We start from the raw sequence: 144,179 nt of genomic DNA on the forward strand, positions 1-144,179 counted from the left end.
GGAACGTTTTCTTTTTTTTTACCAATACTAAAAATCCTAATCTTGAAGTGTTTACAATTAGATAAACTATGATTGTTATATATTTTTTCTGAAGATTTCTAGATAGTTATAGAAATAAACTATCAAAACCATGAATGTTGCAAATCGGTTAATCAATCAGCACACAAACGAGTTCATTTCAATGTCTGATTGTTTTACTTATTAACAATCTTATATTGTGAATTTTATAAATCCATTGGGAAATTATGATTTCTGAAAAGAATAAACAAGAATATTTGACTATTTAAGATGTTTTATTATTATTATAAATGAGTAATTGAAATTTTTAAGATTTCAAAACAGTAAATGATTATTAGAGTACCAATTCATGCTTATTTAATTTGTGAAAATTTATATTTTTGAAATAAACTGAATGATCAAAGTTTAAATAATTCCGATATTTTGTCCAACAAATTTGTCCAGACTTCATCAGGATAATAATCAGAATGATCAAACAATATGTTAAGTTTTTGGTAGAGTTTTGTTCTCTGAGTTGAATGGTTTGGTCATGGAGCTTTCATCGTTCTTCTGAACGACATGATCAGCACAAACTTCACATAGAAGTGAAGCGTTCGAATTTCTCCATATGTGGTTCATAGCATGTCCTGTAGACCACGATGTTGATTGGTTCTAGTTGATCTTAAAATTGTCATTGTTTACTTTTTTGTTTTGGTTGGATCTCCCTTTGGTTTGGTATTTGTACCTATATTTGTGTATAATTTTCCTGATTGATTGATAGATTGGATTGATTTCAATATGTTTGTTGATTGCTGATTGACCTGAGTGCCAAGCTTTTAAAAATTCTCTGGCGTTTTTGGAATTTCGTCTGTCCAAGATTTCCACATTTTTCCAATCAAATGAGTGTCCGCAGTTGATGTCATTCAGAAGAACGATGAAAGCTCCAGAGAACAAAACTCCATCAAAACCATCCACCTGAGCTACAATCTTCTCCACCATCTCAATATATTAAGTGCTTATTCAATCATATTCAGAAGTTGACTTTAGTAGGTAAGGTAATATGAGTTGGTTATGAATCATATGAAAAGTTCACGGTGTATAGATAAATGAATGATGATTGTGTGTGTATGTGCATGTGTAAGTTTGAGTTGTTAATTAAGTGTTAATCTGTTTTTATTAGAAATAAAACTATGAGTGTATATTGGAAATGATTTTGGTGTGTCAGTGTGGATGTAAAATGAGAATCATCAAATACATAAATATAATGCTAAAATATCCTAATGAATTTCTGTCAGAATAACGATGCATGTTAAAAAAAGGTTGGATAGAGATAGGGTCCAACTGCTTATTAATGAACATTTTTATTTTTTTAATAGTACTGAGTATGTTTTACTGCAATTTTTGGAAGATTTAAGTCACAGATCTTCCGGTATTTTTGAGTTGTAGTTAATTCAACAATTATAATGCGAAACTTTAATCTGAATTCTATTGATATGTGGTGCATGCTACGTATGTCAACAGACTTAAGTACTTTTTAACACTAAACGGAAGTGAAAATCCTGGCAGCAGAAGGTCAAGAAGATCAGTTACAAGTGAATAAAAGGTAAAAAGAAAAAGGAATCGTAGATTGGTAGAATCATTCCGAATGTGAAGGACAGGTGATGAAAATTTGCAAATGAAGCATTTAATGTATGGTTCTCATATTTTACAAAGATATTCTGTGACTTCGTATTAAAATACAATTAGTCGTATTCACCTGTGTTCTCGTCCGCTTCAGATATACCTAATCTTTATAGCTGAAATAAGGCTAACTTGTATAAGTCTATAAACGCATTATGTAATTATCATGAAATGCAATTATACATTGTGAAAATTCCCATTTCGTCATTTGGTAAATAAAGAAGGAACGAATTGAGCGAAGAAATTTATTTTCAATTAGTTTTTCATCATGGCTCTACACTAATATATATATAATTTACAATAATGATATAATACTCATCGAGTGGATACGTTACGTAATAATTACACAATGACATTTAAATTAACATTGAGTAATTGGAAGAAAGAGGATTATTAATATTCAAAGTAATCAAGAAGTTGCTACGTTGCGTAATATAAGAAACAAAGAAGGAACAGAATTTTAACGGATGGTCAACAGGATAGTAGTCACGTAAAAATCAAGAGATGAATGTTGAGAAGTTATAAAGTTCAAAAGCAACAGAAACAAAATTACAAAAATTTAAAAAAAAGAAGTGGAAGAATTACGAAAAATATTTCTTATGACGGAAATTTTATACTGAAGGCCAGGGCAGAGAAAGTGGTTGTACAAATCTCTTTTGAATGCAAATGTCAGGTTTGTGAACATGGATTGCGATGGCTTCCTCAATGTGCAAAAGGCGCACTCGTAAACCATGTGGTAGATTTGATGGAATATTGTAGATAACCTTAAAAGCTTTATTCAGTTCGACCTGATGACCATCCGTTAAAATTCTGTTCCTTCTTTGTTTCTTATATTACGCAACGTAGCAACTTTTTGATTACTTTGAATATTAATAATCCTCTTTCTTCCAATTACTCAATGTTAATTTAAATGTCATTATGTAATTACTACGTAACGTATCCACTCGATGAGTATTATATCATTATTGTGAATTATATATATATATTAGTGTAGAGCCATGGTGAAAAACTAATTGAAAAGAAATTTCTTCGCTCAATTATACATTGCTTTATTGAGAGCATGAAGTACTACTACTAACAGAAGACTTAGATTTGTAGTCATATGAATGTGCTTACTTTAAATCTAACTTCTTGGGTATTATAAGACTGGGAAAAATTTGTTTCTAGCATTGAAAATCAATCAATTTGCATGAACACAATGACTAGTAAAAAAAAATTAAAGTTTTATCGGTCAAGACCTTTTAAAAATCGAATAAAACATTGTCATTTTTAAAAGATGTTCAACTAATCAGATTTCCCGTAGTTCAATGACTAATTTTCTTCCTTTTTTTAATGAGACTATTCAACCATTTCATTTCATTAAATGAGTTTTACTTAGTTTATACTAAATAGCAAAAAAAACAAGGAATAAGTTGCAACAACAACAAAACATAAAGGTAACAACATTGAATAACATAGAAACCGGTACAACACACACACACACAAATTTAAACAACCAATCAACCATTTACTAATTATAACATTACAACACATCTATTCACTTACTCTACTTAAATGATTAGTTATTTTATAACTCAAGCGTAAACTGATCAAAATCAAGTGCAAGAAAAAACTAAACAAACAAACAACAAAACATCCCTCCTCCCCCCCAAAAAGTAACATAGAGACTTTGACATGATTATTTAACTCAATTATATTAATAATCTTGTTTCTATTAAGTATTTCAATTATAAGTTATTTATCATTTCGATATAGTAAAACAAATAATCTGAACTAAATAGTAGTTTATTGTAAAATAATCCTACAGTGATACTCATTTCTTATTCATTTCATTCGATTGTTTGTTTGTTTATTGTTTTACAAATTAAATAATTTAATTAATATAATAATTACGAAATATGTTAATTGATTGGAAAAAAAAAGATTGATTAATTGAAATCATTCACAAAATTCAATATTGGTTATTGTTGTTGTTGTTGTTCCTATTGTTTATTTGAATGAAAATGTATAAGGAGGGCAATATGAAAAGTTACATATATTTATAGTTTTTGTTTAAATAACGGTTTTAATGTTTAGAAAATAATTATAAAAAAAATAATAATAATAAACAAAGATGTTTCTGATTATTACCTGTTATATCCCGATAAGAATAATGAATGGCCACTGGTGGAATCTATTTATGGAGTAATACTACACGTATATTTTCTTATCGTATAGTTGTTATATGACTAAACTATTCATATTCATATTCCTCGTATTGAAAGCTTTATTTTGACCCGTAGACTATTATTTACGATTTATCGTTCTTGAGTTATGCCCAGTCTATTCATTACAGTCTCCCACATTCACAGCGACATTTGGCTAAATCTTGTATAAATGTTATTTCCTAGTTTATGGTACGATGTGGTCTGTTTGGTTTGTGTATAGCGGTATGTTTGAAATACATGATTCATATTGCAGAGGCTGAGACTGGTGTTCTGGACTTAACTGGCTGGGCTAGGCAGGAAGAAGGACCGATAAGGATTCTAGATTGCTCTTACGTGTTTTATGCCTCATTGGTCTGATTGATAAATCACTGTTCTCTAATTGAAGGTATCGTTACGTTATACATTGATAGCGGCACAAACCCATAAGGTATAACATTAACAACGAAGGTAGAAATGTATAGTTTAAGTTGACCTATAATGTCGGTTACTATGTTTAGTCCATATACCTTATTTTAGCTTCTGGATGGGCCAGTTTATCTATTTTTCTTGAGTAATGTTTTGACTTTTTTAATTGTTCTCTTATCAACCCTGACTGCCTTTATATTAGTGTTTGTGTGCACACTTCTTATCCTATTCATCACATGTCTGTAACGTATTTTTGTGTGATTATAAATATCGATTAACAGTTGATTAAATGGAGTTGGCTCACATGCCATCTCCATTGTGCGTCATTTTGCTTCCCGTACTTCTCTTCGCTTCATTCCTTGATTGCCTGTTCAAATCAATAAATGAATGAAACATAGATATTCAAAATCCATTCTCGTAATCGACTTATTTAATTCCGTTCTTCACTAACGTGGATTAATTCGATAAAGAAATACGAGAATAGTCAGCATATATATTTCGACAGCGAGCATTCATAAGATCTAATTGGAGCCAGATCTCGGGCCATTAAAAACCTTTTGAATTATTCACACTGTTAGTTTCTTGTAAAATAATGGATTAAGCATTTATTTTGAATAATAGCTTATGCGTGGCAACTAAATATAAGTTTATACTTGTATATAATTAATATACTCAAAAAAAATATTTCAGTATTCTGTTTCATAATGTAGTTAACAGTGTCTCCAAGGTAATAATCAAAGTGACATTGTTTTATCCTATAAACTAACCTTAGTTAAAGATTATTTAGAAAACAGGAGGTATTGAACGTCTACTTTTTGTATTACGAAGTTCCTCATTAGTAAGGATCAGGAATGAAACTTTGAACTGTAAGGTATCATGATTAGTCCTTAACCTTCAGATTATTCAGCTGGTATGCAGTAATTTAGTTTTTCAATTTTAATCATTTGAATATATTATGGAACCATGATCTATTACGATTGATGACACTTCGAAATTTTGCGAATAACATGTAGACTTACAGATGAAGTTTTGTAACTGCCATGTACATGTTATTTCAGTTTGTTAGGATAAATAACTGTATGTACTTTTAATAATCATCATTAAAAACGGTTTTCAGCCAGTGTAATAATTTAGATTATTTAATCTTTAGTTGATTACAACGATAGTATAGTTAGGAGTCAAAATGCTGTATTTAAGTGTATTAAACTCTTAGTGTTGTTCTGTTACACGTCAAGTACAAGTGATTTCGGAAATTGATTTTTTTCCTGATAGAAATCAGTTAGGGAACCCAATGAAAACAATGGGGTACTTATATTACATTTATTAGATACGCTATATTCACTTTCATTTGTTAAAGAAAACAAGTGAACATTTTAGGCTGTTTAGAATTAATGATCAATGAGGAGATACTATGAAATATGTTTGTTTCTAAGATTTTGGTTTGTTTTTCTTCAATATCTATGTATGTTTGTTTATATTTTGTTTTTTGATTTAAATGAAACAACAAATAGTATCAAAATTATTCATTTAATTGAATATGCAAGTAACACAATTAAGTTTCTGAAAAATTTCCTCAAAAATGGTGTAATCTATAAAATTATTGACTCGAACATACTGACTTTTTATGGGTTTATGCTTTAAAGTGTCTTTCTGTGGAAGAATATGAAGTAGTTTAAAAACCAAGTTATAAATCGTGTTAAAATTAGAAATAACATAGTTTCGAAAAAACATTAACTGAAGTTTTTTGTTACCTATTAAACATTTAAAGTAAATTAGAATAGGGGAATTTGTGGAGATTGTGGTAATTGTAATAGTTGGATTCATTAGTCGATCTGCCACCACCATTGAGGACCTAGATGCACTGGACGACCATTTTGTCCCAGTATGGGATTCCTCGACTGTGCGCGAGACCGAAGGTCAGGGGTTCGAGTCCTGCATATGGAATCGTGTATGCGCACTGCTGAGGAGTCCCATAGTGAGACGAAACATTTGTCCAATGCTTTTAGGTTTTCATTGGTGGTCTAGCTTAGATCGACTCATGAATTCAACAACTACAATTACTTTAAGTAAATGTCTGCAGTAACAAAATACAAAAAATTAACTTACGATGAAAGATTATTGACGGGACAGTAGTAAAACCTTGACCAGAAAAATCGGCAATTTGATTTGATTGAGCAGACTCGTCCTCCTCATCATCATCGTCGGAGCTAGTTGATTCTGTTTCATCACTATTATCACCGTTACTAGTATCACCACGACTGCTAGATGAACTTGTGCTGTCACTTTCAGTAAAACTTATAGTAACTGTATTACTACTAGTGGTGCGTAGTTCACTTTCATTTAAACTGCTGCTTTGATTTGATCTTGAATGATCTAAATCATGTAGACATTTTTTATCTAAATGTGAATAATTTAACTAACCACTTAACATTTCATTTATTACGTTTGTTTCTTTCATTTCCCCTTTCACATTATCAACAGTGTTTTCGAGTATATCTTCTTTATTGTTATTATTACTCATCTGGCTTATATTTGACTAATATACAATTATTTGTTTATCGATTGTAACTTCGATGTTAAGAATATTCATTTTGAGATGTTATAATTTAAATGGACGCCATAATATATATATATATACTATTAAAACAAATGATAAGAAGGATGGTTTTAATACGAAAATATTACTTATAATCTATTTGATGACCTTGTTGATTTGTTAATTATAAGTAGGTTCCAAATCTAGATAATATGGATATATTGTTTAAATTCACCTTAAGATGACATTAAATAACCTTTAGATTGTATCATTGGTCAATCATAATTGAATATGTATTACTGTTTACCCTCTTCTAATGAGTTCAATTTCAATTTTAAAGTTTGTGGAAAGATTTCAAACAAAACATAACAGTCATTAAAATCCTTAAACTTCATATTGATAGTCTAAAATGTGATAGAATCTTGTATTGTTTGTATGTAATGAGAACATATAACTTTGAACATATTTTATATTAGGAAATATAAAGAACAGATGGAAATTTTCTCGATTTTCTGTATTCATGAGAATGGTAATATTATATACACGGTAAAAAAAAACGAAGAAGGGTATACAACTAGCTTCATATAAGAATGGTAATATTAACATTTGAATAAGTTAAGCAAGAACTATTATTATACATTGTTGATATAAAGCTTACGTGTAATGAATTCTATATGAAATGAGAGAAAAGAAAAACAACCACGTAGAATAAAGTTTGATAAGATTGAATATAAGGGAAATCTAAGGGAAACATTCCTTATAGAAATATGTTTTTCTAAAGAAAAAGAAAACAGCTGATTGTATAATATATGTGAAAATTATATTTGAAATAATCTCAGCGATTGAAATTTAAATAATTCCAACGTTTCATCCAGCTAACATGTCTGGGCTTCTTAAGGGTACTAATCAAAGAAGTCCAGACAAGTTAACTGAGATTATTTCAAATATAATTTTCACATATAATTACTTACTTATTCTCGACGCTCAATTTCTGTCAAACAGTGGAATCAATAACAATGATTATACATACTGAGAAATAACTGTTAAGTATTTCCTGTTCTTTTGTGATTTATAGTTAATTTCAGCTATCGATAAAGATTTCATTTGATAGATATTAATGTTAGACCAATATATTGATACACATTTGATAGAATCTTCTTATTGTTATTTGAAGAAACCTCTTTTAGAAAAAGTAGTGATCAGTATAGGGTTAGGAAGACTGTTCAGTATTTGATAGGAATCATGAAACAATTGATGTTACGCCACCATCGTGAAGGAATTCTCAGAGTTCTAGTGAGAAGCCGTGACTAGTGGAGCTAATCCATGTTAGGTAGAGACAGGTATCTACCTTAGACAATCGAAGATGATTGTGAATTTCTGTGAATTGGTTGAAGTTAGACATTAACACTGTTGTAAGGCGGCCCATTAGTCTAAGGGTTAAGCGTTTGCAAAACAGACTGAAGGTCCTGGCTTCGAATCGTGAGAGTGGGATCGTAGATGAGCACTGCAGAGGAGTCCAACACTAGAACGAGACGGCCATTCGGTGCTTCCAGGCTTTTAATGGTAGTCTAACACAAATCGATTCATGATCTAATAAACAAATAAATTCTACAAGTTCATTTAACGTACTAGTTTTAAGCATGAATTTTAAATAATTTCAAATTAACTTATTTATGATAAAGTGGATTATGATTATTTGACTTCAAGGACAATCTTTAATTGCGATCAGAGTCATTATATATATACTTCATTTGAAAAATATCCATCACTTGTCTTAAACTTCACTGGTCCCTGATTTTCATACCAATCACTCTCTGTTCTCGTGTTCTTTGTTGTTCACAACCTTCTATCACCAGGTATTCCACTTTCAATTGGTGATACATACTACTTATATCTGACGACGTCGGTAGCACACACCGCAAAATATTTTGATAATAAAATGTATCTAATGTTTAGAATTAAAACAAATTTCCATAAAACCACTATATACTGTCAAATTCGAAGGGGTATGAAGTCTTAAAAAGATATATATGTATATACTCTTCTGTTCAGCAAAAGTTAAATTTACCATCCTTACAGTTCCATTGAAGTAATTGCTTTTCGTATAAATTATTTGTAATGAGTAAGGAATATGTTAGTTGATAGTAAGTTGTACATATGTAACAGTTTTGACAAACGATTTTTAAGACGGTAATAATTTCTGAATATATGTAACATTTATGATTAACCATAATATTGAGAACAATATTTCTTTACAAGACATTGTACATAAATCCTATTTCCAAAAAGATGTGTTCAATTGTTTTCAAAACAGCTAAAATGAACATATAAGTTGATCAGAGATAAAATTTATCAGACTGTAATGATAAGTATCCAGGGCCTTGGAACCTTTCTTAAGATGACAAAATGGGAAAGTTTCAGGAGGATTTAATAAAGTGAATTAAGGCAATATCGAGGCAGTCCGCACAAGATACACATATGCCAATAAGAGATTGGTCAATTGCAGTTCTAAACATCAAGCAAACAATATCAGTTGAATTTAAACTTTACCCTATTGCACAACCAAGTGGCTATCAGGACTGAGTATCCAAGTGGATAACACGATGGCGTTTGAAGCGAACTGTACCGGGTGTGAGTCCCGATGTGAACATCAACTCTGAGATGCAAGTACATCCAGCTTATATGTCCCAAATAGGACGAAATGCATGTCCTGGATTCCACTCCTAACCAATAACCATCTATGGATTTGATAACGGTTTGAAATCTGGCTTCTACATTAGTGAATAAATAAACTCAAAATTGTCTTTTCAAAGTTATATATTAAGGAAGATTTAAAATTTTTACATTTCATTTTGTTATTTTTAGTATAGTGTTTGTGCTTTCATATTATGTTATACTTCGTGGACTGAAACTAAAAAAGAAGTCCAGAAAGTAATTAATGTCCTATATTTCAAGCTATTTGACGTATCAAGATCGTTCAGAAAATGACTCTGTTGCAACGAAGGAATATATTTCTATATTGTGTCTTCAGAATCATTTAATTCTAGGAGGATGTAATATCCTCAACATTCTGTTCTTGAGCTACAAAGACTCTCCATCATATTTCCACTCGAAAACATTTATATGGCTAGAAATATTAAATAAAATTTTGAATGATTTTTACCATTATGAAAATGATAGCTGCATTGAAGTAGTATTCAAATGAAGCTTTTGAGTGCCGATATTATGTCAATCTAATTGCATTTATTCACATGATTTCTCGAGACTAATTTAATTAATGAACAGATTTGTTGATATGTTGAAAAGCCGGCATACAACAAATGAACTGTAAGGTGATAAGCACAGCTAATAGAACAACTGTCGAACATTCAAAACATTGTACATATATGATCTTACATGTGTTCTTATCCGGAAACTCTTTATATTGTGGTTAGTACGATATATTTTAAACTCTGGTTCACTATTATCATACACAGAAAGAGAGAAAGAGATAAATGTCAAATTTCTTATTCTGATCTTAAGTGGGTTTAGGATTGCACCTCACGAAAGAGATCCGAACTGAAATTAAATCACTTTTGAGTGCTTTCTGACTTTTAGTGGCTTACAAGCAATGCTTTATTTAAGTCTTTTAATAAATATGACCAGGCCATTCAATAACAACTAATTTTTACTTCTAAAAACTATTTTCAAGTTAAAATAATCTTAGTCAACAACATAGAGTGGTAATAAAACTAGTTAAGAATATTATTAAGTTACAAAACAATATTTATCATTTGAAATAAACTACTTACATACTTACTTACGCCTGTTACTCCTAGTGGAGAAGCATAGGCCGCCCACCAGCATTCGCCATCCAACCCTGTCCTGGATAATCCTTTCCAGCCCCTTCCAGTTGTTATTCATTCTTTTCATACCTGCTTCTATTTCCTAACGTAATGCGTTCTTTGGCATTCCTATTTTCTGCTTCCCTTCAGAATTCCAAGTTAGGGCTTGCCTAATGATGCCATTTGGAGATTTCCGTATAGTATTTTCTATCCATTTCCATCCTCTTTTCCTAATGTCTTCCTCAGCTGGAAGCTGGTTTGTTCTATCCCAGAGAAGGCTGTTGCTGATGGTATCCGGCTAATGGATGTTGAATATCTTGCGTAGACAGCTATTCATAAATACTTGTATCTTCTTGATGATGGTTGTAGTAGTTTTCCGAATTTCAGCTCCGTACAGTAGAACTGCCTTGACATTCGTATTAAAGATTCTGACTTTGATATTGGTTGACGGACAGTCGATTTGAGTTCCATATGTTCTTCAATTGTAAACTACGTTTTTTTAAAAAACAATTTAAAGTCTCCGTAACTATTTAAAAATGTTACAGATGAATGAAACAGAATACAAATTAATGTTAACACTTGTGATGTACTGACAGATAATATGTAAATAAAAGAATAGCTAGTTTTTTATCTGAGATTAGTTGGACTGTTTCAAATAATTTTGTTATAAATTTTTATGTACTTTTCACTTGTTAATTACTCTTGTGTAGTTGATGAGATGATTTAAATCTTGCAAAATCGTTTTCATTTCCTAGTGCTTACAGTAACTTAATATACTTTAATGAAGCTTCATATAAGCTAATATATGAAACAAACATAGAGAATGTGCCAATCATTGACAAAGATGTAATGTAAATTCGGTGAGAGTTTTAGATGAAATACAACTGTCCCATCATTATGTTTCTATAGTAACATGTAGTATAGAATGATATAACGTTACAAAACCAGATGTTTATAAAATTCTTTGTTATTCAACATCAGTATTACTATGTAACTGTTGTCTCGACAAAGAGAAATTCATTAGAATATTTCCATATTTTCTCTCAACCATTCACTTTTATATCAATCCATTTAATATTGATCAAAAAGATTGTTCTATCTGAACTAATGGGTTTGTATTAACTTTTCAATGAATTAAACAGTACATGCTACTTGTAAAAACTAAACTAGTTTTTTTCCGGTATTTGTTTTAATTTTAGAAAAGTAGTAGTTTATTAATACCTAGGAAGATTAAAAAATTTTCTGGTTAGCGTTTTTTAGCGAGTTACTTTTCTACGGGATGGGATCGCTAACCCCATGCCTAACCCTCCTCTTTTACCCGGGCTTGGGACCGGCAATAACTCTAGAAGTGCTATAGGCGGAGTTAACATTAAAAATAATAGACTCAAATATTCATTTTTAAATCCATAATGTAAATTGTGTTTTAATTACATTTTACTGTCCATATTTGTTGTGGAATAAGATTTTATAACTTGGAAAGTAGATCGATATTTAATGTATATTAATTCAATATAGTTAAGTCATTATTGTTCACAAGATGAAACTATTGATGTCAGCTCTTAAAATGAACATGGAATTCAAGTTAATCAAAAGGGAAACAATTACGTTTTACGATAAAATAATATTCTTATGACTGAAATATAATGTCAATCAATCGAATTAGATGAATGTAATACGTGTTAACATAATAGTTAAAATATTATTACCCGAAATGTTACTTATTTGTTAAGATAGAAATCTTCCTGGGTATGTGTTGACTCATATAACCTCTTTTTAGTTCATTTCATATTTGTCGTCATTTATATTTGATGAAACGTGTTTGTAGAACTGTCGGTTAAAGCTCCATATAACATATAACTTTACTAAATAAAATGGAAATACTTGTTTAATTTCGTGTATACACGCATTAACTGGAATTAATAAAAAAGTCACATCTATTTTTGTGGAAAGATTTATATTCTCCATGGAACTAAACATCTATCATTGAATAATCACGAGCTTAACTATGTTGTTCACATTGAAAATGAATTAAGTTTTCAGTAATTTCAATAGTTGAGATCATGAGTCAGTTGAAGTTAGACCACCATGAAAACCTGGAAGCACTGGTCGGCCGTATCATCCTATTGTGGGACTCCTCAGCAGTGAGCACCCACAAGACCGCCTCGCGATATTCGAACCCAGGACCTAATGGTTTCGCGCGCGAGCACTTAACCACCAGACCACTGGGACGGCCGGCATCAAGCGGTTTTAATGTCTAACTTCAACCAATCCACGAAATCGAGCGACACATCCATCATTGTCCTTAGTGAGTTACTATCTCACAACAGACCTGGTTGAACTTCACTGGTCACTGCTTTCCACTAGAACTTCAGGATATACCTCTTGAAGTCATTCACTAGTGAGCATATGTTGATTCATATATAAAGGGGTTTTGTGATTATTGTAGTAATTTCAACAGTTGAGATCGTGAGTCTAGTGCTCTAGTTGGTTAAGCGCTCACTCACGAGACTGATAGGTTATGGGTTTGAATCCTGCGATTTGGGATCGTGGATGCGCAGTGCTGAGGAGTCCCATAAGAAGACGAAAAGGCCGTCCAGTGCTTCCAGGTTTTCCATGGTGGTCTAGCTTCAATGGACTCATGATCTCAACTATTGAAATTACTATAATACCCATTCAATTTAGCAACAAATGAAAATCATTTCAAAAGTTACAAACCAGAACAGTTCTCGATATTCATTTTATACTTTCAAAGAAAATACGATGTATCTTATTGCAAATGGAATAATTTATTTTTATTATTAAAACTTGTTAACATTTGAAAAAAAAATTGATTGAGAAATCAAGTTAAGTAATAAAACATACTTCCATCACTTAGTTATGTTTTATAAATCATTCTATATCAACATTGTTATTGGAAACTGATTGTATTTCATTTGGATTTACTGAATTTTTCTATATTTTTTTCAAATGAATATTCGTTATGTTTAAAGTATTGCATTACTTTTAGATGGTGAAGAAGATTTATAGCTCAGGTGGATGTTTTTGATGGAGTCTTGTTCTCTAAGCTGTATGGTTTAGTCGTGGAGCTTTCATTGTTCTTCTGAACGATATCATCAGCACAAACTTCAAGTAGAAGTGGAATGTTCGAATTTTTCCACATATAGTTCACAGATTGTCCTGTAAACCTCGATACAACCTAGATACAACCAAAACAAAAAAGTAAACAATGACAAATTTAAGGTCAACAAAAAACAATCAACATTGAGGTGTACAGGACAAGCTGGGAACCACATGTGAAGAAATTCGTACACTCCACTCCTACTTGAAGTTTGTGCTGATTATGTCTTTCAGAAGAACAATGAAAGCTCCACGACTAAACAATACAGCTCAGAGAACAAAACTCCACCAAACAAAATTGTATTACTTTGAATGAATAACACTCGAGGCGTATTTTTTTTTCTTTTTTTTGAAGTATACACACATATTTTCATTATTTAGTTTGTGTTCAATTCACTTTAGCCGCTATTTTTTATTGTCCTTGAAAATGTTCAATATTTAATTGCTTATTTTATCAAATATGTAAAACATACTTAAGTAGTATGCTTATTTTTTGTATTTTCTTCATTAACTATTAGGTGATGAATAAGCGGTTTCTTTCTAACCGTATTGTGCTTGTTTTGAATTTTTTCTTGATTTTATATTCAATGTTATATGAATGATAATTTAGTGTTTCTTTTTTCATTTTCCACTAAAACATCTTAATTTTATAGAACTATTTTCAGTACGATTGATATTAACTAAAGAAGTAATACGAATCTTAACACCAGTCGAAGTGTTCAAACATAGTTTAAGATTACTCGAGGATGAGTTACCACAGTCTTTAGCGTTCATAATAGAAGAGATAGTTTTTAGTCTAATGAATGGTGGAACAATATGAAAACATTGTAAGATACTCATATTTCAAAATGGGACCAATGATTATAAACAGAGAAAAATGTCGGCTAGCAATGGAATCCAGAACTTGCATTTCGTCTTATTTGGGACTCGCCAGATGGATGTACCCGCATCTCTGGGTTAATGTTAATTCCGGGACTTGAACCTAGTATAATTCTCTTCAAACGTCATCGTGTTATCTACTTAGATGCTGAATCCAGATAGTCATTAACTTGTGCAATGGGGTGAAATTTTAATTAAATTTGTAACAGTTGTTGGAATCTTCACATAGATATTTAGGACTGTAATTAATCAGTCTCTTATTGGTATGTGTATATCTTGTGCGGATTGCATCGATATAGCCTCAATTCACCAGCAGTATAAGCAGAGATGGATAGTGGCTAGCAACGGAATCCAGTAGAATCCATCTTTAATATAATGTTTGTGGTTTGAGGCTATATCGAGGTGATACACACAAGATCCACATATACCAGCAAGAGACTGATTAATTACAGTTTTAAACATCAGTGGGAAGTTTCAAACAACCAATATAAAAGGATCAATGTTTATTATAATTGCACAATTGTTATAGACCTATGACTGTTATTAAATTATGTTTGCTAATGTAATTATAAAAATTGTTCATCATTCCGATAAACTGATAAACGATTTAGTGATGAATTTAACAATTTTTTCTGATCTTTTCCTCATTTCGTTTGTATTAATAATTATATCAAAAAATGTATTATTGTGTGACGGTCTGTTTGTTATTACAGTCACATCATATGATAAGATTTTCTGGCTTATAATACCAACGTTCCATTTGGAAATTATTGATTTAACGATGATTTTATTAATTAGAATAATATTGCTTTGTTTATAGTCGGTAAAACCTTTCTTCTCATGTGTTCTTTGTGAACTTTCATAAGGTATGCCGAAAAAAAACTTATTAATTCATAGAATTAAGTTCTAATTAATTCACTTGAGGATTCGTCTCCTATCACAATACAAGCAGCACATGATTGAATTTACAAAAATAATGAATAGTGATTGAGGCAAAACTACTTTGTACATTAAAATCGATTAGCCAGCTATATTAGTCAAATTTGGAAACGTCTTATAAATTGGAAATTTAATTGTCCAAAATTAAAACCATTAAGAACTATGCTATTCCCTATAGAATTGTAAATTTCATAACAATAGATTTGCATATATTTAGTGTTACATGCAAACAACCCTCCATTGCTCAGGCATAGGACTGGCAGATTTAAATAAATGTAATCCGATGGTATGTTGACTTGATCACTATGTAAAAGCTATTAAATGTGTGTTATATCGGTATAGCCTGCTATTGATGACTTAAAACGAGGAACAATTCCAATTCCAAATATGTGAAGTAAGAATAGAAAGACTGGTACAACTGAAGATTTATTCATCCCAAAAACATGACGACCCTAATCCGCACAAGCATTTGATTATTTATCAGTAAAATGGTTACGCATATGAAATTTTGACAAAACTACATGTTGCCTATCATGCTGAACACAGCCCATTTTAATCTGATACAAAGAATATCATACCTTAAATATTCATTACACTGAAATAAATCAATGCTGTACTGAATGATCATCATATTGAATGAAAAACTGAAGTAACATTGAGTTAAAAAGGTAATTTTGCCTTTTCATTCCGTCATTTCATTATGAAAAAGAAACTACCTACTGTACAGAAGTTAATAGTTTTATTAAACTATAAAATTCTGAAATTAATGGAATTTATAGAATTTTATTACATCAAGTAATAAATCAACTAAAGGTCACAGAAACTAAAGGACTAAACCAGTGTCATTGTTAAAACAAAGTGACATTAGTTTCTTTTTAGAATTTCGGAAGATATAGGATCTACTTCATGAAACAAACATCTTCCCCTAAAGAGTATTGATTTGTGTAGCTTAACTATTTAATCTAAATTGTAGGCTGATAAATTCAAGATAAAAAAATAGTAATCATTATAAACTTTTTTGCGAATCAATAAATGACCATTAATTTGTCTATTTATGCGAATACTTTTAAGGAAACTAAACATTCTTTAGAAAACAAAACTATGAAAACGGCCAACAGTGAACTAAATCAAACTCTAAAAATGTCGAAAATATTCCATCCAATCATCGTTTGGAAGAACATTCTGGATTCTTGATATGTAGGTTCTCTATTGAACAAATGTTACAAACCACTGCATGTGGATTAGATGACCGTAATGAGTATTTCCTTTTTGATAAAATGATAAATACAGGAGTGTTTTGCACCCCATTTGACTGGTTGGAATAAGATTTATTTTTACTCATCTTCTGTCTTCTAATTTACGACTTGGATGGTTCAGATTGTACGTGATATAGCAAAAATTCAGGTTTTAGTCATAACACAAATAAAAAAGATTTAACGCCGTACAATTGCCAGTATTAAAGGATATATGACCTATGGCATCCTAATAAGCTCCCAAATACCCTGGTACGGCCAAAAGTAGAGAGAGTCAGCCCTCCCTCTCAAAATGCTCTCATGTGGCCACGAGTATACAGCCACTGCGACGGAAGTCTCACTCACTGCCTTCTCGCACCACAAGTGTTGTTTACGAAATTGAGAGGACGAAAAGCAAATGTCCGGCGCTTTAACTGGGTTGGTCAACACGGAGAGTTCACCCAGAGGAGTTGGAAAACCCTGATTTCAAACCAATATTGCATATGGGCTCCTGTATCCTGAAGGAACAAATGGCATATGAACCAACTGTTGGTCACCAACTATCGTGGGACGTCATCTCCTCACGTTGCTCCACTGCCTAGTGGATCAGACCTTCAGGTCGAAAGCTCGGTGTATGGCCCCCTAAGAAGACTGCCTGCTTCGGTTTAGGCACTCGGACTGTATCCCAACCCTCATACAAATTCAATGATTTGTATAGCGCATATCTATTTGGTGCCTTTTTGTACCAATATATATGTGTTTAAATAAATAAATCCTAATATACTATATGAATATTTTCAGTAAAACTAATATAGTTTGTACTTCCAGTATATAATTTATAAGTATTCTAATTTTAGAAATATCATAATGCTTCTATGCATTTCAATATTTTAAAGAAATACCTACTATTCTCAATTATATATTTATTTAAAATGAATAGTTAAATTTTGTTTTATACTGCAATGCTACGTATTGTCCAATAAAACATCGAAAATCTTAAATTTCCAATATTTTCACAAATTATATTTTTTGACAAAATTGAAATCTCACAGATTGAAATCATGAGTCAATTGAAGCTAGACCACCATGGAAAGCCTGGAAGCACTGGACCGCCATTTCGTCCTAGTATGGGACTCCTCAGCATTGCGCATCCACGATCCCGCATCCCGCGATATTCTAACCCAGGACCTACCAGTCTCGCTCCAGGCGCTTAACCAACTAGACCACTGAGCCGGCCAGCATCCAATGGTACTAATGTCTGACTTCAACCAATCCACGAAGTTGCGCCATCGTACACCATTGTCTTCACTGAGTTGATATCTTACAACAGACCTGGTTGAATTCCACTGGTAACGGCTTCTCACTAGAACGTGGATGCGCACTGTTGAGCAGTCCTATACTAGAACGAAACGGCCGTCCAGTGCTTCCAGGTTTTCCATAGTGGTCTAGCTTCAATTGACTCATGATTTCAATCTATGAAATTTCTAAAATCTCCACAAACTCCTTCTAAAAATTGAAATCTTCAATCGTTTATTTTATTAAATTTAAATGTTCAATTGTTTTGTTACTTTTATTTACAATCCTTATTTAAATAAATAATTAAATAAATAAAAACTATCTTAGTTGGCCAGCTCATCATAAAACAAAAGTTGTTTACATAATTAAAAAAAAACAGTTAAATTTATTTATTTTTATTTTCATATTACATTAAAATTCTTATTTGTTTTTGGGTTTAGTTTTGTATAAGTGAAATCACTTATTTATTCGTTCATTTAATATTTTCAAAAAACAGGTAAACATAAGACACAAGTAACAAGAAAGTGTGTTGTTGTGAAAGAATTTCAGAAGAGAAAGAAAAAAGAAACAAATGATGTTCACTATTCAAAATGGTTTATCAAGTTCCTTTAAAAAAAAAGAAATGAATAACGATCGGAAGAATATATGTGAAATCATTATTGATTAATCTGGACAATAAAAGAGAAAAACAAACAAACAAACCATCATTTAATTTTTTAAATCCTTAAGAATCATATGTGTATCATATGGATCATGTTGAGAGGATGTAAGATACAATTGCATTTTATAATTATTATATACGATGTGTACAGTTAAGATAAAGGTAATCAATAATAATCGGTAACTTTCGTTTCATTAAAACAAAAACAGACAAAAAAACTATAATTGATTAAACACAATCACAATAAAAATATTGATTTGTAATGTGTAAAGAAATAAGATTGAAGTTGTTGCTATATGGTAAATAAATTCAATTCTAAGTGAATTGTTTATTTTACTTTTTCTCTTTTTTTTAAAAAAAAAGGGGGCGTAGTTCATCATGTAATAATGTTTATTTTTTTGTTTTGTTGATTTATTTACTCTGTAAATGTAAGTTTACAATCAATTAAATGAAAGTAAAAAATAATGATAATAATCAATAATTTGTAATGATAAGAGATTTAATAACAATTAACTAAACTATAATTTTATTTCAAAATTGTTCATATATAATCTCCATCATAGTATTGATAACGTTGATGAAGATAATGATAATGATAATAGTGAAGATCATGAAGATAATGATGATTGATTGATTGATTTAACCTATAAAATAAAAAGAAGAACTAATTATTAAACAAAATTCGTAAAAAGAACAATAACAAATGGTCTGAGGTGAAGAATAGATTTAAAAATGAAAACAATAGAGAACAATTCAATCAATTTGAACAAATACTATGTATTTATGTTAACAGTTGAATAAAATAGTTTGTTTATGCTGTCATTATGATGATTCATTTATCTAGTAACTGATTTCACTTGGAGAACTATTAAAAATTAAGGAACATTGAATATCTGTTTCATCTTTTGTATAGACACATTTGTAGTACACATAGTTTTCTCCTTCAGGCATCACAGCCTTTAAATTCTGAACTAGCAAGAAAAGTTTTATCCTTAAATCACTTACTTAATATTCAGTAGTTCTTGTTTATTATATCTGTTAGTTGATGATATTGTGTGATTATTATATTTTGGATGATACGCGTTCCATCTCTAGTATGATTAAACTTTTGAGAAATTTCATACAAGAACAAAATCTCTTCAGCGGACTATGGTTTCAACGACTGAGTGGTTGAAGTTAGTCCATTACTTAAAACTGTATCGATTTACACATCAACTAGAAATGCTAATGCTATTCATTGTGTAATAGATGTATATGTTACTTCAATTCTATCTAGTTCTTGAAATCGACACTCTTGAAACAAACAAGTCGCGGTAAAATTGAGTTAAGACTCCCCAAATAACTAACTAAATATATTGAACTGGTTATAAAAAAGTGTTAACACATACGGTTTCAATGCCATAAAAACTTAAAAAAGAACATACCAAAAGTGTTTGGATCATTTTGTATTCAAACCTTAACATACATAGACTTTCTTGTATAAAAATACTAATTCACCGGTTAAATTTATAAATGCTTCTAAATTTTTTGACAGAAATGTGTTACGCGGTTGATTTAAAACAACCTTTCTAGTGTTATAGGAAACTGATAGAAGACTAGTACCTAAATTGATTAAATCCTCAATTACATAAAAATTAATATCTTCTTTGTATGTTTTAAGTTTTACTTATGGTAAACAACCCTGATAATATTGATTTGAATCCTCATGTTTAATAGATGGTATCTGTAAAGTCATTCTTCTTACCTTATTGATTATGTGGTTCTTTGTTTTCTGGTTTGAATCTTTTTATTTCTTAAAAATATATTTCAAATAATTAATTTATGATCATATAACTGGTTCGAAGTGTATTGCGTTAGTCATTTCATGTTTATTTAAAGATGTAGATCTCATTATTACTCTATCTAAATACAAGTAATCATATATTGAAGCAGATAATCAATTATACTTGATACGTGTATTTATAAAACAAATAATGTTTTAGTCATATTTAGTAAATAAATCAGTTGTAATCATCGAAAAACATAGATTTTCGCTAAACTATTCGTTAACTAGAATAGTTAATGACTAGGTTTGTATTTATGAAGTCCTGAAAGTTTTCAGTCTAAATGAAACGACTTATCATCATTGACTAACATTCATGGAATGAATTAGAACAAAATTTCATAATAGTTTAAATAAAACTCTTATTATTTTTATACCATCTTTTAGATACAATTTGTTGTATTTATATAATCTGATTAAAATAATTTATTAATTCAGTGTTTTCTGCTACATACATTTTTATCAGAATGAGGATTTGTGAAAATTGTACTAATTTTAAAGTTGAATTAATGAATCGATCTAAGCCAGACCACTGTTGAAGACGTAAAAGCACTGAATGACTGTTTCGTTCTAGTATGGGACTCCTCAGCAGTGCTCATTCACGATCTCATGCGCGTGGCTCGAACCCAGGACCGGTGGACTTACGCACGAACATAATCTCTAAACCCCTGAGGCGGCATCCAACAGTGTAAATTTCTGATTTCAACCGATCCACGATCGTGCTTAACCCCACATCCATTGTGTGAGGTGGAAAACTGTCTCATACTTGACACGGATAGGACTCCATTGGTCACGGATTCGTACTAGATATCCAGGAAATCCATCTTGAAGCTAGTCATTATTGAGCACATGAATACTATCAGAATTGGTTGCGGATCGATTGAAGTTAGACATTAACAATGTTGTATGTCGACTTAGTGATTTAGAGATTAAGTACTCACACGCAAGACTGAAAGCCCTGGGTTCGAGCACCGCATGAGGAATCGTGGATGAGCACTGCTGAGTAGTCCCATAATAAAACAAAACAGTCATTCAGTGCTTTTAAGTTTTCAACGATGGTCTAGCTTAAATTGACTCATGAATCCAGTAATTAAAAACATACATGTTTATGAGGAAGTTATATTTAATAAATGAACAAAACAAATTAAACGGTTCTACATATCTATAGAAATTATTCATTATATCACTTATACGATCTGACTTTGAACTGTAAACATCAAAAATTTAAAAACAACTACAACTGATGAGAATAAATTTTAATATTTTGAAATTAATTTGCCCGCTATTATTTAAAATCAATAGGGAATTTAATTAGTGAATAGATTTTTAATATTCCTGTTGGATTATTACAGTAAGAAAAAGCTGATTGTTTACAAATGTTATCATTATACAATCCAGGTTGTTTTGTTAAAATGAATTAATCTTTGTGTGTTCTAAATGTAAATATCTGACTGAGAACAATACTATCATTTATATATATATATATATATATATATATATATATATATATATATATATATAATTTGGTATACTATTTATGAGTAAACAGTTGTGCTGTCTATATATTTCTATAATTTCTAGAGTTTATCATATGTTCAGTAATGTCAGTGTAAAATTGAAGGATAAAATGTAATATATAATTTCATACACATAGTTCCCTTTATCATTTTGAAAACAGCAAGAACAAAGATTCTAGCAGAACAGCATGAATTCATTTAATTTCGTAGGTTCTCGTCAGCCGCTCACAACCTGTCATATTTGAAATGATAATTACGTAATGGGTTTAAATTACTTACACGAAAGAGTTAGGTTGGAAGTTATATCGAAAACATATTCGTATAGTATAACAAGGGTGTTACCGCTAACGGTATTTATAAATTTATGTATAGCAAGGGTGTAAATAAAATTAGTAGACGGAATATTCTAAATGTATACCTTATGTGAGAGTACGTTCTACAACATTGATTGTGACAACAGTTCAAACGGCCAGAAACAAGTGATTATATGATGAATAAATATTGATAGGAATATAGTGAGTAGAGCTCAGTTGATAAAATAAGATTATTGATTTGGCAGGTAGTTGAAATAAAACTCAATGATGTAATAAATGCAGTAAACAGTTTATAGAAAAAGAATTTAACATGCAGCGAAAGAGTATTTGTCACCAAGGCAAGGAAAGATTAATAACTTTTTTTTTGAACACATTAATCAGGTTTTTGGCGTCTGATAACAACTGCTTCATCAAACTTCAGACGACTGGAGACTGGCTGCTTACTAATCACCTTGAGTGATTGTAGGGTATCGACCTGATGTCCTGTATCAAGGAGATGTTTGGTGATTGCACTATTTAGAGTCTTTCTTCCTCTTGTTCTGAGGCTTTTTGGAACATGTTAAAAAAGTCTGAGATATGCCCTCCTTTTGGCCAATGTAGCTGCTTTGGCAGTTACACGTAAATTTATAAATACAATTGGCGGTAACATGAAAAGGATGCTTATCAACCTTTGAGTTATTGAACATGTTGTTTTGTACAGAATCAGAAGTTTGGCCGCCGGATAAGTTCTGGCTAGTGCAGCATTCAGTCTCCTGTTGATTGTGTTTGCAACATCATCACCTTTGAAGTTAAGATTTATAGTTATTGGTTTTTTATTGACCGTAATTACTTTATTATTGTTTTCTTTGCGCTTTTTATATTTGTCAATAAACTTTGCGGGTAAAAGTTCTCTCGTAGGCATTTTTCCATGTTCATCAATTCTTCTTCCAGTTTGTCAGTGGTACATATCCTTTCTGTTCCATAAAATAGTGCTTTAAGTAATGCCTTCTTGTAACTGAGTGAACAAAAACTATTAAAATTCAGGTAAAGACATTCCAAGAACTTTTTTGATAAAGCGAACGTTGGACTGTTCCGTCTCTCCTACGTTTTATAGCAACATCAAGAAAGTGGAACATGTCATTCTGTTCGCGTTTTATAGTAAATTGTATGTTAGAATGAGCGTTATTGAAGAGTTTTAGCAGGCGGATTGCATGCTGTTTATTGTTACAGACAATAAACGTGTCATCAACATATCTGGAATTGTAATTTATCTGCTCATGGTTTTTTATGTTTGTGTGGCCATGTGCCCTATTATTATACAACGTAATCATACCGCCAATTAGAGAATAGTGATATGTCATTGAGACCAATGATGTATAAAATCTGTACGAACAGTCTAGAATTGTTTTCGGTTCTTCTTCCAGCCTAGCACTACCTGTTAAGTTCAGAACACCGATCTCAGCCTCCGTAATATGAATCCTTATATTTCAAACATACTGGGTTCATATACCAACCAAATAGACCATATCACACCATAAAATAAAAAATAACATTTATACAAGATCTAGTCAAAAGTGGCTGTGAATATGAGAGACCGTAATAAATAGACTGGGCATAACTCAAGAACAGTAAATCATATAATAATAGTCTATGATTCATAATAAAGCTTCTAATAAGAGGAACATGAATATGCATAGTTTAGCTACTTACTAATTATTTAATAAAACTTATATGTATCGTATTGGTCCATAATTAGTTCTCAAGAGTAACCATTCATAACTGTCGTCGAGATATAATGGTTTGTTTATATAAATAGAAAATGTATACATTGGAATAGTGCTGTAGTTGAACTTAATAAATGGGAAAACCGTTAAACAATTTAAAAACATTTACTCTTCAGCAGGAATGCAAGAAAATTATTCAATGTAGTTTTACATATTTACTCGATTGTAATAAATTCACTGATCAACAGGTTGATTTTAAGGTTGCTTATAGAATTTATCTAAATCAATCAAGCTTTCTTCATATTCAACTACTTAAAGCAGTAGAAGCTCTTGTCCTCCAAGAAATAAAAGCTGATCTATGTGCACAAAAAAATGTATTTTATCGTTCTTTTTACCGTATAACGGAATAACATAAGCCAAATACGAGAATGGATGCTTGAATACGTATATTTTGTACACTCGATAATCGGAACAGACAATCAGAGAATGAAGTGAAGAAGAGAGAGCAGAGAGAAATTACGCACTGTGGAGAAGCCATGTGAGCCAAATCCATTTAATCAAGCGTTAATTAATATTTATAGTTAAACGAAAATAAAGTTATGTGATGAGTAGGATAAGTGTACACACCTACGCTCATATAAAAATAGCCAGTGTTGATAAGTGAACAATTAACAAAGTCGAAACGTGACTCACAATAAATGGATAAATTGGACTGTCCAGAAGCTAGAATAAGTTATGTAGGCTTAACATAGTAACTGACACTACAATTGCTTGAGATATCAATGTTTTTCATTTAACCCATGTAATGTCATTAATTATTGAGACAAAAACATTTTAGTTGCATTACTCCATTCAAATAACAATTCATTGTTAATTTCCTTTCGTCCTTTTATTTACACACCATCTTTTATTGCTATTATTTACACCACATAATCTAACATCTAACAACTGAATACAGAATCATGTTTAATCTTTATAGTAAAATTATATGTCTAGGTTTATTTTGACGCAACTTAATGAATTGATTTAATGTCACATTTGAGGCTGTATTTTATGATTGTTCTTAATGTATACAGCTAAAATGTATTCATAAATGCACATCGATTTTTATCAGTAGTTGATATAGTAACATAAATATTTAAACAATGATTTCTTCTCACTTGGCATTATTTTGCCTGTATCCTACCATTGAGGTTTAAGACTGTAATTAATCAGTCTATTATTGTCATATGTGCATACTGTGCGTATGCCTCGATATTGCCTTGATTCACAAGCTTTCATAAGCAAAGATGGATAGTGGCTAGCAGTGGAATCCAGGACGTACGTTTCGTCCTATTTGGGACACACCAGCTGGATGTACTTGCATCTCAGAGTTGATGTTCACTTTGGGACTCGGACCCAGTACCATTCGCTTCAAACGCCATCGCATTATCCACTCAGTTACTGAGTCCTGATAGCCACTTGCTTGTGCAATGAGGTGAATTTAAATTCACATAGTGTTGTTTTGCTTAGGACGAAACGCGCGTCTTGGATTCCATTGTTAGTCACTATCCTTCTTTGCCTATAATGATTTCTTCTGTTCTTAACAATCATTTTCTATCATTAGAGATATAAATTTATTAATTTACGTACTCTCTATTTACCAAATAAGTATGAAAGAATATTTTACGGTTAAATTGTGAAATGTTTAATAATTATTTAAATAAATATAAATATTATGATTTAGTTTTATGAATATAGTCAAAGATAAAATGAGTTAAAGTTTGCTTTGGTTGACTTTTTCAAAGTGTTTTCAAATGTTTAATATGCTTTTATGTTCATTATTTATCAGTGAATTAGAATCCTTACCGTTGTGATTAATTTTCCTTTTTTTTCAAAAACACGAGATTCAATGAACGGATCTATGTACGTTATGTATCATAATATTGTAATCTTTCAGTGACATCGTCTTGTTTAGTCACGGATTATATTTCCTCACGGAGTTAATCCTTAAAAGTGTATAGGGTGAGAGTATAATTTATGAATGACCTTGGAGGGACGCTTTAGTGACCTTGAGAATAATCACCTAATAACTAGGACCAAATGAGGGTTGTTAACCAATGTGAAGAATTAGAATTATGATTTACAGTTGATGGTTAAGATTAGGAATTAGATTTAAGGTTTCCATCACGAACTGACATTAGTTCTAATGCCAAAACTCTATTTAGTCAAATGGATGAGTGAATTTCGTGCCAAAATCCAATACCTATTATCTTATATCTGATTTGTTCATCCATAAATTATAGTCTCATCGTGTACAGTTTGATGATAAATTTATTGAAACAAGATCCTTTCGCCGAATTTCATGTTTTTATCTCTTAAATGAAAACTATAAATTTAATATTCTTTTAACAATATAGATTCAGTTTAAGAAAATGTATCTTTGACCTTATTATATTATTAGGCATGTCAATCAGTTGAGGTGAGTTCATGTCGGATTAAAAGTATGCGTGTGGTCGCTGACTCCTAGAGACTCTTAGCTTCATGCCCTTACCAATTACTGACTATCGTCTACGTTCCGCAATGACAGAAAAATCTAATGTATGTTGTCCTCTGTGCTGTATTTCACAATCTGGAAAACTTCTCGTAAAGTGAATTCAAAAGAAATTGTTTACTCACTAGATTATATGAAACATTTGAGACTAGAAATATTTTATTTTAAAATATCTGCTAGAATGTATGTTCCATTTAAAAAGAGTCGTCAATGGTTTAACGGGAAAAACGTTTAGCTATATTTGAGATGAATTTCGAAGATGTTTTGGACACTATCGACACCAATAGTACAATTATAGTGATTTATACGTACCATTATGAAAAAAATAATTTGATGTGCACTACCTTTGCGTATTTAAACTTTTTACAAAATTATGATGTAATTTAATGAGACCCAAATGAAACAAGTTTATTATCCATACTAATTAACATTGGATGAAATTAGTGGTCTACATTTTAAGAGTTCGCATGCGAGATTGAAGGTCCTGGGTTCAGATCCCGAGTATGAGATTGTGGATACGTACTGCTGAGAAGTAACATACTTGAACGAAACAGCCGTTCAGTGCTTCCAGGTTTTCAACGATGGTCTAACAACAATCGATTCATGATCTCAATCAAAAATAATCTCCATATTATTTGTTCGTAAAAGTCAATAACAGTTAATAAGTGTAAAAATGTATCACATTTGTATGCTATTCTTTATGACTAAATTTTATAATAATTAGGAATATTTGAATTTTGAGCCCAAATTATCGATACATTTTTCTTACCAATATCAGACTCTATGTTATGAGATTATGTCAGGCTTTTTATCACGTGATTTATCCATCAATCAAAATACGACTTATACAATCTTAGCACTGTGTCAAACCAATGACTTTCGACCGGTATGAGCAGCCAAGCGTCCTTATTGGTCCTATGTCCACCTAGCTCGTTCACTTGAGTCCAAAACACCAATACCAGCTTCCACTAAGCGAACCGAATCGAATCAAATATTTCAGACATACTGGGTTTATATATCAAACAAACAGACCGCAACGCACCATAAAATAGGAAGTAACATTTGTTCACAATAAAGCCAAAAAGTGACTGTGAACGTGGGAGGCAGTAGTCAATAAACTGAACATAGCCTAAGAACAGTAAATCGTACAATAATAAATTATAAGTCAAAATAAAGCTTGTAATAAGAGGAATATAGATATACATAATCTAATTATTGAATAGCTATACCATAAGAGTATATAGATAATATTAGTGAATTAACATGTCTCAGAAGTTACTCGTGATTTAATCTTCGCTCGGATATTACATTCTATATGACTGATTTTTCATTGGAATATATATACATATAGTTATACTTACCTGTTGTTGTATTATATACAGTATATTGTCCAAAATTGGATAGTTGAGCAGATTGATGTATTGAATTTTTATCAATTTCGTTATTATTTGTTGTATTCACAATAGTACCAGATACATTAGGATTTGTTGTATGAATAAATGGTGGAATATTTGTAGAATTGAATGGATATGCTGAAAATGTAATCAATGGAATATTAGATAATGCTGAATAATTAGTCAGATCCAAATTTGGAATGGTTATATTTTTTAAATTTAACATGTGTTGTTGTATATCACATGGTGAAGTACCGTTATTATTATTATTATTGCTGTTATTAATACTTTGATATACAGGAGTTTTATGATTTATTAATGCATTTTGAATTCCTCCAATATTTGAAAAATTAGCTTGACTATCAGAGAATTGAGCATTTGTTATGTTAGGAATGATGTTAATCTCAGGTTTCTCTGATTGGTAACTGAAATAATTATAGTAATATTAAAATAAAAAGGAAATAAGCATTTGAACAAAGGTAAAACAAATTGTTTAACAAGGGAGCTTTTACAGAATGGTCACATTTTTTTGACGTAGATTAAAACCATATTTAATAAGACTGTGAAGCAAATATATTGTTAATCGAAGTATGAAGAACAAATCGATTTATTCTACGGAATGACCATCTTTTTTAAAAACAGAGAGCTGACTCTCATTATTATAGAACAATCATTTCACATTATAAAACATAGTTTCTTATTGTATTCTTAAATACTTACTTTTTAAACATGAATAGAACCGGTGATCCCGACACAATCGGTTCTGTGGTACAATTTCTTCCCGATAATCCTTAGACTTTGTATATCATTCTTCCTGATAACAGTTATTAAATAACTCTCAGTAGTGTGCACATCTTAGAAGACAATACGAAACGTTGATTACAGCTCAAATCACGAAGCGACAAACACACGAAGTGAATATGAATGGATGTGGGAGGAAAAATTAATCCATAGAATTTAAGAGGCATATATATGTAGGAAAGTGACTACGCCGTCAAGTGACTTAAGCAACCAGAACTTAAGCTGATAAAAAGCATATGTGTGTTGACTGTAACACGTAACCAACCATACCTGCTCATACAAGCATGATAATAATAATAATAATGCAGAGACGGAGACAGATTGTTGGTGGCCTAATAACACTGTCAATTAAATAAGTTAATTGAAGGGCATGACAAAATTGAACGTATACAGATTCTATACTGTTAGCAGTTAAAAGAAGATATGTTTTTATTTTACTAAGGATTCACAAAAACAAGTTTCACTTATCCACTATGCAAGATATGTATTCAAAATAACTACAACTGGAGTCTGTTTACCATACTTATCAAAGTTCAGTAAATTTGAAATGATATGAATATCTCGGGAATTAAGTTTAAGAGGAGATATATTTACATATCTTACATACTTGATCAAAAACCAATGTTGTCATAAGACTGAGATTTAAAATAAACGTTTTGACAACAAAGATTTATGAAACTAGAAAGTATATGACTTAAAGTTATTACAAGTTTAAAAATAAATGTCTTTTGGAGTGTTCATCACTATAAATTCATGTTCTTGTTATGGACTAATTGTGGAAAGGTTTCAACCATGTTTGAAGAATAATGCATTGTAAATTATTGAACATTTCAAAAGGATGCTTAATATCCCATTTATCTCACTTTATGAGATAATAATACCCTATTTGATTCACAGCAGTTCTCCAAATAATACTGCTCTCAATGACAGTTGTCTCAATAATTAATTGAATCTGTGTTGATCGATGTTTTAGTGTGGTATTTTGATTTGTTTTTACTATAAATGTTTATGGAGATTGCTAACATACATAGTTTATATCATAGATTGATCTTGGATCATCGCTGGAAACCAGTAATTACTTAAAAGCTATTTCAACTCCTTAAGAAACTTCTCATCACTGTGTACCTACTATTCAACCGAGGATTGAATTCATGACCTGTAGACAAGCGCTTAAATTCTAGATCACTGAGTCGGTGTCTATTAGTTTACATATTTAACACTAATGGTTGTCTAACTACGATCAGTCCATAATATAAACTATGAAATTGTGCTTTTTACTGAATTCGTTGACTAGATATTTCTGATACGAACAATTTCATAATACCAAATTGAAATAAGTGAGTTAATACACAGTATGAGCATATTTTTTCACATCATCATTGAAATGATACTTCATCATTGCTAAACAATTAATTTCCTTTCCAAAGAACAGTTTATGATTTTCGATTTTTTTCTTTTATAACTATCTCTTTCCTCTGTGTCTCAATGTTTCCAGTTGGGAAAGTATTTGACAGATTTTTTTTTAAAAATAAAACTGTCTCCTATATATGCAAATCTATGTACAAAAAAAATAAAATTTCATTTTTTGGGGGGTAGTTTTTCTAATGTGAAATTTACACATTCATTCTAGTTTGTACTTATCGTTGTGGAAATTCTAGAAAAACTTCAGTTCTATTTTGTGTAACAATACTGGTTACAAAATAAATTGACTGATTGAAAATAGTAATGTTGAATAGATATCCTAGGAAATGTATTCATAAAAAATATGTTTAGTGAAATAGTTGATTTTAAAACTGTGCAATAACTCAAGTCGGATGGTGATTAGCAGTGGAATTCAATACGCTCATTTCGTCCTAGTTGGTCTACATCAAATGGCTGTACTTGGATTTTAGAATTGATATTAACAAAGGGACTCGAAGCTGACGCCAACGCGTTTTCTACTTGGTTACTGAGTCCAGATAGCCACTGGGTTGTACAATGGGGCAAATATTGTTTTATCTGTATTAGTTGTTTGAATCTTCGATCAGTCTGTTTTGACTCATTTGTATCCTGAGTGGATTGCCTCTAATATTACCGTCCTGGACTGTTTCTTATGTTTTATCTAAAACAGTTAATATATATCTGTAGTCCATCGTTATATTTTCCTGTGATATCGTTATATTTTGAATAATTTATGTTTGCAAACTGTTAAATCTTTGAGTTGTTATCTATTGCATTACCTCAGCAAATACATGCAAAGTTCGTTTTTACACAATTCAATGCAGTATTATTAAGTACAATAGATAAAAACCATTCAAGCTCATTTTCAAGCCAATAATATACACATACTCATCTATTTTACAACAGTTTGTTGTAATTTAAAGTAATCAGTCCCTTTGATAAATTCGGATAAGGTGATAAGAAGACAAAGATTATTAGAGCTACATGATATTTTAGCATAAAACATTTTGAACAATCTGGTCACATTCCTACTTTAATGTGTAAATTGTTCGAAATGTATTACTCAAATATATTATATAGTTCTGATAATCTTTGCCTTCTTATTACACTATTTAAGTTTGTTGTAAACTTATATAGAAAACGTTATCAATAGTTCTATTTGACATTTAAAATCTACCTATTAGTTTATGTAGTGAAGTAATTAAATGGAGAGATATTTCTACTATATGGTTACAGTGAACGTCACCCATTCTGACAAGGGAAAGAGACAAGTATATGTTTTAATTGATGCAAATGAAATATCAGATGACGTTTTACAAAAAGTCACTAGAAACACTTACTTTTTAGCCAATTCTATAGCCGATAAACTTAAAAGGAGTGGATTGTTATCCGTTGGCGGTACAAAAGGGATTACAGTTTGATTAGTCAGCGTTCCCCTTGTAACATTATCAAGTAGTAATGCAGGTATTGGAGTATCTTGATTAGGAGTTCCAGCGAACCAGCATGTATAAGGCCATAAAGGATTGTTTGCTGTTGGAGTGACAACGGGACCGTTCAACTTGTTAGCATTTTGTAAAACATTCCTCACTGATATATGTTGTCCACTATTTATTACTTGAGTTTTATCTGTTGGTGTTATACAACTTATACTAACTGGATGTAATTCTTCAGATATATATTTCTTCGCTGGTAAGTCTAGTATCAAATTATTTTGTCTTGATGGAGATGTAAGCCAAGAACCTTGAGGTTTCAACAGAATTCCATTTCGGTCATCATTCATATTATGATTTAGAGTAGGAACAAACATAGCAGATGATAGACGCTTTGCCTGTAATGAAGAAATACAAATATTAAAAAAATATGATTAAACTTCAATCGCTATATTTTTGTCGGTGAAAAAAGTTGATTTCTCCATTTTGAAATAAAAGTGGATGCTATTGCATTAGAGATAGTCGAGTTTCAATGTTAATCCAGTATTCGATCGATATGACCTGAATAACTTTTATCGTTCAAAGAATGGGTTTACTTTTTCTTTCAGAATGTATACTTGGAATATAAATTTCTTCGAAAAATAGTTTTCTGGTTATATCATATGTTTGTTTAAAAAAAACAGTTTCAACACTTGTATATTACTGAATTAAAGTTCTATTATATAGAAATGGTTTAGTTAACAAGTTATAATAAAAACGATGGAACAATTGAAGCGAAACGATAATAATTCATTTCATTGCATAAATTCTTGTCCGTGAAATGTATAAGTTGGATTGACATATGATGTAAGATCATATGACTAAAGATAATGAATGCTTGTAGTTGTAACAATTATAATCGAAGTTACCACTTATCACAGGATCATAAGATCAAAATTAGGAAAAATTATAACAAAGAGTGGGATAAGAATTATCTACTACCTCGAGGTTAAAAGCACAGGTACATTACAACGGATTACTTCAAAGGTTATAAGAAACAGTTCAACACTGAAAATTTAAAATAATGTCTTCTTTTAGTTCAACGGTAAAAATAATGTTTGTTAATGAGCTATTCAGGTATATTTCTGTGCTACAGGACTCTAGTCTTACATTCTAAAAAATATTTTGTAATTTGGTTAAGCAAAAGTCTGGTTAATTTATCAGCACTTTGAAATTGACTAATGTCATCTCTACATAGAATGTTAGTCATATTAATGGTAGGATTTATTAGCATCATATAAGAAAGCAATGAAATCATTACACTAGGAGACTATATTTAACAGAAATACAAATTTTGTTAAGTTATTGAAAATCAAGCATAAATATATTGATTAATACTGTGCAACTATCTATGTCACTTGATTCATTCTGACATGAAACACTAAATTTGTATTCCTTCGTTAAGCAGTAGGAGTTTGATCTGTTAACAGGAGCTTGTAATTATTCAAGTTGAAAGTTTCAAGTTTGTAACATAAAATTAGGAATAAAAACGTATTGTTAAACAAATTCATATGGATAAGTGGTAACAAAGATGTGTTAATTTATAGTATTCATTCATTACTTGTGATTCGACAAATTATTGAGTTCCGAATCCATTTAGGTTAGCTGGGAATTATCACTATGTGGATTTGTGGAGATTGTGGTATTTTGACAGTTGAATTCAGGAGTCAATCTAAGCTAGATCACCACTGAATATCTAGAAGCACTGGACGGTCGCTTTGCAGTGGATGCTCATCGATGAAGAGCCTCATACTAGGTTGAAACGGCCGTTCAGTTCTTCCAGGTGTTCAAAGGTGGTCTAGCTTAGATGGACTTATTAATTCAACTACTGAAAATTGCTTAAAAACGCTTGTTTAGCTTTGAATACTTATTATATATATAGACAGGTTATATAATTTCGTAGCTATTTTCCAATTCGGCAAGATCATAATTTATAGACAACCTTTGAGTAATCCTAAAGTGACCTTGAGAGTGTCCACTTAACAACCAGGACCAAATGAGGGATATAAACTATCATGAGGAATTAGAATTATGATTTACAGTTGATGGTTAAGGTTAGGAATTACATTTAGGGTTTTCATCACGAACTGACATCAGCTCTAATGCCAAAACTCTATTTGGTCAAATGGATGAGTGAATTTCGCTCCAAAATCCAAGACCTATTATCTTATCTGGTTTGTTCCTAAATTATAGTCTCACCTCCAATTCTTCTCTTCAACTAATAGCATTATCACTGAGTGAAATCATGAATCAATTGAAGCTAGACCACCATGGAAAACCTGAAAGCACCGGCCGGCCGTTTCGTCCTAGTATGGGACTCTTCAGCAGTGCGCACCCACGATCCCACACCCCGCGAGATTGGGACCCAGGACCTAACCTGTCTATGTATATATAATAAGTATTCAAAGCTAAACAAGCGTTTTTAAGCAATTTCCAGTAGTTGAATTAATAAGTCCATCTAAGCTAGACCACCTTTGAAAACCTGGGAGCACTGAGCGGCCGTTTCAACCTAGTATGAGGCTCTTTATCATGATTTCAATCAGTGAACTTTCTAAAATCTCTAAAAAAACCTGATAATAATCACCTGCTCACTAGTGACTGACTTCAGGAGATACTTCTGGAGTTCTAGTGAGAAGCCGTGACCATTGGAGTTCAACCAGGTCTGTTGTGAGATATCAACTCACTGAAGACAATGGTGTACGGTGGCGCAACTTCGTGGGTTGGTTGAAGTTAGACATTAACACCATTGGATACCGGCTCAATGGTCTAGTTGGCTAAGCGTCTGGCACGGGACTGGCAGACCCTCGGTTCGAGTCTCGCGGGACCGTGGATGCGCTGTCCTGAGGAGTCCCATATTAGGACGAAACGACTGTCCAGTGCTTCCGGGTTTTCCATGCTGGTCTAGCTTCAATTGACTCATGATTTCAATCAGTGAAATTTCTAAAATCTTCACAAAACCCCTTCTTTTAATTGGGAATAGTTAATAGTTGTTTTTTTAATTGATTTATCAATATTTATATTAGTTACTATTATCATATAGTACTTTAAAGGCAATTAAATTGCTGATAAGGTCTCTGAATGAATATATGCGTAGGCGGTAAGCAGTGTTTAGGCATACATATTTCATACAAGCACAACAATAATAAAGGCACAATAAGTTGTTAAAGTACGGATGACTCTATCGGCTAAATAAGTTAACAAAAGGGCTTGACTGGATTAAATGAGAACAAACTCAATTGCACGTGAGGTGCTATAACATAATCCTAATACAACCAACATTGTTAATCTTAGTAGACTGTTGTTAGACAAATGAAACATATTTCAGTCATATTTATTTCATTTTTATATCATACATTTTCACTACATAGGTCCATAAATAACGAGTACTTAAAGTAATTTGCACTAAAAAAGTATTTTAACTAATCAGTTAACAATAAAACAACTTTTTACTAAAGTGGATTTACAGTCCAAAAAAAACCCACATTAGTATTTAATACGCTCGCAATTCTTTAAATGGAATTAATTTTGTAAATGTGTTAGTCAATCTTAAGAATCATTTATAAACAAATGCTAAATTATAAATTTCTCCATTCATCTACTTAAAACAAAAAAAAAGATTTGGAAATATAGTAAATTCTTTGATAGTTTAGTCCTATTTCACCACAGAAGTTTCAATTCAATATTGAGTTTCATTTTCAACGTTTGAAATAACCATAATCTATTTACGCGCTGGGCATCTTTAAATATATTTCTTAAGCATCTTCAAGTGATAAAGATACTGTCGAAGCTTTTTATCATTTTAATAAATATTTGAATATCAGAAGGGGTTTTGTGGAGATTTTACAAATTTCACTGATTGAAATCACGAGGCAATTGAAGCTAGACCAACATGGAAAACCTGGAAGCACTGGACGGCCGTTTCGTCCTAGTATGGAACTCCTCAGTAGTAAGCATCCACGATCCCTCCCCTCGCGAGACTCGAACCCAGGACCTACCGGTCTCACTCCAGGCGCTTAACCAACTAGACCACTGAGCAGGCATCCAATGGTATTAATGTCTAACTTCATCCAATCCACGAAGTTGCGCCACCGTACACCATTGTCTTCAATGAGCTGATATCTCACAACAGATCTGATTGAAATCCACTGGTAACGGCTTCTCACTAGAACTCCAGAAGTATCTCTTAAAGTCAGTCACTAGTGAGCAGATGATGATTATCAGAAGGGGTTGGTCATTAACACCATTGGATGCCGGATCAGTGGTTTAGTCGGTTAAGCGCCTGGCGCGAGACTGATAGGTCCTGGGTTCGAATCCCGCGGGGTGCGGGATCGTGGACGCGCACTGCTGAGGAGTCCCATACTAGGAGGAAACGGCCGTCCAGTGCTTTTGGGTTTTCCATGGTGGTCTAGCTTCAATTAACTCATGATTTCAATTTGTGAAATTTCTAAAATATCCACAAAACCCCTTTAATAATAACATTATGTTATTAATTTATATGAAACAAAACTTTTAAAATCGGTCAAAAGATTTAGATTTCACTATTGCTGTATAAAATCCAAAGAAGAAACAAAAAACAATCGCTGATTGAAGTTGATAGTTTTAAGTAACAACGTGAAAACAAAAAAAACAAAGAAAAATTATTGACTGCAATAATTTTCACAGATTGAAATCATGAGTCAATTGAAGCTAGACCACCATGGAAAACCCGAAAGCACTGGACGGCCGTTTCGTCCCAGTATGGGACTCCTCAACAGTGCGCATCCACGATCCCGCACCCCGCGGGATTCGAACCCAGGACCTACTGGCTTCGCGCGCGAGCACTTAACCATTAGACCACTGAGCCGGCATCCAACGGTGTTAATGTCTAACTTCAACCAATCCACGAAGTTGCGCCACCATATACCATTGTCTTCAGTGAGCTGATATCTCACAACAGACTTGGTTGTACTCCACTGGTCACGGCTTCCCACTAGAACTCCAGAAGTATCTCTTGAAGTCAGTCACTAGTGAGCCGTTCAGTGTTTCCACGTTTTCAATGGTGGTCTAGATTCAACTGACTCATGATTTCAATCTGTGAAAATTTCTAAAATCTCCACAAACCCCTTCTGAAATGATTTTGTTAAATTATATAACTATGACAACTTCATCAGATTAGATTCACATTGAAATTTGTTTATTCGCATTAAAATCAAGTGTGTTTTTTAAAAAAACAATAAGGTAGAAATATTATAGACAATATAGACGAGTAATTGAAAATTGATCGAGATCACATCTACATTGTTTGTTAAAGCTCAAAGAAAAGGAAAACAAAGAAACATAGTCATCATTTCATACGTATAAGAATTGACAGACAATTAAAAAGTATGAAAATTAAAAAATATATTTATAATAAAAGAAAAAAATAACGTTGTATCACACCAAACGTTTTCTTTTCTTTTTTTAATTTTTGTTGTTTTGTTTGTCTTTTTTTTCATTTATACAAATTGAATTTATATGGAAGACTTAGACAACTTGACATGAAAATCAAATTATTAAATATATAGAAATTTTAATTATGTTCAATAGGAAAAAGTTTATTTTCTGAATGTGTACAATATTTCGCACTCTTTTCAAAATCGAAAGGAAATTTTTTTTCTGTTTTCTTTTCGTAAGGAAATAGGAGTATTTCAGTGTGATATGTGTATGATGAGTTGTTGTTGTTTTTTCTTCGAAATAAAGGATACTTTAAATTCATTTGGTGTTGCTTTACTTGTATCTTCCCATTGTTATTTAAGACAAATTGATCAGTCTCTTGTTGGCATATGGGCATCTTGTACAGATTGCCTTGATATAGCCTTAGTTCACAAGATTTTTAAGCAAAGATGGATAGTGGCTAGCAGTGGAAACTAAGACGCACGTTTCGTCCTATTTGGGACTCGTCAGATAGATGTACCTTCTATCAGGACTCAGTGGCTAAGTGGATAAGGTGATGGCGTTTGAAGCGAAGTGTATTAGGTTCGATTCCCAAAGTAAACATCCTGGATTCCACTGCTAGCCACTATCCATCTTTGCTTATAAAGGATACTTTGTTTTCAAGAAAAGTATCATTACAAACGAATATTTAAACCTTTTTTAATTTCCTATCTAATTATTGACCTGCAATAAATGATAGAAAAAGATTTTATGAAACTTTTTGTTTTAAAACAATTAAAAAACTGATTTATTATTAGGATGACTAGGAAGTTTTCGATGTGTTTTTCATTTATTGCAATATTTTAAAAAAATTATTGCTTTACATTTAAAAACCGAGTTTATACGAAACGTTTCACAGTATAGGTTAATATATTATTTAGAGAATAACGAACTTATTTTCTATATATATGAATTCACTTACTAATCCTTGTTTATTGGTAAAGGTTGGTTCTTTACCCCATGAACATTTACAGGCTTGATCACCGACAATTTTACCATGCATTGTAACAATTGCTTGAGTAGCAGCCACATGTGAATCGAATCTTTTAAAAGATGAATAGAGGAGATTCAAACACATTATGTAGATATTAAGATGTTTATTAGTATAGCTAAGTACTTTCACAGATCAAAATCACATTTTGTAGCACATAATCTTATGAACGCTGAAGCTTAGTGAACTATCGATTAAACATTGAAAAATAATTTTTGTGAAAAATTTCATAGCAACCTTTGAACTGACAGCTGGAAGAGGTATTTCGTGTAAAAGTCTTTTAACAGAGCTGAAATATTATACTCACACAATAAGATAAATGAAGAATTGGCTATTTTTTAGAAATAATCTTATTAAAAAACTGGTATCTAAAAAAATTTACAACGTAATATAGAATATAACATTCTGAACATAAACAATAAGCTATTGTTTGCACGAAAACCAGTATATATCCCTCTCTGTCTAATGGAGATGAGATTATGATTTTATGATGGAATCACGGCTGTAATCCAAAGATTTTTTCTTGCTGCTCGAACCGTTTCGCTATGCAACACCCCAGTGTATGCTATGTCATTCAAGAGTAGATCAACATCATCCATGGATTTACATGTTTGTGATTTAGCAAATATCTAGAGAGGACGGAAAGAACGGATTTTATAGGCGTGTTCTTAGGAACCTATTGTTGGACGGCAGTAAAATCGTCAAAAGTGCAATTTTCAGACATCTTTGAATAGTAAAAAAAGAGTGCAGCCAAGTAGTGCATTTAGAATAATTAACAAACTATAATCATCACTTTACTTTGTTTTACAGTGGCAACCGCTTACAGACATTGTTATTACAAACGCACCAATATATGCACATCTACTTGTAGTTATTTTAATGTTTTCTCATGGGTTTTTCATTAGAGTAAATAAATGGGTAATGCTTTGATTTCAATGTGCTATTAATGTAGTTTTTGAACGGTTAAAACAAACTACGTTTATGATTTTCATTTTGATATTAATTAAGATCAAAATTCACAGAACAAAATTCATTGTCAATCTACTACTTCAAATCAAACTTTATTGATTAAACAAAGTTCAATGTAAAACAGAAATTATGAAAATTATACACAGTAGTCAGGGAAATCTTACAAAACATTTACTCTTAGAAATAGTTATCCTATTTATGTCTTCGTATTTTATTTTTCTACTTTATTTCGCGGAACAAAAAGGCGCTTATCTTGTACCTCTCTAAAAAGGTATGTGCTTTAAAAGAAAAAGATGTTTCTTTCACTAATCAAATTCATTTCAAGGTATTCAACTGTAATTAGAGTAATTCATTGAAACTGGGATTTCAAGTTACCCATTATAGTTAAGTTATTTGTAGTGATTGATTCAATTTCAAAATAAACTTTATTGTCATCTAATATGAAATAGATAGCCAATAAACATAAACATATACTGGAGTAGGGAATTAAGTAATTCATCGTTTCCCCCAATATCGAACCTACAGAGTATTAATTATAACAATGAACCCTATATCAATCCGTTGATCATTGCCAAAGTGATAAAAAATGTAAAACAATTAGTCCGTTTGATAAATGTCGACAACGTAATTAGAAGACGAAGATTATCAGAACAATGTGATATATTAGCTCAATACATTTCGAACAATCTGATCACACATATACTTGTTAAGAGCATTTATATATAAAAATAAATGGTGAACTAGACTGGAAACGGGGTAAGAGGAGATAAGGATAATGATAAGAGTAATAATAATAATGTGAACACAATTCAAAACCTAATCCCTCTGGATAATAAGTCAATATTACCAAGGTAGGTTTAAGGTAAGAACAAACTGTTTTTGAACACACAAAGGGGGTTTGAATTTTCGCATGTATTTATACTTTGTCAGATAAAATAATGATAGATTCATATATTGGTTCCTCTCTATAAATAACTGTTATTTTTATATTTTTTGTTGGAACTTCTCTAAATGTTAAACAGAATGAAAAAACTTTTCCATACAGATAATCATTCAAGAAAAAAAGAATCTGATCATCCAAGTCATAAAACTTTTTTTTGTCCATTAACAAAACGAAATCAAATAGAATGAAACTCTTGACTGGAAATAAACTACATATAAATCAGGTTAAAAGAGCATATATGGACGAAATGGGTTTTATATTTCTATAAAATATAATCGTTCGAATATTATTATAACATTATTATTGTTACAAATTTATTTTTAAAAAATCACTCATCAACTAAGTAGTAAATTATGTTTTAATGACCTACATTCAAATTGACCTCATTAAAATGATCAATGGTTTCAATTAGGGTGTCTTTTTTTATTTCTTATTGAATTATGTTCCATATAACAAATATGTTTCGTTTTTTTATTTATTTATTTATTTATAGAAATACACATTATCACAACTAATGTAAGTGAAGTGTAAAGTTGAAATGAATCATTTATGAATACTTACCTGATAAATGAAAAACCTTTGTTCTTAAATATCCTAATTTCTTTGATTTCACCAAATTGTTTAAATGAATCTTGAAGAAGTTTCTCTATGAAAAAATGAAGAATATAATATGAAATAAATTTTATTATATTAAATTGTTAAAATAATCCATAGTGTCACTGAATACTTACTTACTTACTTACGCCTGTTACTCTTCGTAAAGGAGCATAGGCCGCTCACCAGCATTCTCCATCCAACCCTGTCCTGGGCAATCCTTTCTAGCTCCGTCCAGTTGTAATTCATCCTTTTCATATCTGCTTCTATTATCCGACGCAATGTGTTCTTTGGCCTTCCTCTTTTCCGCTTCCCTTCAGAATTCCAAGTTAGGGCTTGCCTCGTGATGCAGTTTGACGATTTGCGTAATGTATGTCCTATCCATTTCCATCGTCTTTTCCTAATTTCTTCTTCAGCTGGAAGTTAGTTTGTTCTCTCCCACAGAAGGCTATTGCTGATGGTATCCGGCCAATGGATGTTGAGTATCTTGCGTAGACAACCATTTATAAATACTTGTACTTTCTTGATTGTGGTTGTTGTAGTTCTCCAAGTTTCAGCTCCATACAATAGAACTGCCTTGACGTTCGTATTGAAGATTCTTACTTTGATATTGGTTGAAAGTTGTTTTGAGTTCCATATGTTCTTCAATTGTAGGAATGCGACCCTTGCTTTGCCGATCCTCGCCTTTACGTCTGCATCTGAACCTCCTTGTTCATCGATGATGAGAAAAAGAGAATTCAGGGAAGAAAATTTTCTTTTTGACGAGATCATTTACTGAAGCTGTACATACGCGTATGTATATACTAGTTCTATACAGGAGCATTTAATTAATTTCAGGAGGGGTTTTGTGGAGACTGTAGTAATTTCAACAGTTTGGATCATGAGTCAGTTGAAGCTAGACCACCATGGAAAACCTGGATTAGTTGAGGTTAGACATTAACACCGTTGGATGTCATCCCGCTCAGTAGTCTAGTTGGTTAAGCGCTTGTGCACGAGACTGATAGGTTCTGCGTTCACATCCCGCGAGGCGGGGGTGTGGATGCGCATTGCTGAGGAGTCCCACAATAGGACGAAACGGCCATCCAGTGCTTCCAGGTTTTCCACGGTGGTCTAGCTTCAATTGACTCATGATCTTAACCGTTGAAACTTATTTAACTGTGGGCACATCGCTCCAAAAGATTTTTCTTTTAAAGCAATCTACAGAGTCAAAGGAACTGGATCAAAGAGGTGTCGAATCAATATTTTATGCACTGCTGAGGCATTAGCAATCCACGAACTCAGTCCTGGACTTTACGTGCGGAAACGATTCGTCCAACCACTCATCCTTTCTTGGCTCTAATTCCCTTAATCGGTATGTTTCTGGGTCTTTTATCTCACGTGCTTCTGCATTTTCGTTTGATTATTATCGAATTTTTTAAAATTACTATTTTTCATTTTCAGGTCTAATCAGTTCTTGTTATTACCTTATACAAGTTTTGTTGATTATTATTCAGTCTATTATTATGACCTTTGTGCTTGTCGCTTTTCTTCATATCTGTCAATTGGACTATTATCTGACCCATAAATTATTTTCTTCCTTACCCCTTGATTAGTACGTAACCTCGTTTGCTATTTAGTCTCGAATCCATTTTTGTGATGCAATCTTTTCTATCCTCCTATAGACATATATTTTCCACATATAACTATATATACGAATGGTACAGCTTAAGTAAATGATTTCGTCGAAAAGAAAATTTTCTTCACTGAATTCTCTTCTACTTATGTAAAATTGTCTATATTATGTTTTAAAATTCCAGTTATCATACATTTTAATTTACTAGTTTAATAATGTTTTATTTCTGTCCATTGTAAAATATAAGATTGTCTGATTATTAACATCATTTTAATCAGTTCTGAAATTGCTTTAGTGTAATCTCAAGTTTCATTGGTCATATTAAATTAATGTGATATTACACGCAGATATATTGTTGTACCTATGTTGATAAATGGTTGACTATTTATCTATACTTGAGAGAGTTGTAACAAATGAACTACAATATACATTCATGAAATTTTAACCATGACGTAGTAAAAAGGTTATAATACTAGATTACGTAATACGAATAATAACAGTAACAATAGATTTAGTGAATAGAATAAGATGATTAAAATGTCATAGAGGTGTAAAACATAAATATGGTGGTATGATGAGCATTTACGAATAAAATAATGAGAATATAAGACATAAGTAAAGGTGGAATGCAGTAATAATAATAATAATAATAATAATAATAATAATAATAATAGGATAATCAAAATAATTAAGGTCAAGGTGACGATAACGATAAGACGTACTTCTTTTGTACGCATAGTTCTGGTTCAAGCTCCTGGATGGTAAGAGCTTCGGCTATTTTTAAGAGTTGGATACGAAGAAATCTGGGTAGATTTGAATGAGTTATATGAACAACCTTAAAGTCAATTTTCGGATCTGTAGAATGGTTACAGTCGATTAGGTGTTCAAGTATAGAACTCCTATAACTGCTTTCCTTTCACCCTTATAGAATCAAGCTGGGATATGTTCTTTATCCATAAAAGATAAGCTTCCGCGTCTGGTCGCCTCTATGTGCATCTACCAGTTCACCTGCTCTTGTGGAGCAAGGCACATTGACCGTAGCCAGCGCTCGCTTTCAACTCGGATACGGAAACACGTCCCAGTTTGGTTATATAAGGGTGAAAGGAAAGCAGTTATAGGAGTTCTATACTTGAACACCTAATCGACTGTAACCATTCTACAGATCCGAAAATTGACTTTAAGGTTGTTCATATAACTCATTCAAATCTACCCAGATTTCTTCGTATCCAACTCTTAAAAAATAGCCGAAGCTCTTACCATCCAGGAGCTTGAACCAGAACTATGCGTACAAAAGAAGTATGTCTTATCGTTATCGTCACCTTGACCTTAATTATTTTGATTATCCTATTATTATTATTATTATTATTATTATTATTATTATTATTATTATTACTGCATTCCACCTTTACTTATGTCTTATATTCTCATTATTTTATTCGTAAATGCTCATCATATCACCATATTTGTTTTTTACACCTCTATGACATTTTAATCATCTTATTCTATTCACTAAATCTATTGTTATTGTTATTATTCGTATTACGTAAACTAGTATTATATTCTTGAAATTTACCAATTCAGTTGTTTTACTATAACAGTTAGGAACAGACCATTATGCTCAGTTAGTATTATTTTGAAGATAAAACATATCAAATGTTAATAGTTTCATACGTTAACTATCTAACTGGATTCAATAAATGACAATTAAATTTTCATTATTATATGTTCTCACTTCTAATGCAAAATGAATTGGTTATGGTGTAAATGACTAAGATAATAAACAATCAGGCTTAGACAAATTTGACATTTATTATTACATTTTTCTATTGTTTGTTTGAATCTTCAAATCAATGTTTAGGATTGTAACTGATCAGTGGGAAGACTAAAACAAACAATACTAAATAAATTAAAATTTCACCCCATTGCAATAGTTAGTAGCTATATGGACTTGGTAGCTAGGTGGAAAGGTATTATGTTCAAGTCCCACAGTGATACATCAACTCTATGGTGCAGGTACATCCAGCTGATGAATCCTAAATAGAACGAAACGCACTTTCTAGATTCCACTGATAGCCACCATCCATCTTTACTTATTATTACTTTGGTAGGAGGATAAAACTATATTAGTTAAATATCCCCCAAAGGAATTTTTTAATATTAAGCGACTTCGTGCAAATAAACAAAGTATTAAATTTCCAGCTTATTTTGTCAAACTACGAAATTCGATTATTGAGGTCTTATTTTACATCTTTTAAATTTCTCTACAAAATAATTCGTAACGATTTACAAGAACATTTGCTCTTTTAAATGTCTTTCTATTATTTATTAAAATGAAAAGTTATTATCACATTTTAGTGTAATCAATCATCGTTTTCTTTGGTATTCAAATAATTAAGTGACATAGATAATCGATTTTTGATAGGTTTGAAATATACTAAAGCCTATAAACACAAATGTCAACAGCTAAGACAATGAATTGTTCTGGAACATTTGTAACATAATGTCGTTTATTGGTAAATAGTGTTAACTTAAGAGACGTCTATAAACTTGCTAAGATGACACCAAAGAATAACAACTGACTCATGAAAATCTTTTTAAACACTAGCAAATTAATGGACAAAATATTAAGTAATGCAAGGGGGTTATAAGTTGAGAATATACTGAACAATTTGTTGCCGTAAAATTAACAGTCGCATTGCATACCGTCACATCGTTGGATGCCGGTTCAGTGGTCTAGAGGTTAGGCGTTTGCGTTCGAGAACAAAAGTTCTGTCTTCGAATCTCGCGGGGTGCGGGGTAGTGGTTGCGCACTGCTGAGGAGTTCATTACCGGGACAAAACGGTCGTCCAGTGCTTCCAGGTTTTCCATGGTGCTTTAGCCTTAATTGACTCATGAATCCAACTATTAAATTACTACAATATCCACCAACGTCCCTCTCTGATAATATGAATATTTAGTTGATTACAGATAACTCTGCATAGATTACCTCTGAAGCTACTACATCGGATCGGAACCTGAGTATTGAAGGAGGTTTGAGAAGAGGATTAAGAACCACATCTGGTAAATCGCACCCCATTTCAGAATCGCCAGTGAGAATAAACTACTTAAACTCTGGTTTTCAAGTTGTAGGCTGTTCATGTAAAAATGATATGATAGAACATATTGAAAACCAGGTTGGTTATATATACATCTATATACTTCCATCCATTTTAATTTAGTCACGAGTATTTCAACTTATTTTTTTCTTTTCAAACACTATTTCCTACTTGTGAATACATAAAACTACTCTTAATAAGATATTCAAGTTAAAATTAAACTAAATTAGCATAACCAATGCATCTATTTAATTCACTCATATAATTATCAATAGTATAGATAGATTTTCTAAATTATTTTAATGATGCGACATTGTAATTCAGTTGGTTACTATAAAATCAATTTATTGTTTATCGATTTTAAACAAAACAACAAACAAAACAAAAGAAACAACAACGTAGTTTCAAAATTGATTGATCACTGGGTGGCGATCAATGTCATGCGTGTCTAGTCCTTATTAGTGGAGATCGAATGCTATCGATCATGTTGCAATGTGGCCACCAGTCTAGGTGACTCGACACTGCGGGCACTATATATTGAGATCGATAGCATTCGATCTGCACTAATAAGGACTAGACACGCATGACATTGATCGCCACCCAGTGATCAATCAATTGTGATTACATCTCAATCCAACAGGAGGTCAGTCGCGGCTCGGATAGCTCAGTGGTAACGTCTCTGACTATGAAGCTGGGTGACATGAGATCGAATGCGCCACGGAGCACCAGTTCCCTCAAGATTACAGATACACCTTGCTGACGAGTGCCAAGTAGCACGAAACCCGGGTCCAGGATTTCCTGTCGACTACGTCCAACCACCATCTAATCTCAACAACATAGTTTCTTTAAATCTCATTATATAAATACTTAAAGATAATATTATATTTTTCCTTATTGTTTAATGCTTAGTAAAAATGAATTACGTTTTCTTTTAATTGATAATCATTTTATAGTTAGTTTATTTAAACAAACTGTAGTTTTGTAAATGTACATTATCAGTATATTGAATATATACTGAATGTATAACACCCATAATTATAACTCATTAGAGTTATAATTATGATTGGTTATTGAATTTTAATTATAGAATTATAATTTAGAAAAAAATAAAGGAAACTAAATGATTTCCTATTCATTTCAGTATATAGAAATGAAGTTCATTTTTCAATGAAGTAGAATAGGGAGTAATAGAAAACTATAAAATGATAATAAACCTAATCATATTAATAAAATTACAAAAAAAATAATCAATAAAAATCCCATTTATATAAACATCTATACACACACACACACAAAAGGGAATTAAATATTTTCATTTACCAGTTAATTCATTAGTTATACCACCAACATAAATTGTTGTATTTGCAGCAGATGATGCATTAAATACTTCTAAGTAATTTAATGGACGATGATCTAGAAGAGAAAGAAAAAAGATAAAACTAATAATCAACGAAAAAAAAATTAGATAAATTAACGAGGAAAAAAAGAACAAACATTGAATAATAATAATAATAAGAAGAAGAAGAACAACAACAACAAAAATCGAAGTGAGAATAATTTAATTGAAAAGCTTTAATGAATCTACTTTTAATCTCATTTAGTATGTTCAAAAAGTTTAATACAATGTTACTTGAATTTATTCATGGATTATTATCAAGAATTGATTAGAGTTAGAAATTAAATAAAGCTAGAACAAATATTTGATACAAAATAATAATGAACTCATTACATTTCGTGGTTTCTCATAAGCTGCTAACAATCAAATATGTATTGGAATTTTACATTGAGATAAGAAATAATATGGAACAATTGACATGAGTGAATGTAGAGGATTAGAATGACAAAGGTTATCAATGATGACCATATATAGTCATAGAACAAGTTAGAGGTTATTTGATGTTAGAATCAATTAAACATTAAGGATGGGTAGTGTAATAATTGAGTGAGGTTCAGAGAGACATAAGATAAATTGTGTGATAACTTTTAGAAGTAATGAAGGGTTTACATAAGATTCATGGAATTAAAAACTGTTAAGATGGGTTATGTAATAATTGGATAGAATTTGAAGAGTTCACAGAATTTAAGAGAATCAAGTGAATGGAAATGTATAAGTGAAGAGGTGGTTTAATAATTCAGTAATGGAAGAGGAATATAACACAAGGGCTCTCAAAAGTGCAATAGATCAGCATTTGCTCGACACCGGGCGTACCATTGACATTCTTCGTGCTTTTAAAATGATTACCAGACAAAGAAATACGGCTTCTATCCGTTTTCTGAAGCGATCGCGATAAAAACTCAAACTGGATCTGTGTATTCAAAAAGTTACAGTAATAAACTTATTACTACCCTGGTAATCTATATTTTTTTATAATCAGTTTTATTTTCTTAGTGTTTAGTTTGTGTTATATTCCTCTTCCATTATTGAATACTTAAACCACCTCTTCACTCATACATTTCCACTCACTTGATTCTCTTAAATTATGTGAACTCTTCAAATTCTATCCAATTATTACACCACCCATCCTTAATGTTTAATTGATTCTAACATCAAATAACCTCTAACTTGTTCTATATATATAGTCATCATTGATAACCTTTGTCATTCTAATCCTTTACATTCACTCATGTCAATTGTTCCATATTATTTCTTATCTCAATGTAAAATTCCAATACATATTTGGTTGTAAGCAACTGATGAGAAACCATGAAATATAATGGATTCATTATTATTCTGTATCAAATATTTGTTCTGGTTTTATTTAAATTCATAAAGGGGACTAATTGCATGAAAGTGTTAGAAATATTAACCATTGGATTTTAACTTGTTGGTTTACCATTATCATTAGGCACCATTGATAGGATCATGGTTTTTTAAATATACAGTATTAATTCATTGAAGTCCTTAAAAATTATAAAATGTTTTCCTTAAATATTTTTCACCTATGGTTAGTTCAGTAGATTGATTGGTGTCTGATAGGTAGTCTGATATTATATGCTTATTAACTATAACATCGGTATGTTACAAGTTGTTTTGTGTTTTGTTTTTCAAGTCTGGAAACATCACAAAAATGGTATAAGTCTGACATCTGACAATACACAACATGGCTTTAAACGAGTAATAATTTCTTAAATTCCAAAAATGTACTAACAAGACAAAAGATAATTTTTAAAAATGTTGTGTAATTATGAAATACATTTCGAAAACCCTGGTCACAATTTACTTTTCTGTAGTTACCGCCACTATTTCCAATAAACTTAAAGGTGACAGAATTTCAAATTACTTTTTGATACTTCTGCAAAGATTGTTAGGGCTGACTTTTAAAATTAATGAATAGTGCAACCTCATTTGAGTTTTAAACGTGATTTATCAACAATCCGAGCCTAGTCTGGCGATTCTTAGTTTATATTTTATGCCAATTTAATATTGCGCCTAATTATTCTTTAAGTTTTTATGTTAAATGTTTCAATAAGCAGATTTGTGTTTATGATTATGATTACGAAAATTACCTTCACAAACCAATGGAAATTTTCGTTCTAAATTTGTATATTATAATCCTCATAATATGTAGTGTTTGTTTTTCCAAAACTATTTGATTTAGCTTCTTGTGATTTTCTAAAGGAGCAAATTTCTGTTTGAAGCCTAATTAGTTAACATTTTACCAACCCTACGTTCTCATACAGTATTAATAATGGCATTATTTATTTAAATAGATGAACTTTCGTCTTTTAATTATTATTTATTTATTTGAACACATGAATATTGGTACAAGAGCGCACCAGATACATATGCGCCACACAAATCTCATTCGATTTGTGTGAGGTCTGGGATACTGCCCGGGTGCTCAAACCAAAACAGGTGCTTTTCTTAGGAGGCCACACTCGGAGTCTTTGACCTAAAGGTCTGATCCACAAGGCAGTAGAGCATCATAAGGAGATGCAGTCTCATGGTTGCCGGTGACCAACGATTGGTTCATACGCCTTTTGTTTTTCAGGATTCTAGAGCCCATGTGCACCATTGGTTTGGAATCAGGGTTTTCCAACTCCCCTAGGTGGACCCTCCATGTCCACTAACCCGGTTAAAGCGCCGGACATTCGCTTTTCGCTCTCTCAATTTCGTGAACAACATTACTGGTGTGAGACGGCAGTGAGTAGGACTTCCCTGGCAGAGGCCAGGGAAATTTGAAGAAACAGATTCACAGTATTTAGGCGCGGAAGACACTATCATATTAGATAATTTCGATGTTTGATTATATTTCCTTGAAAAATCTTGGATCAGATTGTCAAGCAAAAGGTTGAATTTACTTCAAATTCATTCGCTGATATTTTACAAATACAATCTTCCTCCTTAATATCGTTCTTATAGCTGTGAATTACATCAACACGTTTCAGAGTTTACCGAAAACATACAGTGTTAACAATATCCAGTTATCGATGTCTACTTCAACAAAGTATCCAAGAAAAACTTGATAGCCTTAATTTATCAAATCTGATAATTTACCACAATTAATATTGGAATATATCATTTCATTTGATTTAGAATTACTGTGATAAGAACTATCAGTTTCCAATCCATTAATAGATTTCACCATAATAAGCTAATAGAACAACAAGTTACTTCAGGCCCATACCAAAATTTGTTCCTTAAATTATAATATTTGTTCTGTCGAACTATTGATGAACATAGTCATATTATTTAAAGCAAGACAATGTGCTTAATAATTTTTTTAATAGAAATATAAAAAGTCTATAAAGTTTGGGTGAATATCGAAAGGGATCAAAAAATATATACCACTATGTAAGTTTATACATAAACCAATGCTTCAACAAATGAAAAAGAATTTTCAAAACTACTAATGATCAGGAAATAGTAATTTATAGTAATCAATGAAACTTATAGAAGGTTCTAAGGGATGTACATGTAAGTCATTTATAGATAGATAGAAAATATTTAAGTAGTCATCTTAATGAAATCGATTAAATGCCACATTAGTCTTTAACATTAAGGACATACCGATCTCAGTGGTTCTAATAAGCATAAGGATTAGTTTACCCTGTAAAACGCTTTTCTTCACATCTATATTAATGTAGGATAACAATCATAGGGCAAAATGTTTCTGTTATCTTCATTAATCTTGAGATGATTAAAATGATTTATAGCTCAATAATTTATACTAATGATTTTATCTAAAAAGACAATGTTAACTTCACAATTAAATGATTCAATGCAATACCTGGACAATTCTAAATCCTTAATAATACAAATGAGAATAGATTCAATCTTGCCTTATTCAATAATGCGTAGTTTTTATGACATATCAGTGTATTACATCGGTACAACGATTTCTTTAAAGTAGAAAGTATGAATTCAAGCTCTAATAAAGTCTCATAATACATTGTTTTGTGTTTATATTTATGTGTGGAAAGTAGCAATAACAATGAATTGATGGTGTTAAAAACCTCTAAAAAGATTGATGGTTGAATTTATGTTATATATATACACATATATAATCCTCTAAGTGCTACTTGTCTAAATGAACGGCACGGAAGAACAGAAAACCTTTTTATCACAAAAATTATCTATCAGATATTGTTATTATCCTCACGTAATTATTAATATTCCTCCACTTAAAGTACTGGGTTAGTCATCAGTAGAATTGAACAGAGGCTAGTAGTGGAATTCATGTTTCTTTATATACGGGACTCATTTAGTGGTTTTGTTATGTATCCCAATATTGATGTCCACACAGATATTCATGCTTCTCCCCTTTTACTTTGAGCATAAAAGTTTTATTCACTGAATTATTGATTCAATATAGTCAGATTGCTTGAGAAACGGTTTATATTTTACCTGTAGAGTACTACATTTGAGTCTTAGAATGAACATCATCATTGAGATTCGGGTACATTCATCAGACCCATCGCGTTAAAAAGGAAACTCGCGTACCATTTTCCACTGCTAGCCAATATTTAACAAAAATATGTCACCAAATGTCAACCATATGTTATCAGAGACTTATCATTTGCAGTACTTAGTATCAACAACAAGAAAATACAAACCTTTAGAAACTGGGTACTTTATTTGAAGACGTTTTGTAATTTCTCTTTGTTGATATTTTGGAATGTCTTTGATCAACCACTGTTAACATAACTTCGCCTCAAATAAATACCTCCTCAACGTTTGTAACAGTAATATTGTGATATTTTTTGGATTATAATTGGCAGTAGACTCGAAGACATACATTTCGCTTATAGAGGGACTTTTTGTAGTGAACAAGGACACGGGTGACGACAATTGAATGTACGCAACACAAAATTATAGGACTTGTTAATAAAATCTAACAATCATAAAGTAAATGCTTAATTTGCAAAATGTCCACCAATTGTCTCAAAAGCACTCAGACTTCATTGTTCTTGCATTTTCATACAAATTGCATCCTGTTTCCATTCTTTACTGTTCGATCCTCTTTTCTCTCTGCTGTCAGACCTTCTATTCACGACTAACATCATATACTACTTATGTCAATATAAGTAGCACACGCCACATTTTCAATAAACATAAATTTAGTTTATACATCGATCAGCGTAAGCTAAAAGACAATGTTTATGGTACATCACTAAGGTATATGATTTAATAAAATAATAGCTGGTATCATGTTTTCATTGAATCTAAAACACAGTATTATATACATATATAGAAAGATATTGTTAAAAGCAGAACTTATGTAACTATAATTGTCCATTAGTCGAGCTATTATTTGCTAAAAATGTTTCAGATCGTTATGTTTTGTAGACTTAAAAAAGGAAACTTTGTTTAGTCGATTTATATCCTTTTATTACTGAAAGGATTCATTTACTTAGATGATCAGTTAAAACATTTCAAAGTATATCTGAATAATTTAGAAACTTCTGTGGCTTAGTTATTATACTAAGATATTTCTAATATTTATCTCATTAATAATTTACTAATGCTACTAGTCATGATATCTGTAAAATAAAAACAAGCATCTATTTCTAAGTATATATATACCTACCTAAATACACAAATGATAGGTTATACAGTAACTGAATATCTGTAATTGTATATATCGACCAACTGCTATCGATTCCAGTTGTGGTTTTGCAAGGTTTTTTTGGAACTTCTTCTCTGAGATTACTTTAGATAAACTCCACCATTTAAAGTTTTACATGATTATCTTTTGTTTAAGATTGTATATCTGTCAGCTGTTAGCTAACAGTACTATGTTACAAAGTGGTGGTTTAGTGGTCAAAAATGGTTTTTCAAAAACCAAGTCTCAAGTTTGAATCCCATGTAACTTGGATTATTTTAGACAATCATCGGCCAATGTGGCCTGTTTGAATATCTGAACTACTTGTTCCTGCCATCTGGATATTTCAACAAGTTATCTGTTTTCTTGTTTGTTTTAACACATCATTATGCCTATTAGTTTCATAACTTATTCAAATGCGTTTGTTGTAGCCTAACACATTTCGTTATACAAGTTACAAAAGAGCCTAATCAGAGACACCCTGGTTGCTGGTAATATGCATAGAAAAGAAGATACACTATTCAGATGTCGATTCCTGAACTAATAACATCTAACTGGCGACCACTCAATATTTATCTCCAGGATCGATCAAGAAATAATAAAAGGAAACCTGTTCAAATACGTCCTGCTGAGAAGTCTGTATTGTACCAAAAATATGATATTGAATAAAGCCACCAATAATAAAATATCAGTTTAGAGGTTGTGGAGATTGTTAAGTTTTTAATTGAGATCATGAACCAATTGATGTTAGACCACCATTGAAAACCTGGAAGAACCGGACGGCCGTTTTGTCCTATTGTGGGACTCCTCAGCAATCAGTTCATAATCTCAATTAAAAACCTTACAATCTCCACGACCCCTAAACTGATAATTACCATATGCTCAATAGTGACTATCTTTGTGAAAAATTCTCAGAGTTCTGGTGAGAAGCCGTGACCAGTGGAGCTAGTCCGTGTCGGGTAGAAACAGGTGTCTACCTCAGTACTATGGAAGATGGTCACTCAGTTTCGTGGATTGGTTGAGGTTAGACATTAATAGCATTGGATGCCGGTTCAGTGGTCCAGTATGTTAAGCGTTCGCGCGCGAGACTGAAGGCCCTGGGTTTAAATCCCGCGAGCGCGATCGTGGATGCGCCTTTCTGAGGAGTCCCACAATAGAACGAAACGGCCGTCCAGTGCTTGCGGGTTTTCAATGGTGGTCTAACATCAATCGGTTCATGATCTCAATCAAAAGATAATAAAATAATAAAATATAAAAAAAATAAGATGGCATCACTTGTCCCCGTGCATTAAAAATTTCCCTGAAAGGAGTGCACAAAAGTGTATTTAGCAAAGAAGTTAATGTGTATCAAATCATTTTAATGTTATGGAACTTTAAGTGACCCTAAATCTGACTTCATTTGGGTTGTATGAATGATTGTTATTGAAATATACATGTCACCAATCCTCGAATATAATCATCGACTTAAATCGCGTTGGTGAACAACGGAATTAAATATGTCAAATACGGGAGTGGATTTTTGAATACGTACATTTCGTACGATCGTTGATCGAAAAGCGAAGCAAAAGGAAATGATGAGCGGTGGAGAAGGCAATTTAATTTAATCAAGCGTGAATCGATATTTATAGTCAGATAAAATTAAGTTACAAACATGTGATGTGTAAGATAAGGAGTGCACACACATACGCTTTAATAAAATGTCAAGGTTGATAAGCGAATAAGTGACAGGATAAAAATGTGGCTTGACAACAATGAATACTTGATTTCTAGAGAGGCTAGAATAACCTATGTGGGATTGACATAGTGTCAGCCCTTACAAGCTTTCCAATACTCTTTAGATGAGTGATTTGTGAAATTCGATCATTTGAAAGTATAGGTCGGTTGAAAACAAATCAACTTGTAAAAGTGACTCGATTATAACATGGGAATGGTTTTAGATAAAACTCACCTTTAGCTTGGTCTGCTGGATCTTTACGTACTGCCCAGTTTGTTCTTATTGCTCTTGTTCCAATAATTTGACCGTTCATGATACGGATAGCACGTTCAGCTTCCTATTTTTAAGAAATGTTATTAAATAGAGAAATAAGTTTATTGTAGTAAAGATGACTCTTGAGAAATGGATTTCGTTCAACAGATTGACTATTATAAATGTCTCTCTTTGAAAGACGTTCGTTCTTTTGAGTCACAATAGTTAAGATCACTATTAGACTGAACTATGTAAGACGAAAATATTTACGGACAAATGATTCGGAGTAATTTTAACTCCAATTATGTTAAGAATATTGTAGATAATTGTGATAGAAAAATATTTTGAAAAGCATCACTGTCTGATACAATTTTTTTAAGCAACCCTCTTTGATTGAACAACATAACAGTCAATTTAGAGGACACTAAAATGTAGTGGAGTAGGAATCTGAGCTAGCTCTACATATAGTTGGATGGGTAGGGAGTTCAAAGTACTTGTACCTCTTCGATTTAACTAATTTTAATATAATTTACTCGAGTAAAAATTCACAGTAAATATGTCGAAGTAGAAAGATTTTCAGACAATGCTTACTTGAGTTCCGTTGTTGTTCATTTGTTTTAAGCTACAGCACGTTACGGAGCTTAAGCGGGTTTTGTTATCCAAAACTTTGAAACTAAGATTTTTTCATTAAAACAAGTAATGGAATTAAATATGTATGGTGCTTTTCTTTAGCTTACCAAGTTTTCCAGTCTTGAGAGTGAACCTTTTATTGCATAAAGAAAGTTACTTTAGATAAAGACATTTATTCAAAGTACTAATTTCCTTAATATGATTTAGTCGTTACCCAGATGCAAAAGCTATCAAAAATGATTTCTCCGAGTTTTCACAATGTGTTCGTAGATTTATCTCATGGTTGATTAAGCTTTATTATGTGATGATAACTTATGAACCATATATAAGAAGATAATGAGCAATAATGGGATCGGTATAACATAAGTGCATGTTTTGTTTAGTGCGTCAGTCATTTTCACTATATGATAAGATGCAAACACTTCCTTATCAATACCATGTGATTCAAGCACTCAACAAAAGCATCATTACAGCTAGCATTAAAATGCATGCCACTTTAAACTGTTCCTGGAAGTTGATTTGGTAAACTCTTTGTATTAATCGTGATTACTTTAGAGGTATAATGAAGTTACAGTAAACTATGATTTTACTTAGAAATCCGTAAACTATTAGACATTGAAAAAACGAATTTACAAAAGACAAACTTTTTATCTAACCCTTTTTGTGAGTACCTACTTTGTACTTATTGAATAGGGTGTAGGAGAACTTCGTGAAATTGGTGGTCTGTATGAAAATAGCTTTATTTCACAAAATATATCAACATAAAACAATGAACCCTTGTATCGTAATTACTGAAATTTACGGCGATTCTGAATGCTAGGGGTTTTTTAATGGTTTTTCTGCTGATATTACTGCGTAACAAAACTTTAACTTCTATGTCATTTCAACAATATGTGTTGAGTAAAACAAACTATCTTTAATACTTTGGTTATAAATCTGTTGTTAATTTACAAACAACAACTTTTACGAAAATCACTGCATTGTTAGTGACTGATTCTCAAAGGTGCCCTAATGTTTTCCATATTAAAAAAACTTGATTTGAGATCAGTCACAACTGATTACCTGGATACCAAGCGATGACCTACTGACTATATTGTCAATAAATGATCTGTTTCCGGTTTGACGTTATTGGATTCTACATTTTGAGCGTCTGAGTTGTTATACAAAATTTTTATCGTTTGCAACAAATCTTTGACGAAAAGGTTTGTCTTTTTAAAGGGAGAGTAATTTAAACTCATGGATTCAAATCGCATTGTATTTTGGGATGTTTGGAATATTTACAATTGTGTATGTATAGTTACTTTACAATAATATAAAACATATTGACGAGTAGTTAAAAATTAGTTCACGACAATCAATAACAATATTAAAACGGATATGTATAAACTTCGGCGGAATTCAGTCAAAGCTTACTTGTCTTGTTGCATAGGCCACAAATCCATATCCTTTCGGCTTCTGTGTATGCATATCCTTGATGATTTTACATTCTCTAGATTAAAAGTTAACAAAAAAAACCAAAAACATGTTTAGGATATTTTTAAGAAGTCAGTGTCAAGTGACTTCCATGAAATTTGTTCCATTTGGATTAACTAGCCTTATATATATAAATATCATAGTCCCAAACAGATGATTGAAAGTCTTAGAATGTGAAAAAGATCGTACCAGAGGTGATGCAAACGGCTATTGATGATATAAAATAATTATGAAGCTTCATCGCGAATTAATGAAACTGAGAAATATATGTAGCTGAAATTTAACAAAATATTGTTGCAATCCAATTGTTTCGACATTTTTAGCCTATATCAGTATGTGATCAAATCTCCATTAAAGATAAACATCTTGTTATGACCTTGGATCGCTTTTACCCCGTGATACTTGTTATGACTTGACCTTGGTCTGTGTAGTCTAAACTATGACCTTGACGCGTTAGGCTGAGTGGCTTAACCTTGAGTCTAATACGCGTGAGTTCGATTGGGGTAGAGAGAACTATTCTAAATCCTGATTGGTTGGCAAGCACGCGAGTGAAAGAAGACAAGACAGTTGGAACACTAAACTCTGGATTCTCTGAATTCGGATTACTACAAAAATGTACATGAATAAATAAGTGCACATCTTGACCACGACGTACGATAATTTGGAAAAATACAGTTATGCCCGAAACAGGGAATTAGGGTAGAAAATATAGTGCAAAATATAATGTTTAAATTACAATATTTTTGGGACAAAAAAGGGTATGCTAGTGAATGATACATAGAACGAAAGCTCGTGTTATGTAGAATAAGATAGGGACAAAAATAAATATAAGTGTTTTACAGGGTTTGAATGAAATGCAATAACGTCCCAAGAAAATAGCTTTCGTAATTGTCTGGGCTTCTTAATTCCCCGTTCATAACACATCTTTTTGGACAAGGTAAGTTAGTTCCGAAGAACAATACTAATTCTACTATCTTTTAAGCTGAAAAACGGAATCGATCGATTAACTACCGTTTTAAACACTCACTCTTGAGTTTTTACATATGAAGACTATGTGGAATCCCTGAAACTAGAGCATGAAGACAATTGTGGACATAGATTCCGCTGGAAAAATGTCGAAATTCTGAATAATGTATCCTAAAAATGACAGAGAATTCCTAAAAGCATGTCACTCAGATCGGAGGGAGACAAGATTTGACAAGATCCGTCAAATCATTCGACAAGGATCAATCTTAAACCTGGTCACAAGTCAACAGAGCAAGGTTATAAACTTGAATACAAGGTTAGATGAAAGTAGCAAACCTTACGATAATAATTAGTCTCAAACAAGGCCACCAAAAAATATAATTGAAGGTTAGTGGAATAACAAAGAAGCTCACGTCAACATGGAGAAATCAATATAAAAATATATCAACTAGTGTCTTGAACTATTTCATATGTCCAAAAACTAGTAGTGAAAAAACCCACCAATTCGAAGATAGAATGCAGAGCACTGCAATAAAGGTATCATTAACCTGCAGTACTAGAGCTACTATCTACTTTGTTTCCATTGTTTGAGTGAAATAAGTACTCTTTTTAATAGTGGTTATTTTTAGTGTATTGTATTCAGTTTTTTGGTTTAATTATAACTGTAGTTTATAGTAAAATAAGGTTTTAAGGTATATGCCACGTTTAAAACTTTTTTTAGTAAACGGTATTGACAACAAGTTTGTTGAACAAAACACAAACTGTCGATGGTTTATATGAAAAAAAAAACTACAAATATATTGAAATCTTTATTTATTGTATTACTAGTGGTACTGTAGTGAACGAAAACACAGGGGGGACAACTAAATATATTTGAATACAAAATTAAAGAATCTCATAGTAAAATCTGAAAACCATACCATAAATACTTCATTTGCAAAATATCAGTTAATCGTCTCATACTTCATTGTTCCTTCATATCCACATCATTCATTCTCTGTTCTTATTCTGTTCTCTTCGATCTTCTTAATCTTCTGCCATCAGGCACTTCACTTTCTAGTGATGATACATACTACTTATATCTATCAATATCAGTAGCACACACAACACAATATGAGTTTTTCTTTTACATAATTATTGTGAATTAACTAATTAATTGTATTTCCTTTAAAAGATTCTTACTAATATTAATAATATAATCTTATATTAATTAAATTGTATTGTTACTTTTACTTTAAACATCTTGTTTTCCATAGAATACCATGGTAAATTGTCAATAGTTGGTCTACGCCCAAATTTTAATCTTTTCCAGTGAGTATAAATTTAAATGTAAACTATTTTTTTTTATAAAAAAATATATATAAAGTAGCATTCTATGAGAAGTAGTAAACTATACGTCTGATCAACGGTAGAACCATTTCTATATTTGTTAATTTGTTATAGAATGGTTAAATTAAAACAAACTTCATTTCTGATAAAAAAAAAATTAATAATAATATTAAATAAGAAAGATTAGTTCAGGGAAGAGTTCTCTATTCAGGGTGAATTCATTTTCAAAGCTGTACAATCGCAAATATATTCACTTATTCTTTACAGGATGATACTGATTACAATAATACTGATAATAAACTTCTGTTAGATATTGTGACAGTGAGGTATTAAAAAAATATTTTTTTTAAACAGGGAAACTAATAGTCGTTTGGTTGCTTAATGGCTTAAATATTCATTAAAAGATAGATAGGAAAATTATCATTGTGAAAGAATGGCCCAGCATGATAAGATGTTGAAATAGAGATTAAATGTAATCAGGAGGATCGTAGAAACAAAAATAAACACGTTTTGAAGTTGAAAACAAACAAAATATTCACTTTTTTGGTGTGGAAATGACAAGAAATCTAGATGGAACTCTAAGAAGATCTACCTACAGGAAATTCATGTGGAATGGCCAACTATCAAGTTTTTACAGTTGAGTTCTCATTAGTCGAAAGAAAAACTTAATAATGTCACTCGCTACGCGAATACAAAGAATTTGTAACCCCGGGGTCATAGAGGACAAACTGGGCTTCTTGAAGGAGATACTTATCAAAAACGGGTATCCTTCGATATTCATTGATAAGAACATAAAACTAAAATTGCCGAAAAAACAAATAACGTCAGTCGAAAAGGAAACATTATGCATGAATATCAACTTTAAGGGTGACAGAGCCACATATGTCTTGAAGGGGTGAATTTCTAATTCATTAAAATGAACGTTCTTCACAGCAACGTTGCGAATAGTATCCTTCTGCCGATCACTGTTCACCAATAACCGTAAGGATAAATGATCTCATCTGGCCAACTCTGAGTGCATTTACCAATTTGCCTGCTCATGTGGAGCCAGGTATAGAGGTCGTTCGATGCATTCTTTATCCGAAAGAATTCAAGAACATTATCTGGCGTGTCTACGAAGAGGAGGAAACGGCTCAATCAGAAGTTCAATAATCAAACACCTTGTGAACACAGGTCACTCAATCAAGTCAGATTATGCGTTCAAAGTCATCTACAAAGTAAATAGAAATTTTCCAAAGACAAATAGATTGCATCATCTTTGCATTGCTGAAGCACTAGCAATACACCTGGGTAAAACAGCATTGGGTGTCCCAAAGAAATTGGTAAAACCTTTTCATCTACTATGGTCTTAATGTCTTATAATTTTTTTCATACTATTCTTCTTTTATAGCCATCTGCCTTCTCTTCCAAGTGTACGATTAATTAGGATAAATAGTTAAAAAATCAGAGTTAAGATAAATCAGTTGCGCTTTAATCTGTGTTCGCAAGGTTAACATGAAATTTTTAGTAACCAGTCGTTAATCTCATAGTTACACATAAAACTGAATGAAGAATTACAGATTTTAAAATATTTCACTGGTTATATAATTAAATTACATAACTCTATAACTTAATAACTATTAATTATCTTTCAATGTTTCATTATTTGGTAACAAAACATATAAACAAATGTTTTTTCACTTAGATCTTCATCAGGCTTTGTCTTAACATACAGAAATAATTTGATGAATATATGATATAAATTCCTCTAATTAAAACAACAATTCAACAGCAAATTAGCTGGCTATATCTTACGTAATTGACAAATGAGAATTGTTAGAATTAATCAATACATAACTAACCTTATTTTGTTATATTGTAGTCAATCATTGATATCATCTTGAATAAAGGAAAAGTGGTTTAATTTTTACGTATACAGTGTGCATTAACAAATCCAGTTACTCCTGTCATGAAAGCTATACTCACTATACCATTAGGTAAATTAACCAATGAATAAGAAAATATTCCCTAAGTGATTTATGAAAAGTTTTGCTGAATAAATGTTTGGTTCGAATTTTAACCGCTTCTAATAACCTTAGACTGAATCTACACAGTAAATAAGACATAAGAGAAAAAGCGCGAAGATTCGGTTTATTTGATTCTTCAAATAAATCGAAATGATTTAAGAATACATCACATTTTATGTGATTTATTCACAATTAGATTAACAGTTAGATTTGTATACATTGAATTGAGTTGTATTAAACAATAATAATTCGATCACTCACCATGTGAATAAATGTTTACATTATTATACAATTAAGAATCTATGATCCTTTTTACAGTATGAATACATATCAAACACAACTGGCAAAAAATCAGATTCATATATCGTTTACATTCTAATTGATCAAGGTATTACTTGCCATATTTATTTAGAAACGAATAAATAAAGGCAGTACATAGTTCTATCTCATCAAACATAGTCAACATTGACCATGTAATGGGTGAAACCAAATTATTTCCAGTAATCTACCGTATAACTTTGCCTGTAGCTCTTCTAGGGCTACAGCTGGTCCTAAGCTCGGGTAAAACAGGAAGGTTGGGTGTGAAAAAAATCTTGCTGAAAAACGCCAACCAGAATAAGCAATCTGTCCTGTAATTTAGTCGTTTTCCAACGTGGTTTGATCCTTTCTTCTACTTCTAATCTCGTGTTGACCAGATAAAACCTAAGAAACCTTTTTGTCAAACTATCACAGTCTTCAATTGTTTTTATTCTATTTCTATTATATATATATTGTTCACTGTTTGATTATTTGCACACTTCTCACTGTGTATTTTTCACAGTTTCTCGCGATTATTAGTTTAATGTCTATTTACACAAGCTTTGACGTACTTAACTTGTCAAAACATTGTACATATGCCAATAGCAGACTGATCAATTGCAGTATTAAACCTCAATGGAAAGATACAAGCCAAACAATACCAAGTGGATTGATCCAAGCCTTTATTGTTTCTTCATATTTCAAATCTGGATCTAATCTTAACTAAATCACAATTAAAACCCTATAAAAAGCAGAAATCTGATTCGTCTTATTGTGTCACATCTCACCAGTGCACGTTCACAACTCAATATCTGGTAGTTGAACTCAGAACTTTCGATCTCACATGTAAACATTTAACCTTATAATTACAAGTACATCTATTATCTTACGATTAATTTGCCTGGATTCATATAAATACAACTAAATAACACATGGTTAAATCTCAAAAATTGTAGAACTTGCTTATCGATTTAACTATAGAATATGTTTCATAAGAAGATGATCGTAGTTGAATAATAACACGTTATTTCATTGACATTACTGAACCAGTAACATGTCTAATCACTATTAAGTATAATAAGTTTACTAAGATATTTATTTATCCAATAATCTATCCAACCATAATTTAATTACCAAAATAGAATTTTGTTTCGATTCAGTCTTTTTTTTATCATTATTTATTTTCTCTTTAACTAAATAATAAATCTAATGCTTATATGTTCCTGTTAAGGTCAATATTTTCTTTCTATGTAAACAAATTTAAGATTACCTGTTCACAGGCTATTTAAACTTGTGTCATGCAAAAAAAATAAAGAAAACATAATGCCAAGAACAATTCTATGAATAACAAGATTAATGTAATTTGATGAAAGAAGAGAGAGAGGGAGAAAAAAACAACCGAAAACGTGTTTCTTCTCTTTTCTTTTCTTTCTATTTTTTTTTTACTTATTCATTATTGATCATGTCATCAAATATAAAATTAGAAAAAGAAAATTAATTTCATTTTGTTTTAATAAAAAAAATGTTTACATTGTGTGATTACTTGGAAAACAAAAAAAAGTTAACTTTTTCTTCAAGTTAATGTTTTGGTCGTCAAAAGAATTCATGATTATTTTTACTCATAACAGTAATGTTGATTGTATAATAGAATATATATAAACGTTTATTGTGGCTGAAGGTAGTCGGTAGGACCATAGTTTATTGTTAGTTGGCACTTGTCTGCATGACCAATCTGTAATCTTGATATGATGGAAAGAAAAGTCCCTTTTCGATTGATTTACTCATTATGAGTTTTGTACAACATTACTTCCCTTCTAATTCGATATGATGATAGTTCAGTGTAGTATTTGATTGTTTTCCCAGTATAATATTTTCTTCCGTATAATAAACGATATTCTTGTATTCACTTGACATGAACTATGCTTAGTAAGTGATTTGTTATAACTGAGTATGTGATTTAATCCTAATTATTAATTAAAATGCGTGTACAATCAATATATAAACCAGTATATTTTAAACTATTATGATTCGTTGTCGTCATAGTGTCCGGGGGCTAATAAATCTTCACTTATACCAGTCTTTGAGTTCTTACTTTCGCATCGTGGGGATTGCCGAAGTCCCCCGTTCCGAGTATAAGTGATCAACGTTTTTCCGGCACAACAATTGCGACGACCGAATATAACAAATGTTTAGTCAACCGATGTTCGCTATTGGATTGAAATAAATTGAAACCTATCTTTGTAGTATGAAATGTTTCCGCTAAGCTATATCTGCTTCAACTGACTTCGTGTAGGAATAAAATATTTGCAATTACTTGATTATTGAACAGTGTCTTTTTATCCAGTCATTTGGTTCAGATTGAATATTATCAATCAAGTTCCAATGTGGTCACTAGTCTTCTTGAATCCGATACGAATTGATCAAAGAGTTCTAGCTCTCTCCGAGTTGCATGTAAGCCGTGCTAACGAGTGTCAACTAGCTTGTAATCTAGGTCCATGGTCTCCTCAAGATTACTTACAACCGCCCTACATCAAAACAAAGTGCATGAGATGTAAAATCACTCGTATTGTTGTGTGTGCTACTTATATTGACATAAGTAGTATATGATGTTAGTCGTGAACAGAAGGTCTGACAGCAGAGAGAAAAGAGGATCGAACAGTAAAGAATGGAAACAGGATGCAATTTGTATGAAAATGCAAGAACAATGAAGTCTGAGTCATTTTGAGACAATTGGTGGATATTTTACAGATTAAGCATCTACTTTATGATTGTTAGATTTTATTAACAAGTCCTGTAATGTGTTAAGTACATTCGATTGTCCCTACCCGTGTTCTGTTCACTACGATATTAGTAGCGTCTTGCGATTTGATAGACAAAATTTAATCAGTACTAAAGAAACAGACATACATTGTACCGCTTATTATCCAGTAAATAATCATTTATGAATCAAACGTATAAATACTGTCTTTATTAAATGATGACCATATCGATGAATGTAGCAGAGAAAAACAAAATGTCTTTTTGAGTTCTAATCTATATTCTCTTTCATAAAATGTAAACTCTCTCCTTAGAAAGTCATCATACGGTCGAAACAATTAGAATTCATGTTTGTTTCCCTTTATTGCTGTAATCTTGTTTGGTAATGTACCGATAATTATTTAAGTGATAGTTTGGTGTTTATTGAATTCCTTCATAAGCTAACATTTGGCTTAATTCAATATTATTATGATTTTCAGAAAACAGAGTCCCGTTTCAACTTAAAGGCCACGTTTTTTATTTGATACCGCACTGTTTAAAGTATACAGTTAAGCTATAAAAAATGATAAAAATAAAGATATGTAGGAAGAAAACTTGAGACTCTAGGACTAGTTTTCAATGAGATTAATTCCGAATCTTACCATCCAATATCATTACCGTCGATCATGATCATCTCAATGAATGCAGTCAGTGATTTCACATTTACTAACTCTGGTCCATCCATCAGTTTTATTATCACTACCATAGGAACTCTTCTAACCTATTGTGGTGGTTCGGCATATTGATCAGTCGTCGTTACTGCTTCAGTGAATGTAGAGTCACAGTCTTTTTAACAGATTTACATATTACTCTATGCTTAAACCTACCTTAACTCGCGGGACTATCCCATCGTCACGACTAGTATTTCAAAGATTTTTATTATCAAGACTTCACAGCCTTCAAATTTACATAGTTCATTGCTTACAACTATGAAGTAATGTAAAATAAAGTATAGTCGTTATTTCTAATTTATATTTGGATCATAAAGATATTTTATAGGATATTACTAATCTTTATTAGTCACTGGTATTGTGATTAAATTATTACACACAGTAACGGGTAGTCAGTTGATAGTTTTGTTGAATTCCTAAAAGATTGTTGCTCAACGTTCTCTACAGCTCTATACATAAGATCGGAATATCATCTATAATAAAGCATGATACTTTTGAGTGTACAATAATATAACTATATTACTTAACTATCATTTATAGCAATAAAAAGTTACTCTCGAGTCATTCATGATTTAGCACTAATGAATCACTTAATAATATGATTGAATAAAGATACTGTTTTGAAAAATATTTTAAAAAATTCATTTACAATGAATTGAGCAACGAGTAATAATCAATGTCATGTTTGCCTAGTTCTTTTATGTTAATGAAATTGTATTGAAAAAGTTTCAATGTGAACAATAGTCGAAAAAGCCCAACGTAGAATTCTATGACAGTATGCATTTGATGTAGAATTATTACTTCTACCAAAAGAAAATAACTTTAATAGAATATAATTTGGTTACAAATACTTTCTAATGTACGGAATTGAAAATTCGAGAACTACTACAACCATCATTAAAAAGTTACAAGTATTTTTAAACAAATGTGTACGCAAGATACTCAATGTTCGTTGACCAGATACAAACAGCTACAGACTACTGTGAGAAAGAAGAAACCAGCTTCCAGATGAAGAAGAAATTATGAAACGATGATAGGGGTGCATAGGACATACATTACGGAAATCACCAAACTACATTACGAAGCAAGCGCTAACTTGTAATCGTGTAGGAAAACAGAAAAGACGAAAATTAATGAACACACTGCGTCCAGAATTGGAAGCAGACATGGGAAAGATGAGTAGCAATTGGAAAGAACTGGAAAAGATTGTCCAGAACAGAGTTAGATAAAGAATGGTTGTAAGTGCCCTACGCTCTTCGATGAGCAATAACAAGTGTAAGGTAAGTAAGTTAGTACAAATACTTTCATTTCATTCAGAAAAATAATGTTATATTTAAAATATTTGAAAAAATTCATATTGAAAAAAAGATTACAAGAACTAACCAAATCAAGAATCTCTAATTGGTTTTGACCTCTATCATCCTGGTAATAAATAGATAATCTTATCCAATATTTAGTTTGACCTTAATTTGAGAAGCTACTCTACATATTCATATGTGTATGTATGTATGTATGTATTTTTTTTCGTTAAATTTTTTCTTTATTTTTCAGATGTTTGCTTCTTCCGTCCTTGTTCTCATCTATCTACTTTTCCTTTCTCTCCATATATGCTTGTTTTTGCCTATTGAAGATGATACATAAGTTAATTTAATTTTTTTTTTCGCTTTTCATAGTGAAACTAACAAAAAAGTGTGGAAGAAATCATCAGAGAAGAAAACTAGAATACATTTAGCTTCAGGCTTGAAATCTTTTTTATAAATTTATTTTATAAACCTTAAAATTTTTTCGCATTATTAGTTAACAGTATGTTTGTTCTTCATCTTATTCTTTAAGCATCATTCTACTTATCATCAACTTCATGATCATCACATCCATTATCATCATCATCACCATCAGCATCAGCAAACTAATTCATTACGGTCATAGATATTTTTCTTTAGGAATATAACAACGAATTATGTCATAATTGAAGTGGTAACATATTTGTAAAATGTAGAATAATGACCTATACTTCACAGTAAATACTTCAAATCAAATCAAATCTATCAGAAATATTTTTGTATGTATGTATGTATATGTGAATCAGTTCAAATTTATTGAATCATATGCATAAACCAAGTTGAAATAATTTTTTTTAAATAGACAAAGTAAAATAAATCTCCTTGGTGGTAAATTAAAGTATGAGAGTTACAGAATGATGTGAATTGTTTAAAATTGAGTGCCTAGTAGAATAGTTATTTATTTTATTTTATTTGAACACATGAATATTGGTACAAGAGAGCGCCAATATATATGCGCCACACAAAACAATGAGAATTCGAAGAGAAATAGAAAAAAAAGCTAAGGAGCGCAAAACAAGAGAACAATAACGAAGAGATTGGTGTAAGGTAGTATGGTAGAAATGAGGGAACGGAAGGGTACAATCCGAAGAAATCTTTTAGGTAACGGAGACACAACCACTTTTTATGAAGAAAGTAAAATAAGGTTACAGCAGGATCGCCACTGGCTTCTATTCTGAGCCATATGTGATAACGTCTCTAGCCACTGTGTAGCACCATCTCTCGGACCCCAACCAGGGAGTCGTGAATGACCAACACAAGCCAGACCTTTGCAGCTTTCTTTCATACCACGACACTATGCCATACACTGACCACCACTCCGATTTTTCTAACCAGTCCCAGAGTCGGCAAATAATGCACGACGTGGAATTCTCTGCGATGACATTCATAGAACATATCCAAGCCACCGAAGTCGGTGTTTCAAGATGGTGACACCAATTGAATTATCGTCTCTGCACCCGAGCACACGATGCCAAACCTCTGCATTACTGACATGGTGTTGCCACTGGATGTCAGCAATCCTTCGGAGACAACGATGATCAAGCACAGAGAGTCGTTTAACATCCTCAACTCAAAGGGTCCAGGTTTCACAAGTATAGAGGAGAACCGCTCTTACCGATGCGTTGTAAATCCGACCTCTTACAGCCAGACTAACATCACGAAGGCGCCAAAGGTGGCCCAGATTGGCATAAGCCGCTCTGGCTTTCACTATTCGTGCATTGATCTCATCACTCGCGCAACCACCAGCACTTATGCAGCTACCAAGATACACGAACTTCTCGACTACGTCTATCTGCTCACCATCCAGGGTGAGTATAGGATTGGAATCCTGCCAGTCTTGTGGAAGTACTTTGCACTTCGGAGGCGCAAAGCACAAACCATACCTACGGACACTGATTGCCAACTGATTAAGTGCGGATTGCATGGCTTGGGCATTATCTCACAGTAAGACAATATCGTCCGCATACTCAAGGTCGAGAAGTCTTTCTCCAGGCAACAGATCCACACCGCCATTACTTACATCCATCAGAGCTGTTTCTAGAATGTCATCGATGGCAAAGTCGAAGAGGAATGGTGAGATTGGGCAATCCTGTCTAACCCCACTGCTCGTATGGAACAATGGAGAAAGATGGTTGTATGCCCTCACTCTACCTGAGGTGTTTGTATATAGGGCTTCTAGGTTGTTAATAAACTTCTCAGGCACACCCTTCTTCAATAGACAATCCCAGAGAACAATCCTATCCAACGAATCGAAGGCAGCCCTGATGTCAAGAAACACTACGATTGTTGGCCTTTGATAGGTATGGCGGTGTTCTAACATTTGGCGGAGGGTGAAGATATGATCAATACATCCTCGACCAGAACGAAACCCAGCCTGCTCCTCGCGAGTCAATCTTTCTCGGGTTTTGAACAACCTACGAAGTATGACGGAAGCCAATAGCTTGGACGCAATCGGAAGTAGACTTATCCCCCGATAGTTGTTACAGGAACGACGTGAACCCTTTTTAAAGATACGGACAACTATCGACTCATTCCATGACGTTGGTACACTCTCTAGTTCCCAAACCTTTGTAAACAACGTCGTCAATTCCTTAGTCAAAAAGTCACCACCAACTTTAAAAAGAGCCGGAGGTAAGTCATCTGGGCCAGATGATTTGTAACGCTTCAAGAGTTGGAGTTCCTTGCGAACTTCCTCCTCGTTTGGTGGATCAGTCGTCACCGGCCATGGAGGGCAGGACAGTCTGACCGATGTTGCCGGAGCAGCAGGCCAGTTGAACTGCCCTTCGAAAGATTCTGCCCATCGTCCAAGACGTCGATGGATGTTAGTGATTGGCATCCCATCATCCTCATAGATTGTTTCACTCACACCAGACGTTTTGCTGCCAGTGGCTCGGATGAGTTGGAAGAGCTTCCGGTAGTTACCAGATGCACCTGCTGCTTCTAGCTCATTAGCACGCTCCGACCACCAGGCTTCTCGGTCCTTACGCAAGCTTTGCCCAATTTCCTTACGTAACATCCTTCGTTTATGGTCAAACTCACGGTCACCCGGAGTAGACCGACGGGCTTCAATGAGTTGTAAGGAACCTGAAGAAACCCAATGCTTATAAGCGGGACGTTTCGCGAACCCACAACGGACTGTACCTGCCATTTTCATGGCGTCATGCAATTGCAACCAATGCTCGTCTATACTTTTCGGTGGAGTGGTAGCTAGTTTAGAGGCTAGCTCGGTTCGATACTTACTTGCAACAGAAGTTGCAACCAGCTTGCTAATATCAATCCGTTGATGGCGGTCACTTCGTTGGCCACTGAAAAGTAAGGCAAGATTGGCGCAGACCAAGGCATGGTCAGAGTCCAGATAGGTACTCCAAAACGAGCGGCAGTCTTGTACACAACCACGCCAGCGGTAGCTGATCGCGATGTGATCAATCTGAGTCCAGGCTTAAGATGCAGAGGGAGGACGCCAGGTGGCACATCGGCGATGACTGTGCCGAAAGTTAGTGCTAGCCAGAAACAGGTTGTGGTCTGTGCAAAGTTGCAGTAGATGGTCCCCGTTATCTGACCTGCGACCAACGAGTCCCCATCAGCTACCTAAACGATTCTCTTCTGTGCCTAGACGCCCGACCTGAGCATTCAAGTCTCCGGCTAGTACTACAATATCTGTCGAACGCACTTTCTGGAGAAGAACAGATAACTGGTGGTAAAACTCATCCTTGATTGCATCCGGACTGCAATCTGTCGGGGCATAGGTGGAGATGACGAAAATACATCGTTTCTCACGCCGATTTCTTCTCACTTTGATGGAACTTTCTAATCTAACAGCACATAACCGACTGTTAATGGGGATCCAATCGATTAGTGCTGCCTCACCTCTATCGTTTACTGAGACACCAACGCCAGCAAGACCAGGCGAAGTGACAGATGGAGATCGAATTTGTAGTACTTCACCAGAGTATTGAATACGGGTCTCGGATAGACAGCAGACATCGATATTAAGACTTTCCAAAGACATAGCCAGCCCTATCTGTTGTCCGACCTGCATAAGTGTGCGAACGTTGAAGGCAGCCAGTTTGAATGGTGCACGTGGTTTCAGAAAAACTGCTTCAGTACTCATATTCGGTGGTAACATACAATTTTCAACCGGACAGTGACTCGAGAACGTTTAGATAGAGTCGAATTTCCACCAAAGACGAGCCGCTGTATAAGTATAAAGGAGGGTGAATAATGTGGAAAATAATAATAATAATAATAACAATAATGGCAATAATAGTAATAATAATAATAGTATTAATAATGACAATAATTGTAATGATAATAATTTGAATCAATTGATTGTTTTTCGAAGCGAGAAAGTAATTTCCATAGACATAGAGAGTTCATCATTTGTGTGTGGGCTGTGATACTGCCCGGGTGCCCAAACCGAAGCAGGTGGTTTTCTTAGGGGGCCACACCCCGAGCGTTTGACCTGAAGGTCTAACCCACAAGGCAGTGGAGCATCGTAAGGAGATGGAATCCCATGGTAGCCGGTGACCAACGATTGGTTCATACACCATTTGTTCCCGCAGGATACTGGAGCCCATGTGCACCATTGGTTTGTGATCCGGTTAAAGCGCCGGACATTCGCTTTTCGTCCTCTCATTTTCGTAAGCAACACCCCCGCCAAGAGAAGGCAATGAGTAGGACTTCCCTGGCAGAGGCTGTATACGCGCGGCCGTGTGAGAGTATTTCGAGAGGGAGAGCGGACTCTCCCCACTCTCGGCCGTACCAGGGCATTCGGGTAATAATAAAGAATTTCACAATTAGATGAATAATGATCCAGTGATTAGTATCAGAAGGGGTTTTGTGGAGATTATAGTAATTTAAACAGTTGAGATCATGAGTCATTGAAGCTTGACCCCGTGGAAAACCTGGAAGGACTGGATGGCCGTTTCGTCCTATTGTGGGGCTCCTCAGTAGTGCGCATTCACGATCCCGCCTCGATAGATTCTAACCCAGGACCTATAAGTCTCACGCGCGAGCACTTAACCACTAGACCGCTGAGACGGCCGGCATCCGACAGTGTTGATGTCTAACTTCAACTAATCCACGAAATCGAGCGACACATCCAACATTGTCATCAGTGAGTTACTACCTCACAACAGACCCGGTTGAACTCTACTGGTCACTGCTTCCCACTAGAACTTCAGGATATATATCTTGAAGCTAGTCACTAGTGTGTCGCTCAATTTCGTGGATTAGTTGAAGTTAGACATTAACAACATCGGATGCCGGCTCAATGGTCTAGTTGGTTAAGCGCCTGACGCGAGACCGATATGTCCTGGGTTAGAATCCGTCGAGGCGGGGTCGTGGATGCGCACTGCTGAGAAGTCACACAATAGGACGAAACGGCCATTCAGTGCTTCCAGGTTTTCCGCGGGGGGTCTAGCTTCAATTGACTAATGATCTCAACCGTTTAAAGATCCAGTGATTCTTGGTTTTTGATCATTATTCAGATGAAGTCACTACTACAAACCAGACAGTTTTCATACTCCCTGTAATAATGAAAAGGATTATATGTTCGGAATACATCTTGTAGAAAAAGAATAAAATCTCAGGATGTAATAAAATGAATAAATATTGAAAATTGAAATTTAGAAGATGAGGAATAAATACTGCCTTTCAGTTTTTTATGACGATTCTTACCAGTATTTCAAGAAAAGTATTATTTTTTCTTTGGTTAAAGTTTAACCAACGTAAATAATGCTTTAACTTATTTCACTCTTTACAGTTAGATTGAAAATTACTGCAAACTGTAATCAGAAAAAGACAACTGAGAACAGTTTCGTCAATCAGTGAAAATTTTTAAAGAGATTGCCACATTGGTTTATATTGACTATTACATAGTATATTATAAATGGTTTAAGTGTAATTTAATTTCACGCTATAAACTTGAGTGATTCTTAAAAATGTTCCAGTTTTATTTAGACTATAATTAGAATTCAAATGTTTCCGTATGTACTGATTGCCTGTTGGTGTTAATAGGAGACGTTTATTAGTCAGTATTCATACGACTGAGGTTATATCTGAACATAAAGTGAACAATAATTTAAATACTAATTTCATGATTATCCAAATGAATATCTCAGTCTAAAGTCTATATTTATATAGTCAAACCAATATAGTACAACTTGTCAGGTAACAGATGACTTATGAAGTTCTAAACTATATAATAATCCTTCGAGTCTAGCAATTGTACCAAGTACCATTTTTCTATATTGTTAAACATTAACTGTGCTAGTCTGTTTGTGTGAAGTAACATTGTATAAAATTATGAGAAAATCACCATATTTTGTGTATAAAATTGACACGAATATAATCTGCAGTTCTCGACATTATTATTGTGTCGTCTAAGATGTTTATCCTTTATAGAATCTACCACATTGTAATCATAAATTCATATGAATGATAAATGACATCTAAATGAATGAAAACACAGGTGAGGAGAGCCAAATGTATTTTTTTTAATTACAGAGCTCTTTGGTACAATGTGAAAACCATACGTTCAATCATTCATTTGCAAATCCTCTATCAGTTGTCGCAAATTTGATCGTATCTTTATTGTCACCACAATCACTCTCTGTTCCCACTTCTGATGGTGTTATATATTACTTAAGTCGACATAAGTGGCATAAAGGAAACTTGTCCCGCTTTAAACAGTCGCTCTTGCAGTGGTTCCACTCGCCGTGCCCCTTTCGACTTTCCCGCAGTCTGTACCACGCTCTCCGTTAGAATGCGGAGTTCACCGGCGCGCTGACCTCTGTCGTAATGTCGATCTGCTGGGTTAATCTAAATGCGAAATTCACCCAACAGCCGAGACGTTCAGCGACCTGCCGAGCCATCCTATTGCTCCTCTCCGTCGACAGCAAGTGCTACAGCCAACTCAACCTCATCAAGACACTCCACTCACTGCAACTTGTCGCACTAAACCACCCTAACTAGCGCCATTTCTACTCAGCCCCACAACGGCATTCACAGAACTACGCTCCCCCGGACTTCTCTTTAGCACCAAATGTAGTGAACGAGAATAAATGTGTGGACAACCAAATGTATTTATACAAAATTACAGAACGTTTTTTGTTAAATATGAGAACCATAAATTTCTGAATACATAGAAGCAAACAAACAAGTGAAGAGGAGCATTAGAGCCGACAAGAAGAAATACATGGAAGAACTAGCAACGACGGCAGAAAAAGCTGCTAGAGAAGGAAATATGAAACAGCTTTACGATACAACGAAGAAACTATCAGGGAAATACAGTAAACCAGAGAGGCCGGTCAAAGACAAAGAAGGCAAGCCAATCACCGAAATCCAACAACAGCGTAACAGATGGGTAGAATACTTCGAGGAACTCCTGAATAGGCCGGCTCCAATGAATCCACCGGACATCGAAGCAGCACACATAGATCTTCCTATAGATGTCAATCCACCAACTACGGAAGAAATTAGAATGGCCGCCAGACAAATCAAGAACGGGAAAGCAGCAGGACCCGACAACATACCAGCTGAAGCACTGAAATCAGACGTCGAAGTAATCACAAGCATGCTTTACCTTCTATTCAAAAAGATTTGGGAGGAGGAACAAGTGCCGATGGACTGGAAAGAAGGACACCTCGTCAAGATTCCAAAGAAAGGAGATCTGAGCAAATGTGAAAACTACAGAGGCATAACACTACTGTCAATACCAGGGAAAGTCTTCAACAGAGTGTTGCTGAACCGGATGAAGGATGCAGTAGACGCCCAACTTCGAGATCAACAAGCTGGATTCCGTAAGGATCGGTCGTGCGCAGACCAAATTACAACACTACGGATCATCGTTGAACAATTAAATGAGTGGAACTCGTCACTGTACATCAACTTTATTGATTATGAAAAGGCATTCGACAGTGTAGATAGGAAGACATTATGGAAACTTCTTCGACACTACGGAGTTCCTGAGAAGATTGTCAATATTATCCGGAACTCATACGACGGACTACAGTGCAAAGTAGTGCATGGAGGACAGCTGACAGATGCATTCCAAGTAAGGACCGGAGTCAGACAAGGCTGTTTACTCTCTCCCTTCCTCTTTCTTCTGGTGGTCGACTGGATTATGAAGACCTCAACATCTGAAGGAAAACACGGAATACAATGGACAGCTCAGAATCAATTAGACGATTTGGACTTCGCAGATGACCTAGCCCTCCTATCACGTACACACGAACAAATGCAGATGAAGACAGCCAGTGTAGCAGCAGTCTCTGCATCAGTAGGCCTCAGCATACACAAAGGGAAAACTAAGGTCCTCAAATACAACACGGAGAACAGCAATCCAATCACATTTGATGGCGAAACTCTGGAAGATGTAGAGTCCTTCACATACCTGGGAAGCATCATCGATGAACAAGGAGGATCCGATGCAGACGTAAAGGCGAGGATCGGCAAAGCAAGGGTCGCATTCCTACAATTGAAGAACATATGGAACTCAAAACAACTTTCAACCAATATCAAAGTGAGAATCTTCAATACGAACGTCAAGGCAGTTCTATTGTATGGAGCTGAAACTTGGAGAACTACAACAACCACAATCAAGAAAGTACAAGTATTTATAAATGGTTGTCTACGCAAGATACTCAACATCCATTGGCCGGATACCATCAGCAATAGCCTTCTGTGGGAGAGAACAAACTAACTTCCAGCTGAAGAAGAAATTAGGAAAAGACGATGGAAATGGATAGGACATACATTACGCAAATCGTCAAACTGCATCACGAGGCAAGCCCTAACTTGGAATTCTGAAGGGAAGCGGAAAAGAGGAAGGCCAAAGAACACATTGCGTCGATAATAGAAGCAGATATGAAAAGGATGAATTACAACTGGACGGAGCTAGAAAGGATTGCCCAGGACAGGGTTGGATGGAGAATACTGGTGAGCGGCCTATGCTCCTTCACGAGGAGTAACAGGCGTAAGTAAGTAAGTAAGAGAACCATAAATTGAATACTCCATTTTCAACTTTCCATCATTCATCGTTTACATTCTGTATGATATTTCCTATGCGCAATATCTTTCAATTATTTTTTCTTTCTCTTCAGCTTGATCTTCTTAAACTTTTGTTGCCAATGTTACAACATCTGATTAGTATTACATACTAAGTAAATTTGTCGACATAAATAGACTAAACCATACTAACTGTACTTTATATAATAAATTAGTATTTAATTAAGAAGAAACTGTTAACTCCTTTTTTTTAAAATTTTATAACTAATTACCTTCCCCCCCATCATTCATTAATTTCATCCTTCATCTAAATTAAACTGACATTTTCCAGATTAAATTATTCAAATGTTTTTTTTGTTTTCTATTATCAACTAAGAAATTTCTCTATTTTATTTCTCATTTCTCATTTCTATCCCCCCATTATATTTATCTAATGATGTTTGTTGAATAAATTCTGTCATCTTATTTCTTTTTTTATTTTTTCTCTTATAAATATCAGGAAAAAAAATACTCATTAGATGAAATGAAATAAAAAGAAAAATAGACCTGAATAGTTTCTCTCTATTTTTTTTTCTAATTTCTTCATTTAGATAATTAATTAGTTGTTGACACAGGTTGCCATGTGTATGAATTCATTAGTGTGTCATTAAATTGAAACTAAGACCTAGTAGGATTCATTGTGTGAAAATGGTTATTAGCATAGGGAGATAGGGATGATTTACATCGTTTTATCCACACTTTTTTTTGGAAATTATAAAATGGTTTAGATTATGGATTATCAATTATTTTTAATTATATATAAAGGGGTTTTGTAATGTTTAAAATTCAATTGTATTGTGATCTTTGCTATTGACTTATTGCTAAGCTATGGCTAATAGATACAAAATAAGTCAGTGTACATATATCTGGCTTCCTAAGTGATTAGATTTATATGTGACTCATTATTGGTAACAAACAAATGTGAACTACATTAAGTATACCATGTATATTATATTGAAAAAAACCTAATGGTCTACATCTTTTCCTGATGATAATTATGTATAATGTTATTATCTTAATTAATAAACAGAACACTTATTAGATGGGATTTGTGGAGATTTTAGAAATTTCACGAATTGAAATCATGAGTCAGTTGAAGCTAGACCACCATGAAAAACCTGGAAGCACTGGACGGCCGTTTCGTCCTAGTATGGAACTTCTCAGCCGTGCGCATCCATGGTCCCGCACCCTGCGAGATTCGAACCCAGGACCTATCAGTCTCGCGCCAGGAGTCCCATACTAGGACGGAACAGCCGTCCAGTGCTTCCAGGTTTTCCATGGTGGTCTAGCTTCAGTTGACTCATGATTTCAATCTGTGAAACAGAACATTTAACAATTTTATAATAATGTAGTATAAATTACTGTCTGATTGAAGAAAAACTAGAATCGATCAATTGGTATAGATATCTTGTTAAAAAAGTCACTAACTAAGAAGAAAGTAACTGTAGCATTTTGTAACCAAACTTAACGGAAATAAGAAAATATTTTTCTATCCACTAAGAAAAAAACTACAATTTCTGTGGAAACGTACTTCTTAACAATGTAACAGTAACTATGATAATTACATAGTTTCTTTATTCCTCATGTCTGAAATACCTCGTTTTAATTTTCCTTCATATTTTATACATAGTTTTAATTGGAACAAATGAATATCATTCGAAAAAGCATCTAAATGTGTAGTAATTCAATGATCCAGTATCTTTTTTTGGCGTTTGTCTCTTATACATGAAGAGAATTGCTCTAAAGCTAATAGCATGAATTTATTTTATGTCATTTAATCCTAGTCATTTAGTGAAAATATATTGAATCCTTCAATGCTGGTAACTAGAAATGAATATCAACAAGCTTTTGCAAGAATAAACTTGATTGTAAATGAATGGCAGAATATAAATATGGCGTATCAAATATTATTAAAAGAACAAGATACTCGTTATAGACTCTAACACTAGCCATAACCTGGCTTTACTGCAAGAATAGATAAACTTGCGCAATCAATAGTTGATAATATTACTGTGAATAGTTTGAAAATATTATTTCAGAGATAAATCGCCGTTTGCTGAACGACGTTTTAAGCAATCATCGTGGCATGCTGTCAACTGTGGTGCAACTAAATTTTATTACATTTCTAGGACTAATCATTTTATAGTCCAACTGTTCATCGACATCATTGATTAACATACTATCATTCCTTAATTCAGTGCCCTATCACTGACAAGTCGGAAAACATATGAGGGGAAGTAAGTTTTCACATTATATAATCTAACATTTAGAAATATCGATCTGATAATCTGGAAACTGATTAACTTACGTAATTGTTCCAAAGTTGGAAAATGCTGCCAACAAAGTTTCATCTTGCACTTCTGGAGCTAGATCACCAACGAATATATGAAATGAATCTGAAACGGTAAAACAATGATTAAAATATACTTTCGTAAACACTTCTACTTATCATAATCGGTTAGGCTAAACTGTTCAATATCTCGATTATAATTGTGTATCAAGTTACTATTTTAAAACATGAATTTATAGTATTTCCAACAAAACATCTAGAGATTTGTGTGATATTTATGTCTTTTATTGTTTTGAGACATGTGCAACTGTGAAAATGAAGTAAGTTACCTCATAAAAGAACTTAGTGAATCACAAAAATGTAGAAATGATCAAGTCATGGGAAATAGAGTTTTAACTGGTACTGTTGACATTATGAACAAAAACACTAGAGTTATATATTTTTTGAAAGTCATTAGTCAGTATTGATAATTTCTTATCGTGTTTTTAAAGATATTTTTGTAATTGTTTTCATCTAGCAGTTTTAGGTAATTATGTGACATATGATTATAATTTAAATGCTAATTCGGGTTTCAATCCATTACATAAGTTTCATTCTTACAAAGTTTTTTGGGTAATCAACGTGCAAAATGATGTTGAGTTATGCACTGAAGCCAAAAACGAGCGTTCAGAGCCTCAGTTAAATAAGGACACTTAGTAACAAAAACTGTCAACTTACACAACGGGCATGAAATAGGGTGGTTGGTAGTAGATAGGAAGAAGCCCAGAACCTTGTTGATATTCACCAACAATTATCACCATTGTTGTTGACAGAATTATGGTGTTAGTTCCCGCTTCATCAAGCTTCCTAACATTAGGCGACCATCGGTATATTCGTTAACGTAGCTATATTTCTTAGAATAACATATTTTTTAGTCACAAATGTACTCGCATTTAGAAGTTCACAAATAGAACATTGATATATCCTACAAGTTACAAATCCTTCCTAAGTAAATATCGATTTAATTATACACATTTTCATTCCTATTCATAAGATAGAAAACGATAAATGATACTTTAATCAAGAGCATTCTCCAGATTTCTAATCATTATACTACATTTGAGTCTACCTTAATATAATTACTTCATAGAATTATTAAAGCATGAATATTATTAAGACGATTCAGTTAGAAACGTTAAATCTTCTCACCTAATAAATGAATTATACTACTGAACAAAGAGTGATTGTAGTAACTGTATTATAATAATAATGAAATAATTTATTTGTATCTTTGACTATGATACATTTACTACTATGTTTTAGTAAATTATTTAAAGATTCCACTAATGTCTACATTTTGCTGATTACCGAAAATTACTTACTATTACAAAGTGACATGTAATTGAATAGTTTCCTTTTGTATAGTAAATCATGTTGCTATATAAACTTTCCTGATATTTTGTTCATTCTATATTATGTCAATACTATATTCTGTTTATTATTTTGTCCATTAAGTAACCTTGATGATGTTAATAAAACATTGTGAGTTATATTATCTAGCAAGTGAATATAACAACAAACTTTTGAGAAATTTCATACACATAGTTCCGTTTATCATTTTGAAAAGAGTAAGAATAAAGATTCGAGCAGAATAGTATGAATTCATTTAATTTTGTAGGTTCTCGTCAGCCGCTTACAACCTGTCATATTTAAAATCATAATTACGTAATGGGTTTAAATTACTTACATGAAAGAGTTAGGTTGGAAGTTATATTGAAGACATATTCGCATAGTATAACAAGGGTGTTACCGCTAACGGTACTTATAAATTCATGCATGCCTGCCAAAGCAGCTACATTGGCTGAAAGGAGAGCATATCTTAAATCTTTTGAACATGTTCCTAAACGTCTCAGAACAAGTGAAAGAAATACTAACCAGTGCAATCACCAAACATCTTTTTGATACAGAACATCAGGTAGATACCTTGCAATCTTTTAAGATGATTAGTAAGCAGCCAGTCTCCAATCTTCTGAAGTTTGCTGAAGCCGTTGCCATCAGGCGTCAAAAACCTGACCTATGTGTTGCCTTGGTGACAAATACTCTTTCGCTGCATGTTAAATTCTTTTTCTTTTTCTTTAAACTGTTTATTGCATTTATTACATCATTGAGTTTTATTTCAACTATCTGCCAAATTAATAGTCTTATTTTATCAACTGGGCTCTACTCACTATATTCCTATCAATATTTATTCATCATATAATCACTTGTTTCTGGCCGTTTGAACTGTTGTCACGATCAATGTTGTAGAACGTACTCTCACATAAGGTATACATTTAGAATATTCCGTCTATTAATTTTATTTACACCCTTGCTATACTATACGAATATGTCTTCAATATAACTTGCAACCAAACTCTTTCATGTAAGTAATTTAAACGCATTATGTAATTGTCATTTCAAATATGACAGGTTGTAAGCGGCTGACGAGAACCTACAAAATTAAATGAACTCATGCTATTCTGCTAGAATCTTTGTTCTTACTCTTTTCAAACAAACTTTTGCTTAAATCATTTGAGCTTCTTAGAAAAAAGTCACTAGTTTCTTTCATAGAACAAAAGATAAAATTCTTTTTTATGCATATTTTTGTTATATTCTAATGAGTAGAAAAATTGTATTCCTGACGTTTACACTGAGGAGGTGACTTACATTAAGTCACGAAAGTCAGAAATATAATTTTCCTATTTATTAGGATATAACAAAAATATATTGATTGTTCATTCTTTACGTTATTCTCAATTTATTTGAAACTACCAAGTTCAATCGTGGTATTGATACCTTTAAACTTATTATTATGTTCAGAACGGGTTTTGTGGAGATTGTAGTAATTTCATCAGTTGAGATCATGAGTCAATTGAAGCTAGACCACCATGGAAAACCTGGAAGCAGTGGACGGCCGTTTCGTCCTCAGCAGTGGACCTGAATATCTTTCATCAATGTTCAGTATATTTTAAATGTAAAATATATGTGGAAAGAAAATGTTTGCAGATAGGGATTTCTAGTTACAATAGTGAATATATATGGTTTTATTCAGGAAAGGAAATTTGTAAAAATGATACATATTTTTCACATTTACTCTTAGATGGTTTAATTTACTTTCTGCTTAATTGTAAATAAAAGACTTCACTAAACTAATTGACTTTATCATATAATAATGTTTATCTTAATGTTCTTTAGTTAATTTGAACAACAATAATAATGATCTGTTTGTAATGTTTATTTAAATCTTCCTATTCAGCTGATGAATCTCAAAATAGAACGAAACGCACACCTTGGATTCCACTTCTAGCCACCATGCACCTTTGTTTAGAATAATAGTAATCAATTTAAAAAACGTCTACCCAAACATGATATCCTATGATCATTCTGTCAAACAAATTGTTCACTATGACTTAGTGATAAAACATAGTATATTTCTATTATATCATGAGATCAGCTCATCAACTGTTCGAAAACACCTCGATTTAATGAATAAAGTCATATCAATGAAAATGATTTATATATACGTTTATATATATATATTAAATAAACAATGTTTGATTTAATTGAAGTATTCCATGACAATAAATCTAGTTGAATAAAATTGTTCCCGGTAGACATTTATATCAATCAATTTCAAAATACCAATTGTTCATTTATATCAAATCTAAACAAAAAGAAAACTATGGTGATACTATAATGCTTGATATGTAATTTAATCAATACTAAGAAATAGGATATACAACCATTGTAACTGCGATATGAATAAATTATAATATTTAGTATTGTTTTATAAGTTTATTTTCCATATTAAGCAAGCTGATATAAAAAAAGTGTTTACGTTTTTGTTGTTGTTGTTGTTATTGCTCAGATGTAAATGAATAGCATACTTTAATGATAGTAATAAATCGTTCATTAATTTACTCTTACATAGATACTAAATATAACATTAGGAAAAATCAAAAAAAATTCTTTTTAGCTATCACCATAGTAACCGTCAGAAATTAGCGGTGATCATAATTATGTTTAAAATTCTAAGACAAAATGGCAATTTGAAAAAAACCATTGGTTTAAATGAAAAAAAGTTTTAATAAACATATTGCTAAATTTATTATTGAAAATATTCTTAAAATGCACTTATACTGAAAAAACAAAGAAACAATGAATAATGAATTAGATTTTTAAGCTAATTGGGATTCTTTTAAAAGGAAAAAACAAATAAACAAACATTTACATCATTATTGTTTATAGTAATAGCTTGCTGAATGAAGAGATTTCAATTTTGGATATAAATATAAACTAAAAATCTTTGGGTAATATTTAGAGAGAAAATAGGTACCTTATGGATAGATGGTGCTGCTATGGTTTGAAATGCTAATTATTGCTAGTGATTTTCAGAGAAGAAGTATTAACAGGTTTAATTGGTGTCGTTTTACTTATATCTCCCCATTGTTATTTAAGACTGCAATTGATTAGTCTCATGTTGGCATATGAGCATCCTGTGCGGATTACCTCAATGTAGCCTTAACTCACAAGCTTTTTTAAGCAAAGATGGATAGTGGCTAGCAGTGGAATCCAAGACGCGTGTTTCGTCCTATTTCAACATCAACTCTGTTATGCAGGTACATCCAGCTGACGAGTCTCAAGTAAAACAACACCAAGTGAATTTAAACTTCACCCCATTGCACGAGCAGGTAGCTATCAGGATAACGCGGTGGCGTTTGAAGCAAATGGTACTGGGTTCGAGTCCAAGAGTGAACATCAACTCTGAGATGCAGGTAAATTCAGCTGAGGAGTCCTAAATAGAATGAAACGAAAGTATTGACAGTTTTTGAATTGTTTCATTGCAAATCATTTATGTGACAGTGTCAGTCAACTTATTTAAACATAAAATTCTCAGAAAATTAGGTCACTGATTGTATATTTATTGCTGAAAATGCTTCAATGAAATGAATTATATGTATATTGTGAATCATTTTCATGTGTTTTGTTCTAACCATTTAAGGGTTTATAAAATATGTCAATAAACACTTTGTAACATATTTTACAATTAAATTCATTTTGTATTGTTTGTTTGAATATTCTCATTGATGTTCACGACTTTTATTGATCAGTCTCTTATTGGCATATGTGCATCCTATTTGAATTACCTATATATTGTCTTATGTCAACGCTAAGATGTAGGCACATCCAGCCGGCGAATATCTAATAGGATGAAATGCGCGTCTTAAGTCCCACTGTTAGCTACTAACCATATTTACTTATAAACCATAATTTTAGCTGAATATTTCTTAAAATCTTGGGATCAATTTTTAATTTTAAAATAATCGAAAATGTATCCGAAATAATGAGTCGAACTGTTAAAAAAGTAATTTCAATGGTTAAAATCATGAGTCAACTGAAGCTAGACCACCATGGAAAACCTGGAAGCACTGGACGGCCGTTTCGTCCTATCGTGGGACTCCTCGGTAGTGCTCATCCAAGACCTCGCTCCATGCGAGATTCAAACCCAGAACCTACTGGCTTCGCGCCCGAGCACATAACCACTAGACCACTGAGCCAGCCGGCATCCAACCGTGTTAATGTCTAACTTCAACTAATCCACGAAATTGAGTGACACATCCACCATTGTCTTCAGTGAGCTACTACCTCACAACAGACCTGGTTGAACTCCACTGGTCACTACTCACTAGAACTCTCAGGGGGCGAGGTCGTGGATGCGCACTACTGAGGAGTCCTATACTAAGACGAAACGGCCATCCAGTGCTTCCAGGTTTTCCATGGTGGTCTAGCTTCAACTGACTCATGATCTTAAGCATTGAAATTACTATAATATCTACAAAACCCATCTGATGTTAAAAAAGTATTAAATGTTTAAAAATCCACTCAATAATGTAACTACCTTCATTACTAATAATCAATGGTTACGTTATGTAATTTGAATTAATTGAACTAATTATACCATAATGAATGTTATTTGTTTATTTATTCAATTAAAACTAATGGCTAAGGGTTGCATTACAAAGCTCCATGTAAAATATTGTATTCTGTAATTTAGTAAATTGAACTAATTATAGCATAATGAACTAATTATGTTCATTTATTCATCTATTAATATGGTGAATAATTAAAAATGGCATATATGATTTTAATTAATGTATATGATTAGCTGTTATTCATGGGGGAAAATAAGATACCTGACTTGAATTAAGACAATTTTATATAAGAATAAAAGTTTAATTCTATTAAAAGAAATAATGATATTGTCGGTAAATTCAAACAAATACAAATTGACCTTAAAGTGTTATCATTATTAAGAAAGTTGAATGAATATTAGTCAGTAAAATAAATCATGGATATTTGACTTATATTCAATTATTAAGTAGGTAAGAAACAAAACATTTCTACCATTATGGAATTGTAGAGATTATTAAGTTTTTGATTGAGATCATGAATGGATTGATGTTAAACCACCATTGAAAACCTGGAAACAGTGGATGGTTGTTTAGTTCTATTGTGGAACTTCTCAGTAGTGTGCATTCATGATTCCACGCACAGGATTCGAACCCAGGGCTATTGGTCTCGGTTCATGATCTCAATCAAAACAATTTTGATTTTAAATTACAAAACATAAACATTTCTGTATAAGTTTTTTATTGATCAATCAGTTTCTTTACATTTAAAAATCTTGGAATAAGATTAAGGTGGATTATTTTATTACATTTTGCGAAATATGATAAATCTTCATCCATTATATCATTAACTAATAATTAAATTTTTCACTTGAATAACTTCTGTTAGTTTGAGTAAATAGCTTTGAGCTGTATTGTCGACTATTATAGGATTCGCTGTGTATTATTAATGAATTGAATTTCAAATATTTGTCTGTTTAATTACCTCCTCAGTGAGGGAACTGAAAATCCTAGGCTTACTATCGATACTATAATAAATCCTTATTAAAATCAAAGACATATCAGACGTTTAGTGCTCTTTAATTTCCAGAGGTTTTTTGGTTGATGTCAGTCAGTGATGTAAATTATTTTTCTAAGTAAAAAATTGTGATAACCCAAATTTTCAAATCTTAAACAGCGATGGATGGTGGCTAAATTGTTTCTGAATAACATTTAGAACCTACATCGGAAGACAACTGATTTTCCAACAGTGTAAGTATCCCTATAAGACGATGACATCACACACAATAGAACAGATATACACTACAAGTTTGTTTCTAAGCTTATTTTGGACTATGTACTATAGCAATACTTAAAACTGGAAAACTAAAATAGTTCGATGATATCGTGTTTTTAACGGTTCAGTATATTTTAGATTCTAACCCGAAATACAGGTACCCTACTCTCAATACGTCACAGAGCAAGTAAAATATCTAAGGCCATTAAATTAATATGTTATAAGCAGAGATGAATGATGAATAGCAAATGAATCCAGGATGAGCGTTCGATTCTGTTTGAAACCTGTCAACTTGATGTACCTGTATTCCAGATTTGATGCTTACTTAGACACAGTGCCACCCGCAGTTTTAAACATCAGTGGTAAAATACAAACAACCAATGCAAACGAATAAAGCATCACCCTATTGCACAAGCTAGTGGCTATGTGGAACCAGTAACTAAGCGTATAACGCGATATTGTTTGAAACGAAAGGTACTGGGTTCGAGTCTCTGAGTGAAAATCAAATCTGAGATGCAGGTAAATCCAGCTGACGATTTCCAGAAAGGATGAAACGTGTGTTCTAGATTTCACTTCTAGACACCACTCATCTTTGCCTTGTGACTTATTGGCAATATCGAGGTAATCCATACATAGGATAAACATATGCCAAAAATAGACTGATCATTTACAATGCTAAATATTAATAGGAAGATTCTAACAACCAATTCAAGTGTATTGAAATAATATTTTTAGTAATTTTAAACAAAGAAATATACATCACTAGGGTTAAAAGAGATTTATTTACTTCAAGTTGAACATAAATAAATCATGGACAAATCACAATTATTGTACAAAAGACATAAATGTTATTTTCCAAGTCAACATTTACCTACTTAACATCCGACTTTTGTCATTTAAATACATATTCTGCATAGATCATTTAAGTTAACACGTTAACACATGTATTCATCAACAATTAGTTTCCGTTTATTTAATTCATGTACACAAGTGAATACTTAGAATAATTTTAGAAAAATAAGTTTTTATGAATAATGTTACAAGTTTAAACAAAATGTTTTAAACAATAAAAATAAACAAATTTAAACAACAAAACAAGTAAAAAACAAGCTTAGCACGATTATTATTTGTTTTTGTGTTGTAGTGATGCAAGATCAGCTCAACTTATGAACTGATTGATATCCGTCTTCTTCTTCTTCATCATCATCATTAATAATGTTCGTGTTATGTTGTTTCTTCTTTTAACCTCAGGATAAAGGGGAAAATAATTATTTCTATATTTTAATGGGTTATTAGAAATGTTATAAAATAAGTGACAATGTTGTTTACTTCCTGAAATTAAGAAAAATAAATGCTGTACAAGGGGAAAATTAGATTGATATTAAAGTAAATAGTAGAGATTAGTGATTTATAATGCTTTTAATCAGATAAGTAATAGAAGTAAATATGAAATACAACACAGCATGCAACAATCCAATCACAATTGACGGAAAAGATTTGGAAGATGTTAAATATCTGTTACATATCTGGGCAGCATCATTGATGAACAAGGTGGATCTGATGCAGATATGAAGGCGCGGATCGGCAAAGCAAGAACAGTACATTTACAATTGAAGAACATATGGAACTCGAAACAACTGTCAACCAACACCAAGGTCAGGATTTTTAATACAAATGTCAAGACAGTTCTACTGTATGGAGCGGAAACCTGGAGAACTACGAAATCCATCATCCACAAGATACAGGTGTTTATTAACAGTTGTCTACACAAAATACATCGAATCCGTTGGCCAGACACTATCAGCAACAACCTATTGTGGAAGAGAACAAACCAGATCCCAGCGAAGGAAGAAATCAAGAAGAAGCGCTGGAAGTGGATAGGACACACATTGAGGAAAGCACCCAACTGTGTCACAAGACAAGCCCTCACATGGAATCCACAAGGCCAAAGGAAAAGAGGAGGACCAGTGAACACATTACGACGAGAAATGGAGACAGACATGAGAAAAATGAACAAAAATTGGATAGAACTGGAAACAAAGGCCCATGACAGAGTGGGTTGGAGAATGCTGGTCGGCCGTCTATACTCCATTGGGAGTAACAGGCGTAAGAACTGGCGTTGCATAAATAATAAATATATAATAATCACAAAAGTTGATGTTTAAGCAGAAAGTATACTATGGTTTGCATGACATAGGGAAGAATCCAAAATTGATATAAGAAGTAGATTTTATTTACTTTTCAGAAAAATATGACAAGTACTTTAATTAAATCGATTGAATAATGTGTAGATTTTAGTTGTCATATTTAGTGAATGTTACATATAAGCAAATAAAGCGTGATAATGAAGGGAATATTACATAGATTCACTTCAAAATGAGTGGTTCATTTTGTACAGAATGTCTTTCAGACCGAACCATAAGGATGCTCAGCAGATATAATGTCATGGTATTTTACATTAAGTTGACCTTCCTATGAGTAATATTTAAACAAATTCTAGCGCGTAATGATTTTGTTCATACACGAATATCTAAAGACTATCGTGGATTAGCACTTGTTACTAGGTAAAAACGAATAACCACATAGAATCTAAATTTGGGTATATAAATCCAGTCTTTACAAAACAATCAGTAAACTTCTGTGCAATTTCAACTCTTAGTTAATAATTCTCATTAATATTACATCACAATTAATTGGGATGAGTTTCGTATTGAATAGTTTTCTCGCAAAGTCTTAGTTTGTACTAAAGTAATTATATGTTACACCGAATATCTTAATTATCCTACGAAACATAATCATTTACAGATTAAATAGTTCTCAATACTCAAGTTAGTATTATTATTACCAAATAAAAAACGTTCAAACTATTCAGAATCTCATCGTCAATGTTGAATAAGGATTAGTTATTGAAGCATTTTATATATTGAGGTATCCCAGAATCACTCAGCAAAATTGAATGGCTAACTTTTAAAACATTCTAATCAATCTGTTTTAGTTGCATAGTTGACAGTTCAAAGATTCATTTTAGCTATATTGTTAGTGAATTACTAAGCCGGACGGTCGTTTCAGTGCCTCCAGGTTTTCAATGGTGGTCTAACATCAATGGGTTCATGATCTCAATCAAAAATTGTTAATGTTGATATGATTTTTTCACAGATTGAAATCATGAGTCAGTTGAAGCTAGACCACCATGGAAAACCCGGAAGCACTGGACGGCCGTTTCGTCCTACTATGGGACTCCCCAGCAGTGCGCAACCACGACCCCGCACCTCACGGGATTCGAACACAGGACCTACTGGTTTCTCGCGCGAGCACTTAACCACTGGACCACTGAGCCAGCCGGCATCCAACGGTGTTAATGTCTAACTTCAACCAATCCACGAAGTTGCGCCCAAATTCACATGCTTTAAACGATGTACTTTGCCCTTAACCTGGCCATTTTTCGGATCATTAATTTGGATATATGAATTGTAGAACCTGAAGAGAATTTATCGAAAAGAATATTCTTAGTTCAAATACTAGTCTTTTAATCATAATTACTTTATTAAGTGTTTCTAATAGTATAACTAGTTATCCAATATTATGAAGAAGGGGATGACTATCTCATTTCGACAATCATAAGTATAATACATTGAACAAACTTATTTGTTTTCATTTAATACATTATGTTTACCATAGATGAGGTTGATAGATAATCTTCTAATACTTTGAAAGGTTAGTGCAGATTTAAAGATACTGAACATAATGGAAACTCATTAAATGGTTTCTACAATATGGTTTTATGACATTTAAAAGTATAGGAAGTGTTAAAAAAGATTTTACTAACGTTTATTGTTTAGCTACATTCCCAAACCAAGGTTATATTAATAACAGTGTCCTGATTAAAATTCACTTGGTGTTGTTTTACTTGTATCTTCCCATTGTTATTTAGGATTGCAATTGATTAGTCTCATGTTGGCATATGTGCATCCTGTGCGGATCGCCTCGATATAGCCTTAAGTAACAAGGTTATATATTATATTAAATACTAATATCCATTCACATTCAATAACACTCGTATATTCAGTAAAATTAACCTACTACCTTACTTTATTATGTCTAAACACTTACAATGAATCAAACCTAGTTTTATTACCTTGAAATGAGACTCGCTATATCATGTAGTTGTAGTGGGAACTACCTTGAATAAATATTTAACGGGAATTATTTCATTATAAGGTGATGTTTAAATTATAACATTCTTACTAACGTGACAACTATGAAACATTTAATTCAATTTTAAATAAAACAAAGGTTGATATCTAGAAAAAAATGAACAAAATCATAGTCGTTTTGATAAGATCAAATCATAAATTAACTGATGAAATAAAAATATGAGACAATGAAATCTGTCAAAACGAGACAAATTCTGACAATCCATCAACTGACAGTCTGATGACATTATATATATATCTGACAGATCGATCGATGCCAGTAGATTGTTAAGTACAAAATATTAGCTCTAAATTTGGTTATACTTAGATATTTTTACCAAGCCATTCCGTTCTAACTAATCTAGTGATAAAATAACTGCCTTCAACCTTATTAGGGCGACCAACGAATATTTGGTCTATGCAATTCTGTACTTTTATTTGTTAAATTTTATCTGATTATAAAAGTTCGTTGATTTGTTTAAGTTGGAACCAGTTACATAGTTTTTTCAAATTTATCATGACTTAGCTCATTCGGGTACTTTTGTAAAGTGGTCTATATTTGGCGTCACACTTGTTCACTTTAACTTGCAGGTTAGTTAGCATCTTTCATGGTTGTTTTTAAAAAAGAATCGAAAATAGACAACTTTATTCTATCGCTTTTAGTTTATGCAGTAAAGAAAAATGAAATATGAAAAGTTATTCAATATAGAGTTTCCAGTATCATTCAGATATCATTCAGTCTTCCCTTTCAAAATCAGGAAGAAATTTTAGGCGTTCTCAGTAACTACTCTGGTCTTAATAGATATGCGTCACATAAATCATTCGATTTATGTTAGGGCTAGCATACTGTCTTTGTGTCCAAAACGAAGCAGGTGATTTTCGTAGGGGGTCATACCCGTAGCCTTCGACTTAAAGGTGTGATCTACAAGGCAGTAGAACAACGTCAGGAGATACAATCCCATGGTAGCCGGTGACCAATAATCGGTTCATACGCCTTTTGTCTCCTCAGGATACTGGAGCCCATGTGCACTATTGGTTTGCAGTAATGGTTTTTCAACTCTCCTACGTGGACCCTTCGTATACATCAACCCGGTAAAAGCGCCGAACATTCACATTTCGTCCTCTTATTTTCGTAGACAATACCCAGTGAGTAGGACGTCCCGGGTAGTGGCTGTATAAGCGTCACCATGTGAAAGCATTTGGAGAGGGAAAGTTGATTCTCTCCATTCTCGGCCGTACCAGGGCGTTTGAGGCATACCAGGGTATTTGAAAGCAACTAGGGCATTCGGAGGTTTGCAAAAGTTATATGATGATTGATTTATATAATATAGATTACATAAAATTATTATTTATTTATTTATTTCAACACATAAATATCGGTATAAGAGGGCACCAAATATATATGCGCCACACCATATTTATGTGTGTGTGGGCTGTGATACTGCCCGGGTGCCCAGACCGAAGCAGGTGGTTTTCTTAGGAGGCCACTCCCCGGGCCTTTGACCTAAAGGTCTAATCCACAAGGCAGTGGAGCATCGTGAGGAGACGCATTCCCATGGTAGCCGGTGACCAACGATTGGTTCATACACCATTTTTCTCCTCAGGATACTGGAGCCCATGTACACCATTGGTTTAGGATCCGGTTAAAGCGCCGGACATTCGCTTTTCGTCCTCTCATTTTCGTAAACAACACCCCCGCCACGAGAAGGCAGTGAGTAGGACTTCCCTGGCAGAGGCTGTATACGCGTGACCGTGTGAGGGCATTTCGAGAGGGAGGGCGGGCCCACCCCACTCTCGGCCATACCAGGGAATTTGGGGGCTAACATATTGAGATTAGATGGTGGTTGGTGGTAGTCGACAGGAAACCCTTGACCCGGGTTTCTTGCTACTTGGCACTCGTCAGCAAGGTGTGTCTGTAATCCTGAGGGAACTGGTGCTCCCTGGAGGATTCGATCCCATGTCACCCAGCTTCACAGTCAGAGACGTTACCACTGAGCTATTGAAATAATAATATTCTAAATAATGTTTTGTATTTTATTCATTCTTCTTGTAAAGCATGTTTCGGATAAATAAATATGAAATTAAAAAAAAACATTAAAATAAATTGACTGGATTTTGTTTTTGGCAAAATCAATAATTTTCGCTGATTTAAACATGATACAGCTAACTTAATTTTTTCAATGTTGATCATTGTTAGTTTTCTCTAAAATAGTACTTTTAAATAATCTTATACTACACTTACTTTTGAGATCAAACAAGTTTATCATAATATAATTTCTAAATAATAATAGTAATATAAACAGAGATGGAAGATGGATTATAGTGGAATCTATGACGCGCGTTTCGTCTTAGTTTGGAATTCGTCAATTGAATTTGCCTACATTTCCGAGTTGATATGATTTGCAGGACTCGAACCCAGTACCCACACTTCATAATAGTAATAAAATTAGTTTATCATTATCCAATTTCTAAGTCTGCAACAAATGTGATTCATTGATTGATATTACTTGAATATTTATCTTAAGTGTATCCCCAACGTTTAAGAAAAAGTTTATATTTATGAGATTTAAAATTGCATCAATCAGTGCTATACATTGTGTCTTTAATAGCGATCTTCTGTAGGAGCGTGTTACCTGAACTATCTAGACACTGATTACTTATCTGATGTTAGTGTTAATTTGAACCAGCTTGCAAATGATATAAGTGATGTATGTTTAAACTTTCAAAAGTATAGACCAGTCACTAGGATCCATATATTATTGTTGTTATTTCTATCTGCCTTAAGATGAAATATGTGTGCCTTCTTATTATATCTGAATACTGTCTTATGTTTGGTTGTTTGTGGATGCAATGTAAAATACTACGCTGTGGATGTTGTATGCAGAACACATATTGTAATAGATCCAATTGTAACTTAACTCATCAAATTCGTACTAAGTCATTTCCCGAATACCAGTATCATGATAAAGGTAAATTTCACTAATAATGTCAGCTGCAAATTGTAAGTCAATATCTAAAGATTTTACAAGAGTTTCAAAATGTCGATCAACTATTATAGACTGAGTGGAAAAATGGACTATATTACCAAACAAGTGAGACAGTATCTTATTGAACACTTTAAATAAAGACCATAGAATTATGACACAATAGCTTAATAACCTCGTTATTTCTAAGAGACCAAGGTGTGATTATTCGGATTCTGAGCCGGCATCCAACGGCGTTAATGTCTAACATCAACCAGTCCACCGTCCACCATTGTCTTCAAGGAGTTACTACCTCATAACAGACTCGGTTGAACTCCAATAATCACGGCTTCTCACTAGAACTCCAGGAAATACCTCTTGAAGCCAGTTTCTAGTGAATACAAGATGATGATTATCAGAAGGGGGTCTTTGTGGAGATTTTAATAATTAAGTAATTATTATTTCTCAAAATTATCTTTATCTATATTGGTCAATAATCTTAGAATTCTAACTGACTCACAAATTTATTTAAGTCAACATTATATAGCAATGCTCTTCACATTTCTATGTCTATTTTATTGATAATTCTGAATTTAAACTTAATTGCAAATGATATTAATTACCATCAACCTGATTATTACTTTAGATCAGATTTAGGATCTGATGAAAATATACTGAAAATATTATTCTTCATTCATCATTATGTTTGAATAATAAGAATCTGATCTTTTTAAAATAGTAATCTATGAATTGTTAACATTAATAATGCAATAAGGTATGCTAGAGGTGTGAAAAAGTATTTCCGTATTACAATCGGCCGATTTTTTGAGTCTTTATTAAATATTTGGTTTATTCGATTAGTGTAAGAAATTTACAATATAAGTATAAAAAGGGAATTAAGAAGAACTTAATTGTGTTCACTTAGAAGACGAATGATCATTATGCCACTATTCAGTGATCAATCAATTGGGAAGCGATCAGTTGTGGCTAAAATAAATCAACGGTAACATTATGAATGATGACGTTTGACAATGCGGGAGCAAACTTACCTGAAAGTATCCATTTCATTATGATTTTAGTTACTCCTTGCTGATGATTATCATATAGCTCGTAACCCGGACTCGGGGTAACCAGTCAACTATCTATAATCACCCGATTAAACTTAAATTTGATAAACAATAGTGTTCTGTACAGTTAATCTATTACAAGCAGTTTAAACGTTAAAATCTGATAAGTAATTATGCAAACACTATATATATACAATCATTTGGTCCAATAAAAACTTACCATCCTCACATAAACTCCGAGTTGTACTTGTAACATTATCAGTAGTACCATGATTAATTTTGGAGCCATTGGAGTGTTGAGAATGATCAGATTCAGATGAGCGATTTTCACCCTAATCATGAAAAGGAATCCACATACATATATTCAGTTTCGTAACTTTTTTTAACAACAATAATGAAAATAAGTGACGGTTAAACAAAATAAAATAAAATAGGCTTTTGCTTTATATACACTCGACTGACAGATTATTAGTTTGCTAAACTGATTTCAATTTTCACACTACACTTTTGTTCATTATTAGTAACCGTCAACAAATTTATTTACAGTTGAGGCTAAACCTATAAGCGTACAGTATCAATTTCAGTTAGATCCTCGTTAGATTTCTATCTGCCTGGAGAGTAAAAATGTCTTCTCATATTTCAGTAGCTGAGATCATGAGTCAATTGAAGCTAGACCCGTGGAAAACCTAGAAGCAATGTAAGGACGTTTCGTCCTATTGTGATACTCCTCAGCAGTACGCACCCACGAACCCAGGATCTATCAGTCTCGCGTGCGAGCGCTTAACCGCTAGACTGTGGTGTGTGCTACTTATATTGACATAAGTAGTATATGATGCTAATCGTCAACAGAAGGTCTGACAGAAGAGAGAAAAGAGGATCGAACAGTAAAGAATGGAAACAGGATGCAATTTGTATGAAAATGCAAGAACAATGAAGTCTGAGTCATTTTGAGACAACTGGTGGACATTTTTCAAATTAAGCATTTACTATTTGATTGTTAGATTTTATTAACAAGTCCTATAATTTTGTGTTGAGTACATTCAATTGTCGTCACCCGTGTTCTATTCACTCCAAGACCACTGATCTTTCTGGTATCCAATGCTGTTCATGTCTAAATTCAACCAGTCCACGAAATTGAGCGACACATCCTCTATTGTCATCAGTGAGTTACTATCACAAAATTGACCCGGTTGGACTTCACTGGTCAATGCTTCTCACTCGAACTCAAGTATTGAAATTACTACAATCTCCACAAAATCCCTTCTCATATTGCTAAAATGAAGTGAAATTTCATTTATTCGTTGGGTCAAAGTGAGTAAAATGTAATTCAACACAAATACATTCTCAACAATTAGGATTACTTAATTTGATGTTCAATGACCTCTTCTTTTTAAACTATACAATGGTAGGCCAGTAGAAACTTGTGTACATGTAGAATAATTTTAACCAGTACTATTTTCGAGTCTTTTGAACAATTTAACATCATTCAGTGTTGGAACAAATACTATTATTGTATGACTAGTTTCGAGAGGAAGTTCTTGAAGTTTTAATGAAAAACTATTACCAGTTAATTTAAGTCATGTAAACGGTGAGATAATGCGGATAATGTAACACAGTTATTCAATAAGGTAGATCATTTGAATTTAGAACGGCAAATCACTGGATTCCGATTTGGTAATCTAAAAGCTAGAAGTTCATCACAAAATCTCAGTGATCTTGAGATTGACCAACAAAGAAGTCATGGATATGAGCTTTTATGTAGTTCCATTCTATGTGAAAGTGAATGCACAGTGAATCCTAACTATAGAATGTTATATCATTAAAATCAGTCCGTGATTACATTATTAGTTGCCTTTCTGAAAACAAGCATTCGAAATTAAGGAAGAAGGGTTTACTCTGTAAAATAGTAATAATAATTAGTGAACTTTTTTTAGACATTTTTAGGTGAAAGTAAATAATAAATTCTGTATTAAAAGTTGCTGAGTATATTTGTGAGAAATAGAAACTAATTATCAGCCAACTTTAATCACACTTATTAAAGTTGTACTGAAATGCTGAAACCGTTATATTTTAACCATAATGAGAGTAAGATAGTTGTCATTATTCACCATATTCGTACACTGTAGAATGCTCCCTCATCTATAATAGTTATAGTTTGAACCTGATTTTAATTATCATTTAAATTGGGTAAAAGTTACAAAATACACATGCTAAAATGAACTAAATTTATGGATGCAAAGCATTTTCTTAATTTTTGTTCTTAATATAGTAAAAGTCTCTAGTAAATCCATATGTAGCTAGAATAACTGCTGGTTCCAAGCCCGGGTAAAGAGGGACGATTGAGCATGAGGTCGACAACTCCATTCTGTAGGAAACAACTTAGCTAAATAAACACCAACCAGACTCAACAGATTAAACCGTTTAAACTCTGCCCCACAAGTTGAAGGAAGAACTATGACGCCTCATGATGAAAGCCGAGATCCATCCAAAGTCATGAGGACGATGCCCCTTCTAACAACCGCAGCAACAATCAATATATGTACATGGAAAGTTCGGACAATGTAGGAGACCGAGAAGACCAGTCAAATAGCTAAGGAAATGAGGAGATACAACTTGATGGTACTAGAAATCAGTCAACTCACTGGACCCAAGCTGGACAACAAAGACTAGACGCCGGAGAGATGCTGCTCTACCCTGATCACAAAGACTAAACTGCTCCACACACTCATTGAGTCACTATAATGCTGTTCAAAGAGTCACGAAATGCACTTGTAGGATAGGAATCTTACGGATCCAGAATCATCAAAGCATCATTCAAAACAAAGAAGGAGGGGATCATAACGAATGTTATCCAGTGTTATGCATCCACCATTGATAGCAACGACGACATTAAAGATCAATTCTACGAGCGGCTGCAGTCAATCACAGAGAAGAAAGGACTTGACCATTCTGATGGAGATCTAACCACCAAAGTCGGATCGGACAACATCGGGTATTAGGATATCATAAGACAACATGAACTGGGAGAGAGAAACAAATATAGCAAGAGATTTGCAAACCGATGTGTATTCAAAAATCATCGGACAACTGGACAAACAGCATTACAAAGGTTCAATACAGCCTTACTTCGACATAGTGACAAACTTGTACAATTCAAGATAACTCACAACAACAAGTTTCAAACCTAACAAGACCTACTCAAAGAAGAAGAAACTACAATAGAGGACAATTGGAATGGGATCAAAGAAGTACTAACTTCAACGAGTCGAGTGCATCATCATAAGGAATGGATCTCTATGGAGACTGTGTACAAGATTTAAGAAAGTAATAATAATAAGAGAGCAAATAACAGAAGTAGAACAAGATTAAAGAATGTCAGGGGGTGATCTGAATACACAGAAGTAGACAAGCAAGTTACGAGAAGCATTAAAACCGACAAGCAAGAATACGTGGAAGAGCTAGCAACGACAGCGGAAAAAACTGAAAGAGTAGGAAATATGAGACGGCTTTAAGACACAAAAAAGAAAATTGCAGAGAAATATAGTAAGCCAGAGAGATCGGTCAAAGACAAAGAAGATGAGCCAATCACTGAAATTTAAGAACAAAGAAACAGGTGCGTGGAATACCTCGATGAACTCTTGAGTATGCCAGCTTCATTGAACCCACCGGACATCGAGGAGGTACACACAAACCTTCCTATAGCTACCACTCCACCAACGATCAAAAACGTCAAGATGGCCATCAGACAAATGAAGAGTGAGAAAGCAGGGAGTCCTGGCAATATACTAGCTGAAGTACTGAGGTCAAACATGGAAGTGATTTTGAAGATGCTCCACATTCTATTCGGGAAGATTTTGAAGGAGGAACAAGTGCCAACAAACTGGAAAGAAGAATATCTCATTAAGATAACAAAGAAAGGAGATCTGAGCAAGTGTGAGAACTATAGAGGAATCACAGAGTGTTGTTGAACTTGATCAAATACTCGGTAGACGTCCAACCTTGAGATCAACAGGCTGGATTCCGTAAGGATCGGTCATGCACAGAGCAAATCGCGACACTACAGGTCACCAATGAACAATCAATTGAGTTAAACTGTCACTATACATCAACTTTATTGATTGTGAAAAAGCATTCGACAATGTGGATGGGGGGATTCTATGGAAACTTTCTCGACACTGTGGTGTACCAGAGAAGATCGTCAGTATAATACGGAATTCATACGAGTGACTACACTGCAAAGTGGTGCATGGAGGACAGCTGACAGATGCATTCTAGATGAGGACCGGAGTCAGATTAGGCTGCTTACACTCACCTTTCTCTTCCTTCTGGTGGTTGACTATATTATGAGGACCTCAACATTTGAGGGAAAGAACCTAATAAAACAGACAGGTTTCACGCAACTAGACGACTTACATTTCGCAGATGACCTGACCCTCCTATCTCATACACATCAACAAATGTAGATGAATACAAGAAATGTAGCAGCAAAATTTAGATCAGTAGGCCTCAGCATACACACCGGAAACAGAAAGATCCTCAAATACAATACAGAGTGAATCAACCCACCTAATCACACGTGATGAAAACGCTCTAGAAGTGATGGAAACTTTCACGTACCTGGGAAGCGCTAAATTGAAATCCTGAAGGGAAACGGAAAAGAGGAAGACCGAAAACGTTTTTTCCTGGTAAACTTAATATTTTTTCGAAACAAAAGTAATTTATTATATAATAGAAACCAGTTTATTATGTTGTCTTCACTAACCACTTCGTGTAACGCACTTTAAAATAATGCCTTGATGAATATTTAAACAAATAATTACAGATACTCGTTTTTTTTAAAGTATTCAAATAGCTTGTTTGTATGACTTAAAAAGACTTAGATCATCGTATATAAATGCAGGCAGATAATATACGTCAAATATTCAAGTGCTTTAGTAACCATTAACAACGTAAACATTATTGAAATGAAAAGCATACCTTCTCAATAATTCAAACATAGAATAAATCAGACCAATTTAGAACATTTGACCAGTCAAGATGCAATTTTTTAAATTAAATAAATGTTTGAAAAGAATAGAACACTGTTGGATAACGGCTCAGTGATCTAGAAGATATGTATTCGCTGACAATATCAAAGTTCTTAGGTTCTAGTCTCACGTGCGGGATCATGGATGACCACTACTGTGGAGTCTTATATTAAGGTAAAAACGGGTATCTAGTGCTTTCGAATTTTCCCTAATGGTCTAACATTGGTCACTTCATGATCTCAGTCAAAAAAACTTAACAATCTCCACAACTCTATGGTGAGGTGAATAGAATTTTGTAACGACTGAGAGTAAAGTAGAATACTTTTGTTACTCATTATAATTGTTTATGTAATGCATGTTTACATTATATCAATATCTATAATTCAGTCTAAAACAAATCCAAAATATTTAACCACATTTTAAGTTTATTAATATAATAATAAATGATTTAAGGCTGTTCAAGATAATTACCAGAAACTGTTTGATCTAGGTTTTTGTCATTCTTCAACAAAACCTATCCAGGATATTTACTATATAATACATTATGATTCCATTGTTTATTTTTTCATTTCCGCTCATTCATCATACGAATCAGGGAATAGATAAATTAGGTCTGTCACACTCAAATATATTTTCTTAGTTTTTTTTTCATGACAAATGATTATCTTAAAAAAAAGAACACCACGCGAGGTCAAAATGAATAAATAAGAACTACCGTTCTTGAAATAAAAAAAAAGGAAATCCAATGTATATACATCACAAATAATGTTATTTCTTGTTTAATCTTCCCTTATGGATATAATTCAATTCACTGGGTAAATATGAGTACTGAAAACAAATGAATGAGGAATTAATTTATGCTCTGTAATTGTCAAACAGTAAATGGATATATTTAAGTCAAATATAACTTTACAAGAAAAACAAAACAAAACACACACACGCACACTATTGTTTATCATTTTTAAAATTATTTCACCTTAAAGATCAAATTCATCAACTTATAACATAAACCGTTGGATCTTTTTATTTTGCTTGAAAAACTGTGTCGTAGAATGAATTTCAAGTAATAGAATATTTTTGTGATATAACTAATAAAAAAAATTTTCAGTGGTTAAGATCATAAGTCAGTTGAAGCTTGACCATCATGGAAAACCTGGGAGCACTGGACGGCTGTTTCGTCCTATTGTGTGACTCCTCAGCAGTGTGCATCCAAAAAACTGTTTACAAATTTTATATATTTACATTGGATAGAAATAATGTAATTATTTTATTGATCAATACTTCATTCGGAAAATTAAGGTCAAATAACCTAACAGCGATAGATTACATAGAGAAAGAGAGAGAGAGACAGAGAATTCTTTGATTAAGTTACTGAAATTTGATTCACTATACATAAATCAAATATCATATGTGTGATTCACATTTAATCGACAATAAATAATGAAATGAAATAATTTTAGTTTTCGATTAGAGATGAACTGTGACTTACAGTAGAAAATAAAATAGGTGTCATTGTGTTTAAGATTGATTAATTCAATGAACTTAGATTACGAAATTAATGTTTACCTTGACACGGGCTGTATATAATCGTAATAAGACTAATCGAAGTTTGTTTAAGTAATTAAGCAATTGGATGATTTCAAAACATACAAATTATATTAACTTTAATGGTTGAGACCATGAGTCAGTTAAAGCTAGACCATCATGGAAAACCTGGAAGCACTGGAGGTCCATTTCATCCTGTTGTGAGACTCCTCAACAGTGTGCATCCACAAGCCCGCCCATCGCGAGATTCGAGCCCAGGACCTATCAGTCTCGTGCACAGGCGCTTAACCACTAGATCACTGAGCTGACCGGCATCCAACCGTGTTAATGTCTAACTTCAACCAGTCCATGAAATTGAGCGATACATCCACTATTGTCATCAGTGAGTTACTATCCTACAAGAGACCCAGTTGAACTCCAGGTCACTGCTTCTCACTAGAATTCCAGAAAGTAGCTCTTGAAGCCAGTCACTAGTGAGTCAGTCAGTCAGCTACAACGTAGGACCAGAAACATATGTGCATCGGTTCAAGTTGTCATACCTCATTAACACAACAAGATGAACACTAGTGAGCATATGTTGGTTAGTATCTGAAGAATTGACTCATGATCTCAACTACTAAAATTACTATAATATCCACCGAAACCCCTTCTGATAGAAATTATATGTTCAACTTTGAGTACAAAATTAGTAACTGTATAGTATGAACATTATACTGACCTGATATTTGAGATGTGTAAATAGTTTTGTTGTATTCTTATAGACAATAACTGTATGAATTAGGAACTTTATTTCTTTTTGTTTTTAAATAGTGCCAATGAATAGAAATTTTTTAAAGTATCCTTTATGTTAATTTAAACGTTATGTTTAGTGAAAATTCCGGAACTCTACAGAACATTTAATGCTTTTTCACATGTATTCATTAAGTCGTACTAGATTAACAGAATCGTATAATCATAAAAAATATCAGTTGAATTCTATGAATGTCCTCATTCTCTTTTCTTTTTTTTTTAAAAAAAGAAACTTTCAGGTCATTTCATTAATCCTCTTAATAATAAATAATGAGTAGAGTAAGTCTATGATAAAATAGAATAAAATACTTATTTCATAACATAACATATTCTGTTGAACGTAGAACATAACATTATTCATTGAATTTTATGAATTCAGAATTCATTCAGGTTGGATTACGTTTAGCGTTATTTCTCATAAATTTACTTTCTATGGGATGGGATGACTGACCTCACACCCAACGCTTCTCATTTTTGTGAGCTTGGAATCGACAGTAACCCTGGAAGTGCTACGGACAGAGTAAAAGTCGCATTCCTACAGTTGAATAACATATGAAACTCAAAATAATTGTCAACCAATATCAAAGTCACAATCTTCAATACAAACATTAAAATAGTTCTAATGTATAGAGCACAAACTTGAAGAGCTACCACAGCCATCAGCTTAAAGGTAAAGGTATTTATAAACAGTTATCTACAAAAGATGTTCAATGTCCGTTGACCGGATACCATTAACAATAACCTACTATTTTAAAGAGCGGATCGATTTCCAGCTGAAAAGGAAATTAGGAAAAGACGATGGAACTGGATAAGATAGACACTGAGGTAATCACCAAATTGAATCAGGAGACAAGCGCTAATTAGGAATCCCAAAGGAAAACGGAAGGAAAGAAGACCAAAGAACACACTGAGTTGAGAATCGGAACTAGACATGAAAAAGATGAATAGCAAGTAAAAAGAACTGAGAAGGATTGCTTGGTATAGAGTTGGATGGAGAGTGTTGGTGAGTGGCCTATGCTTTTCTGTGAGGGGTAACAGGTGTAAGTAAGTAATGTTGGATTAAATTATTTATATTACTGAATAGTTGAATGACAAAACGATATATAAAGATAAATAGTAATAGAGTGAATTATTTGTGTTGTTCCCAACTAGGTAGTCGTTGAAAACGACCGATCAATTGACAGTTTGGAATAAAACAGTACTCGATAAATGTTTTAAACTTCAGTGGTGTGTTGGTACAAGTTGGTAGTTCCTAATGAAACATTCTTTTATATGTAAGATGCATTTTTTGTTAATTAATAGATAAAGTAAATATTTCCCAAATTATAAATAACGATTTATTTCATGATATACAATGATCAGTTTTGTATTAATCACATATGATATGTATATATAACTTTATAATTTACTTTAATAGCTGAAAATTCTTAAGTTAATCTAGAAGTGCACTATTATTTTAACTCAGTGAAGTATTTAGTTGATATTATGTTGTTCAGTGATTTTAAAATATTTAACTTATATTCAAACTATATTGTCCTGTCTCATGGATAAATATATGAAGTGAACGAGACATGGTGGTGAAGATCAACTTATTGTTTAATCCACCGCCACAAAATGGTTAAGTTAAATGTAAGCATCACATCAAATACATGATTTGTACATATTTGAATTGTCTCCTACAGATTTCATTGTTCCTTCATCCGTGTGATTATTATCTTGATTGTTTTCAGTTTCCTTCTCTTTTCTCTTCATTTCAAACTTTTCAGCATTCGCACACATTCTACTTCCGACTAATGTTTCATACTACTTATGACTGTAAAGATAAAGAGCATACACCGTATATATCAGTCAGTCGGTCAGTTACAACGTAAGACCAGGCACATACATGCATTAGTCCAAGTTGCCACACCTCATTAGCACAGTGAGACCAACACCGGATTCATAGAAGCAGTCAACTCAATGGTGCAATATATAAAGGAAAGATTTTATGTAAGGATATAATACAGAAAGAAAGAATTAGTTCGTAGAAAGAAAGATCTGAAATAATTTTAATCTCATAGTTTAAGGGAGGACAGAGAGTGTCTACACCGACGCCACTGTGATCGATTCTAAGCTACGTCACCAAGACTTTCCAACCTTTGGTTACGATAGTCATGCGGACCCCAACCATGTAGTCTGCATCTACCAACATGGCTCAGACTAGAAGTTAGTGTCTTCAAGCACTGATGCCACGTTTTGGTTTGGCCACCCCTAACTTTTTTTCAACCATTCCCAACACCAGTCAGCATTGCGCGTCGTGGTAATCGGTGCTCAGGCATACGCAACACGTGGCCCAACCATCGCAGTTGATGAAGATTTACAACCTCATCAACTGATTAACCACTATTGCCTAATACCCTGCGTCTAACCTCGCTATTGCTTACCCGTTGATCCCAGCAGACGCGAGCAATATTTCTAAGGCATCTGTGGTCAAAACATCATATATATATATATTTGTACAAAATAGTATTTACCGTATACAAATACTGTCGTCTTTCTAATATATGTGTACCTATGAACGAAGCAAACAATGATTTAATCTCTCTAATTATATTCAATATAATTATTATTTGAACAGATAGACAAAATATAGAGTATTTAAAAACAGAGCACTTTTTTGTGACTGTTTTCGTTTTTGTCAGTAGTAAACTTGACATTTGGTAATTTAAAAAATAAAAACTAGAATAAACAATAACATATTAGTTTCAAATTAATATGACTGTTTATTTGATTTCATTCAACGTTGTTCACTTTTCATTTGGATATAACTAGTAATAATTACTTTCATTATATTCTATTTTTTTATGAATAAAAATATTAAGCAGAAATATGAACAAGATTTTGTACATTGAAATACACAGTCTTAAACTAGAAAATCTTAAATCTTGAATAGTAACTATGTTAGATAATGTTAGATAATTAAAGGTACACAGTAGGATTTATTAGATATGGGTATTAATCTAAGTAATACATTAGGAAAATGTATCTGATTCTTATAACATATGAACTTATATTATATAGTAGCATTTAAATATGTTAACTATTTTAATAAACTCCGCCTGGAGTCCCTCCGTGGGCTACTGCCGGTCTCAAGCCCGGATAAAGGAGGAGGGTTAGGCGTAGGGTTAACGACCTCATCCCGTAGAAAACTAAGTCGCTAAAAAAACGCTAACCAGAAACTATCTTGATAGATAAAATTATTTAGCTAATAATGTACAGATTTCGAGGATTTTTGCATGGTATTTGACACCATGAAAATGACGAAATCTAAAGTGTATTAAATATTACACTTATTACCACTTTAATAGTTTATTGGAGTAAATAAGATTAGAGATTGTATTACTGAATATTATGTTAAAAAAAATAAAAGAATTATGTTGCATAATATTAAAGAGAGAATTGATTATGTGTAAACAAAACAAAAATTGAAATTTTGTAATATCATCAGAAGCCAAGTCAAGCACAGAAATCAACAAAATGATCATCCTACCATACATAAAAGTCATGTCAGAAACCATAATGAGACTGCTGAAAATCTTCGGGATAGGTTTGGCACACAAACCGACAAAATCACTACAATCAACCCTATGCGAACCAAAGGATGAAATAACAAAGACAAATCAAACATCATCTACAAAATAATTGTACCAACTGCGAAAAACATTACATCGGAGAAAGCGGAAGCCCTCTTCGTTTTCGCCTTCATGAACATCAATTAGCAGTCAAATGCCATGATATTTCCTCGCTTATATCAACGAACGTGGACAACTGCGGACACACATTTGACTGAAAAAATGTGGAAATGTTGGATAGAGGAAATTCCAAAACCACCAGAGTTTTCTAGGAGTTTGGCACTCAGATCAATCAGAGATCAACAAGAACATTGAAATCGATCAAATTTGTCAACCAATCAGGAAAATTCTACACAAACATAGGAACAAATATCAAACCAATGGGAGACACCACCAAAACAAAGAAGTAAACAATGACAGATTTAAAGTCAACAGGAACCAATCAACATCGAGGTCTACAGGACAAGCTGTGAACCATATGTGGAGAAATTCGAACGCTTCACTTCTATGTGAAGTTTGTGCTGCTGATGTCGTTCAGAAGAACGATGAAAGCTCCACGACTAAAACATCCAGCTCAGAGAAAGAAATTCCATCAAAATCACCCACCTGAGCTACAAACATTCTCCACAATCTCAAAATTTTTTTCTGAATGAATTTTGATTTCATAGAAACAAACAATTGACTCATGATCTCAACCATTGAAATTACTACAATATCTACGAAAACCCTTCTGATATACATCAACATATGCGCATTAGTGACTGACTTTAAGAGGTATTTCCTGAAGTTCTAGTGAGAACCAGTGACTAGTGAAGTTCAACCGGGTCTGTTGTGAGATATTAACTTACTGATGAAAATGATGGATGTATCGCTCAATTTCATGAGTTGGTTAAAATTAGACACTACCACGGTTGGATGCCGGCCAGCTCAGTGTTCTAGTGGTTAAGCGCTCGCACGCGAGACTGATAGATCCTGGGTTCGAATCTCGCAGGGTGCGGGATCGTGGATGCGCACTGCTGAGGAGTCTCACAACAGGACGAGTTGAGCACCCAGTGATTCCGAGTTTTCCATGATGGTCTAGCTTCAATTGACTCATGATCTCAACCATTAAACTTACTACAGCATCCACGAAACCCCTTCTGATATAAAAAAACTCCCCAGCTAATCTGAGTAATAAAATTCTTGATCACTTTAGATAACTAACTTTGAATAAATAAGTTAATTCTATAGTTTATGTTTATTAATTCATTGTATGTATAGTCCGCTTTGAAGAAAATACAATTGATGATTATAAGATGCATCTAACCAGATAGCTTATTTTTTTAATTTTCAATTGTGATTATGAATGTACACAAACGCATTTAACTATCATTAAAATTAGATCTTTAGTGTGCTTTTTTTCTTCAAAAAATATAGACTATATATATATAATCAAAAGATTACTAAAGTCAATCGCTGAATATAATTATATTAATGTTGAAGCTTATTTATCATTAATCATTGTTATTGAAATTTCATCCAATCAATAAAGCTTCACTATACATTCAAATGAATAATGCATTCAACGAAAAATATATTAAGTTATTACTAACCTAAGATGGTAAGATGGTGGTTGGAGGTAGTTAATAAGAAAACCTGGACTTGGGTTTTGTGCTATTTGGCAATCGTCAGCAAGGTGTACTTGTAATCTTAAGGAAACTGATGCTCCGCGACAGATTCGATCCCGTGTCACTCAGCTTCATAGTCAGAGATGACGAAAGCCAAATACACGAAACCTGAATCCACGGTTTCCTGTTGACTACCTCCAACCACCATCTTATCTGAAAATAGTGCACGCAATGTCGAGTTACCTAGACTAGTGGCCATATTGCAACTTGGTCGATGGGATTCGATCTGCACAATGAAGGACTTGATACATATGACACTGATAACTACCCAGTGATCAATCAATTGTGAGTGATTGGTTGCGGTCTACAGGAAACTCGGGGCCTGTGTATCCTATGAGTTGAAACATGTCAAAAAGTGTTCCTGAAATATCAAGAAAAACTGCCAAACTCTCTAGAATTCAAAGCCGAATAACTGAGCTTCACAAGTTGAAACCTCATAACTGGGCTACCTGAGATGCGACTGTAAATATTGTCACAACAATCATTTTAATTTTAATTGAGATCACGAACCGATCAGTATTACACCAGAGTTGAAATCTTGGATTTCCTGTACGGCCGTTTTGTCCCAGTATGACTTAGTGGCCTTATACCGGACTCCAGGTAAATCATATGATGAATTTATCGTAATATATATGCCGCCAACCATTGTATATTCCTACTGACACAATTTACTTTAAAAAACAACGAGATAAAATAAGCCAAATAGGAGAATGAATTTTGAATACATATATTTCATACACTCAATGATCCAGAGGGACAAACAGAGAAACGAAGTGAAGGGAGAGAATCAAAAAGCAACGAAGTGATGCTGAGCGGAGCAAGCAAGTGAGCCAACTCGTCTTGATTAAGTTTGACCCGAGATTTGTATTTAAACAAAAATAAGTTGCAAACACGCAATGAATAGGACAAGCAATTAACGCACATACGTTCATATAAAACAGTCAGGATTATTGAGAGAATAATTGGCAATGTCAAATATGGTTTGAGAAGGATGAATTGATTTGTCCAAAAGCTAGGATAACCTATGTGGGCTTTAAATAGTACCAGTCACTGAGATGGCACACCTTCGAAGTGTACATCCATGATCCCGCACGTCGAATTAGAACTCGGGACCTTATTATTATTATTAGTGGCTTTATTCAATATTATATTTTTGGTACAATGTAGAATTCTCAGCACAGATTATTTCGATAAGTTTCCTTTTCTTATTTCTTGATCGATCCTTGTGGTAAATAATAAGAGATAGCCAGTTAGAAGATATACCTACAGCCATTCGACATATAAACAATGTAGATTCTTTTCGATACATATTGTCAGCATCCACGATGTCCCTGATTGAGCTCTTTTGTAACTTGTGCAGCGAAATGTCGTAAACTTTTCACAAACGCACCTGAATGGGTTATGTGAATAACAGACATAACGATGTATTAAAACAGACAAAGTTGGAAAACTTGTTGAAATATCTAGATCGCAGGAACAGGTAACCCAACTATTAAACAGGCCGCCTCCTTCGGTTTCGCACGCGGATGCTTAGCCTCTAGACCACTAAACCGATATTCGACGGTATTAATTTATAACTTCAACCAATCTACGATATTGAGTCACCATCCTCCATTTCTTCGGTGAGTAACTGTCTTACACTTGACATGGTTGAACTCCACTGGTAATGGTTTTCCATCTGAACTCAAAGAATTATCTCTCAAAGCTAGTCACTAGTGAGCACACGATACTTGTCATCATGGTGTTGTGGAGATTGTTGGTTCCCATGTGCGGGATCGTGGACGCGCACTGTAGTGGAGTCCCACACTAGAACGAAACTTCTGGTCAGTGCTTCCAGGCTTTTAATTGTGGTCTAATATTGATCTGTTCGTGATCTCAATTAAAACTCAACAATCCCCAAATCCCTATACTGCTTTTGATCTTTCGTTATATTACTGTTGGTAAATAACAAATGTCATTATGTTCCCAATCAATGATTGATTCCGCTACTTTCAAGCCAGGAATAATCATCTTAAACTAATAGCCATCAGTATAGTCTATACTCTCATTGAACACCTCACCTGATAAACTTCAGTGATATTCAAATGATCCATTATTTATTTTTAAATTTTACATATCAACTCATTGTTCTTACATAATGTCTCATTAATCTGAAAGTTTTATAGTAACTATTTGGAATTTCCAAAGTTTCAATAAGATAGTTCATTAATTTTTAACTATCTAATCTCTTAATTTTATAACAACCTTTCATAGACCACATATCATTTAGTTCACTTTAAATATGATAGTCATCAATTTGCCCTTCATCTTTGATAAACATTTTATTAATTCATTACATTACACTAAATGTCTAAAAAATACAATGAATACTCTATCTTTTTGATTGAAATCATGAGTCAATTGAAGCTAGATCACCATGGAAAACCTGGAAGCACTGGACGACCGTTCCGACCTAGTATAGGACTGCTCAGCAGTGCGCATCTACAATCCCGCACCCCGCGAGATTCGAATCCAGGATCTATCAGTCTCGCGTGCGACCGCTTAACCACTAGACCACTGAGCTGGCCGGCATCCAATGGTGTTAATGTCTAACCTCAAACAATGCACGAAATTACCAATACTCTTTCTTATATTACTAATCGTGAAACTTATATCTTTATGTGAAACATTAATCAAAGCCCAACTGAAAAGAAAGATTTCTCTATAATGACCTTTTTTCTTTGATGAGTAGAAGTATTTACTTTACGGAAAATATCTAGTTCATAAAGATAACTAATAATTTGTTTTTTACATTGAACAATTATTTTCATTCGACAATCGTTTCTTTTTTCCACTCTATCCAGCGACCAAGAATTATCTCTTTATAAAGAAAAAAATCAGTTATATAATCGTTGTTCAGGGTCTGCTATCATATGAATTTCGTCTTTTATTAAGTTTAAATACACATATTCATCATACGTTTCGGGCATTAAGTGTTCTTTTACATTACGTAGGTTGTTCATATAAATTCAATAGTCACTCTCTACATTAGTGAAAAAAACACTATCAGTAGGGTACATAATAATTAGTAAATAATTTATCATAGGAAGTGATCATATTTTGTTAATATGACAGACAATCAATACATGATTAAGCATGTTAGTTCCTTTTTTTTTCTCATAAAATCAGAATAAATGTAGGGAACACAAGGTAGACAATGCTGTCCATTTTGATAAATGAGAATAATATAATGCATCCTGAGTTAAAAACACTATACTCAATCAAATGATTAGCAATAATTCAATATAAAAGTCAAGCTGTATAATCTAACGAAGAAATGATTTAAACATTTACAGATAGTAAACCCTATCCAGCTAGCATTATAACAAGACAAAATTTCTAATGATTACTTAGTTATGAATTACGTTTAAATGATGGAGAACATTTGTAGTTCAGGTGAATGATTTCTGTGTAGTTTTGTTCTCTGATGATTAAACTATCCAGCTCAGAGAACAAAACTCCACCAAAATGAATTACGTTGTAAGTATATCCGTTTGACGTGTAAAGTTTTATAATTCATTCATCCATGTTGACTAAGCTTCTTCATATATAACACCTGATAACTATTAGAAATACAAGTTTAGTGTTAAATTAATCTACAAATGTATCAGAGATCGTCTAGTCATTCAAAATATCCGCAGTGTTTATCGATATATGAAGACTTATAAGGATTTCTGAAACGAGTTGTGGTCGTAAAACTGCTAAAATATTTTCTTTAAACAAAGTTTTTCACTTTATTAATTATCGTGACTTAATGCATATAATTTAATAAAAAGGACTACTTATATATAAATGTTGAGTAAGCAATTAAACTGTTTAAAAAAAGCTTGTTTGAACCGACTTTAAAAATGGATCATAATACACACCTCAGCTCACAATATTATCATCCGATAATAAACAGATAGAATAAATTTAAACAAAACAGCAACAAAATGATATATTGATTAAAAGACTGTCAGGACTCAGTAGCTAAGTGCGTAACGCGATAGCTTTCAAAGAGAACGGTTCTGGGTTTGAGTCCAAGAATGAATATCAACTCTCACATGCAAGTACGTGCAACTGACGGGTCTCAAATTGGATGAAACGCATGTCCTGGACTACACTGCTGGTAACTATCCATCTTTGCTTGAAATTGGGTATATATTTTGAGGTTTGTCAAAAATTGTAAACAGTCTAAAGTTACACTAATTTACAATATGATAGACAACAGTGAATATATCTTAGTCAATGGAATTGAATTTGAAATGATATGGAAAATCATGTTGCAGGAAGAAAATATACCATAATTAAAATAACAGTTAAGATCGATGTTGAAAATGAGCTGATATAAAGAAGGATATAATAACACAAATACTGATTGAAAGAGGAAATTAAAAAAAGATATTTAACAAATGACTGATAATCAAATTGAGTGAGTTACTAAGTACATATAAAATAAACATAAACGTCAGGACTGAATCCTGGTAGAGTGTTTAAAATTTAATAATATAATATGCCTTTTTATATCATCTCATTCTTACTATATAAAAACACATCAAACTTAGTTACTACATTAAATGTTTGTTATATTCTTTCCGTAGTCTGTGTTCAAAATCAACTTCATTGACTAAGATCCTTAAAAGTTTATTCATCATAATAAGAAAAAGTGTAACTTAAGGCTGTTTACAATTTTACGAGAAACCTTGAAATATGTGGTGAATTTTTTTTGTTTCGCAAATCGTTCCGCGTTTTTGCTTTGTTCATCAATCCATCGGGTTATAAAAAGAACCAAATAAATAAATATTTTTAACCGGCGTGCTTTTTGAGCTTTGAGATGATCCAAACATGTTTTACAGGGAGTAATCACAGATTCACAAATTGCAGTATGTGGATATAGTGTGATCAGTCTCTAAGCTCAAAAACCTTATCAACATATAAATGTTTGATGGTTGAACTCATGAGCTACCTGAAACTAGACTACCATGGAAAACCTGGGAGCAGTGGAGGGTCGTTTCGTCCCAGTATGGGATTCCTCAGCGGCGCGCATCCATGACCTCTCTTCGCAATTTCGTGGATTGGTTGAAGTCACACATCAACACCTTTGGACGCCGGTCAAGCGTTCGCGCGCGAGACTGATACGTCCTGCGTTTGAATCTGGGCAAAGCAGGATCTTGGATGCACAGTACTGAGGAGTTCCATACTAGAACAAAACGACCGTCCAGTGCTTCCAGGTTTTCCATGATGTTCCAGATTTAATATTCACAAAATCCCTCTTCAAATAAATGTTTACATTTATAAACTAGTAATGAGACACTTGTTCTGATATAATTATTATTATTTATCAAATATGTGACAGTATATTTAGAAAATTATCATTATATTCAAGTGTATGTTACATATATATTGTAAGCTAACCAACAATCTATAATTCATAAAACACTTTATCCAGATAGGTAGTAAGTTTTAATTAATTCAGTGAGGAATCATCTAAATATACTTTTCATTGAAAATGGCTTGTATTCATCCGACTATTTCATCTTTTAAAAGTGAGTTTACAAAGTTACAATTAAGTTAGATTTTAATGCTTCATTATTTAGAAATATACTCAACTGTTCATATTTGACATAACAGATACTAAGATGAATAATAATTCTTAAATGTGAAACTTTCTGTGACTAAAGATTAATTGAATACAATGAATGATGCTTGTAAACAATTGAATATTCTAATTGTATGATATTCAAAGAATCATTTGAGCATAGTCTTTGTATATTTTATCCTACTAAGATTTCTTTTGATTGGAATATTTAAGTGAATTTCGGAACAATATAAACAGACATAATAATGAGGTTAACAAATTATCAATACAGAAATTAATAATGATTTAATGATTCTTCATCAAGAATCACTGGGACACTGATAAATGGAAAAAAGAATTATAAGATCTATTTAATTAATTGTTATTGGTTAATAATAGTTTGGGTTTCGATATTCAATTTGAAAATATTGAGTTTCATTTATAGATTTTTGAATACGATTATAACCAAAGGTACAAATCATTTTCAGACCATGGAATTAATGAATTATGCGTTTTTTTTGTTACCGGTATTGGACAATCAACAAAAGATACCCTGTATCGGAGACAGTCGCAAAGCAGAAGTTTGATAGTCAATGTAGCACATAGTGATAAAGTAGAACTCATAACTAATTGCTAACATAAATCAGAATGCTTGTATTCTCATGTCATAACTTTCAAATAGCATTTTAAACGTAATAGTTTTCTATCTACCATTCTTAACACAATCAATTTTGATTATAAAATTATTGAATTTCCTTTTGAAGCATTTGTAATATCAGTCAACTTTTAGATAGTCAGCGTAATAAAAAGATCAATCTTGTAGTAACTCTGTATTATGACAGGTTAATACATATGTATATTTAAATTATGTAGGGTCTTATTAAATTACACTGTTAAATGTATCAAAATGGTGTGGTTTTATTGATGGTAACAAGTGATAGAATTTTGGCCAGTTTCTAATATGAAATCTCATCAATAAATCTGTACATGATCCGTCAACCAAAAAAAAGCTTTACCTATGGGCTTTGATTTGCTTTAATTATATAGAAAAACATTACTAAAGTAAACACTCAACTATGAAAAAAAAGATCAAACAACAACGGGAATAATAAGATGGAAACCTGATGAGACTAGTAATTGGACTAGACTAAAAATTCAAAATTGTTGCAATTAGTCTAATGTATGTGACCTAACATCCAATTAAAAAGTCTGTTTTAATTATTTAATTGTAATCTATTGCGTGATGAGACATTTTATCAGATGGTAAACAACTGTATATATATATATATATATATATATATATATATATATATATATATATCATTTCTGTTTTACATACGACGCACACTTGTCAAAGTCAGCTATTATGTAACATATTTTGCATTGCAAATAGTCGATTGAAGAGGTGATGAATTTTCTTCAGGTGAGTTTGAAATGTCTTCACTGACATGGATAAGAGATTTTCATAACAGTCAATCAATACTTATATAAACATTTTAAAGTACATTGTGTATCGTTCTCTACTTTACTATAATGCGAAATCTACTCTATCACTTAAGATTAGACCTGGTACTTTCAGAGGATAACGTGGATGATTTCACTTTTTTGAATGTTAAACAAATTTCAAGTGCAATGTTTCTTTTCTCCAGCAGTATTAGAAAGTTAAAATACTGATACATGTTTGGTTATCTCTATCAAGCTTGAAATCCATCTCAAAAGTCAATGACAATGAGCATAAATGCTCGCTATAAGCAAACATGGAAGGTGGCTAGCAGTGGAATTCAGGATGTACACAAGTTATACGTATACAAATAAGTGGCTAATCAACTGCAGTCCTAAACATCAATGAAAACATTCAAACAAACAATACAAAATCAATATAAATTGTCACTATTTGCTAAACTAGTTTTTCATCAGTGATCTACTACTTTGGATTAATCTTTTTTTCAATAGTTGAAATCGTGAGTGAATTGAAGCTAGATCACCATCGAAAACCTGGAAGCACTGGATAGCCGTTTTGTCCTAATATGGGACTTCTTGGCGGTGCGCATCCATGGTCCTGCCCCCAGCGAGATTCGAATCCAGGACCTGTCGGTCTCGCACGCGAGCGCTCAGACATTGGACCACTGAGCCGGCTGGTATCCAACCGTGTTAATGTCTAACTTCAACCAATCCATGAAACTGCGCCACCGTCACCATGGGTGAGCACTGCTGAGGAGTCCTATACTAGGGCGAACCGGCCGTCCAGTGCTTCAAGGTTTTCCATGGTGGTCCAGTTTCAATTGACTTATGATTTCAACTGTTGAAATTACTGAAATCTCCACAAAACCCTTTTTGATAATAATCTTTTTTTACCAAAAGTTAACACTAGTTAAAAATAAAATAACTTTCCAATACTCCTTTGATTTTCATCAGTTTACAACGAAATATCGATTAGTAAAAAATACCACTTAAAAATCGCATAAAAACTACCATCTAAGCGATTCAGTAGTTTACTATGTTTGATTTGGTTAGAGATATTTGGTACTTGTGTTGTCTCTTCTTTCTTAATTTTGAAAAGTTAAAAAAATTAAATTTCCTCGAGAGTAATTGACTAAAATGCGGTGTATTGTCTTTATGCCGTAAAAGTATTTCAGGCTTTTTAGTATGCAGTTTTCAGCAACATTTATTTCTATTGATCAATTATGATCCAAGTAGATCGCGCTAATCACTCTCTTTGATCATAAAAGTTATTCATTATCCGGATTGTGTGAAGCAGTAAGAAAATGGTTATAACTTTGTTGCCAAATCATCTAATTGGCTAAATGTTTTGATAATTTTACAAACAGAATATTAAGTTGAATCATTATTTATAATAATTTAATTTGTAATGATTTGGAGTGAATATCAACGCTTTAGCGCCGGTACATCCAATTTACGAATCCCAAAAAGGATGACATGTGCGACCTTGATTCAACTATTAGTCACATTTCACTTGTTATGTCCACAAATTGACATGATTTACTTTCAAAACAGACTTAAAATAGTTTATGTATTAATAGATATGGTTAGAGTTTACGTTAGTGTCAGGACGTTAAACAATCGATAGTTATATATAACTGAAACACATGAATGAAATATGGAAGTTGTTAGGTTGAAATCGTTTAAGCTGAGATCTATTTCCATGTCATTAAACTGAAAAAAGATTTTGATAGAAACATTATACCATAGCCATAAAACGTCTGTAACCAAATGTTACGAAAACATGGTTTGCAACGATTCTTATTATATAAACCTAATTTTGAGAAAAAGGTCATTCAAACAGGTCTGACTATTCTAGGCTAGCTAGATGAAAAAAGATAATTTTTTCATACAAACAAGTATATGGCCGACTTTTCTCAAAGCTGATATTCAAATCATAGAATAGGGAAATATATTTATTTTTTTAATCATCAATGATAATGCTTAATTTCCCTGTAACTATCATGTTTACCCAGTAAAAAAATAAACCTATTAAATAAATATTGGTTCAACATCATCATCAATATCATACACTGAAATGAATCATTATTATACCCTTGTTACTGTGTAAATTGGCATAAAAGAAGATAATTTAGAAACTAGCATATCATTCCATCATATTGATGAATAATAGCCGTTATGAAGCTGAAAAGAACTATGAATTTAAGTAACCAATGTTTAACAGTTTTATCAGTTGGTCATTACAGTTTTTACACTGTGTGAATATATTAACAGAATACAAAATAAGCGATTCTCATGGAGTGTTGAATTGTGTTTAAAGTTTTCTTTTTGCATACTTAATAGAATACACTGATAAAATACACGAATGTGTTAGTTCACGTAGCAAAGTACACATTTTGAGAAAATATTTAAAAAAAAACGCAGGCTTCAATCTGGGATACACAAATCTTGTGCTTAGCTATGACAATATTTGTTCGACGTAAAACATTTGTAATTCTATCTAAATTTTAAAATCATTTTAAGGGAACAAATGGATGTGAAAAGTTAATAACTTTCTAATGTCATATTTTGTTTAGTTATGTAAACCAACTGTCACAATAAACTGTAACTTTGAGAATACAAAGCCACATTATATCTCAATGATCATAATTATCGATGGATATTTACCTAAACAATAAGAAAAATGTTAAACATTTAAATGTATTCGTTTAATTTTTAAGAGATTTCGACGATACTATAATTTATGGACGAACTAATTAGGTATAAGATAACAGGTCTCGGATTTTAGCGCGAAATTTATTCATCCATTTGGATAAACAGAGTTTTAGCATTTTAGTTGATGTCAGTTTATGATGAAAAACCGTAAATCTAATTTCTAACCTTAATTATAATTCTTCATACAGACTTATAACTCTCATTTGGTTCTGGTTATTAGGTGGACACTCTCTCTAGGTCAGTCTAACGTCACTCAAAAATCATTCATAAATTATAGTCTAATCAAGATTTCACTTACTTTTATACTTGTAGGCATTTCTAATAAAATTGGAATAGTATTTCCAACAGAATGATAATCTCCATTCCATACTGGTGATATTGTTCCTTGATTAAATTCAATATTTGTATTTCTAGACCATTGTTCATGTAATATTAATGGATCAATTGTATCATTAATTGTATTAGATGTATTTATTCCATTTAAATAATTTATAATACATGGATTAGTTAAATTATTAAGATTAGGCTGTTGTATACCTAATGTATGCGTTGACCATGATGGAATATTTGTATTACCATTAGGAATTTGAAATGAACAAAGAGTTTGAGATTTTTGATTATTTGGAAAATTTAATATACCTTGTAAAATATACACCATTTCATAATTTTAATATAAACCATACATATATATATATATTAATATATAAATATAATTCCAGAATATAACTAATATAAGTAGTATATGTAATTTCAGTATAATTTCTCTGAATAGTTTCAACAAAGTGAATATTGAATGGATCTAATCAATAATAAGGATTAATATATATTCTACTGTGTGATCTTAATTGATAAAATAAGCATTGACAACTAAATTTATTCAGAATGATTGAAATAAGTGAATACTAATGGAATAAATGAATGAAGATATTAAGGGAAATAAATAATTACTTTTGATAATTTATATTATGAGCTTATTTTTAAAAAAAAAAGAATTAGGTCAAGTGAAATTTTCTAGAAATTCCAGTTCCATTATTTACCTGATCACTTATCTTTTATGATATATACTCATTATCCAGTGTTTACAGACATGCTCACCTATATATATATATATATATATATATATATATATATATATATATATCCCAGTTGTTAACAGTGACAGTTAACTAACCAATCACATTTTCAATCAACTGCCATATATGAGCTCATTCTGTCTACACTTAACCATATTATCTGTCGATACATATGCACATGAATAGTCGGGCAAACTTGAGTAAAATCAAATACATATATATATACACTAACAACTAAACCTGTAATAGACTCAACAGAAGTTCATTTTCTTTTTTTTTTTATAAAATCATTTTGATTAGTTTATTCCCATCGACCAGTATTATTAGATGGATAATGTTTTAATTGAAACAGTATATATATTAACTAGGCATTTATAATTATCACAATGTTAACAATCAAACATCAAAAAACTATTTGACTTGAAACTGTGTATAGAATGAGTTAATATTTGGCAATAAAATCCTTTTTACCCTCTATTTGACAGTAGAAAACGGAAATTCATCAACGTACTGCAGTATAATTTCATTTAGGTCTGGCTTAGGGAAACAGATATATATACATATATGCAACCACGTTGTCTAAACGGAAATTGTTTCAAAATTATGTGCATAATCAAACAAGGTGCCTAACAAAAACTATAAATCCAGAGTTGAAGAGTTTTTTGACATCTCAATCATTTTAACACAAATATCATATGTAAATAAAAAGAATTTTAATCTCTTATTCTAACATAATTCCATATCACTTTGTTAATGTTAATATTTTCCAAAGGTTACTTATAACTTTCCATTATCTTTATCAATATCTATTTAGTGTTTTATGATTTTGTTTGAATGTTATCTCACATAACAATACAATGATATTTATTGTATTCTCTAACCAAATTGTTTTTCTTTATTCTAAATTTATTTATTAATTTATTTGAACACATAAATACTGGTACAAATGTGGACCAGATTTAATGTGCAACACAAATTTCATTAGAATTTTGTGAGGGTTGTGATACTGCCTAAGTGCTCGAACCGAAGTAGGTGGTTCTCTTAGGGGGCCACACACGGAGCCTTCGACCGCAAGGTTGGGTCCACAAGGCAGTGGAGCAACAACAGGAGATGCAGTCCAATTGGTAGACGGTGACCAACGATTGGTTCATACGCCATTTGTTCCCTCTGGGTACTAGAGCCCATGTGCATTATTGGTTTGGAATCAGGGTTTTCCAATCCCCCTAGGTGAACTCTCCGTGTTCACCAACCCGGTTAAAGCGCTGAACGTTCGTTTTTCGTCCTCTCAATTGCGTAAACAACACCTGTGGTGCGAGAAGTCAGTGATTAAGACTTCCCTGACAGTGGTTGTATACACGTGGCCATGTGAAAGCATTTCGAGAAGGAGAGCGGACTCTCCCCACCCTCGGTCGTACCAGGGAACTTGGGGAACCGCTATATCAAGACATTTGGGAGTCAGCCTTGCTAGGGCATTTGGTGGCCAAAAATATAACTTGAGAGATTAACGTTTATACAATTTTACATGAACTGATGCAAAGCATCATTTAATTTGAGAAAGATTTTAATTTAAAAATTATTATTTCTCTTAGACGTTTATTAAGATGTAAATATATGATATGTGCAACTGATATCGACAGATATAAGTAGTATACATCATCAATCGAAATTGAAATACTTGGCAGCAAACGTTAAGAAGATCGAAAAAAAGTGAATGAGAACATGAAATGATTGCTGTAGAAATAAAGGAATAGTGAAATCTGAAACGATTGATTGACATTTTTCAAACGCAGTACTTACAATCTGGTTTTCAGATTTTACTAAGATGTTCTGTAATTTAGTATTCAAATACATTCGATTGTCCCCACTTGTGTTCTCATTCACTATAAATTAACAGGTTTGCAATGCTTAAGTGCTCGGTATACAGGTTTAATTAAAAATCACTTCATCTTTAAATTAGTGATCGATTAAGAAAGATAACAATTTTGTTTACTAAGTTACTTGTAACTCATCCAAAAACCAGTAAATGAGTTTTTTTTGTCTTTAGACAAAAGAAAACAGTCACTGATCTCACATCTTACTGGTTGCTGTCAAATATTCTCAATGATTATTTGATTTCATATTTGATTTGGATAACCATTTTCTGAAAGCTTTAAACAAATCCTACTCATACAAAAATCCGTTTTCATTTACTTATTTGTTTTAAGGATATACTTAAACAACAGTACCTAATATTGATGGAATTTTGTTCTTTGAGCTGAATGTTTTGGTCAAATAGCCTTGTATTTGAAGTTTGTGCCGATGATGTCGTTCAGAAGTACGATGGAAGCTCCAAGACCAAATCATCTAGCTCACATAACAAAACTCCATCAAAATCATCCACCTGAGCCATAAATCTTCTCTACTATCTCAGTACCTAATTTGTATAGCATAGTTTCTATCATTATTATAAATTTGATCAAAAAATTCTTGCTGTTTTCTAGTTTTTACATTTCTTACGATTGCAGTGAAGTTAACATTCAACTATTTCACTAAATATTTTATGTTAACTTATAGTTTTCAATGTACCTTTTTTGTCGCATTCAACTGAATACAACTTCTATCTATTACAATATGATTTCACTGCATTAGTCTCATCTATTTCATGTGTTAGTTGAACTAGGATTTAAAATGATAAGAAATAATGATAATGAAAATTATTAATTTACTACAATTATATCAAAATGATAGAAATTCAGTGTAAAACAAATTGTAACATCTATATTGTAACATCCATTTATATACTAAGCATGTTTAATTACAGTGTATCAATCTGGATCTTTTAGAACCATGTCATGATAAGTACTTTCTTGGATATTTTTTCGAAGAAAATCGAAAACAAAAAGGAACACAACGACAATTGAAATATGATTACGTATAGAAAACTATTATGTAATCCAATCTGTTTTGGTCACATGGATTTGTTTACAGAGTGAACAAGGCTAGGACTGAATGAATTTTTCGTATCAATAGTGTTGTACTCAATACGGATCATCAGTGAAATCTTAATCTATTTAATCTTATTTAAATATAATGTTCCATAACTGTTGAACATTCTGTTGGTGATCATTGTAAAATAAACGTGAATTTATTGTTGTAGACCATTGGGAATGAAAGATTTCTTTGATAAACGTCTTGTTCCTATTTTTAACCAGTGGATAATAATGTTTTAGAGCCGATGGTTTGTGATCTGGATGACTTAACCGCATACCATTAATTGTTTTTGTAGATAACATCATCTACGAATATTTTAAGAGAAAACTAATTATTAAGATATCTGCATAAAAACCATTTGCTTGTTTGATTGATTTGATTTTTTCTTATGACCTGATCTGATTTTTGACCACAGAGTTAATTTGTCATTTTTCTATTGTTATCGTAAAGTGTTGTGATGATCGTGAAACTTCTTGTCTTATATCTTGGTTTGACTTTACTCAGACAACAATTGAAAGACAAGAAGCGGTGAACAACTCCACAAGAGTCTGCAGTTACAACGACACCAAGAATCAAAATGATAACCCTTTAAATGTCATTCTAAGTCGATAGGATTATCCTGAATCGTAAAACGATAAACAAATTATGTTAAAGTAATTTTTAATATCAGATGGGTTTTGTGGATATTATAGTAGTTTAAATGTTTAAGATCATGATTCAGTTGAAGCTAGACCACTATGGAAAACCTGGAAGCACTGGACGGACATTTCGTTTTATTGTGGGACTCCTCAGCAGTGCGCATCCACGACCTCGCCCCCTGCGAGATTCGAACCCAGGACCTAATGGTTTCGAGCGCAAGCACTTACCCACTAGACCACTGAGCCGGGCGGCATTCAGCGGTGTTAATGTCTAACTCCAACTAACCCACTAAATTGAGTGACACATCCACCATTGTCTCACAACAGACCTGGTTGAACTCCACTGGTCAATACTTCTCACTAGAACTCCAGGATACACCTCTTGAGGCCAGTCACTAGTGATTAATATCAGGTGGGTTTTGTGGATATCATAGTAATTTCAATGGTTAAGATCATGAGTCAGTTGAAGCTAGACCACCATGGAAAATTAAATAAATATTAGTCGAATATCTGAAGCACGCTAACAAAAATGCAGTTATAGTATCCATAATGATTTTTTTTAGAATTTATGTATACTGTACATTATTGCGAAAAAATCTAAATTGTATTGTGATTACTTCAACCTATGTCATTTTTCATTCTTTCGAAAATTGTACTCCGATTTTTTAATCAAAAATGGGGTACATTAAAAGTTTCAAGTAAACTAAAACTGTCGTTCAATGCTCCTTGTTTTTTGTTTTAATGAACCTTCTTTTAAGATCAGTTAATGATAAAAATTTGTATTATTTTTGATGTAGATACAACTAATTTTTTCTCATTTATTCATCTACCGTCCTATAAAGACATAACTTTCATAAACAAAGATGGATGATGTCTAACGATGGAATCTAGAATGCGCGTTTCAGCTTATTCAAGAGTCGTCTGCTGAATGTATCTGCATCCTAATGTTGATATTTACTCCAGGACGAAACGAGCGTCCTAGATTCCACTATTAGCTATCATCTCAATTTGTAATGCTTGTGATTAAAGATAATGCCAAGAAAATTCGTATAAGATGCGAATATGTTAATAAGATACTAATCAATTCCATTCCTTAGCATCAAATGAAAAGATCCAAATAAACAACATAAGAATGAATGATTTTCATAAACCTAAAGCCTTAATATTCAGTAAATTCATCCACAATCTCTATACTGATAATTAGCATGTGCTCGCTGTTGACTAGCTTCATGAGAAAATTCTCAGAGTTCTGGTGGGAAGCCGTGACCAGTGGAGCTAATCCGTGTCGGGTAGAAACAGGTGTCTACCTCAGTACAATGGAAGATGGTCACGCAACTTTGTGGATTGGTTGAGGTTAGACATTAGCACCATTGAATGCCGGCTCAGTGGTTCAGTAGGTTGAGCGTTCGCGCGCGAGACTGAAGGCCCTGGGCTTGAATCCTGCGAGCGGGATTGTGGATGAGCACTGCTGAGGAGTCCCATACTAAGACGAAATGGTCGTCCAGTGCTTTTAGGTTTTCAATGGTGGTCTAACATCAATCGGTTCATGATCTCGATCAAAAACTTAACAATCCCCACAACCACTATACTGAAAATAAATAAGAAATTTTAACTCAGTCTTAATGATATAAATGAACTTGTTAATTATTGTTGTTTATTCATTTCTCTTATTGATTTCAATCCATTTCAACTTCATTTTATTTTTTAATCCATTTTTATAAACAATAATTTATCATGATTGTTTCTTTTGTTTAAGAAAAAAGAATAACCCATTCAATCAAATATGGATGATGATTTTCTAAGTTGTTTAAATTGATTAACAATTGTGTCATTTGTTTGTTTGTTTTCTCTAAAAATACTTTTGTTTCTATAAATGATTTCTAGTGTATTTGTCAATCCATTTCATTATCTTATAAGAGCTATTCTAAGACTGATGTTATTATCATCATTAAAACATTTATCTTTCTATCATCACTAATCTGTTACATTCGTACTTAACTATGATCATTACTAATAAGAATAATATTGTTACTATTTCAAATGTTGACCAGTACTTATTAAATAAGTTAGTGTTTGAATGATTGATTAATTGATTACATCCATCAAGTTGTTGGAAATATTGAAGCAAGAAAAAACAACACCCAAAAGGGATGGAAATCAGGAATATTTTTATTTGTACTATTTTTTAAATTATAAAACTGTTTTATCCTAAGTAATTTATTAGTCAACTAAAAATTGATATCGTTTATAGATTTATCATATAATTAATTGATCATAAAAGAGATTATCATCTTAATGGTCTAGTGGTTAAGCGCTCTCATGCAAGACTGATAGGTTCTGGGTTCAAATTTCGAACGGCGGGATCGTTGATACGCACTTCTGAGGAGTCCCATACTAGGATGAAACGGCCGTCCAGTGCTTCCGGATTTTCCACGGTGGTCTAGCTTCAAATGACTCATGATCTCAACTATTTAAATTATTATAATGTTCATAATCAATCTCTTCTGAGATTATCATCTGTTTTGAAGAGCAGGTATTGAATTATTCATAGTACTTAATTTGAATTGATATATAATCGTTTTTGTCAAGAAATGGTATATAGTTCAATGTGTTTTCATTCGTATTCCGTAAAATCCTGAACAGGATTAACATAAAGCAGTTTGATTCATGAAAAAATACTTATTGCGTAATCAAAGCATGATATACATATAGGTGACTAAAATCGTCTTGATCACGGTTCACTATAATATTGCTAGGATTGAAGCTATCGTGGGTTCACTTAATCTGCGAACGAAAACAAAGACTCGGTGACCAAGGACCAGTAAGCTAGATATTGATGCGTCCCAGCCCCGCTAACTAGAGGGAGAAGTCCAAGCTTGGAATGGGGAAGTATATTCTGTAAACAGCCAGAAACGAGCGATCACAACAAACGCAATTCAAAACGTATATATACAGTGCAAAACCGTCCTTGGGGAGAATTACCGAATAGCATACTAGAAGACGCGACGGACCAATAGCATTTAAGATATTTCCCAGTGGGAAATACGACATGAAGGTAACAAGAGCGCTTTTGGCGCGAAGACAAAGAAATTCAAATTTTCTAAATAAAATTACAAAATTAGGTCCTTTCCTAAGTGAGTTCTGGTTATCTAACGTCCCCAACAAATATACTATTTAATCTGTGTGCATGTGTGATATGCATTAAAATAGTAAAGAAAAATTGTAAGTATCTAATAACTTTAAAGTGGACTACCCAACTGGTGATAATAATAGATATATTGTACAAGCCTTACACTGATAGTTATTAATGACAGGATAAGTATAAAACGCACTGACATCATCTCAAAAAAACATTTCACTATAAAAAACAACAGGCTAAAACACTAGAAAATACATTTATTCAAACGATAATTATGAAAGTTATGAAAAAGCAACTGTCTGTCAAATCGATTTGTATATGAACCTAGTACAGAAGAGATAAATGATAGACAAAGCAACCAAACATGTAGTATTGAGAATTACTTAAATTATCTATTAAATCTTCTGAAGTTAATCAAGAGGTAATAGTAGCATGAATTTGAATCTCAACATTGTTCACTAGATGTATGAAACGAGTCAATCAACAAAACATTTTCTCAATGAAGAATGATTCCTTACGACCAAAGTATTAAGGATTAAACAAATTCTCGAATTTTTATTTGTGGATACTTGTGAGTAAAGTAGATGCTATCGATAAGGCCATAGTTTTTGAGAAGCAAGCCTTAAATGTCAAAGTGCCATGTTTTGTTCCAGGCAGTATTATCAGTCATTTTATTAAACGTTCGTCACTAAGAAAGCACCTCTTTAGTCCATGATAAAAATAATCATTGTGTAACTTGTATTTTAACTTTGGTGTCATACACATGGAACAACCAAGTAGAAGGCATTAATTTCGTACTAATTGACGCCTACAAATATTGTTTCCATTAAGCCTTTGAAAAATTGTATTACCTCATAGAATTCGAGATGGCATCACTGAAAGTTACAAAGATTACTTTCGATATCGAAATAAGCATAGAATGTTTATGAATCACTTGTCACAGGATTAAAATAGAAAGTTGAAAGAAGGAATTATGATGACAATAGTTTAGATGATCTCATATAACAGAATGTCAAAAACAATGAATAGCTAATGAAAACATACATTCATTAAATAAAAATTAGTAAACTAGCTTCAATGAACAATGACAAATAATGAAATATACCAATGTAATTAATTATGTAGAATTATTAATTAGTAATGTTTGTCATATGATAAAACATTACTAAAGATCATGATATTATAAAAGGATTATATCGAACAAAATAAGGGTACCAAATCGTTGACATTTAGATGGATAAAGCTTAATTGACAATCAACTAGTTATCAACCTTAATAAATTATAAATCAGTTTATTTGGACTGATATTATCAAAGATCATTGTTTTTGTAAGTCATCAGTAAATCTTAACATTGAACTAAGACACTTCAAAATGAAAAGAGCAAGAACAAAGATTCTAGCAGAATAGCATGAATTCATTTTATTTCGTAGGTTCTCGTCAGCTGCTTAGCAACATGAAAGGGTTTGTTTGAAAGTTATATTGAAGACATATTCGTTTACACGCATGATGTACTTTACGAATATGTCTTCAATATAACTTCCAAACAAACCCTTTCATGTTGCTAAGCAGCCGACGAGATCCTACGAAATAAAATGAATTCATGCTATTCTGCTAGAATCTTTGTTCTTGATCTTTTCAAAATGATAAAGGGAACTATGTGTATGAAAAAGCGCTTCAAAATGTTAAATGTATCTGATTTTACTTGTGTCTGGATATGGATATAAATAATATTCTTAATGATGGAGAAGATTTGTAGCTCAGGTGGATGATTTTGATGGAGTTTTGTTCTCTGAGCTGGATGGTTTGGTCGTGGAGCTTTCATCGTTCTTCTGAAGTTTGTGCTGATGATGTCATTCAGAAGAACGATGAAAGCTCCACGACCAAACCATCCAGCTCAGAGAACAAAACTCCATCATAATATTCTTAATAATAATATTATACTTATCAATGATGTCTAAATATACAGAAGAATATGTGTTAGACTTCTGTGTTGCTGAAATATTTATTCTAGTTTTGAATAATATTTTGATAAAATACACCTCAAATTTTACCTGTCAATAAATAACATTCAATACTAAGGTATTATGAAAAGTCATGTTATTACAAGTTATCTTTTATTTAATAAGATATTGATGATACTATCTAAATATATTTTCATTATCCTTTAATTGTATACACTTGAAGAAAATTAGTGGAAACGAAATAGTTTCAAAACATATTAAAAGACCACAAAATATAAAAATGGATAACATGGTGTCGTTTAAAGCGAATGGTACTGGGTTCGAGTCACGGAGTGAATATCAACTCTGGGATGCAGATACATCCAGATGACAAGTCTCAGTTAGGATGAAACTCACGTCCTGGATTCCAGTGCAAGCCATCATCCATCTTTGTTTAAAGTATGAGTTATTCCATGAGTATGTATGCATAGCGACTCAATCACTTTTAGTAAGAAAAGTTTCAATATAAGGGATATCAGTTGTATTTTAAAATGTCATTTATTTTATAACTCCACCGTTTTATTTTTCCAAACCTTTTTTCTTCCCCAATACGTTACTTTTTACTGGTTATTCTCCTAAGTTTTGACATCTTTTAAATGTTGGGAAATTCGGATCAACTATCTTGATGATCAAATGCTAGATTTGATTTAATGTACTATTCTACATAATTCTTTTGTTTCACCGTAACATATATATTAGTTTCATTAATATATTCTTCATTCAGTTCGTTAATGGTTTCTGACAAATTTCAATGATAACAATAATGTTAGTATTAGTCTTAGTGTGTTTCTTATTGTTACAGTTTTTCAAAAGCTTTGTGCAATTATCACTTTACCCTTCAAAAATTTTACTTATCAAAGTTATCAAGATGAACTACAAACGACGAGTCTCAAATAGGATGAAACGCTCATCCTAGATTCCACTGTTAGCTACTATAATCTCAGTTTATAATGCTTGTAATCGAAGACACAATCAAGGTAATCCACACAGGATTTTAATAACAGACTGATCAATTGCCGTTCTATACATCAGTGGGAAGATCCGACCAACCAATACAAAAATGAATTAAACTTCAGCCCATTGCATAAGATAGTAGCTATATGAACTCAGTAGCTAAGTGGATAACGCAATGGTGTTTGAAGTGAACGGTACTGGATTAGAGTGAATATCAACTATGTGGTTCAGGTACATCCAGTTGTCCCATCTCATTAACAGGCTAGTGTTTTTTGTTCAGTGGTTGGCAATTTTTGATTTTATCGTTCTATGTACCTGACTGATGTTGATGAAAACATATGTTGTAAATTAAGTGATTAATCTAATTTAACATTGTTCAAAAATCAAATGACTGAAATGAAAGGAAAACTATGATTGTTTTATTCTTTTTATCTAAATTGTTTCATACTTGTCTCTCACTAAGTATATTCTGTATAAATATTAGTATATGAAAGATTTGAAGCACAAGAATTGAAATTGAATTCACTCTATTTCACAATGTTTGTTGTGAAATAGTGTTTATTAACAATTCAAATCTTTTTGTAAGCAATGATGGATAGTGGCTAGCAGTGGAATCCAAGACGCGCGTTTCGTCCTATTTGGGACTCGTCAGCTGGATGTATCTGCATCTCATATTTGATGTTCACTGTGGGACTCGAACCCAGTATCATTCACTTCAAACGCCATCGCGTTATCCAGAGTGAACATCAACTCTGAGACGCGGGCACATCCAGCTGACGAGTCCCAAATAGGACGAAACGTGCGTCCTGGATTCCACTGCTGGCCACTATCCATCATTGTTTACAAAAGGCTTGTGAATCAAGGCAATATCGAGACATACGAACAGTATGCACATATGCCAATAACAGACTGATCAATTGCAGTCTTAAACTTCAATAGGAAGATACAAGCCAAACAATACCAAGTGAATTCAAATCTTTATTACTAATGTTCAAAGCAAATTATACTATCATAGAAATGAAATAAAAAGTCTGAATGAAGTTTTATTGGTTGTCAGTTTAATTAACTTTATATTAAACGATATGGAAAAATGATATTCTCATTTCACATTTGATTTTAATAGATAGTGATTAAGATACAATAATCTATGGTTTTTAGAATGATCAATTTAGTGAATTACTAAAACTTAATATTTCAGTTACAGTTTTTTTGAGTAAAATAAATATGTAACATTTACGACAGATTTTTGATTGTTTTATCAATCATATATGAATCTTGACCTTTTTCGATTTATGAAATAGATAAGATTACTCTTAATGCTCAACAGGAGACAATGAAATAAGATGACAACAAGAATATGAAGCACATTTAAAAAAGATGACTTTAAAAATAGATCGTGAAATAATTGTTGTGTAGAACAGTCATCTAATAGGTTGTTTGAAAGTGGCTTCCCATGGTGATATATATATATATAATTTTGATTATTTCTATGTAAGGAAACCATGATTTATCACTTGAAATTTAAAAGCGTTTGTAGGATTCCAAGACCAACATAACAAGCTACACATTTATGGCAGGTCATTAAGCTGAACATTTGTAGTGCTATTTACATAGAAAATACCGTTGTCGAATTTTCACGCAATCTCGTCTTCAACATTCATTTAGGTCATAAATGATAATCTGGATTCCACTACAAAATATGTTTCAGAATAAATGGTATGAAAATCAACTGGTATTTATTATTGTGCAAAATATGAAAATAAATAGGTGTAGATCGGCAGTTTTGACTGGTCATATAAAAATGAACCAAATAGAGGAGATTTATTTCTGGCATTTATGGTTCAGTAAATCAACAGTGTATTTGGAATGACTCATCTGATAGGAGAAAATATGGAATAAATATCAGCATAGGGCTGTGAAGGTTGTTCAATATGAATTGAAATCATGAACCGATCAATGTTAGACCACCATTGGAAACCTGGTAGCACTAGACGGCCGTTTTGTCCAAATATAAGACTGCTCAGCAATGCCCATTACCGATCCTGCACGCGGTACTCAACAATCTCCACAACACTATACTAATAATTATCATGTGCTGACTAAAGACTAGCTTCAAGAGTTAATTGTCAAAATCCTGATGAGAAGCCGTGACTAATGAAATCCAACCGTCTTAGATGTAAGGCAGCTATCCACCTCAGACAATGAATTAAAGGTTGCACAAAGTTATGGATCTATTGAAATTAAGCACTCACATCATTAGATGCTGGCTCGGTGGTCTAGAGTTTAAGCGTTCGCACACGAGACTGAAGGTCCTTGGCTGGCTTCCCAAATACAGGATGATGGATGCGCGTAGCTGAGGAGTCCCATAGTTCGACGAAACGTCCATCCACTGCTTTCAGGTTTTCAATGGTGGTCTAATATTGATCTGTTCATGATCTCAAATAAAATAACTAGTCTGATTTATCTATTAATTATTAGACTTTTAGATATTTCACACTTATAAATCTAAAAAAAGGTGTAAAGAAATAACAATTACATTTAACTAAATAAACATAATAACACAATTAACCTATATCTCAACTCATATAGACTATCATAGTAATAAAAGTAGTACATAGCAAAGTATACAAAGGTAACTTAATTATTTATTCCCAATTCAAACGTAAAAATAATCAACTATAGTAATTATTCAATCCTATAATGATGATATAACTACTGAGAGAAGGATATATATATATATATATATATATATATATATATATATCCGTCAGTTATTTTAATTCCTCCTCAAAACTCCATAAATAATATATATGTAATAGTTTTGTATTTACTTAGCTACTACTATTACAAGTTACATTATTTATGATGTCTCGCTTTATTTAGTAATTAATTCAAGTATTTGTTTGTAGTTGATTCATTGTATAAAATAGATAACATATATTAAACAATAGGATATGTTCATTTTTCATTTGCCCCTTCAAAGATTTTCGAAGGAATAATTTACTACAAATAATTTGAATAAATGAAAGAAAAACTTTATATAAATTTCATTTAATAAATCAATTGTAAAATGAGATTCTATGATAAAAATTTGAATTGATTTAATTGAAAAATTGACAACATAAGGAGATGCAGTTCCATGGAAGACGGTGACCAAACGATTGGTATGAACTATTCAGTAATTAGATTATATATCTATCTATATTCCTCTTATGATAAGCTTTATTTTGACATATAGATTATTATTGTACGATTGACTGTTCTTAAATTATACTCAGTTATTTGATTACCGTCTACCACGTTACAGCCACTTTTTGGGTTTATTCTGTATAAATGTTATTTCATATTTTATGCTGCGATGCAATCTGTTTTGCTGGTATATAAATCAACAAGTATGTTTGAAATAAATGATTCGCATAGCGGAAGCTGTTATTAGTGTTCTGGACTTAACAGGCAGTGCCAGGCTGGAAGAAGAACCGATAAGGACTCTAGACTGTTCGTATTGGTTTTATTCATCATTGGTACCGTTGATAATTCACTTTTCTCTAATTGGCGGTATCATTACATTAGAAGGGCGAGGATGAAAAACGACCGATAAAGGATCTTAGCTGTTCATGCTGATCGAACTTCATTGGTTTAGTACAATACAAGAGTGAATACGTCGTATTTCGATTGGCGAATAAATTACGTGATAAAAAGCCCTAATTATAGTCACAACACAATCATAGTTATAAAATTTAATAAATCGACTATTATAGTAGAATGTAGTGGCTTAGCCTCATTAATCAATCGTCTTGACAACCGTGATTATATAAATCTCAATGGTGTTCGAAATCAGAAGGCAATATGAAGTAACAACTACAGTTAATTAGCGGATAGCACAGACAACAAAGTTATAAGTACATCAAGCGGACTTTGAAGCAGAGGCCAAATATGTGTATGTGAGCAAATATAGAAGCGAATCTAGAGCCAAATGGAATAAGGCGCAGCTAGGCAAGACAAAAGCTAAGAATAACATTCGAGGTTGTATATATATATATATATATATATATGGGAAAGAGAATGTCTCGCCGAACAACATATAAGCAATTAACATTTTAGCTAGAGAAATATGTGGCTGCCATGTGATCAATCGGATACGTTTATATATATGTATGATAGTGATCATAACAGTACAAAGAGATATGCGAAATGCTACTGTTCGAATAACATTGTCTGTTAAGTAAGTTAATAAAAGGGCTTAACAAAAATTAGTCATAATCGAAATTGATCGTAGGAATGTTACTATAAGAATGTAACCATTTTTGATGACAATTGAATCAAATGCTTAGAATAGTTATTATCAGTGTTAATAGTCAAATTCTGTTAATTTTTCCCACGTTTGAATAGTTACAGAGAATTCTTTGAGTTATATTTATTCTCTTGATGAATTTATGAGTAGACTGCTAGGGGAAATAATGAAGTTTTTTCAATCTAGTGACTGAAATTTTCACCAGTATTTCCCTGTAATGCAATTAATTATGTTGATGAGACTATAATTTATGGACGACCTTTGAGCGATGCCAAGGTGACCTTGCGAGTGTCTACCTGCTTACTTGAGCTAAATCACGGTTATAAAGCAATATGAAGAATAAGGATTATGATTTACAGTTGATGGTTAAGGTGAGGAATTGGATTAACGGTTTTTCATTAAGAACTGATATCAGCTAAAATGCCAAGATGCTAATTGGCCAGATGGATGAGTGAATTTCGCACCAAAGTTCGAGACCTGTTATCTTATACATGATTGGCTCGTTCATACATAATAGTCTCGCTATTATTTTTGCTTTTTTAATTCAAGAAAAATGTGCAATTAAAGTATGAATGTTATTACAAATTCTTAATTTACGTACTCATGAAGTACTATGAAATGCTTACAATCTATTGAAATACTAAAAACTAAAAATTTCAAATCAAAACACTACTCTTTGAAAAAAAAATTGAGGGACAGATATATTGGGATTTATTTAATGAACATTTGAAAGAGAGAATAAAATGTTTGTAGCTACTAGACTAACAGAGAACATTCACCATTCGGGCTGAGTGTCAGGTGCTGACTATTAAGACAACATATATAAAATATATTTTCTTAATAGTTGAAATTGATGAAAATTTTACATAACTGATGTGGAGATGTTTTTACTGTCACATGTCTTAAATAATGAGTAAAGCTACCTTTCATTAATTATTATTATTATTAATGAAAACACTAGTCATACAAAACCAGTAATAAGACTTTATTAAGAGTAATATAGTTTTGTAGAAGTAATTAAACATACACTGAACAGTTTCAGTTATTAAATGAACGCTATTCATCAAAGTACTGTAATCAAAGAGAATGAGAATTTATTTAATAAGCCTATAATGAATAAAGACTCCTTACAATAGAGCAGTGTAGATACTTTGATTAATGTTAGTTTTTCCATTAAATCAATTCAAATTTTTATGATAGAAACTCATTTTACAATCTATTCAATAAATGAGATTTATATAAAGTTTTTCACTCCCTGCCTTCGTGCACAAAGGGTGTTGTTTACGAAATTAAGAGGACGAGAAACGAATTTCCAGTGCTACAACCGGGTTGATGAACACGGAGAGTTCATCTAGGAGAGTTGAAAAACCTTGATTTCAAATCAATAGTGCACATGAACTTTAGGATCCTAAAGGAACAAATGGCGTATGAACCGATCGTTCGGTCACCGTCTACCATGGAGTTGCATCTTCTGTCGTTGCTCTACTGCCTTGTGGATCAGAATTTTCGATTGAATGCCCGGGGTGTGGCCCCCAAAGTAAACCACCTAATTCGTTTTGGGCACCCGGGCAGTATCTAAGCTCTCACATAAATCGAGTTATTTATGTGGCGCATGTCTGTTTAGTGCCTCCTTGTACCTATATTTATGTGTTTAAATGAAGAAATTCATAAATAATCCGTTGAATAATAATAAGTAATGTTTTACCTAAATTCAGTGACTTACTCAACATTAATGAATGAAAGTGATTAAAGTCTAGTTATAGTTTTACTTTCAAAGACAAAGAATTAGTGGTACGATCTATATTTTCACAGTTTGCACATTGATTGTTTTATCTCTAAACAAACTGATATAATACAACTGATAGCTAGTAAAAATTTATTTGTCCAAAATCAAGGTTAGATGAATTTAGTTATAACAAAAAAAAACACATTTTTTTCTAAACTTTTCTATACCTAATACTTAAACATGGGATTATGTTAACCGATGACAAATTCATGGTGATTAAAAATGTTATTACTAAGTTCTATCTCACTAGGAAGCACGATTTTATTTTTAATTTTGGAAAATATTTCATTCATAACATTTATAATAAGTACTAAATTAGAAGACTTTGTATTTTGTGACTGCGTTTGGAATCCGCTGGATCGCAAAATGTAATTTGTAACTGAATGAAATATTCATGTACTAATATGTATAAATGAGACGTGAAAGGTGAACCTATATCTATCTATCTATCTATCTATCTATCTATCTATCTATCTATCTATCTATCTATCTATCTATATATATATATATATATATATATATATATATATATATATAGTCAGTTAAAGATTACTTAGTATTGATTGTAAAACACTATAAGTGAAATAACGGTAATCATAATTACTGTATTTGACATTATTTGTTTAGTTATAGTTCAGAAGTTTCAGCACAACCTATCCATTATTGAATAATATTATCATTTTTTATTCGGACAAGAACCGGTGCCTTCAACATGGTGTGGTAGCCGGCTCATATTTTATTCATTTGATATGCATTTATGCATTTTACTACTGATAATCAATTTGTTTAGTGGTAATAAACTAATATATATCTTAAAATTGCGACCTAATTAACCCTATTCACTCTTAGAATCTTGTTTTCATTAGATATCTGATACACTAATTCCGGTGTAACCGGCTTTTATTTCTTATAAAGATTATTGAAGAGGAAAATAAACTAGTGATCAAGGTGATGTTTCTGATCGAATATCGTAGTGATTCGATGTACTACTGATTATGAACCTTTTCTAATTGGGTATAATTACACTCACCATACATAACTATTCAATGTAGATAAATTCTAAAGAAGAAGGTATCATCAAATTTTCACGGTTAGAAAATAGATAGGTAATTATTGTAAAATCAGCATTTATCATTCGCTTACATAAAAACATTTGTAAAAGTTTATGTTCCACATAATATGATAAAGTCTTATCTAATGATTTCTATAGTTTTGAAGCTACACAGGATTATATATGTTGTTAGGCGAATGAATTTGTCATAAATAATTAACTTCTTTCAATCTAACGTAAATCATTATCTTTGTCATAAGTATTAGTTTTGCTTAAGAGTTTAGCAATAATAAAATACAAAATCATAACAAGATTCATGTGATCAAATAATCATATTCACAATGATTGATAACCTTTTCTCTAACTCTTAATTGTTACATTGAAGAAAAAACTTATATTTAGCTCTTTAGACAGTAAGAGTAGACAATTTAAAATAACAAAAATCATTCAGATTATCAATGTTGTGAAATAAAAGCGAAATTGAAATAAAACAAGGACATTATAAACTTATGCTTGTAACTCAAATCTTACCAAATAATAAAATTTACAATTAATTTAGATCATGAACCGATCGATGTTAGACCACCATTAAAAACATGAAAGCACTGGACGGGCGTTTCGTCCTATTACGGGACTCTCCAGCAGTGCGCATCCACGACCCCGCTCGTGGGATTCATACCCAGGGCCTTGAGGTTCGCACGCGAACACTTAATCTACTGAACCACTGAGCCGGCATCCAATGGTGTTAATGTCTAACCTTAACCAATCCACGAAATCGCGCAACCATCTTCCATTGTACTGAGGTAGATACCTGTCTCTATCCAAAAGGAATTGGCTTCCAGGTTTTCAATAGTGGTCTAACATCAATCAATTCATGATCTCAATTAAAAACTTAATAATCTCCATCACCCCTATACTGATAATTTCCAACTAATTAGGTTGATCGATCAGAAGTGTCTAATATCACGTATGGCAAGTGCTTTTTAGTGCTGATCAATTACTATCGATCAACTTGAAATAGTTCAAATGACTCGATATAGACGAGATCAATCCCATCAAGATTATAGGTACACTTTACTAAAGTGTCAGATAGCGAAAAACCTATTTCTAGAGTTTTCTATACACTGCCTCTAACCAGCATTTTTACATTTCCAACTGATTAATTTATTTACTATTTACTTGAATATTGAGTTTGTCAATCAGTTTTCTCCGTTATATTTCATATTCATAAATATTAAATTAGAAATTTTTGTTATTTAATTAAAAATTAAAAAAGACATTCATCAATATGGATAACAACAATCGACATAAAAGATTGATCATCATATTGTTTTTTTTCCTTTTTTCAAACCATAACAACAAAGGTTTTTGACAGTTTATATACTTCTCTATTGTTTTTTTCTTTTAATTGGTTTTCTTTTATTCTTCTATGTTTTCTTTATTTTGCTTTCGTTTTTGTTTATTTATTTATTTAAGTTTTTCAAAATCAGAAAAAAATTAATTAAAAAAAAGAAGAAAAGGAATGAACAAATCACTTTTGCATTTTTATAGTTTAAAATTAAATTCGAACTTTTAATTACAGAAAATTAATTAGTTCAATGTATTTTGTTTGTTTCTTTGTTTAACTTTATCGAGTGGGGGTTCTATAAAAAGGATACTGGTTTATTAATGAAGAAATCAGTTAGGTGATGTACAATATTTATTGAATAGAAAATAGGTACATTTTTATTAGAAGGGAGTTTTTCTGGAGATTGTAGTCATTTAATAGTTGAATTTATGGGTATTGGGTTCGAATCTCACGAATGGAATCGTAAATGCGCACTGTTGAGTAGTTCCATTGTAAAACGAAACGGCTATCCACTGCTTTCAGGTTTTCTATAATAGTCTAGCTTTAATTGATCCATGAACTCAACTAAAGTTTTGTTGTGACATTATTAAAATTCATTTATTTGTAAACTATTTATACTGTTGAATAAAGAGTGTACAAATATTTCGATATCTTAAGACAAACCGAACTTAATTTAGTTAAAACTTTAGATATGTAACATTTATTCGCTTTGAATAGGTGACCGACTCATATAGAGGGTCATTGAATTTACAATTAATTTATATAATGTAAATAATATGAGATATCTGCTTTTGGCAGTGAAAACAAAAGTTGAAAAATCCTTAAAAACTTCGGATTACATATGAATTAATGAATAAATTCAGATCATTGAACATTAAAAAAGTGAACAATCTGAGTTTTATGACAAATATCGATTTTATTGACTGCCAATTTTAATAATTTATCACTATTCAAACTATATTTTATAGACAAACAAATTTTCATTAATTTTGTCATTTGTATGCATTTTAATATCTAAGTCATTCATAGTTATCTGTTAGAGTAAACTATATTATTTTAATGGTTTGAATTGTATCTTAATGGCATATTAAAAAGTTTAAACACTTAAATCATTATGAATTCAGTAAGAGTTAAATGTTAAAGTAGACTAGAACATTGCCTATTAAAAGCACTTATGATTATAGTGTTAAAATAAATGAATTCTGAACTTTAGAATATATAAGTATTAAAAGTTATTTGAGATCAAACGAAAAATTTAATAGGCTACTGGCTGATGATTACATTTTTAAAAAAATGTAACAAAAATTATTTTACCAAACCCATTATCAGTAACAACCTATTGTGAGAGAACAGAAACCAAATTCCAGCAGAGGGAGAAATCAGGAAGAAGCGCTGAAAGTGGATAGAACACACATTAAGGAGAGCACCCAACTGCGTCACAAGACAAGCTCTCACATGGAATCCTCAAGGCCGAAGGAAAATCGGAAGATCAAAGAATATATTACTCTGAGAAATGGCAACAGACATGAGAAGAATGAACAAGAATTGGATGGAACTAGAAAAGAAGGTCGAGGATAGAGTGGGTTGGGAAATTCTGGTCATCTGCCTATGCTCGATTGGAAGTAACAGGTTTAGGTAAGTAAGCAATAATCAAAAATACTAGTGCATTATATATAACTGTAGTGCATATTTTTTTGCCGTAAATTAACACAGTAATTGTTTACGAAGTAGGTATAAGCTCATATATATTGATCTTGTAATGAACTATCAATCAATTCCATCATTAGGATAATCAGACTTCATTTAATACAATATATAATACAATTAATGTTATTTTGTAAGATTAACATTTCAAAATGTATTATTATTGATGCGTGGGCGAGAATGATAATGATTGGTTGTGTGCTTAGTCAAAAATGTAGTCTTACAGGTGTCAGATGAGTTAAATATTCCCCTATCCTTATTATTAGGACTCACTTATTATTGATTGTTCATTGTTGTTGGATTGTGTCGGATTTTGGTGTAGAAATATATTTACGTTCTAGTCACGCTAATCACGTGTTTTTGGTCTGAGTTGTGTTGAAGTCCTGTAGAATAGACATTTGGAGGGAATCTAGTGTAGATATTCGCCTATGGTGAGTTAACGTCCCATACTTGTAAACGTGGAAAACCAACCGGCACTTATGTTATAAAATAAAAATGAATAAACCGATTAAATCAAGTAACTTAAAATTGAAGCAAACGATAGATAAGCACATTTCTTTTTCTAACCAGGACTAGAATTCTTCATTTAGCTAATCTCATCGAATAAAGAAGAGACGAATCGGGCGAAGAAATTTCTTTTCGATTAGTTTTTCATCATGGCTCTACACTAATATATTAGTGTATGATTTACATTAATGGAATAATACTCATTGAGTGGATACGTTACGTAATAATTACATGATGACATTTCGACTATAAATTAATACTGAGTAGTTGTAAGAAAGAGAATAATAATCAAATTAATTATTCGAAAATCAAGAATTTGCTACGTTGTACAATATATCAAGAAGAAAAAGAACAGAATATTTTGATGAATGGTCTGTAGAATAGTAGTTATGTAAGAATCAAGAGATGAATGGGGATAATAAGTTAAATACAAAGTTCACAAAACAAAAAAACAAAGACAAAATGGAAGAATTACGAAAATAGTTTATCAGTGTTCTGCTACAAATGCCCTTATATCGATGGCCAAGGGAGCGAAAGTGGTTGTACAAACTTCTTTTGGATAGAAAGACGCACTCGTAAACCATGTAGCAAATTTAATGAAATATGGTAGATAACCTTAAACGTTTTATTCAGTTCAACTTGACGACCTGTGTCAACCAAGTGAGCAAGAATAGAACTCTTAATCACTCTTACATTTCCTTTGCTCAACCACGACAGATGGTGATCTGTTATACGATGACGAACTGGACAAATTGCACACCCTATATAACTGGCTCCACATGAGCAGTTGAATCGATAAATACACATGGATTTGGCGAATTCAGGCAATCTGTCTTTATTGGCCGCTCTTATTGTGGAATGGTTGTGAAAAAATAGCATTTAGTCTGGCTGCAATAAATGTTTTTTATACAACTTTTCTTAATCTCTGAGTCACAATTTCTTCAGTAGAGTCATTTAGGAATTGTAATTTTAAAAACAATACTTTCTTAAGAACGGTAGTTACCTTTGTTCTTCATTTTATCTCCTTTATGTGTTTGTCGATGAATTTCATTGGGTACCAATTCTTACTAAGTAAGTTACGAATATTAACCAATTCATCTACAATAGTATCATCCAAACAAATACCAGACATATAACCATTTTCATTAATCAGAACATTTTTGTAACTGAATTAATAATTCATTAACTATTCCAAACGTTTCTGAATAGAAAATGCTATTTTCAGTAGTACATTGCTTTTTTTTAACTAAAATCTTTTTTGACTTGAATACACTTTACAACTTACTAATCTTTTTTTCTAATTTGTTTTAACTAATATTACCTAATTGAGATAGTGGATCGCCATACCATACTTAAATGGCATATCAGAAACCATAATGAGACTGCTGAAAATCTTCGGGATAGGTGTGGCACACAAACCGACAAAATCACTACAATCAATCCTATACAACCCAAAAGATGAAATAACAAAGGAAGACAAATCAAACATCATCTACAAAATAATTGTACCAACTGCGAAAAACATTACATCGGAGAAAGCGGAAGCCCTCTTCGTTTTCGCCTTCATGAACATCAATTAGCAGTCAAATGCCATGATATTTCCTCGCTTATATCAACGAACGTGGACAACTGCGGACACACATTTGACTGAAAAAATGTGGAAATGTTGGATAGAGGAAATTCCAAAACCACCAGAGTTTTCTAGGAGTTTGGCACTCAGATCAATCAGAGATCAACAAGAACATTGAAATCGATCAAATTTGTCAACCAATCAGGAAAATTCTACACAAACATAGGAACAAATATCAAACCAATGGGAGACACCACCAAAACAAAGAAGTAAACAATGACAGATTTAAAGTCAACAGGAACCAATCAACATCGAGGTCTACAGGACAAGCTGTGAACCATATGTGGAGAAATTTGAACTCTTCACTTCTATGTGAAGTTTGTGTCGATGATGTCGTTCAGAAGAACGATGAAAGCTCCACGACCAAAACGTCGTGCTCAGAGAACAAAACTTCATTATAAAAACATACCTAATTGAGTTTTTTCACTAAAATGAATAAATACTATTGAAACTAATCAAGTTATTATTCATGATGCATATCAAAACTAACCAACAATATATTTTTTTAAGTTTGTTTGTTTGTTTGTCTATTTATTTCGTTTGTTTATTTTCCTTTTGAAGTCTATTTCCATTTGACAATATCTCCTGGGAGTAAGCGGTTATCTTAATCAGTCTGAATTTGATTTATAATCTGTTACTGTTATTGTCATAAATTTAAGAAAATTTTAATTTCTATTCAATTATGAATAAAGAGGAAAATTGACGATCAATGATTTTTTTTGTAATTTATTATAATAATTGAATTATATGAAATGAAACTTAGAAATTTTCTCATTGAAACGTATTTTCTTTCTTATATTATTAATTTATTATGAAAAATCATATAGACTGATAGGTAACTAAGTGGTTAATCGTTGACTGTTGGACAAATTTGTTTTTTTTTTCTTTTTGAAATTCTCAAAAATGGTATTGTTTACTTGAATCTTCCTATTGATATTGATTCGTCTCTTATTAGTATATATATATATATATATATATATATATATATATATATATATACTGGATTCGAGCGCAAGAGTGAACATCAACTCTAGGATGAAGGTACATTCAGCTGATCAGTCTCAAATAGATTCGATTGCTAGCCACTATCCATATTTCTTTTTAAATTATTCAACAGTGAATCTTGTTATTTTCTCTTGTTTTTTTCTCAGTGCAAGAAATGTAGGTTCTATTATTTAGATAGTAGTTTCCAAATTAATTTATTGTTTTACATAGAAGGCTTTTTTCATATCTAATCAATTCTTAATCCAGAGTCATATATTATTCAATATTTTATAAATGAATACCATCAAGTAGTAGTGTTTATTAATTTTCCAAAATCAAACTTCCTATTCATATGTCTCAGAGAGTGTTGTTGTTTAGGCATGGAACGATACCATGAAATGATAACATAAATTTCACTAGTTCAAATCATGAGTCAATTGAAGCTAGACCCTCAATGGAAAACCTGGAAGCACTGGACAGCTGTTTCGTTCTAGTATGGGACTCCTCAACAGTGTGCATCCACGACCCCGCCCCCCACGAGACTCGAACCCAGGACCTATCAGTCTCGCGCGCGAGCGCTTAACTATTAGACCACTGAGCCGGCATCCAATGGTGTTAATTTCTAGCTTCAACCAAAACACGAAATTGCGCCACCCTACACCATAACATAAATGTTTATCAAATTTCAGTATTTTTTTCTAATTATCCAGTCAAACATCTCATGGTTACAGAGGAACAGAATTTTCTTCTGATTTATCTAATAAGGAATCGGACTATTTGTACAAGAAACATATGTTCATCAGTTGCTTAGCCCTAAGCACATTAGCGGTTATCAAAAAGATGACGTCGTCACATGAAGTAATCAACTGGTGAACTGAGTCAGATTAGGTTAGGAGATTTTCTATTTCATTTTGTGTGACGATCGTAATTTATTTTTGCAGACTTGACATGAAATTTCTGAATATTGGTTTCAGTTAAGATATTTTAATCATTGGTCTTCTAAATTCTCGGTTTGAATAACAACTCACACTTTCTGTTTCTTTATTAGGTTCATTCTTTTGAATTACATTCTTGGTGTATTTACTTTCAGAACCTTTAAATAAATATTATTTCGTTTTATTATTATTTTTTTCATCTTATCAACCTTTCTTGTTGTCCTGATAAGATTTGTATCAACTTAAGATGATGTATGTGTGTTTATGACTTATGACACCCATAATATTAGACAGAAAAAGGGTAATTAGTTGAACAGTAGCCTTATGTCTATGAACATTATTAATAGTTAATTGCATGATATTTTTGAACCTACTAAATTCATTGGCTTATCATTACTAGGGTCAATACAAAAACCCACCACAATTTTTTCATGACATAAGTTTTACATAAGATTTAAGAATGCTACTTAGGCAAATATCTGTGATGTTGAACATCACATAAAATAAGTAGTCATTGATGCACTAATAAACCATTATCAGTAGATAACTCTATCTTGGTGTTGACGTTCTTACAATATACCGCTAAGTATTACTTTATTACTCTGAAGAAACTATTAAGTTCTATGATTTTGTGAACGTAAAACTGAAACACATGTACATCTCCCAGTGTAGTCCGAAATAGAATGAAACACATTGGCCGCAAATCCATTCATGATATGAAAAAAACTTGAGAAATAAGGCCATCTCGAGGCAAGCTTCACAGAGTGGTGAGCGTCTTTTGTATTCGATTACTCACAGAAAAGCAGATTTGCTGTGGAAAGATAAATGGTGCGCTGTGATACTTTGTGAGCTAAAGGAAACTACTGAAATACATATTCGAAGTTCTCAAAATTACCACAATGCACTGAAGGAAGAGTGAGTTCCTAATAAAAATCTGACACCTGTTTGTAAAGTATTTTGAGTAGAGATTGATGGAGGATACTGGGTCCAGATAACGCAATGCAATTTGAAGCTGAAAGCATTGAGTACGTGTGATGGGTGAACATCAACTTTAGGATCCAGGTACACCCCGCTGATGAGTCGCAAATATGATGAAACGTGCGTCCTGGATTCTACCTCCAGTCATCATCCATCTTTGCATAAAATATTTGTGACTTGCAATCAATATCAAGACAATCTGCAAGGGATCAACACATACCAAAGAGAATGATTAATTGCAGTCCCGAATATCAATGTTAAGATCCAAACAATCAGTGTATGTGAACTAAACTATTTGTCCGTTTGTATTTCTCAGTTATTGAGGTTAAAGACTTCTATATTTTCATTTGGAATTAGTTACTTCGATATTGCTATTTATTCATGTTTTTTATTAACGTTTGGGTAAGGGTTAGCAGTGGGACTCAATACACGCATTCCACCCTGTTTCGGATTCACTAGTTGGACATTGTCTACACTTAATCAAAGCCTTAAACTATTGAATTCGCACTCCATTCTATAGTGTGTCACAGTAATTAAACTTACAGTTACCTTAAATCGCAACGATATTAGGCTCCAAGCAACAATTTCATGTCTAGCATATATTTTTTGTACATCAGTATTATCTTTAACAGAAAATGTTAACATTTACTGTCTAATTACCTGATATAAACATGGATACGTTCAATTTATTTAATACCTGATTAATTGATTATTTTATAAAAAAAGATTCCACTCAACGATAAATAATCACGTCTAGTCCATTTTAAACACTTATCTAGAGCTTACTGGATAAATGAAAATTGATATATTCATATTAATAAGTTTGTGTTTTTATATAATTATAAGTTGTGTTTATCAAATAAGAAATTCCCTATCTAATCCTTGATTGAAAAGAATGATAAAGATCAGAATTTATTCATTAAACAATTTCCCTATAGAATTATTTGAACTTGACATTAAATTTGTAATATGACAAACTTCAATCTATATGTATAAATGCAAATGGAAAGTAGAAAACGTTAGTACGTGTATAATATATATATATATATATATATATATGCTTATGCCTGTTACTCTCAATTGAGTATAGGCCGATGACCAGCATTCTCAAACTCACTCTGTCATGGGCCTTCCTTTTCAGATCTATCCAATTCTTGTTCATTTTTCTCATATCTGTCGCCATTTCCCGGCGTAATGTGTTGTTTAGTCTTCCTTTTTTCCTTTAGCCTTGAGGATTCCATGGGATGGCTTGCCTTGTGATGCAGTTGGGTGCTTTCCTCAATGTGTTTCCCGTCCACTTCCAGCGCTTCTTCCTGACTTCTTCCTCCCCTGAGATTTCGTTTCTTCTCTCCCATAGTACGTTGTTGCTAATAGTGTCCAGTCAAAGGATCCGAAGTATTTTGCCTAGACAACTGTTAATAAACACTTGTATCTTCTGGATGATAGATTTCGTGGTTCTCCAGGTTTCCGCGCCATACAGTAGAACTGTCTTGGCATTTGTATTGAAAATCCTGACCTTAGTGTTGGGTGACAGTTGTTTTGAGTTGTAGATGTTCTTCAGTTGCAGATATGCTACTCTTGCTTTTCCGATCCGCGCCTTCACATCTGCATCAGATCCACCTTGTTCATCAATGATGCTGCCCAGGTATGTAAAGGATTTTACATCTTCCAAATCTTCTCCGTCAATTGTGATTGGATTGGTGCATGCTGTGTTGTATCGGAGAACCCTTCTTTTCCCTTTGTGTGTATTTTCAGACCTACTGCTGCTGAGGCTACTGCTACACTGGTCGTCTTCTCCTGCATTTGTTGTTGCGTTTGGGATAGAAGGGTCAGATCATCCGCGAAGTATAGATCGTCCAACTGCATCCTAAATATCCACTGTATCCCGCGTTTCCCTTCAGATGTTGACGTCTCCATGATCCAGTCGATCACCAGGAGAAAGAGAAAGCGTGAGAGTAAGTAACCTTGTCTGACACCGGCCTTTATTTCGAACGATTTTTTCAATTGTCCTCCATTCACGATTTTGCAGTTTAATCCATCATAGGAATTCTGTATGATATTGACTATATTCTGAGGCACGCCGTAGTGTCAAAGAAGGTTCCATTGTGTTGTTCTGTTCACGCTACCAAATGCTTTCTCGTAATCAATGTATTTGATGTAGAGTGATGAATTCCATTTAATTGATTGTTCCAAAATAATCCGTAGAGTTTCCGTTTGGTCTGTATACGACCGATTCTTACGGAATCCAGCCTGTTGGTCTCAAAGTTGGGCATCTACGGAATCCTACATCCTGTTGAAGACTTTCCCTGGTATTGAGAGAAGAGTGATGCCCCTGTATTTATCACAGTGCCGAGTTCGTCTTTCTTCGGTATCTTGATCAGGTGTACTTCTTTCCAGACTGTTGGTACTGGTTCTTCATCCCAAATCTTGCTGAAGAGAATGTTGAGCATCTTTTCAGTTACTGCTAAATCTACTTTCATTGCCTGTGATGGAATGTTGTCTGGTCTCACTGTTTTGCCACTTTTGATTTGTCTGATGGCCATGCTTATCTTTATAATTGTTGGCGGGCCAACAACTTATGCTTCAAATTTTCAACAGATGCACTGACTATTCTAAGTAAATAAAATACTTTTTAAATGTAATTTTGTGTATAACATGTTTAAATTTATTTTTCCACATATAGAGGTTCAATTTATAGACAAATATAATCAACAAAATTGAGACCAGTATGTGATTAAGTAATAAAAATGTGCAAATTATGGATTACTTTAAAGAGAACGATAAGAAACAAATAAATGATAAATTGATTATAATAATAGCTGAAGACGGTTTGAGAAAACGTTATTAATTACGTGAACAGCTGGTATTCTATTATTTAATAATATTAAAATAATAAGAGTAGTCATAGTAATTGTAAATTATGAAAAAAAACGTGAATCAAATAAACACGCATGAATTCATCATGAAAAAATGAAGTTTATAATGAAGAGTAAGGGTTATTTGTCAAACAGTCAAAATCTTATATATTGAACGTAAAGGACAAGAAAAATAAAAGAAGAAAGAGTAACAATGAA

General features: G+C 32.5%; 2 protein-coding genes across 2 annotated transcripts; both read right to left on the reverse strand.

Moving 5' to 3' along the window:
- Positions 1 to 2,853: 2,853 nt before the first annotated feature.
- On the reverse strand, positions 2,854 to 6,810 carry MS3_00007442 (uncharacterized protein; the record flags this gene model as incomplete). Its single annotated transcript, XM_012944507.1, has 3 exons — positions 2,854 to 2,879; positions 6,396 to 6,686; positions 6,711 to 6,810. 3 exons carry the CDS (start codon positions 6,808 to 6,810, stop codon positions 2,854 to 2,856), a joined length of 417 nt encoding a protein of 138 aa, XP_012799961.1.
- An 11,720-nt stretch (positions 6,811 to 18,530) lies between these two features.
- On the reverse strand, positions 18,531 to 115,961 carry TIAL1 (Nucleolysin TIAR). The gene is made up of 11 exons (XM_051215720.1): positions 115,415 to 115,961; positions 92,926 to 93,037; positions 77,298 to 77,385; positions 56,477 to 56,552; positions 54,416 to 54,518; positions 46,742 to 46,834; positions 40,682 to 40,766; positions 38,140 to 38,260; positions 31,638 to 32,125; positions 28,024 to 28,481; positions 18,531 to 19,417 (listed from the first exon to the last, which is right to left on the reverse strand). Exons 1-11 carry the CDS (start codon positions 115,772 to 115,774, stop codon positions 19,413 to 19,415), a joined length of 1,989 nt encoding a protein of 662 aa, XP_051066251.1. The 5' UTR covers positions 115,775 to 115,961; the 3' UTR covers positions 18,531 to 19,412.
- Between the last annotated feature and the right edge of the window lie 28,218 nt (positions 115,962 to 144,179).

The sequence above is a fragment of the Schistosoma haematobium genome, chromosome 4 (assembly GCF_000699445.3).
Source record: "Schistosoma haematobium chromosome 4, whole genome shotgun sequence".
In the NCBI taxonomy this organism is placed as follows: Eukaryota; Metazoa; Platyhelminthes; class Trematoda; order Strigeidida; family Schistosomatidae; genus Schistosoma; species Schistosoma haematobium.

Coding starts and splice junctions, on each gene's coding strand:
- TIAL1 (XM_051215720.1), bottom strand. CDS start 115,774: ATGGTGTATATTTTACAAGGTATATTAAATTTTCCAAATAATCAAAAA. Junction 93,038..115,414: donor AAATGCCTACAAGTATAAAA/GTAAGTGAAATC, acceptor TTTCATGATTAG/GGTGAAAATCGCTCATCTGA. Junction 40,767..46,741: donor TATAACTAATGAATTAACTG/GTAAATGAAAAT, acceptor ATTTTTTCATAG/AGAAACTTCTTCAAGATTCA.